The sequence below is a fragment of a genome, unplaced genomic scaffold (genome assembly GCF_019419815.1).
Source record: "Pyrus x bretschneideri cultivar Hongxiangsu unplaced genomic scaffold, Pyrus_bretschneideri_v1 Contig41, whole genome shotgun sequence".
In the NCBI taxonomy this organism is placed as follows: Eukaryota; Viridiplantae; Streptophyta; class Magnoliopsida; order Rosales; family Rosaceae; genus Pyrus; species Pyrus x bretschneideri.
In genome coordinates, this window is record NW_025999735.1 from 791,291 (window position 1) to 931,451 (window position 140,161).

General features: G+C 36.6%; 16 protein-coding genes, 1 long non-coding RNA gene, 1 other non-coding gene and 1 pseudogene across 20 annotated transcripts; 8 read left to right on the top strand and 11 right to left on the bottom strand.

The window, feature by feature from the left end:
- Positions 1–471: 471 nt before the first annotated feature.
- LOC103956804 (expansin-A13-like) lies at positions 472–2,555 on the bottom strand. Its single transcript, XM_009368845.3, is given in 3 exon segments — positions 472–890; positions 1,911–2,500; positions 2,502–2,555. Coding segments are annotated over 3 exon segments (954 nt in total). The 3' UTR covers positions 472–580.
- Positions 2,556–5,257: 2,702 nt separating this feature from the next.
- On the bottom strand, positions 5,258–8,401 carry LOC103956805 (protein REVEILLE 1-like). The gene is made up of 6 exons (XM_009368846.3): positions 7,975–8,401; positions 7,534–7,656; positions 7,196–7,307; positions 6,933–6,994; positions 6,362–6,760; positions 5,258–6,260 (listed from the first exon to the last, which is right to left on the bottom strand). Exons 1-6 carry the CDS (start codon positions 7,999–8,001, stop codon positions 5,463–5,465), a joined length of 1,521 nt encoding a protein of 506 aa, XP_009367121.2. The 5' UTR covers positions 8,002–8,401; the 3' UTR covers positions 5,258–5,462.
- A 7,121-nt stretch (positions 8,402–15,522) lies between these two features.
- LOC103956806 (UTP--glucose-1-phosphate uridylyltransferase) lies at positions 15,523–21,749 on the top strand. Its single transcript, XM_009368849.2, has 21 exons — positions 15,523–15,805; positions 15,908–15,955; positions 16,105–16,199; positions 16,302–16,392; positions 16,984–17,044; positions 17,169–17,246; positions 17,325–17,375; positions 17,490–17,563; positions 18,022–18,094; positions 18,183–18,240; positions 18,375–18,421; positions 18,502–18,567; positions 19,232–19,264; positions 19,462–19,514; positions 19,587–19,662; positions 19,732–19,788; positions 19,910–19,993; positions 20,076–20,174; positions 20,752–20,856; positions 21,335–21,406; positions 21,501–21,749. Exons 1-21 carry the CDS (start codon positions 15,738–15,740, stop codon positions 21,525–21,527), a joined length of 1,416 nt encoding a protein of 471 aa, XP_009367124.2. The 5' UTR covers positions 15,523–15,737; the 3' UTR covers positions 21,528–21,749.
- An 849-nt stretch (positions 21,750–22,598) lies between these two features.
- LOC103956807 (transcription elongation factor SPT4 homolog 1) lies at positions 22,599–25,485 on the top strand. Its single transcript, XM_009368850.3, has 5 exons — positions 22,599–22,760; positions 22,869–22,960; positions 23,080–23,135; positions 23,473–23,534; positions 25,053–25,485. Exons 1-5 carry the CDS (start codon positions 22,662–22,664, stop codon positions 25,101–25,103), a joined length of 360 nt encoding a protein of 119 aa, XP_009367125.1. The 5' UTR covers positions 22,599–22,661; the 3' UTR covers positions 25,104–25,485.
- Positions 25,486–34,754: 9,269 nt separating this feature from the next.
- Positions 34,755–36,544, top strand: LOC125469230 (blue copper protein-like). Its single transcript, XM_048566320.1, has 3 exons — positions 34,755–34,956; positions 35,524–36,029; positions 36,401–36,544. Exons 1-3 carry the CDS (start codon positions 34,755–34,757, stop codon positions 36,542–36,544), a joined length of 852 nt encoding a protein of 283 aa, XP_048422277.1.
- A 16,956-nt stretch (positions 36,545–53,500) lies between these two features.
- On the bottom strand, positions 53,501–57,236 carry LOC103956809 (homeobox-leucine zipper protein HDG11-like). Its single transcript, XM_009368853.3, has 10 exons — positions 57,121–57,236; positions 56,517–56,634; positions 56,221–56,412; positions 55,660–56,109; positions 55,449–55,550; positions 55,151–55,357; positions 54,694–54,862; positions 54,313–54,581; positions 54,140–54,229; positions 53,501–53,941 (listed from the first exon to the last, which is right to left on the bottom strand). The coding sequence occupies exons 1-10, from the start codon at positions 57,234–57,236 to the stop codon at positions 53,588–53,590; spliced, it is 2,067 nt and encodes a 688-aa protein (XP_009367128.3). The 3' UTR covers positions 53,501–53,587.
- A 3,930-nt stretch (positions 57,237–61,166) lies between these two features.
- On the bottom strand, positions 61,167–65,315 carry LOC103956808 (homeobox-leucine zipper protein HDG11-like). The gene is made up of 10 exons (XM_009368851.3): positions 65,141–65,315; positions 64,319–64,436; positions 64,028–64,219; positions 63,439–63,888; positions 63,226–63,327; positions 62,933–63,139; positions 62,442–62,622; positions 62,035–62,303; positions 61,836–61,925; positions 61,167–61,653 (listed from the first exon to the last, which is right to left on the bottom strand). Exons 1-10 carry the CDS (start codon positions 65,248–65,250, stop codon positions 61,282–61,284), a joined length of 2,091 nt encoding a protein of 696 aa, XP_009367126.2. The 5' UTR covers positions 65,251–65,315; the 3' UTR covers positions 61,167–61,281.
- Positions 65,316–67,079: 1,764 nt separating this feature from the next.
- On the bottom strand, positions 67,080–73,544 carry LOC103956810 (DNA repair protein recA homolog 1, chloroplastic). The gene is made up of 13 exons (XM_009368854.3): positions 73,212–73,544; positions 72,950–73,041; positions 72,797–72,872; positions 72,003–72,065; positions 71,755–71,884; positions 71,573–71,658; positions 71,366–71,491; positions 71,010–71,114; positions 70,818–70,874; positions 70,290–70,352; positions 70,134–70,210; positions 68,056–68,128; positions 67,080–67,591 (listed from the first exon to the last, which is right to left on the bottom strand). The coding sequence occupies exons 1-13, from the start codon at positions 73,446–73,448 to the stop codon at positions 67,484–67,486; spliced, it is 1,293 nt and encodes a 430-aa protein (XP_009367129.2). The 5' UTR covers positions 73,449–73,544; the 3' UTR covers positions 67,080–67,483.
- Positions 73,545–74,971: 1,427 nt separating this feature from the next.
- LOC103956814 (isocitrate dehydrogenase [NADP]) lies at positions 74,972–79,043 on the top strand. Its single transcript, XM_048566489.1, has 16 exons — positions 74,972–75,143; positions 75,856–75,899; positions 76,013–76,122; positions 76,248–76,285; positions 76,405–76,482; positions 76,561–76,614; positions 76,686–76,787; positions 76,934–77,025; positions 77,129–77,232; positions 77,339–77,407; positions 77,496–77,611; positions 77,707–77,741; positions 77,849–77,991; positions 78,094–78,216; positions 78,336–78,449; positions 78,713–79,043. Exons 1-15 carry the CDS (start codon positions 75,095–75,097, stop codon positions 78,415–78,417), a joined length of 1,239 nt encoding a protein of 412 aa, XP_048422446.1. The 5' UTR covers positions 74,972–75,094; the 3' UTR covers positions 78,418–78,449; positions 78,713–79,043.
- Positions 79,044–80,233: 1,190 nt separating this feature from the next.
- LOC125469311 lies at positions 80,234–80,336 on the bottom strand. The gene has a single exon (XR_007251656.1). It is a non-coding gene; the product is annotated as a small nucleolar RNA Z103 (small nucleolar RNA).
- A 143-nt stretch (positions 80,337–80,479) lies between these two features.
- LOC125469312 lies at positions 80,480–80,566 on the bottom strand (annotated as a pseudogene).
- A 12,782-nt stretch (positions 80,567–93,348) lies between these two features.
- LOC103956813 (glutamate decarboxylase 1) lies at positions 93,349–101,054 on the top strand. 2 transcript variants are annotated; one of them, XM_009368855.3, is made up of 7 exons: positions 93,349–93,525; positions 93,752–93,956; positions 98,955–99,155; positions 99,441–99,655; positions 99,832–100,085; positions 100,195–100,247; positions 100,478–101,054. In XM_009368855.3, exons 1-7 carry the CDS (start codon positions 93,440–93,442, stop codon positions 100,967–100,969), a joined length of 1,506 nt encoding a protein of 501 aa, XP_009367130.2. In that variant the 5' UTR covers positions 93,349–93,439; the 3' UTR covers positions 100,970–101,054. The 2 variants fall into 2 exon arrangements, with proteins under 2 accessions (XP_009367130.2, XP_048422389.1); XM_048566432.1 differs by having other exon boundaries at positions 93,397–93,525; positions 93,631–93,956.
- On the top strand, positions 101,037–103,303 carry LOC103956836 (isocitrate dehydrogenase [NADP]-like). Its single transcript, XM_048566321.1, has 10 exons — positions 101,037–101,044; positions 101,614–101,713; positions 101,827–101,936; positions 102,062–102,099; positions 102,219–102,296; positions 102,375–102,428; positions 102,500–102,601; positions 102,748–102,839; positions 102,943–103,046; positions 103,153–103,303. The coding sequence occupies exons 1-10, from the start codon at positions 101,037–101,039 to the stop codon at positions 103,223–103,225; spliced, it is 759 nt and encodes a 252-aa protein (XP_048422278.1). The 3' UTR covers positions 103,226–103,303.
- A 2,558-nt stretch (positions 103,304–105,861) lies between these two features.
- Positions 105,862–113,165, top strand: LOC103956835 (glutamate decarboxylase 1). Its single transcript, XM_048566487.1, has 7 exons — positions 105,862–106,029; positions 106,236–106,440; positions 110,889–111,089; positions 111,374–111,588; positions 111,764–112,017; positions 112,127–112,179; positions 112,410–113,165. Exons 1-7 carry the CDS (start codon positions 105,944–105,946, stop codon positions 112,899–112,901), a joined length of 1,506 nt encoding a protein of 501 aa, XP_048422444.1. The 5' UTR covers positions 105,862–105,943; the 3' UTR covers positions 112,902–113,165.
- Positions 113,166–115,218: 2,053 nt separating this feature from the next.
- LOC103956815 (universal stress protein PHOS32) lies at positions 115,219–116,728 on the bottom strand. Its single transcript, XM_009368857.3, has 4 exons — positions 116,411–116,728; positions 116,121–116,233; positions 115,717–115,835; positions 115,219–115,571 (listed from the first exon to the last, which is right to left on the bottom strand). Exons 1-4 carry the CDS (start codon positions 116,583–116,585, stop codon positions 115,481–115,483), a joined length of 498 nt encoding a protein of 165 aa, XP_009367132.2. The 5' UTR covers positions 116,586–116,728; the 3' UTR covers positions 115,219–115,480.
- A 2,631-nt stretch (positions 116,729–119,359) lies between these two features.
- LOC125469231 (protein ANTAGONIST OF LIKE HETEROCHROMATIN PROTEIN 1-like) lies at positions 119,360–120,492 on the bottom strand. Its single transcript, XM_048566322.1, has 3 exons — positions 120,205–120,492; positions 119,903–120,128; positions 119,360–119,826 (listed from the first exon to the last, which is right to left on the bottom strand). Exons 1-3 carry the CDS (start codon positions 120,490–120,492, stop codon positions 119,360–119,362), a joined length of 981 nt encoding a protein of 326 aa, XP_048422279.1.
- A 657-nt stretch (positions 120,493–121,149) lies between these two features.
- On the top strand, positions 121,150–121,633 carry LOC103931770. The gene is made up of 3 exons (XR_664881.2): positions 121,150–121,208; positions 121,300–121,364; positions 121,584–121,633. It is a non-coding gene; the product is annotated as an uncharacterized LOC103931770 (long non-coding RNA).
- A 3,926-nt stretch (positions 121,634–125,559) lies between these two features.
- On the bottom strand, positions 125,560–128,164 carry LOC103956816 (protein TPX2-like). 2 transcript variants are annotated; one of them, XM_009368858.3, is made up of 7 exons: positions 128,085–128,164; positions 127,877–127,936; positions 126,966–126,995; positions 126,627–126,725; positions 126,455–126,514; positions 126,245–126,339; positions 125,560–125,966 (listed from the first exon to the last, which is right to left on the bottom strand). In XM_009368858.3, exons 1-7 carry the CDS (start codon positions 128,115–128,117, stop codon positions 125,834–125,836), a joined length of 510 nt encoding a protein of 169 aa, XP_009367133.2. In that variant the 5' UTR covers positions 128,118–128,164; the 3' UTR covers positions 125,560–125,833. The 2 variants fall into 2 exon arrangements, with proteins under 2 accessions (XP_009367133.2, XP_048422338.1); XM_048566381.1 differs by lacking the exon at positions 126,966–126,995 and having other exon boundaries at positions 128,085–128,162.
- A 2,448-nt stretch (positions 128,165–130,612) lies between these two features.
- Positions 130,613–135,417, bottom strand: LOC103956817. The gene is made up of 5 exons (XM_009368859.3): positions 134,719–135,417; positions 134,558–134,616; positions 134,312–134,440; positions 132,169–132,304; positions 130,613–131,376 (listed from the first exon to the last, which is right to left on the bottom strand). The coding sequence occupies exons 1-5, from the start codon at positions 135,415–135,417 to the stop codon at positions 131,044–131,046; spliced, it is 1,356 nt and encodes a 451-aa protein (XP_009367134.2). The 3' UTR covers positions 130,613–131,043.
- Between the last annotated feature and the right edge of the window lie 4,744 nt (positions 135,418–140,161).

Below are 140,161 nucleotides of genomic sequence, written 5' to 3' on the forward strand. Positions count from 1 at the left end.
TAGGTTCGTGGGAGTTATCGGGACTTTTGTGCGAATACCGCACGATGTGGTGAAAGGCATGATAATCAGTAACGGAAATTTATCGCTATCCATTGTGAGCAGCAAGCACAATTGTAAACATGCCAAGCAAAACTATATGTAACCGAAACAAAATTCCCGCAATAAATTTGATATCCAATCATGAACTTTCAATCAACACAACCACCACCCCAGAAGCAGAACCAAGCAATTTATCAGTACTTACAAACTACACTCCGCCGGTACACCCTCTCATCATCAGACCGCTGTGCAGCTCCAGAGAACTCCCCAGCTACCGTAGCAACAGAGCGGTTCTATCTCAATCCCTTGCGATTCTATCACCGTGCATCCCTGAGCACCAGCATATTCCGCAACCTCTACCTTAAGATCAGTTTACATTCGGGGTCCCTTTAATAGTTAAGCTTCGGCATAGGTCTTTGTACAACAACATCATCCGCAATCTAACTGTACTTCATTACCAAAAGAAAAATAGAACAAGCAACAAAAAAGGGAAGATATACAAAACTGGTCTCTCTTGCAATATTTCATTGAAACAGTGCTTTTAAGAATCAAACTGCTTCCCTTCAAAAGTCTGCCCAAAGTTCCAAGCCTTGGGAGCAACGTTGTAAGATGTAACTGTGCGCCCATCGCTGCTTGTGACCTCGAAAGAAAGAGGTTGGTTCAGTAAATCGGCGCTTGCATGCCAGTTTTGGCCCCAATTCCGCCCCATTGGAAGCCAGCCGGTTCTTGAACCCTTGATCTTCACCGCAACAATGTCTCCAGCACCAGCCACATTGCTGATGAGCACTGAGATAAAGATATTAGAACCATCTATGGTGAAACGAATTCCTCCTTCCTTTCTACACTTGATCCTGTTTCAAGCACAATGAACAAAAATAAGAGGAAAATATATCAGGATGACAGTAGGCATCGGGATGCTGTTAAACACATCTTATTTTGTCGTGATGTCTTACGTATTATTCTTTCTTTTCCATTAGAAAAAACCACAAAAAGGGGATTTTGCAATCCAGGCTAACATTTTCATAGTTCAAAAAAATGAAACTCTGGACAATGTTTGCTCATTTTCTTGAAAATATGAGGTGAGATGCCTCATTTGTCTGGTGACTGGTGAGTGAGCTCCCATGCCTCAGCACATGCCAAGGTGCCACCAATTTCTGACATGGTGTGTGTGAATCCTGAAAATCGAACACTGTTCCATCAAATATGCAACCAGAAAACCTTCTTTGACCTTTATATTCCTTTAAGAATGCCGTACTCGGCTCAGGTTCTTATTTGACTAAAACCACCTTGGTATCCTATAAGCTAATTCCAAATTTGTAATTAACACTCCCCATACATCTTCAAATTCAACCCTAAAATGCTGTCGTGCACAGCCACACTCTCACAGCTTTTATGAGCAACCTCAATTTATTAGTAATTAAGCAAAATCACTTGCCAAATTGCAACTACCATACGCCATACTAAGCATTGAAAATCGATCTCTAAAGCCTATATATTGAAAGATCTTGGTCAAATACCAGACCACCTTTTCGAAGGAATTCCTCATATCTACAGCAGTTTATCACATGCGATATTCTTATTCTTAGCTACATTAGGCGACGTGAAGGGTTTGAACCCAGGACACAATCCCATTAGACAACAATATTAATGGTACCATTTCCAATACTGTAGACATCGAAATTTCGTTGTTCACGTGCTCTTCTGTTATTCGTTGCACGAATTTTCGTGTTTACACATACATCATTTTCAATAATAATTCACATTTAAGACAACAAAAATATATTTTAAGCAGAGAAAGAAGGTAAAAAAGGAAAATGAAGATAGGAAAGAGTAAAGTAGAGGGCAACAAAATTGGAAGTCCAAGGACCAACCTACGATACTGGACGGGCATATTGCCAGCCTTCCAAATAGCGATCTTCTCAAACGCCTCGATGGGAAGCACCAAATGCTTGTTCGGCGCGTTGCAGTGGCCCCCGCCTTCCGCCGTGAACCCGTAATTCGGCGGGCAGAAGTTGGTCGCTGTCACGATAATCGACGTCCCAGGAATGCACCACCGCATGTCCTCCACGCACCGGACCTGGAAGCACGCGCCGCAGATCTGGCCCCGCTCGAACAGCGCCTCGCTCAGCCCCACCGTCGCCAGCCCATACCCGGCCTTCTCGAGGTCGCCGTACCCGCACGCGCCCCCAACCTTGTCGCGGGGGTCGGCGGCGGCGTAGTAGGTGGCACGTGCGGAGGTCCAGTCGTAGAGGGAGGGGGAGGCGGTGGGGAAGGGGGAGGAGGAGTGGAAGTGGGAGAGGGCGGTGGAGGCGAGCGCGAGTGGGAGGAGGAGGAGCAGGGCGAGAGCTGGCGGCGACATTTCAGCCGTTCTTTGTTTAAACGCCGTCGGCTTTCTGTCGTCGGCGTTATTAAATCGCTTTCTCGTTCGAGGAAGGATTTGTGTGAATGAGTGAGTGAGAGAGTGATCCAGAGAGAGGGAGAGACAGAGTACAGGTAAAGACGGAAAGAGAAAACATTTTGCATTTTATTTATTTATTTAAATGGTGTTTTTCGCTTTTTAGGCTCATGGGACGGACGCTGTCACTCACGTTGCGGCTCGCACCACTAATTGTCTTCTAATTGTCTTAATTATTAATCAATTTTCTAATGCAATGATATTATAATAGACAATCTGATATCAAATGAGTAATTTGTGAGAGTTCAACTTAAAATCTCATTTTGATAATCACGGACAGGTGATCTAATGGTAAAATATGGATTGTAAGGTTTTTTTTCAAATTAAAATTTGAGGATTTCGGGTTCGAAATCCATTGTTGGTGTGGAAGCCAGATTTATAGTCAGGGAAGGCTGAAATGTCTCTGTGAGTCTTCCCGATTCCTAAAATGGTGGATAACCGTGACTTGCCACTAGTTGTTCCCCTTTAAAAAAAACAAAAAGAAAAAAAAATCTCATTTTAATATTAAAATAGACAATTTGAACCACATTATTGTTAGTTTAATTTTCTTTTCTTTTTTTAACAAACGATATTATTTATACTAAGGGGGAAGTTAGTAAAGACTCATAATGAGCTAGCAATAATGTGGTTCAAATTCGCTTTTAGCGATAATCGAACTTAAGATCTCTTACTTATGAGTGAAAAAAAAATATTACAAGACTGTAGTACTTTGTGGTTTGCTAGTCCAAATTTGAAATATCATTTTTACATGAAAAGAAATGCCATTAACATAGTATTCCATGTCATCTATCATCAATACGAACGAGTCTTCTCCTTTCTGATTGCAGTCGAGCTTTCTCCTTCGTTATGTTCGGTATACGATATTGACATGAGATGTGCTATCTACATACCATTTTTTACTACTCACATATTTTTTGTTAATTTATGTATGTTGATATTTTTCAATTCATCTGATCCGACAGTTAAAAATTAAAAAAATGTTTGAAAAGTAAAAAGTGATGTGTTAATATCACATCCCTATTGAAATAAGTAATGTGACTAATTGGGATAAGGATTGAAATTTAATTAAATAGCTTAATTAATTGTCACGGTGCTTAAAATGAGCTTCGAAATAATTCCGGACTCTTCACTTGGAAAGTGAGAGGTTTTTTGTTCGAATCTCGTGGATGGTGAATTCGATATCAAATTAGACTGTTCTTTGTATGGCTTAACCGAACTTCTCCTCTCCTTAGTATAAAAATATAGATGTGCTCCAAAAAAAATAAAAAATAAAAATCAAACTCATTGAACCCGGACGAGCCCAAACCCACTTGGTGTGTGAGGAATGAGGATTCTCTCCAGATTCTTTTTATGAGGATCCTGAAGATCATCAAATCTTGTATGTTCATCGTATATAACGCGGTCAGTTTTCATCAGATATCATTCATATTTATTTTTCAATAAAAGTATTTAAAAATATTTATAACCGTACGATATACAATGAATAAAAAAATTTAAAAATTATCAGAGTCTTCACAAAAAAAATCCGGAGGGAATCCTCGTTTGTGTGTGAGTGACTCAAAATGATTTAAGACTCAAAAGGGCGCAAGAAGGGCCACTGACCTGCTTTTTAGAGAGCCCCAGGGCTGTGTAATGACACAGGTTTTCAAACCCAAAACCGACACTGGAACCAAGAAAGAGAAAAGGCAGGTTAAACCTTGTGGCATGGTATGAGCCAAGTGCTCGCGCATAAATCCAACAGCTCGAATTACTTGGTCGACGAATGACTACATTCTCATGGTCGAAGATGATTCATTAAAGCAAACGTGACGTCCGTAATTGACTGATTTAAGAGTTATTAGCTAGCTCATCTAAGTTAATTAGACATTTGATTTTGAGATGATACTTGACAATTTATTGCACTAACTTATTTTAATCCGAAATGAAATAAAACAAAAAAACAAATTTTCGATCAACACGTTAACTAATATGATTGTTATCAGATCATCCATTAAATAATATATCAGAATAAATTTACCTGCAGATAACCCTTTAAGAAAAATGTTGGTTTGATAATTTTGAACTACTAAAAAAACCAACCACAATAGCATAGGATCTAATCTCATATAAGTGAGATTAAATCCTTACCGTTGGATTCTAATACCCTTTCACTCTATGTCTTTCCCAGACTCTCAGTACCAACTCGACTCCATTTGTCTTCTCTCTATGTCGACGCTCGCTCTCTCTCTCTCCCTCCCATCGCCATCTCTATGTCTCATTTTGTCGTTTTGTCGTCTAAGCCTCTACCATAATCACAGGCTTATCTCATCTTTATGTTTTGAAATAATATTTATATGATAATATGGTATGTCGATATTGCATGTTTAATAATTTAGTATGATGTTTATTTATCGAAATAAAATATATTTTCTTTAACGGGTAAAATGGGTTGAGTCATATTACCCATTAAATTAACGAGTCAAGTCATATTACCCATTGATTTTAAAAGGGTTGACACAATACAATCCATTAAGATATTGGATATTGTCATGTAGACATGTAGATAACACAAACACAACACAATCTGTTAAGATATCGGGTATATCATAACACGACTCGATCGCCATTTAAAGTGTTGGGTCTTGCCCAGTGAGTGTTGCCACTTGAGTAGGCTAGAAGTCCAAGCCCATCAGTTCATTTGTTTACCAATGCCCCAATTAGTATGGCGAAAATATGGTGTTGCAGCATCCCAGGATCATCATCAAAGGCTTGTCCACACAAACATGGAGAACAATTGTTTGTTCACTTTGTGCTCATTTGTGTTAACATTAACAGTACCGAGTCTATAAGTAAGAAACTCACAGTTACAAACAAGTAAAAAAAATAGAAGTAACAATACGAAGGCTGTAGTACCAGCAGCTCAAAAATGATAAACGTCCTCTTCAACTATTCGTCTTCAACTATACGGTTACGGTACCCGACCAAGTTCCTAACTTGTTCTGTGAAATAAGGGCAGGGCCTCTTGAGTCTTGACTAACACAGGAGGACGCCATAACGAAGGGCAGATTCTTTTCCCATCCCCGTCTTCAGTTGCCACTGTGGAGGACTTGGCATCTCTCTCGGCCATACACCTTTTATACGGTACAAATCCTTTTCTATACTTTCCAGTGCTTGCTCTTATTTTCGAGAAGGCTGAGTTTGCGCTCGCCTTAAACTGAAGAACTGAGTTTGGCTCTCCGTCTTTATCAGAAACCTGTTGATAATGATCGCCCTGCGTCTCATCGTCTTTGTCACGATTTTCCTCATCACTGGCTGATCCGGCATCTGAACCGGTACAAGAACCTTCCCCATCAACTTTCTTAGAATCAACATGTTCATTCACTGGCTGCTGCTGCTGCTTATGGAATGGAATAAAAGGCGGACAAACGGTCCACCACGGTACAGGATAAGCATTAGTACCAGATTCTACTGCATCTGAGTTTTGATTCTGAAATTGCATGATGTAGATGCCTTGATGTCCTCCATAGGGAAAATTATCCCAAACATGTTCTACATTCCCGGATGCAGATTGCATATCCGTAAAGTTAAATGGTAACGATGTCTGCACAGGTTTCTCCTCCTGCACATCAGAAGGCAGTGATTGAGAAGTTCCTGCAGCTCGAGAAGACGGTCTGTGGGAGTCTCTGACTAATACAGTCCTTCCGAAGAGCTTAAGGCTTCGGGCAAATGCCTCCTTGGCTGAACCTCCACTAGCATCAACATCATCCGTGGGAAATAACTCGAGCTTCTGGATGTAATCAGCACACACAACCAGTAGAGTATCAATATCAAATAAAAGGCTTATTCGTTTTGAAAATTTGAAAGATATGCCAACAAACAAGCATATACCATTGTTAATTGCTTGTTAGGAAGTGAACAATTGTTTATTGGAGATCCGCTTTCCTCAAGTAATGGGTTGGGCTCAGAATGAATTAAGTTCTCACTATTGACACCAGCAGCAGATGAATCGGGGGATAAACCATCACTGGGTGTATTTGAATCAGTTGAACCCAGTGCATCTGAACCAATAACTGATAATACTGATGTGGGAGATTGGTTTTCTTGCTCCGAAACAGATAAATTTGGAGACGGGGACCTTGTTGGCTGCTCTCCAATTGAGGTCTCTTTATCAAGAGGGTGTACAAGTTTTCGGGGATAAGGACGCATTGGCTTCTTTTTTGGTCGCGGAGGAGGGATGTCAATAGGCTCTTCCGAGGTTGCATTTCCACCATTCGGGTAACGAGCAACCTACAAGAAAGAAAGACTTCAGGAGTCGGAACAAAACATCAAGCAAGAACGCATGAACCCTCCTCCCCGAATGGTTTACATGCCTTGATTCAATAAAGTTTAACTTACATTAACAGATGGGGATATAGATATTATGGTTGAAAATGGGGGTACTGAAATAAGACTGGTCAACCTTAGAAAAGAATTTTTGAGCATGGCTTCGAATCTGAACCGCAGTCTTCGTGCCAATATGCTCTGTCATTCGAACAGAATATTTCAGTAAACGTAAGACGGATGCTATTATTTAACATCTTAAGCTTTAAAACCAGAAATCGAATCTGTTCAAACAAGCATGTGAGGTGCAATCTCAGCCAGCTTTTTACATCTGAGATATCATTACAGCAACTCTAAACAAATCAATATGCTGCTTTTTTATGCTTTTAATGCAAAACTTACCTTCTATCTTTCGCCACGCTCGACCGTAGAGCTTTAAAGCTTCAAGGAACTTCTTATGCTCTTCCTCTGTCCACCTCTCTCTCTCTTTCTTGATTGTGTACGGTTTTCTCACCTAATAAAATCGAAACGGAGGGCAGGTGAACGAAGGTCGCACGTTACAACAATTAATCATAATTTTGATCAACAAAATAAAATGCAGATGTGGGTCGTTAGACCGGTTTGTTAGCCCTCGCACGAGTTTGAATCTCCCTCCCCGTAGATTAGATTCGAGTAGTCTAGAATATCGCTTTGTCAAAAAGTAAATGAACAAAGTAAAATTGAAATTATTAGATTGAAACCTTGGGAGTAAAGTCGTTTCCACTAGAGAACTGATCATCCTTAAACTGGACCCCACCGGCACTCGGTGAGATCCCAGTGCCAGCTGAATCAACACCATTTGATCCACTACTACCAAATTCCTCCTACATAACAACAATACAAAATTAAAAATCTAACACTAAATTTTCTAACTTTTTAAAGAATTGTACAGATTCAGAAAAAGGGTTCTTTCAATTCATCCTCCTCTTCAAAGAAATACCAGAAATTGTCCAAATTCAAATAAATTCATAAAGTAGAAAGTATCAAGAGTCATTTTAAAAAGTTTATAAATCGTTTGTAATAAAAAAATAAAAAAAAAAGTAAATCACAACAGAAATGGAATTTTCAGTGATCCATAAAAAAATTCAATAAAACAGAGTATGCAGGTTATATTATAAGATAAGTAATTTGTGGATGCATACTTGAGCAGCCATGTCTGAAGATCCCATTAATCCACCCACCAAGCAAAGTTGACCTCTTCCTCAGCTCTCCCCGTTACGACACCGTTTCTCCTCACCCCTTCGGCTTGTAAGAACCGCAGCAAATCCTTGTCTCTGTCTTCCTCACGCTCATACAGCAAGAAAATAATCATAAATTTACACTCTTTCGGTTCAACCAACCGGTGCTGTACGCTCCCCGACCCATTTTTTTATCACTGTCCCAATCTCAACCCCTCCGTATTTGCTTTCAGCTCTCCGGTCCTCCAAAATTGGAGTCGATTTCTTGCTTCCGAAAAAAAAAAAAACAAGAAACTGGGTTTCACTTGGATGCCAGAAATAGCAAAACCCCAAGTGAATAAAAAAGTACAGAAAAAATGAAGAAGAAAGCAAGTAAGGAGGAGAGTTAAAAGCAAATGAGGAAGAGACAGAGATTGTTGAATAGGTGTAGGGTTTGTGGCCGTTGTTTTTTTTTTTTTTCCTTGATGAACTGGATACATGATCCCGTGCTGAAAGAGTACTTGGAAAATAATAATTATAGAAAAATTAAATTTGTAAATTAAATTTACAAATTAAATAATATGTTATTAAAAAAAAATAAGTATGTTTATTAATATTTACGTAATAATTCACTTATAACTTCCATGTCATTTAATTTACAAAATTAATTTACTAATTAATCCTTCTAGCATTACTATTTAAAAAATAGCCCCAATCGTAAAAAATTTATTGACGCTATTGTTAGTCATTCAAAGGTAACTAAATTTTCTATTTAAATTATATATTTTAACGGATTTTACCACATGAATTTTCCATGGACTTCTTTTATTATTTTTGTTTTGTGAGAAAATAGAAAGGTTGAGAATTGGATGGAATCATGTGGCTCACGACCAAGGAGGCCATCGACGCGTGGCGGACATCTGTCTTGTCCCACCCCCCTCTTGGGTGCCGCTTGTGATGAAAATTCAGTCGAAATTGGCTAAATATGCGCAAAAGCTGTACTCGCAATGAAAATCATTGCAAGAGCGTAGTCGTGCTTGAATGGCTCACACATCACGTTCTTCATCAACCAACTCACTTCTATCTCCAAAAGTTGGATACTTTGGAGAAAGAGAATTTCCAAATCTTCTTCTTCTTCTATTTTATTTATTTACTAAAAGTGATATTCTACACTATTATGAAGATAATTTATTAATTACAACTTTCTTGTATTCAAGAAAATATGTCTCAACCCCATAGTTGTTTTGTCATACTAAGCTTGGAGCGCAACATAATAACTTCTTACACGTCTCAGTGAAATAACTTTTTCTTCTTTCAAAGATTTGATATTAAAAATGGAGAATAAATAAATATTTGTTGAATTTTTTAGTCCCAACTCTTGATATTAAATCCAACAAGAATATATCTTCAGTCACTAAGTAATCAAGAGAACAAGACTCATTTTGTTTGTCACAATTTTTGAACTAATATCTAATCTCGTTAGCACTGCATAGCTCTTTACAAATTTAACCATTATTTGTCAAATATTAAGAGTAGAGACAATTAACTATAGTTTTGAAAGTGCATTCATTCAATTTACTGTATTTCAGATTCAAATTATCTCCCTCTTTTTAATATTTTATATCGCTTGTAAATTAAAGAGCATTTGAAAAAAAAATACGGTCATGCTTTCTTTTAGAAAATACATATATTAGTTCGAAAGCTGCTGAGCGAAATTTTTAAAATCAAAAATAAAAATAAAAAGTTAATTCCAAATGTGAAATTGCATGAAGCGAGTACACTACGTCACCACACGCACAAGAACCTAAACAAAAACAAATTGAAAAATGCTCCGGAGTCCGGATGATATTTTGTGGTGTAGATAAAAAGCTAAAGTATCTGGCAGCCTATAAAATAGGAAAGAGTTTCTTTTTAGATATCATTTCTTTTTAATTTATAAAATTTAAAAATTCAAATTATTAAAATTTAATCTAACAATTAAAAATAAAACTTTTATTCCTGTCTTATAAACTTGCTTGCAAGGAGGACAGAGAAACAAAAGGTAGGCCAGGAGCTGGGGAATACATAAAAAAAAAATCCCAAAAAAATAAAAAAAAGGAAAAAAGGATGTGCGGTTGAAAGTTGGAGATTGAGCTGAGCAGGTGCACTTTCTCTTTTCTTTCCTGCGCTTTTCTCCAAGTCATCGCCACTGACCGCCAAAAGTTCCATTGTCCGCCGCCACGTGTCCAGGAACCGAACGATGCTTCTAGGCCTCTGTGTCTCAGCTGAGCCCCACCCCATGGGTATAATAATAGTAAGCCGGTAAATCGTTTCTGTCCACAAGTTTTAGAAGGGTGTTTTGGTAATAATAGAGGTTGCCAGGTGTCGCAGGACTGGAATGCTCCAGTCATAATTCCAGCAAGAGGCTCAAGATCTTGGAGACAGATTTTGTGCCCTTTCCATTTCTCATTCACTTCCATCTTTTTTTTTTTTATTTTTTTTTTTACGATTACGGTTAAGTCACGTTAATATTTTATATTATTATGATTTTTTTATTTTATTATCTTTATAAAAAAATTAATATAAAATATTAACGTACCTTAACCGCAATCGCATAAATAGAAAAAGAATATGAGTTTATGAGAAGTGCGAGAACAGAGAATCTGGCTCTAAAGATCTTTCGATTAGATATTCGCTTTTATGTCTGAAACTGGTGACCTCCTTTTTCTGAACTTTTTTTCACATTGCCTTCCACCCCAGCAGCTGACATTGTCATTGGATCTTGGCTCAATTTTTAGCACAAAGGCCATTCTGTGGTTGAATTCAAGAGATACTCTCTGATCTCTTTCATCAAATTTATAAATTTGGACTTTTAAAATTTAATCCAACAATTAAAAACAAAAGTTCATTTAAAAGTTATAATAATTTTAATCGTTAAAATTTCAAAGTCCGAATTTATGGATTTGGTGTAAGAGATCTGAAGATGATCCCCTTCCTTGTGTGAATTCTCCAAACACCCATATATTAATTTGTTGAAAGATGAATGTTTCACTCTGATTCAGACTTACAGTCGCATCTCAAATGGTTTTTCATGGGCCCAAGCCCTTGGTTGAAATAATTAATTTTTAAAATTTTAGTTCATCACATTTTCGCGTGATTATGTTGCCTCTAAAAATTACAAAACCTACGTGGCGCGCAGGCCGAGTAACTAACAAGCTAACTACGTCCTTCGGTTGAATGCGGGGCGTGCCAACTCGTCGGCTGAGCTTGGCCGAGAAGTAAAATTTGTTGATGTCGCGTTGAGCGCGTCGTTGACTTCTCTATCTTGCGATTGCGACCGATGAAGGAACACTCTCGGTCTCTGGGTTCTATAGCCTGAAGACAAGGCTACTAATTCTGTGGAGTTCACAAATCGTCGGAGCCCGATTCGGTCACTGTGATTATATTCGTAAGAGTATAAGCACGCCGAATCGAGACCAAACTATATAGGCACAGGTACTCAAATGTGATGTATGTCTTAATGGTAAACGTAGTTCGGCCGTCGGAATGCCGAACCCTGAAACTTACTTGCGAGTATCCAATCATAAAATCACTCGGCGTCCAGTACACCGAGCAATGTAATTTGTAACACCTGACTATGCCGAGAAGGCTAACAAGGTGACCTCTGCCAACAAAGGTTCGAAATCCTTTCTCGGCCGAAACTTAGATAGGTAACCGGTCGACCTCGACGCAGTGCTATTTATCCAAACTGAAGGTGCTTCTCGGTCGGCTGATTCTGCGGCAGCAGTGCTGTTTGTCCAAACTGAAGATGCTCGCCGGGTGCCTCCACAGTGCTGTTTATCCAAACTGAAGGTATGTCGGCGGAAAAGGAAAAGGAAAAATCTCAAGGTATTTGAGAGGTTTTGCGCAGGGCAATTGTATGCTGATTTGAAGGGGCTTTTCTGTTGCATGATTTCTTGTATTTATAGCACCCCATTCCTTGAGACCGATTCGCATTCTGATTCGGATTGGGAGTCCTTGTTCCGTTTCAACTCTAACTCGAACAAACCTACTCCCACTGGGATTCTGAATTTTCCTTCATTTCGAGGCTTTATTCTTTGCCGGTCGGGAATCCTGGTCGCACCAGGACTCCCTCGACCTTTTCTATTTATCCAGATTACTTAGGGTAGGACTTGACCGACCCTGCTAACAGGCCCGGGAATTATCATTCGACCCACAGTATGACATAACCTTGGGCCGAGCACATCCTGCTGCTCGGCCCAACAATATTATTTTGGGCCAAACAGATTCACACACTTATTTTTAATTTTTTATACATATTTTTTTTTATTTTCGACCATCATATCGAATGAATCGAAAAAGTTCGATAACTAAAGATTAGCAAGAATGTGTGAGAAATAATATAGATGTGTGAACAAACACTTTTATTTGATCAATCTGTTCTATGATGTTAAGTTCAGTTGTTGACGTAAATGTTTTAGCAATATGTCTTTACTATTTGATTTTAATAAGTTCAACAAATGAGATGCGAAACGACTAATGCAATGAATTTTAAAGTCATGTTCAACCTCAGTCCTCCTCCAACCTTTGATTAGGGCATCCTTCAAGGCTTGATCTTCAACATTGGGGACATATGCTAAGAAAGCAAGATCATTTGGAGAATAGTCAGTTGACAACAATCGAGGCTAAGGCCCTTTTCTACACACAAGTATAAAAACACACAACACTCTTACCCTCCTTCAATGACATGCGTTCTCGTGATCTCACCTTTGAGTCTGAGGCCCTCTGTTGGGCGTCCATTGATCCAACCCACGCTCTCACGGCAGTCCAACAACAGCCGCAGCAAGAAGAGGACCCTCCAGCAAGCAAAGTATGAAAGGAGCGAAGGAAAGAGGACGAAAATAGGAGAAGAGAGACCAATGCTCGCTCATTCAAGGATGATTAAGAACTCCTACTCAAAAGTTCAAAACTCTTCGTGTTCGAATTACAAAATTTTGTTTTTATGATCAGAAATGTTCATATTATATGCTAAACTATCTTTGCAAAAAATAAAAAAATAAAAAAAATAAAATAAGGTCGTTTAATCAATCTATTGTACCAAATGAATTAAAAGTATTATAAACCATTTATGTATTTGCTAAACAATCTTATTTTGATTAATTTTTTTCCCATAGATCTTTCATGGATCTTTCATAATATGAATAGTTTTGATCATAAGAACAAAACTATGTGATGAGAATACAAAGAGTTTTGAGCAGGACTTCTAACTCATTCTTAAATAGCCAAGTGACGTGTTTACGTAAGAAGAATGTAATGAGATGAATGAAAATTGCACTCATTCCAAGTGATTCGAATTTTTACCACCACTCTAGGAATCAATAAACAAGCGGGATTCATTCGAAATCAGGAATCCCAACCCTGAAAATCCCATAATTGAGTTCTTGATACAGAGATAAAAATTGGATTCCTAAGATTGGTTACTATCCAGAGTCCAGCTTTAGCACAGAAACCAGCATTAATTAGAACAAGGCATTTTTCACTCAAGTCCTTTTCATTCTATTTTATCTATTTTTCCTGAGTTAATAACTAATATTCATGTGGCAAAACATAGATGATTAACATGTCTTTGATGGTCATTTAAAAGAATAAATTTGTTAATAAAATCTTTATTCTAAAGCGGGTGAAAAATAGAGATGCTAGGTGAGTATAACAACACTCAAATTAAAATAGCGTTGAACCTTTTGATTTCATTAAATTCGTTCATGAGACAAAAAGAAAAATTCTAATCAATACATTTTTTTAGGGAGTTTTAACGAAAATCCTACTGTACTTTTCACTTTAACGAAAAACCATATTTTAATTCTAAAAAGTCAATATTGGTACTATTCATTTTATCCTTTATTTTGTCCTTATCATTAAAACTCAAAGTTTTTAAGCCATTTTCATTAGTTTTTATTTATTTATTTATGTTTAAGTTATGAAGCATATAACCACTTAGTATTATGATCTAGTGATATTCCTCTTCACTTGTATGTGAAAGGTCTTAGGTTCTCTCTTGACAAATGTAAATTTGAACCACATTATTGTTGGCCATTGTGAGGCTAAGCCTGCCCCTTTTCTTTTAGTGTAGATAATACTGTTTGTTCCAAAAAAAAAAAAAAGAGTTGAGCAACATATAAACTTCAGAAAGAGATCATCTCCGAATCTTTTCTACCAAGGCCATCGGATCAAGTGATCTACACTCTTAAAATTTGATCTAACGGTTAAAGTTATTATAACTTTTAAAGGGGCTCCTGTTTTTAGTCATTGAATCAAATTTTAAGGGTTTAGATCACTTAATCCAATGATTTTGGTGGAAAAGATCCGGAGAAGATGTCTTTCCCATCACTTTGGGGAAATAGTATGTGCCTTGACTTTTAGAACAACAAAAAATTGTGCGCGTTGGACTCTTGGGCCGCTAAACAATTGGGCCTCCAATACAGTTTTTGGTCGAAAACCTCCTAATACACTTGTGGGTCCTTCTTCGTTGAAGCCTTGGAAGGGAACTGATGGGCCCCATGGTCATCTCATCCCGTTGGGTGTGTATAATAAAGTAGATGGGCCAAGATACCATGAAGTTAGATGACTTTATCATTTTCTCTACAACCATATCTGAATCTGACAAATTGACAACCTATCACAGCCCCAGAAAAAAACAAAACTTAGAAAGACACCCCGATAAACAAAATAAAAGAAAAACAAAAGAAAAGCCTTAAAACTTTAGACGTGGCAAAATTGTTTCGGAAGTTATATCTTCATAAGATAATGAGAATCGTAGTTCCGTCATGCTTCTGTTTTCTTCAATCTTCATCGCCTACCGAATAAAGATGCATCACTAATTTCAATTTTGATATTAAATTCAAAAGTTATTGATCCCGAAGATTAAGAGAATAATTTCTTACTATTATAAGTACATCGATCATAACATATGATTTTACATATTAATATCATATGAAAGATTTATTTTATAACAATATCATAAATACAATACTTTATCTTGGCCAAATTTAAAATCTCTACAACTAAACAATATTATTAGTTAACCACACAAATGGCCCAGTGGGAAAGCCGTAGATTGTGGCTCTTCAATAAACTAAGAAATATGTGAGGTTTTGAGTTTGATACTTCGAGCTGATGAGTCTGCTTGATCGTGATCACGAGTGGGGTGAAATCCCCATAGCCTCTTTGGACACGGAAGAGATGAATAACCATGATTTTTCATTAGTTGTAAAACAATAGTATTAGTTAAATCATATTACATAACATAAATTTATAACGCTACTTAAGTAACGTAAGAGTGTGTTTATCACTGTAACAAATTTTAGAAGAGTTAAGAATTTGCAACTGCTTTCGGACAGTTAGTTTAGATGCGGATTAGACGTCAACCGAAAACTCGCGGGGGAAGGGAATTGAGGTGAGGTGTCCCCTTCCTTTCCCCTTGCGTGAAAGGGGCGCTACTATTTTGCGAAATCGGACGAAGCTGGACCAAATCGTATTATTCGCCTGCATATTCCTCTCACCGTTCCAAAAATACCACCTAGTTATTATTTATTTAATTATTTAATTAGTTTTTGGCCAAATCTCACTTATTAATACACCACCCCAAATACAAATACTTTGTCCAAATTTCCCAAATTTCAGAGTCAGTCTCATTCCTCAACGTTCACACAGCTCATATCACCTTCATCTCTCCCTCTCTAGAACTTTGAAGCTCTCGCGCTGCTTCACCAATGGCTGCGGTCGCTACCGGTAACGTCGACAAGCTCAAATCTGACGTCGCTTCTCTGAGCCAGATCAGGTAATGGCGGTCGAGTTTCCCGTTGGATCCATTTTTCTGGAATTCCATGATTTCTGTGTGATCTGAGCCTGATTTATTGATCTATCTCTTACTTTCTTGCAGCGAGAATGAGAAGAACGGATTCATCAACCTCGTCTCTCGCTACGTCAGGTTAACTGAATTGAATCAAATTTTCTTGTTTTTTATTTTTCTGTTTGGTTGATGAGAAAATGATGAGAAATTTGGCACTCAAATCTGTGTGAATTTGTGCATCTTGATTGGCTTTTTGATGGAATGTGATCTGACTATGCATGTTTCAGTGGAGAAGAAGCACAGCATGTGGAGTGGAGTAAGATCCAGACTCCTACTGACGAGGTAGTCGTTCCTTATGATGGCTTGGCACCTACTCCTGAAGGTAATTTTAATCTTAATTGTGATTCATTTTCAATTCTTGATTTCGAGTGTTTAATTGTAAGTTGTGTATGGTTATGATTTATTGGATTCTTGATCGATGCAGATCCTGAGGAGATCAAGAAGCTTTTGGACAAGCTTGTTGTGCTTAAGCTTAATGGAGGTTTGGGAACAACAATGGGTTGCACTGGCCCCAAGTATGCATTTAAATCTCGTTGTGATTACATTTTCTTTTTGTATTATATGACTGGATTTGCGTTGTTGTTCTATTGCTTAAGTATTGCAGTGGTTCATCTTGTTAGAAATGCATCGAATAATTCAAATTCCTAGATGAACTGCTCTGATGAAAATGGGGCTGTTAATGCTGCATGTCAAAAGATTTAAATCCATCCTGATTATAGTTGGATTAAAAATAAAATATATAGTATCCTGATGTCAAATTTTAATTCGTTTCTCACGATTCAATTACAATTTGATCAAACTAAACTAACTTTTGTAATTTAATGTAGACCAGAACTATCCTGTAAGGTTTGATAATATAAAGTGAAACGTTCGTTTTGCCTTTAGTGAAAGGCTACTATTTATAAATCAGATCATAGATGAAAAAGTGTATATGATATTTGTATTCTGAATTAATCTTGGATTCTGAATTTTTTTTCTTTCGGTTCAATGTTAGTGTTTGAATATGTTTTTAATGAAGACAGATACATACAATGTAATAAACCTCTGACTGTCCATCTCGTTTCAATAACATCAATGATTTAATGTCCAGTTTTATTGTCATGTAGGTCTGTCATTGAAGTTCGAAATGGGTTGACATTTCTGGACTTGATTGTCATCCAGATTGAGGTTATCTTCTTGTCTTCTTCTTCTTCTTCTCTCTCTCTCTCTCTCTCTCTCTCTCTCTCTCTCTCTCTCTATGTGTGTGTGTGTGTTTGTGTTTATACCACTTACCCTGTTAATTCTGTCACAGAATCTCAATAACAAATATGGTAGCTGTGTTCCCTTGCTTTTGATGAACTCATTCAACACTCATGATGATACTCAAAAGGTTTGAGAATGTACCGCTGTAGTTTTTGTTTTTGTCCTTAAATTTTACCGTGAACTAACTAGGTCTTGTCTCCATTAGATTGTAGAGAAGTATTCCAAGTCAAATGTTCAGATTCATACTTTTAACCAGGTCTGTGGCACCTTTCTTGAATCTTGATCACCTTTTTTACTTCATATGTGTGCATATTAAATACTTAAAAGCAATGAACTTATACCTTTTACTATATGATTTTTGGGTGTACAGAGTCAGTATCCTCGTCTGGTTGTTGAAGATTTTTCACCACTGCCATCCAAAGGACAGACTGGCAAGGATGGATGGTATAACTTATACCTTTTCTCTTCCTTTGATATTACTCCTTTTTTCTTTATGATTTAGTGCTATGACTATGGAGACTGCAGGACTTTTTATAGGTGTACACTATACAGACATACATTTGAAATAGATGAGACATATACGTACAGACATACAATTTTAGGTGTACATTTTTTATTGGTCTCCTTTAATTTGTATCTGCTATTGTTCAAATGGTTGTGTTTAATTTAGCTTTTTTTTATGTGTTTTTGTACACTTAATTGACATCCTACTTGTATGATTTAATCTTTTTTCTTTACCATTCTATAAGTCATGGGAGTGACTGTTGGCTTGGCACTCTGGTTTAGAGGTCTAGATAAAAAAACACCTAAGCCCTGTACTTCATAGGAATACATTTTTTATCTAGTGAAATTTCATGCAAATTCCATTGCTTTCTACTCATGATTATTTTATGCACATGAAGGTATCCTCCTGGCCACGGTGATGTGTTTCCATCCCTTAAGAACAGTGGAAAACTTGATCTGTTATTGTCACAGGTTTGTCTCTTGATGCTTTTTGTGGTCATTTAATTATTTTCTCATAGCCCAGGTATAATTCTTTCCTGCATTTGTGTCTATTTTGCAGGGTAAGGAGTACGTGTTTATTGCTAACTCGGACAACTTGGGTGCTGTCGTTGACTTGAGTATCCTATTTTTTGTTCTGATTGGCACATTTCTAGATTATAGTTATTTACTTTTTATGATATATTATTGCTTCATTCACTGTTTGAGAAAAGAAGTCCTTTTGGATGTTGTTATCCCTGACTGGTTACCATAGAAATTCTACACCATTTGATCCAGAAAAAGAATGAATACTGTATGGAGGTATATAAAAGGTTACCAGTATTGGTTAGTTACCTTATCTCTTTTAAACTCGTTTCTACGTATGTTTCTTATTTGTGCAGGTGACACCGAAAACATTGGCCGATGTGAAGGGCGGCACTCTTATTTCTTATGAGGGCAGGGTTCAGGTATGGAATTTCTATCCATTACTAGTACTTTTTTTGTGTGTATCAATTATAAGGTTAAGATATATTGAAAACATTCTAGGTTTTGTAAACTTTGGTGGGCACTCCACATCTCTATAATGTGTACTTTCTCAAGCCACTTTTATTTTAGGAAGTGTTGTTTTATCTTGGACAACTATATCTGTGGTTAGTTGTGGTTATGGTTTTTAATTTGTGTTTTATTGTCTTCTTTTTAAATTAGCCGTTGTTTTCAAATAAGAAGTTTTGTCTTCTTAGTAAAGTCATATCATTTTAAGTAGTTGGTTGAAATAAAGAGGTAGTATGAAATTGTAAATGATCTTATATTTCACATATAGGGTTTGGTTTCAAACTTACCACCCAAAAACAATGTCAATTTGCAAGACACTAGTCGAACTGGCTGGATAGCTAGTTGACCTAGTTCAAGGTTGAATAAGCCAGTTCCCCTGTTTTGTACCTTTTTCTTTGAGTAAGTGAATGTCAAAGGAAAACCAAATCGGCCACCAAGCTCATTCTTCTGGTTAATCTATTTTTTCTTTACAATGGAATGAATTCAATGTTAAAGCGCCTCCTTTCCCGTACGAAGCAAAATCCTTGAAAACTTTTTCTATGCATGACCTTTTTTCTTTTACCTGATGTTGTTGTGCAGCTCCTGGAAATTGCTCAAGTCCCTGATCAACACGTAAGTCCTGTTTCTATTCTTTCACTCCCCCTATCTCCTCCTTTAATATTTAACCTGTCATCTTGTTCTCACTGCTGATAGCAGCTATGTAAAATATAGCTAGAATCCCCAGATTGCAGATACAAGTACATTCTGTTTACGATAATTACATTTGCACAGTTTGTTGTTGATGATATGCGGTGCTTTCGTTGAAACAGGTCAATGAATTCAAGTCAATAGAGAAGTTCAAAATTTTCAACACAAATAATTTGTAAGTAATATTAACCCAAATCTTGTAGAACATTCATGGAATACGATTGTGTGCTAACAAAGTACCATTCAGGTGGGTGAACTTGAAGGCAATTAAAAGGCTAGTAGAAGCTGATGCACTGAAGATGGAAATTATCCCAAACCCAAAGGTATATTTTTTTATATGAAGCCTGGTTGTTCCAAGATTCCGGTTTTCTGATGCGTAAATTTGTTTATAGGAAGTGGATGGGGTCAAAGTTCTTCAACTAGAAACCGCGGCTGGTGCAGCAATCAGGGTACATCTTTAAAAATCATCTTAGGATGTTATCAAAAGTTAAAGCTTGAAGTTCTATTTCTATAGAAATTGATCTTTTAGTAATTTAATTACCAATTTTACTCATCCGTACCTATGACCAGTTCTTTAATAATGCTATTGGCATCAATGTACCAAGATCTCGATTCCTTCCTGTGAAGGCAACTTCCGATTTGCTTCTTGTCCAGGTAGCCTCCTTTTCCCACCACTAGATTTTGAATCTTTAATAATGACTTGAGGCTTGTCTAATGCATTTATCTTCTTTTGCAGTCTGACCTTTATACATTACAAGATGGTTTTGTTACCCGGAACAGTGCGAGAAAAAATCCAGAAAATCCTACTATTGAATTGGGGCCTGAATTTAAGAAGGTGAATATTTCGTACAGTTAAACATCTATAAATTAATAGCCATGGAACCAAGGAAATCTATTAATTTCGCGGAATATTAAATAATCGATAAATTAGTAATTTATTAATTTCAATTAATGAAAAACTTGCTTTAATCAGCAAGGTATTCCTTATTTTATTCAATATTGTACATTGTATTTAGTTTCTCGTTTTACGAACTAACAATTCTATGTATTTGTTAAACCAAGTAAAGTTCATGAATCTACTTATTTTTCCCAAAAATAGATTGTACATTGTTCAATGTACTACATAATTCCATTTTGTGAACATTTAACCAAACAAACATAAGCCATAGCAATAGGAAATATTAATTCACATATTACGTTGGACCTATATGATAATTTTATAATTTTTTTTTTCATTTGATTATTTTATAATTTATTATATTATAAGTTTTACGAATTATTAGTTTAGCACATCAACCCCAAGTCGGACTGGCTAGCTGAGGTTATTAATTTATCGGTTGTCAAATTAGCTAATTCCTTTTTTTATGGTTCCAACTACCTGATGATAATTGTGATAATTTCTTTCCTTGTAGGTTGGCAGTTACTTGAGTCGATTCAAGTCAATCCCCAGCATCCTTGAGCTTGATAGCCTTAAGGTTTCTGGTGATGTCTGGTTCGGTGCTGGTGTTGTTCTCAAGGTACACACTTACAGCCAAACTGTCTTGCATCATTTGTCTTTTTCATGGTAAAGAATTTGACGTCGGTGTGAGATTGATATCTGAATCTTAGTTAAGTTGCAATAGATTGGATGGGGAGATTAAAAAAGGAAAATACTATTTGTTTACTTTGATATAAATTCATGTTGGTCGGCTCGTTCGTGGGCTGAAATTAATCTCGTCTTATGTCCCTTTCTACAAGACTGCAACATAGATTATTAACTATCCATTCACGTTATTTATCTCCTTTAATTTGTTCTGGAAACCTTTAAAATCATGTTGTAAGTTTCACCAAACACATTCCCCTTCACATAGACACTAGACAGCAAATTACAATGGCAAGCACGAAGGATTATTTCGGTCTATGCCCGACCTTGATTATTCATTTCGCATCCTTTTTTCATACTATCGTGCTGTTAAGTCTAGTAATGTTGTCTCCCATATTTTTTATTCAATGAAGGGGAAAGTAACTATCACAGCAAAATCCGGGGTGAAGTTAGAAATTCCTGACAACGCCGTGATTGCAAACAAGGTAAAAACACAAATCAATCTACACCATCATATGTTACAAATTATGTTGATATTTGTCGCTGTTTTATACGTGCTAATTGTACTTTTTTGCGCAGGATATCAATGGTCCTGAAGATCTCTAAGTTTCTTGTCCTGAAATGTATCGGAGAGTGTACTCGGGTTGAATACGAGGGCCCCTATGGTTGTGCCGTGCTTGTACTGTGATAGGGAAATAAAAGCTTTTTGTATTTTTGCTGCATGAGTTTGGTTTTTGTATTTTTGCTGCATGAGTTTGGTGAAGTTTGCAGGTTCCATGTTAAAACCTAATGTTTGTGAATGAAAGTTTGCATAAACTTTTAGTTTTACGCTTTTGGTTCTTCGTGGTTCGACTGTATTTCTTTGTTCTTTTAATCCATGTCATGGCAATCTTCTGTGTTTTATTTGTCGCCAAATAATTGTTTGTCAAGTTAGGTTTGTGGATACCACCGCTCTTATTAAATAATTTAAAATTATCCCCTAAATAAAGATGGTGAGCAAACATATTTTCATAAAATAATTACAATAATAGTATATAAAAAGGAAATTCCACGTAGACCTTGAAATATTCACTTTTGTGCATTTTACTCCCAGATTAAGAAGTTTTACAATTAAGTTCCACTCCAAGCTTTGAACCGTTTCGAATAAGGTACTTCCCCCAATTTCCACCCCAGATTTAGTCACTTATGTTGGAGAAATTTATGAGTAATTGTGACATCGTTATATGATGTTATTAATCTGAGCGTTGTAATATGAGTGCACGATAAATTTAATATTTTCTCTTAAGGTATATTAATAAAATAAGAGTTTTGTTCTACTAGACTCCATAGTCCAAGAAAATTATGATCATCAACCGTTTGATTTTAATCAACAATAAAGAGAAATTGTAACAGCAAAAGTTAAATAACCACCTACTGTTGGATTCAGATTGTACAGTGAATGACTACAACTCCCTTCAACCGCAAGGTCTAGGACGCTCATAAAGGGGCCATCATGTAATTTTAATGGAATTGTGGATGGAAATTGGAAAGTAAAGGGAGGTGTCATTTAGTAAAATAGTTCGAATTATATGTGGTTAATTCAAAACAATATTTAATGTGAAGGATTAATGCACAAAAATGAAAAACTTCAGGCTTTTTTGTGCAAATTCCTTTAAATACATTTATATAAATACGGATTTTTTATTTGGGTCGGGAAAAATAAAAGAGTACACTGGTGGTTGTTATTTTTGCTGAAAGAAGATGAGGAACGCGCAATCGGAACCAGCCCAGATTCCGACGAGCTTCGGCCACGAGCTTAGGGCTTGCCTCCGTTGCCGCCTCGTCAAGACCTACGATCAGGTTAGGGTTTTACATCTCGTTTTCCTTTATTTTTTTATTTTTTTATTTTGTTTTAAATTACAGAGGTTTTAGGGTTTTTGCTGAGTAAACATTCAAATGCAAATGCAGTTCAGAGAACATGGATGCGAGAACTGCCCTTTCTTCGAGATGAACGACGACAACGAGCGCATCGCCGATTGCACCACTCCTAATTTCAACGGGTTGGTCTTCTTTACTCTCGTTCTCTGAGACGATTTTGATTTTTCTTTAATTTTTGATATTTTTGTTTTGAATTTTTTGTTTATTGGAAATTGCATAATTTGCATTGCTTGTATTTTAGGATCATCTCAGTAATGGATCCGAGTAGGAGTTGGGCTGCGCGGTGGCTCCGAATTGGTATGTATTGGTTCATACAAATTTTGTGTATTCCAAGATTTTGCTTTGACAGAATGATGCATTGATTTTCGACAACCATTTTCAATTTTAATTTTTTGTAATTTGTGCAATTTCAGTTTTCTTTAGGAATTTGTCCACTTGAAATTCGGTGTTTGAGTCGCCTATGCATTCTTTTAACACTTGATACTATAGTGGCTTGCTCTCAATTTTCTCAAAGGCATCTGCTTGAATTGTTTACTTTTCGGACTTTTACATGCTCTACGTTATGGGTACTACAATCTGGCATTGATTTCAATTTGGCTGTGAAATTTTAACATGTATTTTGATATTTTGGCAGCAAAATTTGTCCCTGGTTGTTACACACTTGCTGTTTCAGAGGCTCTTTCGGAGGATATGAAGGTAACACTATGTCTTTTTTTTTATATTTTCTTGTTATACAATTTCCAATAAATTTGGTTAGTGGCCACACTGGCCAGTCTTTTGTTTTATAGTTATTTGGTCGAATATGTTAACTATACCATTTGAACCGTGATTGTTTTTGATTGGGATGGTTTTCGAATAGCCAGTTTTGCCACCATATATTTCAAACAAATTTGCAAGTAACTTGAGAGTATGCCCTAATTGACATTAGGAGTAAAAAAATTGCAGCTTGTGGAGTGTGTTTAATGGTCCACTCAGATATGGATGGCCTATGTGTGTAGTGTATGCATGGTTGAACTTGAAGTAGATTGTCATATTAGCACATCCTTAGAAGAGAGAATCCTCGGATCCAATGTTGTTGTTGGAACACGTTCCTTCTTTAATTTGCCAATTCCTGAGTCATGCAAGCCAACTCATTTAATTTCAATTTTCTTATTGATTAAAACACTTAAATAAGGAAAATTGCAGACTTCAAGATCTTCCTTCGGCGTTAGTAACTTAATTGCGTATGAACCCTAATCCGATAGACAAATTTGATTTTGACTCCTGATTCGCATGAAAGCTAATAGGCGTTACTTAATGAAATAATCAGATGAAATCCTTCTTTTAAACCACAAAAAAAAATTTTTTGAAAAGAAAAAAAAAAAAACAAAAAAAAGAAATCACAAGATGAACAACCATGGAATACCAATGAAGATTGGAGACAGAAATACTTGAAGGGGAATGAGGATTGGAGCTACGGGGAATGAGTCTGGAGATAGAAATCAATGGTGATTGTGCTATATGAGTAAATTCTATAAAGCTTGACCATAATCATGGAAATCAACGGAAATCAATAAAAAAACTGTCTTGAAAAAGAAAGGAGAAGGAAGAAGAAGCAGAATGGAATGGGAAGGAAGAAGGAGACTCCTCGTATACCACAATCATCATTTAATTAGCAATCTTTTTATTAATTATTGATTAACATTTTGAAATTAAATGCTAATTAATTTAGATGATGTGGCTGTCCATATCATATGCCACCTAAGGTGGTATACAATTGTGGTAAAAAAATATGGTAAGAATAGCATTAACGGATTAAATGGTTTAGGCTCACCATCTTCTTTTCCTTCTCATAAGGTGTAAATTAGTGCGTTAATCAAAATTGAAAAGTCTTGGTATATGATCTATTCCGTAGTGACCTGTTCAAAACTCTTGGTATGTCATGAAAAGCTGCTGCTTTTTTTGTTTTTCGTGTTCCATTTCCGAGGATCAATTCTGTGGTAGGATAATTAAATCAATGCCAAACTTGTTTCTTCCCATTACATTATTGTTCGCTTTGGAGCTTAAATTGGATGTAGAGGTACTCATGGACGATTTCCTTGTGCTTTGTTTACTCTTTTGCACTTTTCAAATCTGTAGAGGTTGCTTGTATTGGGATGTTTAGATGTTCTTGCACTTTTTTTTCTCCACTGTTTTTCTTTGGTGAATTTACTTATTTGGTTCATATATTTGCAGAACATATGCGAAGATGCTCAGATGCAATACGTACCGCCAAAGCGTATATGAGCGACCTGATGATCGGACCAAAAAAAGAACAAAACCCTGTCAGAAAACGTTTGAAGCAAATGCTTTATTTTTTTGTTTAATGAAAACAGTTGGTTGTTGAAACTTGGAAGTGAAGGAACTTTCTGCTAACGTGGTTAGAATAGCAGCTTGTGATGTACTTAGACCTTCGCAGTAGGTCGGACAAATTGAGTGTGATTAATATGCTGAACTTGTATAGGAATCACACTGACAGTGGGCCGAAAATTTGGTTGTGGTTCCAATTTATTGAACTCATGAGTTTAATGTATCAAACTCATGAATGTGCTATCAATGTATTGAACTCACACTAGTCTAGTTGTAGTGTTATAGAAATCAATCAAACTTATGATGCCTGATTTCTATATATAGGTATTACAATCACTTGAACTACTGTGGAACGTCTTATTAAGAGTAGAATCCTCTTTATTTTGGGAAAGTACCTCCTTCGGGCTTTTAGCACAAAATGGTAACAAAATTTAGCGGGCTGATTTATCGGAATAAATTCACATAGTAAAAGTCGAAGGGGCATATTTTGATATGTTTATGAGGGGGCCAATTTTTTATTTTATTTTATTTTTTAAAGTACGACAGAGATATTTGATCTTGGGTGCAGATGGTTGAGAACACAGTTCTAGTTGACTTGACTAAATTCAAGTCAACAAACCTAAATCACTTCTAGAGTGTTTAGCAAATAAGAGATCTATCATATTACTTATTTTTAAGATAAAAAAGTAAGTTGAACTCTAGTTACATAGAACTAAAAAAATCATCACATGACATCACTATGTTATCCATGAATTGAGATCCTCTCCATATCTCTTTAGATTGGAACCGACAGACAGAGTAATCCGAAGCATTCAATTCAAATTGCCTCTATTAGTTCATTCTACTAGTTTATCTCATAAAACCTTAGGTTTTGGACCTTTCTCTTCCTCTTAAACGGTCCTATTTCTAATCTGTCGACGTTGGACTGCGAGATCTGAAAGAATTTGAATTCCTTATCCATTTAGCAAAAATGGGCCCACCAAAGTGTCAAACGAAAAAATAGCATGTAACTTGGGAGTTGGATTACAAAGGGGTCAATGATGTAGTGATTTGTGACTTCGAAAAATCTTAGTAAAAGAGAATAGCCAAACTGTTATAGCTCCCAAGTCATATGAGGTGCAAAGCATGATACACTTAGCCTTACTTCCAAATAAAAGGGTTTAATACTAGTTGAGAATTCTATTGGTCAAAAGGAATAAAATATTTTCCTTTGGTAATATTGTGTGTACCAACACAAGTAAGATCGTAATTCTAACACGAGAACACAATGATGTATCACGATTTATCTGAAGTTGGGTTTCACTCTGATATAGTTTCATTATATGATTGGGTTGATTTTATCGGACAAGAGGCAATAGTGTCTTCTAAAGAATAAAGGTGGTGATAGTGAGGAAGCCTTAGGGTTAAATTGGAGAATGACCCCTAAATGAGGGTGAGGTTGTGAGGCCCAAATATAATATCAGCATGGTGTAAGGTTATTAAATCATCTTCAACCTTGACTTAAGACCTAAAAATATTTAGCCCAAAAAATTTAGATTTTAGTTCAGAAATAGTTTTTCTATTTCAACCCTTCTGGCCTAAAATTTTAGCCCAAGATTATCAAATAATGAATTTAGGCTAATTTTTTTTTTAAATTAACTTTAAAAAAAATTTATGTAGATTATCATAAATTAATTTTATGAACATTTTAACCTAAAAATATTTAAATTCCGATAAATTTAAAAAAAATACTAAATCGATAAATGAAAATCATGATAAACCACATAAACTTAATACAAACGACATTTAATAAACCACATAAATTTAGTACAAATGACAATTAATAAACCACATAAACTTAATACAAACGATATTTAATAAACCACATAAACTTAATACAATCGAAAACTCATAAACTACATAAACTTAATAATGATATCCACCATCTTGACTTGGTGATGGACTTGGGTGATGGACTTGAGATGAATCATCATCTTGAAATATACTCTTTGTGGCATTCTTTCGTAAAATGTCTTTTTGCTTACCACGTCAGTATTTCTTCCTCTCTGGAGTGTATTTCTCGAGGTCCTCCATCATCAAATAATTTCAAACCTTTCTTGCTTCCTATCCCCTTCTTCCTTCATGGCCAAGCACATTTGGGCCAATTCTTCTTGGCGAGAGATATGGTTTTCGTTCATTCTTGCAAATCCGCTAGCAAGTTGTGCACTTATCGGATCTTGGGACTTCCCTTTTCTCTTTGCTTCCTTTTGCTTATCTCTACCCAGGGGCCTTGCAAAAGAAGAAGTTGGGGTCATTTGTTTGACACCTTCATTGTCGGCAAAATTCACACCTTTATTGACATCATTTGGGGGTGGGGCTTCACTATGAAATAATCTTCCCCATTGTTGGTTCGCATCGGTTCCCTACCTCGGACAATCCTTAAGGATGTTCCAAGCATGATGCAACTTAAAAGCTTGATTTTTTGGTGTAGTTTTTGTCTTGTCACCCTATGAAACAAATACATAAAAACAATTAGTTGCAAAATACTATTATGTACATGACAACTAAAATATCAACAAAGAAACTCACAATTTCTGAGGCGCCCCTTCTACTAGGCATGTCAACCATGACTCTCTCCAAGCTTCCCTTACACAAAGTGCACACTTTGTTGATAATGTTCCACCGATCATAAACACCACCAGCTTCCCTTCGACCGTCGTTGGTGTTTTCATGGAACTTATCAACGATTTTACCCCACAAAACCTTTCTATTTTGATTTGTGCCGACGACACCATCTTCGCTAACAGAAATCCATGCCAAACATAAAGCAATATCTTCATCAAAGGTCTAATTACGACCTCTAACATGCTCTTTTGCCATCTTGAAAAATTTGGAAATGAGAAGAAATGGTAGAAAGAAAAATTGGAAGAATTGTAGGAGAAAAGTGAGCTTTGTGTGTATGTTTGAACAAATACATAGGTATTTATAGAGTTTTTGGTTGAATTTTAAATTAAATAATTTTTTTTAAATTATTTTAGCTGTTAAATTTAAATTTGGACCGTTAGATATTTTTTTTTTACTTTTAGATTTGATTATATTCAATCTAAGCTGCTAGATTCAATAAATATATAAATATAAAACTAAAAAAAAAAATAATTTGAACCTGGACCATTGGATTAACCAATAGGCCCTTTAAATCTAGCCGTTGGATGAAGAAAAGTAGCCGTTGGGCTACATAAATGTCTGACAAACAAGTAAACAAATTACTTGTATTGTACTCACAAAATATCACAACACACACTTTCAAGGACACACTTTAGAAGCTATAACACTCTCGCACTTTCTAGAGACACACTCTAGACCACTCACACTCCTACAAGACTACCTCTCATTTGGTTGCCTACTTGCTTGATTACTTGGTTTCTTTATTCTTAATTGATTTATTGTTGATACAAATGGTGTGGATGCCTTCTCCTTTTATAGGCATGGATGAAACCTTGGAGAAGCATGAAAGCATCATGCTAGAGATATCAAGATAATTCCACTAACTTCCTAAGTTAGAATTATCTACACTAATCTTGCATGTTGGTGGAAACCTCACCATTCTTCTAGACTCTTCCACCAACTTAAGAAACAACATTCTAGTCCTTTCTACAAAGGACTACTTTAACTTGGATAATCTAGCTAACCAACTTTAGTGAATGTTCTAGAATTCTTTATTCTAGATTTGTGTAGGTCTTTCAATGAGATGGGGTTGATTTCTTTAACTCTCCCCCTCAACACCATCTCATTCTTCTCTCTACGCTGGGTTGACAACGTTTCATCTTGAACACCCATTTGTATGAGATGGGTTTCACATTTCTTGGCCTTGCCACTGGATCCCAAGTTTGATATTTCTTTAATGCGTCGACCTCTTCTCTTAGCTTTACACCATTCAGAATTATGTGATGCTTCTTTATGCATCTGAGCTTCAACTGCTTCTTTTACTTTGGCTGCATTGACGTACTTGGGATTTGGCTTCGGTATTCTCGTTGACCTCATTAGTTGTGATCGTGGAGCTGATACTTCTAGGACTTTCTTCTTCTGGTTGTTGATACACACCAGTTTGCCAAGGACTCTTAGGCACTTCTTGCTCGACATTGTCTCTAGCAAGCAAATCTTCAGGCTCATATGAGCTCGATTGGACTTGGGTAGCTTGGTCTCCTAGTTTCCCCTACAACGTATCTTCAAACTCTTTCGGGTCGGGCAACGCCTCACTTTCTGAGCACCAACAAGATGATGCTTCTGCATCCCATTCTTCCTCTACAGCTAGAGACACAATGACATCCGAATCATCTTCAATTTTCTTTTCTGAGTTGGCGACGTTACTCTCTGCATGCCTTTTGAACCAGCAATTCTTCGCCATATGACCATTTTTTCTACAATTGTAGCACTTGCCCTCAAATCTTTTATTATTTTAGGACTGACCACAGTTACCGTGATACTTCGGAGCTTCCCCTGGTCAAGAATTCCCTCATCCTTGATGACATTTTCCCTTGTCACCATTTCTTTTAGATCCACCACCAGCATGCTGCTTGAAGCTGCCTTTACTTTTGGTGTAGAGCACTTCCTCCTCACCTTTTGACAAAACCCCTCCCATTTGCTTTGCCAAAGTTTCTTGATCGGTAATCAAATTCTCAAACTCAACAAGTGATGGTTGGATCGGCCATCTTTGTACAGCAGCAACGAAGCCTCGATATTCAGGTCTCAATCCATGGATAATTATTCTTTTTATCCTGGATTCTACAATGGCAGCACTAGGATCTAATTCAAAAATTTCACGGCAAATAGACTTTACCTTGTGGAAATATTCGGCAATCGTCATATCTCGTTGGGTCACCGATAACAACTCGTTCTCGAGAAGCTGCAGTCTTGTATTGTTCCTCTTTGAAAATAGTGTGGCGAAGGTGTCCCACATTTCTTTTGGTGTCTTGGCCTTCCGTATGTGCTTTAACATATCATCTTCAACTGTGGTTTTTAAGGCAAACATAGCCTTACCTGCCTTGATCTGCCATTTTCGCAAAGTGTCGCTAGTGTCTTCTTCCGACTGCATAACTTCATTACTGCCGAAGATATCCCAAAGATCTTGTCCTTGTAGGTAAGACTCCATACACGTCGTCCATGTGTTGTAATTTTTGTTGTTCAATTTCTTGATTCCTCCAACAACTTGAAGATCTCCCATCGTGTTGGCAGAACTTCGATAAGCCGAACAAGACTAGTCAACAATCTTGCGAAGTACTAAACTATACACAACTCTAACACAAGTGTTGGAGAGACAACACAAGTAAACAAATTACTTGTATTACACACACAAAATATTACAACACTCAAAACTCTCAAAGACACTTTAGAAGCAATGTCACTTACTCACTTTCTAGAGATAAACTCTAGACCACTCACACTCCTACAAGACTACTTTTACTTCTCACTCCTACTTAGCTCTCTCTTGATTCTTACTTCTTCTTTGATTGGTTGATTATTGATACAAATGGTATGGATGCCTTCTCTTTTTATAGGCATGGATGGAACCTTGGAGAAGCATGGAAGCATCATGCTAGAGATATCTAGATAATTTCACTAACTTCCTAAGCTAGAATTATCTATACTAATCTTGCATGTTGGTGGAAACCTTACCATTCTTCTACACTCTTCCACCAACTTAAGAAACAACATTCTAGTCCTTTCTACAAAGGACTACCTTAACTTGGATAATCTAGCTAACCAACTTTAGTGAATGTTCTAGAATTCTTTATTCTAGATTTGTGTAGGTCTTTCAATGGGATGGGGTTGATTTCTTTAACACACTAGTGTGAGGAGTTGAAGAATATTCGTTTCTTCAAAACCCTTAAGCCAGGTCCATGGTTGAGGATTTCAAAAGCAATGAGGCAATGTTTGGGCCTAAAATACAAAGTTTGGGTTGAGAAAGGATAACTAACATGCCCGACCCTGATATTCTCCAAACACCAGGGTAAGCACGTGTTAGTCAACACCCTAAAGGCGACCAAGCCATACTAACATGCATGAGAACTATGAACAATTAACCAACATAAATAAAAACTCTTAAATTTAACTATAATGAATGTGCATTTATTGAACATGTTTAGAGCATACAACTAATCTAAGACACAAATAAAGGATAATATAAAATTGAATGAACAAAGGGACGGGTCCTACACTGAGAGGACTTGAAGATGTCGATGCAAAAGTGCTTTGACTCTGGGATTGTACGTCTTGATTCTAAGTCTTGAGGGGGCATAAAACAAAACATGAGTGGACCAAGTTGATATACAAGTAATACTAAAATAGTTAATCTTTAATGTACTAACCCCCAAGTTTGGAAAACTTGTATAGCATAATAAGTAATAGGTTTTTCCGAAAACCCTAGCATGCCATAAAACCTTTCATAAATCATATATCATATATAATGTACTTAGTACTGTTATCATAATCGACCGAAGCCACTACATCACCTAGCCGAAGCAAATATAAATATTTTCCGACCGAAGCCACTATATCTCTCGGCCGAAGCCAATATAAATATCTTCCGGCCAAAGCCACCTACACACACTCGGTTGAAGCCAATATAAGTATCTTCACCCGTAGGCAGTATTATTTGCCCGTAGGCCCTACATCACCTGACCGAAGCCAATTAATGATTTCATTCGCCCGTAGGCAGGACATTCGATAACCACTAAATAAGCACATAAAAACATTAACATAATATTTCTAATATATATATATCTCAAATTGGAGCTCAGTAACTAAAACATCATATCGTAAAACCACGTTCATAAGTAGGTATATAGTCATCAATCGTATATAGTCATCAATCATATATACCACAAAGAACGTAAAGTCGATAAAGCATAATATATCATAAAGTGTGAATCTAATTTACTCATAAACATTTCATAAAACGTAGCCATTAAATCATGCTTTTCATGTATGCATTTCTAATAGTAAAACATGCATTTTGGAAGGGGTCCATTCACCTTACACCGTTGGCGAAGAGTCGTGCAAACAGGGGTGGAAGGAAGTGCCACTAACAAACGCACCAGTGAGATGTCGAGAGGTGGCCGAAAAGTGGCCTGGAAGCCACAAGTATTTGCCGGAATTTGGGAAAACTCTTCGAGGTGGTTTCCTCCGTCGTGACTCGTCGAGGAAGACAATGAGCAGTACCTTAGTCATTGTTGGGGTACACAGCTTCAAGCCTGGGGTTCTCGAGGTCCTTACAAAACTTTGAAGGGTTGTTGTTGTTGTTGTTAAGCTCAAGGATGAGGAGGAGGATGAGTTGCAGATGAGAGAGAGGGTTCGGGAAGTGCTTGAGAGAAAGTGATGGGTAGAGAGAGAGTGAGGGAGAGTTTCACACAGGAATGAGGAAGAAGAAAGGCAAGTGGGCCTTACCAGGCACACACAATAAAACCCAAAAGCAACTTAATTCAAAATATCTAATCCAACCCCAATAAATTTACCAAAATGCCCTTCAGTTCTAAAATTCGTAAAATTATTCGGGACGGATTATTACAATAACCCTACTTGAAATGTCAAGATTCTCAGCCCAATAGTGATTCCTTAGACTAGTTGGCTCCTAGCTCATAAGAGCATTGATTAGATCAAGTCCTAATGGAAGTAAGATTGTTAAGTTATCAGGTTCAGGTGTGGTTTGGTCCAATCCTAGTTGAATTAAGATTGGTAAGAATCAAGATGAGTTTTGATAAGATTTGCATTATTCTAAGGATCAGGACCTATGTTTGATCAGATAAAAATAAATTAAGTGGACAAAGGGGCTAAGTTCAGAATCCTAGTTTAAGTAAAAAAAGTCGAGACCAGATAAAAATTGGGTTTTGACTAAAGAAGGGATTAAAGGGATAAAGAGAGGATATCTAGGTGAATGTCGTGTAAGCATAGTCCTATCAGAACTCTACCTTGGTAGACTCGGTTATCACGAAACCCATTCTTATAATAGAAGGGTTCTGCAACGTGAATACCCTTTTCTGCTCAAGAAACAACTCAAAACGCTTTATGCAAAAACTTGTGCTCTACGCGAAACCAGTCTCGCAACCTTGAGAAAAATACTAATTATCCTAACCCTCTCGTCAGCATACCTTCAGTTTGGATAAACAACATTGTGTTGACAATCAACAATATCTTCAATTTGGATTAACAACACTAGAGTCATAAAAGCAGGCAATTTAGGAGCACCTTCAGTTTGGATTAATGATATATCTAGTTAGTTATCTATCCAAATCTTATGGGCGAAGAGTTTTCAATTTTTTCGCCCAAAGAGGTCACTTCATTAGCTTCCCAGCTAGGTGAGCTGTTCTATGATTGGTTAATTCCAGGTGCACTTCATAGTTCGACATTCAGACAGCTTAACCATGTTCACCATAAAGACACTAATTTTCTTTAAGTATTTTTGCCCATACAACATGATACTAATTCAACACAGTTATGTTTTTACGAATGTAGTTGAAGTTGTCGAACTTGATGTAGAAGATTATGAACTTCGTAGTGAGTAGAGCAACCTTGTCTTCAGGTTCTAGAGCTCTAGGCTGAGAGGTGTTCCTTCCTCAGTTATAGTCACTCAGGTGTAGAAGTTAGCAAAGCATTCGATACTACCATCACCACATCTATTCTACTTGCCCGACTATGCTCGGTCATGAGTTGGCACGCTCGCTTTCGCAAGAAAAACATAGTTTGCTCAAATAGTTGTTTGGGGTCTATTGAAACACATTTAATTGTTAACTATTCTCCTTCATGAAAACTAAAATTTTATAGTAGTGGCACTTTCTATGATACTTCATACTTCGAATATTTTAACCGTTAGATTTTTAAAATACAAAAATTAAAATTTAATGATTAAAGAAGGTTTAGGTGATGATTGGTAAATGCTTTGGTCTTGTTGCTCTTCGGCGGATTTCCTAAACAGAATTCTAACAAGAAATGCTGTGCCACTCTCTCTCTCTCTCTCTCTGTCTCTCTCTCTCTCTCACTCTCTCTCTCTACCTACCTTCTCTCTCTCTAACTACCTTCTTTCTATAAAACCAAAAGGTGGCTGCTGCTGCGGAAGAGCGGAGTATATACACTACTCGAACTGCGCTTAGCTAACTTCTCCGATCCATTCCATTCCACCAATTCGTTGTTTCAATTCGCTCCTCCATTATTCCACCACTTTCTCCTCTCATTCATTACACAGATTTCTCGTCTTCGTCCTCGATCAATCGTCTTCATTTCGATCTTCTTCTTACTAACTCAAGAAATCAAGAACTGCAAGTAAGTACGTATTAATTTTAATCACACACACACATACATGTTTGTAGATAATTAATCTGCTACATACTTCCTTTTGACTTGCATTGACCTTGGATCGCTGTTTGTTCTTGCTAATTTCGTGTTTCTTTCCTTTCATGATCGTGTGTTTACCTAGTGTTTGTGCATTTTCCCGAGAAAATGGCAGAAATTTTCTCGTCGTCCTTTCTTGAATTTTGGAAAATTTTGATGTATCAAATCTTTGATCGATTAACTAATTAGAAAATGCATGCATGCATGCTGGTTTTTCAAGATCGCAAAATGCAGGCAATGAAGGCGATCATTGTGGTGGCGGTAATGCTCACATCAATGTTTTTCCGCTGCGGCGTCTCTGCTAGTACTGCGGCGATGGCTGCTGCAACCAACACCAACCACTCTGTTGGCGGAGCCTCCGGTTGGGATCTCTCCTCCAACCTCCGAGCATGGGCTACTCGCACCGCTTTCCGTGTGGGCGACTCTCTTGGTATGACATTTGATTATCCTTTCTGTTAATTAGCTTCAATTCATCCATTAATTGGTGATTGATTTGTCCGTCTTTCTTAATTGATTTGATTAATCCAATCTTGTATTATGCATTTGGTAACAGTTTAGTAGAAATCCATGAACAGGACTGCTGGGCATAGGTTGATCAGTGCAATGATATTACTTAATTAACTATAGATGAACAATTAATTAGGTTTTTCTTTTCTTTTTCTCTATAACTTTCTTTAATTTTAGCCTCTGTTTTAAGCCTGAACGGATCAGTTGAGACAGGGCATATAGCCTGTATGATTGAGAGGGGTAAGGTGGATTAAGGCCAATTTAATCAAAATAAGAAAATGCGGCGCTGCAACTACAAAAAATGAAGCTTAGCATACAAGCAAATCTGTTATTGGCTAATACTGAGAGGTTGACCAATGGATTATAGGGCTGTTCGTGAATTTGTTTGGTCAAATGGGTGTCTGGATGGATATTGGAATTAATTAAGTTGTGAACTAATCTACATATTTGAAATAATTAATGTTTGATCATGTGGTGGTGATGTGGGCAGTATTCAGGTACACTCCGGTGCACGATGTACTGGAAGTGAGGAAGACGGACTATGATTTGTGTCACACAGTAGACCCACTGGAGATGCACAACGATGGGGAGACGGTGACTCCATTGAGGGAAGCAGGAAACAGGTACTTCATATGTGGGAGGCTGGGCCATTGTGCCATGGGACTCAAGCTCCATGTGCTTGTCCTCCCTGCACTGCAGATGAGTATCAATGTTAATGCAACCTCACCCAGCAGCCCCTTGATCACTAGTCCTATTTCCAACAACAACAGCAGCAGACACGGTCCAGATGATCAAGTAGTGGGAAATGATCATGTGCAGCCTTCCCCATTGCCATCGCCATCTGCTTCCAGTTACTCAATTAATTCTACAGATGATGCACCTCCTGATCATGCTACAGGCAATACTACTACTGATGATGCACACTTAACTTCTGACAGCCCTCGGATTCTGCCATTGGTTACAGTGATCAGGCAGATCCTCGTGTTGGCCATTTTTTTATTTCCGAGTTGGATTGCCGCCTGGCCGGCCTCCATAGCTCCGTTTGATCCCTTCACTCATGCTGCTCTGATTCTTCTCGTCGTTATTATCACTGTTGTTGCTGTTGAGATACTTCTCACTACTAGGCCAACTTCCGACAACAACGGCATACATGGTCCCAATAATCAAGTAGTGGAAAATGATCATGTGCTGCCTTCTCCTCCACCAGCTGCTTCCAATTACTCTATTCATTCTACAGATGATGCACCTCTTGATCATGCTACAGGCAATACAACTGCTTCTGATGCCCAATTAACTGCGAAGATCCCTTGGATTCGGCCATTGGTAAGAGTAGTTGCAGTAATCATGATCGCACATATCCTCATGTATCCTCTTCTTCATTTACTAGTTGGATCACGGCCTCCATAGCTGTGTTTGTTCTCTTCGCTCATGCTGCTTTGTTTCTTATCGTCACTAGCATCACTGTCGTTACTGCTGAGTTTCTTCACATCACTTATGCCAACTGTGAATAGTTTCATGGTTAGAACCATTGTTGCTAATGATACGCTTCTGCGCTTCACTTGTGCTGCTGCATTTCTTGTCGTGGTTAGAACCATTGCGGCAGCTGCTGCATCTCTTCGCTTGACTACTTTAGGATTCCGGTCTTAAATACTTCGCTTTCGTTTGATTTGCTTGCTAAAAAATAGCTCTACATGTTATGATCGATATGAACGTTGTAATGCTGATGATAATAACGATGTTAATTCTTACCGTTCGAGTAGTTGTATCGGAGCAGAAGTATGGCGTTGATACTTAATGTTGCCATTGTCGCTGCGGGAATTCGAGGCCTAAAATTGAAATTTTGATTTTATGGTTTTGAGTTTTTCATTTCTTCTTCAATTTCTTGTAGAAAACTTGATTAACATCCTTGGAAAAGATCCAATTCTCATAAATGTCGGGGTTAAGATTGAAATTTGATTAGTCTTTTGACTTTAAAGAGTCAACTAATTACAATAATTGTCTTTGTTTGTTCCTAAATTGCCCTTTACCACAATTTAGCTAATGATTATTGACTATTAGGATTTTGGTGGTAGTTGTATTTTGAAATACTTACACAATTAGAGGCTTCATTTGTGAGTGCTAAACCTTAGCAAAGTATAACATTCTTTTTACTTTGTCCTGCACGTAAACTCAATTTCAGCATGAGCTTTTTCTAGGCTACTAGGCTTGGTCCTGTTTCGTTACAAGTCAACACTACTAGGATCGGGGTTTTGAAATTCTTTCTTATTAATGTGTTGATGAATTTTTTTTTTCTTTTTAATTTAGGATGGTATCATGAACATATTAATTAACAATGCTAAATCCAAATTTTAAATCATGAAAGCATGAAATCCAATACAATATTCATCCAGAAAACTCACATCTGCAAGGATTAATTTAATAATTTGACAGAATCGTAACAGAGAACAGTCCAAAATATAAGCAAACTAATTTTTTTTTTTTTTTTTTTTAGAGGCTAGATTTTGCAACACAATAAGCGGAAGTGTAAATTCTCAACTCAATCAATTTTGAGACGGAGAAATAAAGGTTGATTGCCCAGAATCAACATCATCTTTATCTAATTCTCAATTTAGTTGGAACCAAAAGCTTAATTTTAACTCAACCAAATTAGGTAGATTAAATTGCACGATTTCATACCTTTCCGGAGAGATTTCTTACCGAATAACACCGAATAGATCCAAAAAGCCGCTATTGAGGAGTTTTGCAAGAGAGCCAAAGACTTCACACACAATAGAGAAGACCCCGTATTGTTTCAACGCCCTGTCTCACCCTTTTTTTTAATAATGATAATGAAATAGAATTATCGCAACTAAATCGATAATAAGAGGATTATATAATAAATCCAAATATCATCCAACATTAGGTTTGGTCAAACGCCATCAAAACCTGCACTTAGTTTACAAAATTTCATGCAATTCAAAAAGAAACCATGTCATATTGCGATTCAAAAAGAAGTTTTCTTTTAACGGTGAAGTACTAAAACAATAGTGACTTTGATTATATATATAAATATATACTTTTATTTTTCCGTAAAATATAAACATAATAAACTTATTTCATAGGATAGAATGATAGAAATCAGCCAACCAAAACAATATTCTGTAATCAAATAATTACCTTTAATCTGAACCCTAAGCTTGTTGTGTGGCTTTGATACCACATGTAAAATATATTCTGAAATCATAAGAGCAACAACAAGACATTAGAATCACGAATACAATAACGAAATTGACATGAAAAGGAAATAAACTTATCTGTAGAATTCGGAGACATGGTTATGAAGATGAAGCCATTGATGAACTCTAAGTTGTCTTCTCCATCCAATACTCCAAAATATCCCACTACTGCAGACGAAGGCATGATGGAATGGAAGAGAAGGAAGTCTTCTACTCTCAGTACACAATATGTTCTTTGCTAAGGAATAGGGTTTGGCGTATCAGAACTTAAAATATGAGAGCAGGGACATTCCCCTTTATATGTGATTTGAATATTCCATTGTGTCCTATTATTGGAAGGAATATCAATATAATCACAACCATATCAATATATTACCATGATATCAATCTATGTTTACCGTAATAGGGCTTTGCCATAAGTTAGTTGCATTAGGGTTTAAGACTTCATGATTCTTACTCTATTGGGGCTACTACAAGATTACTTGTCAACCAAGTAATCTCAAGAAATCTCATTGACATTCACAATATGATCTCACTGATTACTCAACGAGATCTTACATCTCCGTCATCTCTTATTTTTAGCACAATGTTTTATAACGTTGTTATGAGAATTGTGCAAAAACATGAGTTGGCGGAAAGTCCTTAAAGAGTCTCTAATGAACTACACCAAGTAAAACCCAAAACTGAAAATCAAGTCTACGATAATCGAGGGGCCTCTTGTACTTGTTCGAATCAAAATACCAAATATGCAAAGGGAGCTTTTAGTTTAAATACTGAATAAAAATAAATTTTAATTGAAATGCTATATTTGTTTTATACAATAATACATTTACATTAAAAGGTGGAGAAATAAATTGGTATCGACTCCGTCATTTACTAGAATTTAACCAAAAATCTTTCAATTATAAGTGAGGAAAACTATAGTACTAAGTGACAAAACAATACCATTTTTTGGCATCATGCTGGTTAAAATGACAAAATACCTAATCCAACCATCTTGTTGGAACAAAATATGCGCACCACCGCAGACGTAGAAAGGTGTGCGATTCCTGCTACTCATAAGAAAACAAACAATTGCAGTCAACCCGAGCTATTAGCATGGTACAGGTCAAAAGCTCTCCAATAGTCAAGTTAGTGAGACTCAAGCAGTAGGTGAGGGAATAATGCATGCATTACAGAAGCGTTACCAAGGACATGCCCTAAATGAGAGTATTTATATAGTTGGGGGATAGACCTATTAGACCATCTCCAATGTGACCTAAAACCTAAAAATATTTAGCCCAGAAACAGTTTTTCTGCTCCAACCCTTCTGGCCTAAAATTTTAGCCTAAAATTATCAAAGAATGAATTAAGGCTATTTTTTTTTTTAAATTAACTTTTAAAAAAATTATGTAGACTATCCTAAATTAATTATATGAACATTTTAACCTAAAAATATTTAAATTCCGATAAATTTTGAAAAATTACTAAATCAGTACATGAAAATTATGATAAACCACATAAACTTAATACAAACGACATTTAATAAACTACATAAAATTAGATCTTTTTTTTTTACCGTTAGATTTGATTATATTTGATCTAAACCGTTGGATTCAATAAATATATAAATATAAAACTAAAAAAAAAATACTTTGAACCTAGACCGTTATATTAACCAACGACCCATTTAAATGGAACCGCTGGATGAAGAAAAGTAGCCCAACGGTTACTTGATGGTCTGACAGTGGGGGAACAGCCCCACGTGGGTTGGTACAAAATTTTAAGAAAGCCTAGCACGTGCAGCGCGTAGGCGAGTAGGGAGTGGGCAGTGGGCTTCACAGCCCCAGTTTCAGTCTCAGTTGGTGGGGCTCATTTTGCTTTGTGGCCTAAAATTGGGCCGGTATTTGCCCTCCATTTGGGTTTTAGGTTTTAGATTAATTTTAGGTCATGGGTTGGAGTGGATTTGAGGGGGGGGGAGAAAAGGGAAATTTTAAGTTTTAGCCCACCATTGGAGATGGTCTTAGGTTATAGAATCCAAATCGAGAGAATTTAAGAGGATATATGGGATTAGACATTGTGTTCTCCTAAGAGTGTGATTACTTCCAGCACACGTCAATCCATAGATTGTAGGAATATTTAAGGATACAAGTCAGATCAGGCATCCATGTCTTTCGGAACAAGAATGGTCAATCTTAGCGAAGTTAGCAAACTTCGCCCAATTTTATGGAGTACAACAAGATGTGGTTTGTTTGAGCATCTCAATCCGATCAGAGCTATTGAGTCTATGATTAGACTTCTGAAGTATGCGTATTTCGATCTGCTATATTCTGGCCCTGAAAATCATTGTCCCACACATCACAAGGGCATATAAGTCATTAAACTTCTAATAAGTTGTGACTAACATGCATATGTAATATTTTTTTGGGTTAATCTAAGTTTACTATCATAAAATTTCTTCGTTTTCAACATTTAGTATATGAAGTTTTTTTTGTCCCAGTCTGGTACCTAAAGTCATAATTATGGGACATTTTCATATATCCGTTAAGTTTTCCATAAGAACCCTTGTTAACTAATGATGTGGCGCACTACGTGGACAATGACTGGGCGCTATGTGTCAATATGGGCCCACATGGATATTAAATAATTAAAAATTTAAATTAAAAAAATAAAAAAAAATGAAAATTTTGGACCAACCCGTCTCCTCACCACCCCCATCCCCTCCATTTTCTCATCTGCAACCCATACCCACCTACTCCCCACATACCCATCTTTCCTACCTCACCTTACCCTCAGTCCCTCTCTGCTCTCCTCTGCACCTACTTAACCCTCTATATACAACCCACCTCCACCATCTTCACCTCCCCTCCCTTCTATCTCCTCCACATTTTCACCTCCACCCTTTGCAAAAACCCTAATCCCCAAAATCTAAAGAATGCAAATCCAAAATATGATTCGGAGCAACTCCAGTTCGCGAGCCACCGGATGAGAGAAAAGAACCGAAGCACCAAATCAGGGGAGCCACCACATGCACGTGCCGCTGCCGGAATCTAGTGGGGTGACGGCGGGGGCTAGAAATGCTCAAGAATTGGTGAGGGTGCGAATTTATCCAATTCAGGGATTTTAGTCAACCGGGATTTTTGATAAATTTCAGAAATTGGAAGGGTTTCTTGTTGAATTTGGATTCTTTTGGGTGGGATTTTTTTGGGCTGGGTGTGCGGAAAGGTGGGTGCGGGTTGCAGATGAGAGAATGGAGGGAGGGGGTGGAGGGGGTGAGGTAGGAGACAGGTGGGTCCAAATTTTTTTTTTTAATTTTTTAATTTTTCAACATCCACATGGGCCTCATATTGACGTGTGACACCCAGTCATTGTCCACGTGGGCGCCATGCCATTAGGAAAACTTAACAAATGTATGAAAGTGTCCCAGAATTATGACTTCAAGTACCGGACTGGGACGAAGAAAACTGCAGGATAATAAACTAAGGTTAACCCTTTTTTTTGTTTGTTATTTTCCTCCTTATAAGGTGTAAATTAGTGCATTAATCAAAATTCAAAACTCTTGGTATATGAGCTACCTGATAGAAAACTTTTGCAAGACTAATTCTAATGTACTCTTTGTATAGTAACCTCAAGGCTAGTTTGAGATTGTTGCACTTTAAAAAATAAAATAAAAATAAAAAAAACCTACTTCTATTGTACTTTAAGAATAATCAGATGTAAAATAAAGTAGTTGAGGATTCGAAAGTGTAAACACGAAAAGTTCCTGAAACAAGAGACAAGAATACGTGTACAAAATATCTTTTTGTGTTTAATGATTTTGGGGTTACAATCTCTTTGTAATTTGATCCTCTGATTCTATCTTCGTAGGGTGTAGGTTTGTGGATGAGCTGTTGATCCAAAGGGCCGTCGGGGCTTGATCTAGGGATGAACAGTTGATGAACGGATCTTCAAGGGCTTTTGGGCTTGATCTTGAAGACTGGATGTATGGATTTCTTCAAGGGCTTTTGGGCTTGATCTTGAAGGTTGATGGATGAGCGGATCTTCAAGGGCTTTTGGGCTTAATCTTGAAGAACGATTGGATGTGTGGATTTGTTGAGGTTGTTGATCCAAAGGGCCGTTGGGGCTTGATCTTAGGATGAACGGATGATGAACACTTTCTTCAAGGGGCCGTCGGGGCTTGATCTTGAGTCGGTGGAAGTTCTTCAAGGGCCGTTGGGGCTTGACCTTTGAAGGAGGATTTGACGAAGAACGAAGAGTGTTTTCTTGATCCTTCGGGATTTGCTTGAGAGCTTTAGAGTTTCGAGGCTTCAAGGTTTTGGTGTGATGTAAATTCCCTTCTTTCTTTCTCTTCTTCCTTTCTTTCTTCCTTTTGAAATGAATGCCTTGGCCTCCTATTTATAGAATTCCAAAACTTGATTTTTTGGATTTAAATAATCAGATGAAATAAATCATTTCTGCCAGATATTGACACGTGTCCTATTTGATGACCTTTCCAATTTATTTCGATTTTTCGTTGAGTCACACGCTACATGTAAAATTTATGTGACACGTAAGCGTTGAAATTTTAATTATTGGTTAACATTCATTTCACCGAAATTTCGATGTCTACAAATGCCCCCACTTCAAGGCGCGTCGTTGACATGTGCTTGTCACGTGTAGAAGATGCGTTTTGAAGTCCCTTAATGTAGATGTCAACCCAAGGGCCGTCGGGGCTTGATCTTGAATTGAGCTGGAAATTTCTTCAAGGGCCATCGAGGCTTGATCTTGAGTTCGACTGGAAGATTTTCTGGTTTCCTCCAATCGTTGATTTTCCACAAGCTTAATCTTGAACTGGGCTGGAAGATTCTTTTGGTCTCCTCCGAAGGTCTGAACTTACTCCTTTTATCTGGAGTTGAATTTGATTCAAGGGTGGTGAACACTTGATTTTGAATCGGACTTGTGATTTCTTCAAGGGCCATTGAGGCTTGATCTTGAACTGGGCTGGAGGATTCTTCTGGTCTCCTCCACTCGTTGATTTTCCTTTGTGCTACTCTTGAACTGGGCAGCAGGATTCTTTTGGTCTCCTCCGCTCGTTGATTTTCCTTTGTGCTACTCTTGAACTGGGCAGCAGGATTCTTTTGGTCTCCCCCCGAAGGTCTACGAGCGGTTTCAGGATATGGCAGGCAAGTACGAGGTGGAGGTGCTGACCTGTTTCTTTGTTCAATCTTTCCAATTTGTATTGAATACGAATCAGAAAGATTGAAGTTTCCTTGTCCCTTCTCTGACAGTGTATCAACCGTTGAAGATGACTACTCGAGAGCAATACTAGGTAAGCAATCAGGAATAGATTCCAGGTAGTCGGTTCCAGTTCGGAAGACTGACTCCAAGTGCCGGCTGATTGCTTCTTTCACTTTGCCATGCGAGTAAGAACAAGGACAAAGAAAAAGACAGGGAAAAAGCATGATATGAGATACCTTTGCTTTCGAAGAAGCAGCGAATGAATCAGCACATATATTTGTTGTGCTTGTCTCCACATGCTTCGATGTATCATTTTTGCTTGCCTTACTTGCTCCCCTTTGCAGAAGTGGTATTTCCTTATGCAGGTTTAGCATCTTCTCTTGTAGTATTTGTCCTCCGATGCAGGAGTTGAATGCAACCTTTGCATTTAAATGGTGCTTCACTCCTTGGTGGCAACTGGTTTGAGTGGAGGTTCCGACATATTGCTTCCTCTGTCCTTGTCTTGGCAGGTGAGAACAAGGGCAAAGGAAAAGATAGGGAAAAAGCATGATATGAGATACCTATGCTTTCGCCCTTGATGATATGAGATACCTTTGCTTTTGAAGAAGCGGTGAATGAATCAGCACATGCTTCAATCTATCGTTTCCTCCTGGGTCATCTGTACTCCAGGCATCTGGTATCTTCAAAGGTTGAATAGGTTTTCTCAAGGGAAGAAGAAGAATTGAGTATTTCGAGAGGCTTTGCTGGGAGTGCGCCCTCAGAGGTGAGGAAGAGTTGGGCATTTTCTTCAGGTCTGCCTTGCCATAAGAGACGAAGGTCGACACATATAGGGATTTCTTAATAGCAAGTGGTGGTACCGTTCTTTTACCCTTGTCGACAAACGTCTCTTCGATATCTGAACGGCGCCTCTTCGATTTCTGAACGACGCCTCTTCGATTTCTGAACGAGCGCCACTTTTGACAAAGTTGTACGCGTTTTCTGAAAAGCAGAGAAAGCGTCGCCGAACTTTGCGCTTGTCGGCTAAAGACGTGTAGTTGCGATGATGGCCTCCACGTGTTCTCGACTTTGTCAGATATCTTTTGACAAAGTTGAACGCGTTTTCTGAAAAGCCGCGAACGCGTCGCCGAACTTCACGCAGGAAAATCCGGATTTTTGAATCGGTGGTCGTGTCGCTTGGCTTTTTACAGAGGTATCGATCACTCCAACATACACACTCTGAAAATTGCCCATTCTTGAAAATCGTCTCCGGCCTTTTGAGAATTAGCTCCATCCCTTCTCTTTGAACGCCTTTGAAAAATGACTAACTCATCGAACCTTTGCTTAGATTTGAGTCTCAGCAGCGATCCGGTTGTGCCCCGTCAAGGTAATGTATGGCGCCCTTCTTTTTTATCTTCTAACGGTCCTCTTACAGGTGAAGACTCTGTGATGAAGGACGCAACAACAGCTACGATAGTAGCTAGGAACCTCCTCACTCCTGAAGATAGTCGGCTGCTTTCAGGACGGTCCGATGAGTTGGCCGTTCAAGAGTCCCTCGCTCTCAGCGTTCAGTGTGCAGGCTCTGTGTCCAACATGGGCCAACGCCTACTTGCTCGCTCCCGCCAAGTTGAATCCTTGATGGCGGAGGTGGAAAGTCTCAAACAAGAGATCAAGCAGCTGAAGCATGAGAATAGAAGCTTGCACGTGCTTGCAAACAACTATTCGACGGGCATGAAGAGGAAGCTTGATGAGCTGCAAGAGTCTGAAGGTCGGATTCAGAGTGACCGTCAAAGGTTTTCGTCTTTCCTCCAGAGGCACCTTTTTCCTGGGTCTTCCAGCGTTTGGCCAAGTATTGAGGCCTGGAATGCTCTAGCTTCAACGCCTCCCGCTCCGATGCCTTCTGCTCCGATGCCTTCCGCTTCTAGAGTTTTGCCAAGTAATGGGGCTTCACGTGAACATCCTTTGTGAAAGCTCCATCTTTTTTTTTTTTTTTTTTTTTTTTTTACACACTTGAATTTGCTCTTTATTCTCCAAATTTTTTTTTTTTGATGATGTGACTGTACTTGAAGTTTTGAAGTTTCAAGTTGCCTACGTACCCTTGGTTGAGGAGGGATCAAGTCATGACGTAGTTCAAATGAGTGATGATTTTGATGATGATTTTGCCGTACACAGTTTATGCTCTTGCGGGCCAGGAGCGTTTGGTGTCACCTTTTAGGCTCGTGCGGACGAGGAGCTTATGGTGTCGTTTGCAGTTTTAACTCGTGCAGACAAGGAGCTTTTGGTGCCGTTTGCAGTTTCAGCTCATGCAGACAAGGAGCTTTTGGTGTCACCTTTTAGGCTCGTGCGAACGAGGAGCTTTTGATCGTTGTTGTCAAGCGATCTTAGAGAGGCATTCCTTGCAATCTTCATAGCAAGGAGTCTTGACTGAGTGATTGAAGAAGTCTTTTGGGAAGAAATCGCGCATCGTGATGGCAACGGACGATCTTTGTGTCATAATTTCATCATCCTCAACATTTTCATGTAGCTTTGAAGGTTGACGGTAGCTGCTTTGCCCCCTTTCCGATTGGTGAACTTGTGGAGGAGACCTATGTTTCTTGTGCATTTTCTTTGGAGTGACATAAGTCCATCCTTTAACTTCACTTGACTTGACTGGCATGGTTTTGGAGCATGCCCCCAGCGGTTGAGGTGAAGATTTTGAGTTCAAAGAGCCAGAAGTGGCGGTGATGTAGTTTGACTTCACCACATCATTAAGATCTAGCTCGATGATTCCTTTCTGAGCCAACTTCATGATGAGATCTTTTAGCACAAAGCACTTTTCCGTCGGATGACCAATGAAGCGGTGGAATTTACAGTACCTTGGACTGTCAGTACGGTTCATCTCTTCCGGCCGTCTACACTCAGGTAGGTTGATCACTTTTTTTTCCAGCAAGTCATCTAACATGGCAACCACGTCAGAGTCGGGGAATGGATAAGTCTTCTCCTCAAGCTCCTTCAAAATGCGTCTACGTACCTCTTGATCACGAAAAGCTTCGGTTTGAATCGCCTTGCCTCGTGTATGGGTTTTGACTGAAGTTGTGTTGAGCGTCATTACTTCCTTGGTGGGTTTCCACGCAGCCTTATCCACCTTGGGCCCCAAAACTTTGTCATTCTTGTAGTCGGCGATCTGTTCTTTCTTCCCATGACGGGTGATGCTTAACTCCATATCATGGGCGCGGGTGGCTAACTCCTCAAATGTTCGTGGTTTGATGCCTTGAAGGATGTAGTGTAGTCCCCACTGCATGCCTTGAACGCACATCTCGATGGCGGAGGTTTCAGAAAGCCGATCTTTGCAATCCAGGCTTAATGAACGCCATCTATTTATGTAGTCGATGACAGGCTCATCTCTCCACTGTTTCGTACTGGTCAGCTCTAGCATGCTTACAGTACGACGAGTGCTGTAGAAACGGTTGAGGAATTCCCTTTCTAGCTGGTCCCAACTGTTGATAGACTCAGGTTCGAGGTCAGTGTACCAGTCAAAAGCATTACTTTTCAGCGAACGCACGAACTGTTTGACGAGGTAGTCTCCCTCTGTCCCAGCATTGTTGCAAGTTTCAACGAAATGGGCGACATGTTGTTTCGGGTTGCCTTTTCCATCGAACTGCATGAATTTTGGGGGCTGATAACCCCTTGGCATCTTCAAAGCATCAATCCTCTTGGAGTAAGGCTTTGAGTACAGTACGGAGTCGTGCGAGCTTCCTTCGTACTGTGTCTTGATAGTGCTTGCAATCATCTCCTGTAGCTGCTGGATAGAGAGAGATCCCATGGATGTCATTGCTTGGTCTGGCTTCGGCTTCTCTTCAACTTTCTCCACTGGTGGCTCCTCTTCTTCGTCACCTTCTTTCTTTAATAGGCCAATATTTGGGTCGACTTTTACGTCGGGCAGCGCATCTAGTTGGTTGACAAGTGCGGCAATCTGCAAGTCCTTCTCTTCCACAGTCTGTGTGAGCTTTGCGATTGCTTCATTCATCTGAGCTAGCTGTTCTTCAACAGAGGTGACGCCGATGGTCATGACTTGTGCAACCAATAGGCATGACTTTCCTTCAGACATCCAGGGTGCTGATGAAGAAACCCATTGGCCATTTTGGGATGTCATCTTATGCGCCTTAGTAGCATGCTTTGGTGCCCCCAGCAAGGTTAGGTTGATGATAGACTCGCGCCTTTGATGTTCCCTTTGCTCGCTTAGCGGTACCAATTTTGAAGCGGCATGTTGATGAGTGGTTGTGGTGCCAATAGATGCTCCATTCGTGGCGGAAGTGCTTATGCTTCTTCCCTTGGTGGTTGCAAGAACGGCTTGTCCCTTGCTTGATGCCATTGATTTTGGAGGTGTGCTTTGGTTGTTGTCAACTCCGTAACCATGCTCCTTCAACTTCTTTTGAGTTTTGGTGAGGTCGCGATCTTTGTCGTTGACGGTGTTTGAAACCTTCTTTCCAAGATTTGAAGAGGAAGCAAAGTCATGCCTAGCCTTTGACATGAGTTCGTAGGCATTTGGGTTGAAGCCTTCTTCGGTCCTTTTAGTTGGAAGAGAGCTTGGTTTCACCATGACACCATGTTGCGCCTCCAGACGGTTGATGAGTCCGGCGGTTTGCAAGTTTTTCTCCTCTGCAGTCTTTATCAGCCTTGCAATTGTTTCCTTCATCTGAACCAGCTGTTTTTCAATGGAGGTAGTGCCGATAGTCATGACTTGTTCTTTGTTTGAAGCCATGGACTGTGCTTGAATATCTTGAACGGAGACAGAGATGAGAGGTAGAGATTGTCCCACCGGGCGTGCCAAATTTGTAAACACGAAAAGTTCCTGAAACAAGAGACAAGAATACGTGTACAAAATATCTTTTTGTGTTTAATGATTTTGGGGTTACAATCTCTTTGTAATTTGATCCTCTGATTCTATCTTCGTAGGGTGTAGGTTTGTGGATGAGCTGTTGATCCAAAGGGCCGTCGGGGCTTGATCTAGGGATGAACAGTTGATGAACGGATCTTCAAGGGCTTTTGGGCTTGATCTTGAAGACTGGATGTATGGATTTCTTCAAGGGCTTTTGGGCTTGATCTTGAAGGTTGATGGATGAGCGGATCTTCAAGGGCTTTTGGGCTTAATCTTGAAGAACGATTGGATGTGTGGATTTGTTGAGGTTGTTGATCCAAAGGGCCGTTGGGGCTTGATCTTAGGATGAACGGATGATGAACACTTTCTTCAAGGGGCCGTCGGGGCTTGATCTTGAGTCGGTGGAAGTTCTTCAAGGGCCGTTGGGGCTTGACCTTTGAAGGAGGATTTGACGAAGAACGAAGAGTGTTTTCTTGATCCTTCGGGATTTGCTTGAGAGCTTTAGAGTTTCGAGGCTTCAAGGTTTTGGTGTGATGTAAATTCCCTTCTTTCTTTCTCTTCTTCCTTTCTTTCTTCCTTTTGAAATGAATGCCTTGGCCTCCTATTTATAGAATTCCAAAACTTGATTTTTTGGATTTAAATAATCAGATGAAATAAATCATTTCTGCCAGATATTGACACGTGTCCTATTTGATGACCTTTCCAATTTATTTCGATTTTTCGTTGAGTCACACGCTACATGTAAAATTTATGTGACACGTAAGCGTTGAAATTTTAATTATTGGTTAACATTCATTTCACCGAAATTTCGATGTCTACAGAAAGGTTTACTTAGTGTTGGAGAATTCTATTGGTCAAAAGGAAGAAAGTATTTTTCTTTGGTAATATTGTCTGTTGATGCTAAATGTTGGACCAACACAAATGAGATAGTAAATCACATAAAAACACAATGATGTAGCGTGGTCATTCAAAGTTGGATTTCACATTAGTGTAGTTTCGGTTTCATTATATAACGGATTGATTTTAAAGAAAATTAATGAAAAAGGTTTGAAAACTTTGAGTTTTAACGATAAGGACAAAATAAAGGGTAAAGTGAATAGTACTAGGATTGACTTTTTAGTGTAAAATGTGGTTTTTCGTTAAAGTGAACAGTATCATGAGCTTTTCGTTAAAGTTAGGCATAACTATCTTTGAGAGAGTAAAGTTGATAGTGAAGAAAAATTAGGGTTGAATTAAAGAGTGATTCTAAATGTGGAAGTAGCATTTTTATAGGCCGAAGACAAAGCCTCTCACTTTAAATGTATCTATGGACTAAGTGAGGCCCATTGGGAGGCCCAAATATAACATCAACATCATGATTAGGGTTACTAGGAACTTGTCATTACTTTGCCTATAATTATTGGACTTTGAAAGCAAAGAGAGGAAAACATATCTATGACCGTCGCTGAAGAGCAAAAATATTTCTCTTCAAATCTTCATCTCCAATTAGTTTTTTTTTTTTTTTTTTTTTTTTTTTTTATCATGGATCAAGGTATGTCTGTTTTATATTCAATTGATTTCCACTTGTATTGTTGGGAAAATTAAAAAACTCGAGATCTCGAATTTCCGCTTTATATGTGGTTTCAGAGTTATAGTTAAAACTTTCATGATTTCTATGATGTTGATTTAGCGTTGTTATGAATTTGATTAAATCATATCTATTATGTTTTTTTTTTCATGATTTGATTTGGTATTTGTTTATATGCCGAGTTGAAAAATGACAGAATATTAATTGGCGGTTTGAATGGGTAAATATATGATTATTTTTTGTTTTGCATCTATTTTTATCTATTTCAATTCGAAAATTTCTAAAGAAATAGAGATTAATTTTTTTTTTTTTGGGTCAAAATTAAGATTAAATCTTTTACTAAGGCAATGAAAACGAGTTTTTTAATGGACACTCAGAACAATTGGATTTTCACACAAAAGTGGAACTCTCTTGGGCATCTCTCTTATAATTCGGTTGCATTTCTCTTATGAATTGGTTGTGAAAGTGTTGATCTTTCAATTGATCATCGGTTATACTATTTGTATATAAATTTTAAATGGGGTCCCACTCACTGTTATGAATTAGGATTCCGGATATTAGTTATGTCGTACATGAGATTTTTAAGGATAAATGTAGAATAAGTGTTACTATGATCCTAATCATACTTTTACTCATGTTTCGGCTTAATTATGTAAGCATGATCTATGTTTACTAGGGTTGATAACTCAAAGTGTTACTTCAAGATCGGTGATCACGGATGTTTCATATAACTTCGTAAAAGAGAGAGTTTGCATAGCAATCCCGACCTTGGAGGCTTCCATCTGTATGTATGATTGAACACATGCATGACGAATACTCGAAGGTAAGTTCGTCTCTTTAACCATATAACTAGATCTACATGTTAAGTAGTGCTGAGTATATGCTTGTCAAGCAAATGGGAAAAGGCCTATTGATTGCGATTTCTTATTTGTTTGCGTAAATTGCTTTGTTTTATGCACTTTGGATGTAACAACCCGACCCGGTTTTATTGGAACAAAGGGGCTATTTTCATGAAACTTCACCTTGGGCTAGATCTTTTTCTTTTAAAAATGGTTTTTTAATTGGCGAGCCCAAAGGGCCCACCCCCTGATTTGTGTCTCCCAGCCTCTCTCTCTCTTCTCCCTCACTCTCCCTTATCTCTCCCTCTCGACTCCTTGCAACTTGCTTCTTCCCTCTTCCCCGAAAACACACACACAACAACCATCACCACCACACCTGGACTGTGATCTCGAAACCCCTAAGCCAAGGGAGTGCTCCACCGTGGCAGTCACAGTGCTTAATTCCCTGACGAACTCCGGTGACTTTCGAGGATTTTCCGACATAGGTAAGCTTCGAGACTCCTTTGATCTTCCTTCCTTGTAGTCTACATTACTTGGTGAGTGATTAAAATGGCTTGGGTGAAGGTTTTAGCACAAAAAACAACTTGAGGTGCATTTTCTAGAAATCTGGAAATTCCAAGCCGTGGTTATTGGCCATCTTTCAGGCCATTTTTCGGCCAACTCTGGCCACCACTTGGTATGAATCTCTCAATTTGGTTAAGTAACGAAGAAGTTACGAAGCTTTGAAAATTCCCAAAACCTTTGGCCAAAAACCCAGTTTTCCGACGAGCACCGCTCCTTTCGAAGCGTTTTCCAGCCAAACCACGACGAGTTGGCCGGCGTGCAGGGTATCAATCTCTTCATCTCATCAAGTACTACAACACGTGACCCTTTTAAGCCCAAACCCAATTAATTACCCCAGGCCCTTTTATCAACCCAATTCCTTAACCCATTAACCTAGATACCCAAAACCCTTTAGGCCTAAACCCCTTAGCCCATTTATCTAAACCCAACCCAATTTCCTAATTCTAAAACCTAACCCAAAACCCTAAGTGAACTAAGGCCTTTGGGCCATGTGAAGCATGGACCCAAGCTCAAAAACCCTAGGGCCCTTCGGCCCAAACCCTCAAGCCCATCAGATGGAATATTCCTGGAATATTTTAAGGAATATTCTTGGAATATTTCCTTGTTGACTTTTACGAAATTTACCCAGGACCCTTCTTAGGGTAATTCAACGTCCTGAATCCGTTTCTGAAGTTTGTTTTCCCAAATTCAATTGTTATATTAGAGTTTTATTAATTGGACCCTTTATGTGCTTAGGGGCAATTATTGTGGTGTTTCTATCTTCACTGGTCTGCGCAGCTTTCGACAGTGAAGTACTGTGAGTGGACCCCTTCTAAAAATACATGTTTTAATAATAGACATGCATACATGAAAAGCAGGATTTAATGATTACGTTTTAGGAGATAACATGCTTATTGAGGCTAGTTTGAGTTATTACTATTTTTCCTATAACCCGTGTTCTTTATAGAATATCTGATTGATGACGATATAATGTTTAGAACATGTTTCGAACACCTGTTGGTTTTGTACTTACCTAGTGGTCCCTATTAGCGAGGGATAGATTCCGTCCCGAGCGACGGTTACAATGTTGGCATAAGGCCTGAAGATGGTTTTCCTCTGGCTATTAGCACAGGGACGGGGAGCTGGCACGGGGCCTGGAGGTGATTTTCCTCTTGCAATTGGCACAGAGACGGGGAATTGGTATGGAGCCTGGAGGGATATTGGACATTCATTAGTGATTACGATATATACGAGATATGTTTTGAGACATTGCACAGCATGCTAGGTTTCGGAAAACCTATTTGTTTATCATGCTATATGTGTTTTCATAAAACCTAAGGGTTAGTGTGTTGATAACTATTTTATTATATATATATATATATCAACTTGGTCGACTCATGTTTGTTTTGCGCCCCCTTCAGGACTAGAATCGAGGCATACAATCCCGGTGTCAAAGCAATTCTGCAGCAGCATTTTCGAGTCATCTCGGAGTAGGACCCATTCTTTTATTCATTCAATTTTTATATAAATTCTTTTAGTGTTCTACATTAGATGTGTGCTCTGAACACATTCCTGAAATGCATATTCATTATATTTTAAATTTATAAGTCTTATTTATTTCTTGTTCTCAGCATTTGCATTCAATAAATGGCTTTCGTCACCCTCGGGTGTCGGCCAGCACGTACCTATCTTGGTATTCGGGGAATATCAGGATCGGGGTTTGTCATTGGATATACTTGTGTCTAAGAATTCTAGCGAGGCCGTAACGTTGATGATTGATCCCTCAAAAAACCATAATTAGCAATTATATGGGTTTGTAGCTCAAGTAGTTAAAGAATTATCCTACCCTCAAATTTATACACGGCTTACATAGTTTCATTCATCTAGTGACCATTATTGCTTTGTCATAATATTGTGTGTTACATGAGTTTATAGTTCCAACAAGGCCTTGTCAAAGTGCAGGTATGCTAATGTGCAGTGCACCAACCCTAAACCATAAACTCTAATAAACCCGAACCTAATTAAAACTCATTCCGGCTAAAACCGCATAAATCCGAACCAAATCCAAATCTGAATTGTGAAAGTTGGGTTAGGGTTAGGTTGAGCATCCAATCCGCCCAACCAACCCGAGTTGAAACGCAATGTTAACAATGAAAAACTTCCTAATTTACAGTAGCAAAATAAAAACAAAATGGCAACTTTAAAAAAAATATAAACAAAATGAACAAATTTTGGATGAACAACAAATCTTTCCCCATAAAAATACTGGATGATCCAAACGAACTTTCAAAACGAGTCTTAAAACAGTCACAGAAATTAATTTCTTAGTCTTATGACACTAGTTTTGTTCTTGGCATATGTTAATCCAAGCCAGAACAGTTGAGGGCAACTTTTATTTTTTCAACGTTGGAACTTATAAGAGTATTGACAGTTGCCACTAACTCCGTGTTCATCTGCTTTGAAGTTGTGGGGCTGGAAACCAATATGTGGAAAGCCACTGTAAGAAGTGAACCACATGCACCCCCCATTTCAGGACGACCATCGCGGGATATCATAAACCCCGATGGGAGTATGGACATGTTAGAAGAGTCTTCACCACTTACTGCTACATTGAGAATTTGCATGTCAACCGGAGCATATATGATAAAGGATCCAAGAGGGTCTATGTAGCACTCTTGAAGAATCAACATGTTGTCCTCCGTCGGGGTGAAAGGCTGCTCAATACAAACCATTCCAAACAATTAACCTAAACCGTTTATAAGGCATTAAACTTAACTTAGTTAAAATGAACACCATAAGACTGATATGTTTTCCTCAAACTTCAAACTAGCAATAGTTCAACTCCTGTTTCTGGACTTTTCTTGTCAAAAAAGATTTGTGCAAGTAAAAGTTGAAGAAGGAAAGAAAATTACCCGAACGATGGATATACGATTTTCGGGATGAGTTCCTGTTGAAATGTAGGCAATCTCATGCACTGGATTTCCATTAGAGAGAACATCCCACTGAGAAAAATCAAATAGGGCATTACTACTTGTAAGGTCATATTTCAACATTTAATTACTGATAAATCAAGATATATATAGACCTGAACTCTTGTTTTCTCATCTTTGAAGAAGTTAAGGATCGTTTGCGTCGACAAAGGAAGCCAGAGAGAAGTAGCAACACTGACGATCGTGCCATGCGGTTGTCCTATTTCTGTGCTTGTATAAATAGAGACTTGAATCCCAGTATCGTCAACTTCTGACAATTGGGGGAAGTCAAGATTTCCCGCCATGCTCAACATTCCACAAAAGTTCTTCACCATCCTCTGGGAAAGCTTCATTAAGCTTCTCTTGCCTTCAGGCAAAGTAACCACTAAAAAATGGAAAACATGTTCATCAAAACTCAAAATTAGGCTCCTCTTGCCATCTTTGTATTATTACTTTCTAGTTTTGGAAAACATAGGGGGTGATTGATGAAAACTTACCTCCTCCAAACACACAACCGTTCATTAAACAATGGAATCTCTCACACATCTTTTGAAGAGTAACAATCCATCTCTCAGCTCCATATGCAACACTACTACAAATTAGATCTCTATAGAGCCGATGAGTTTGTGTCTTGTCATCAACCGCCATATGCTCAATCCAAGTAATCTATAATTTTCCAACTCAATACTTAAAAACGATTCTACCAACTAAAAACAAACCAGAAATATTGTACATGAATGCTTTTTGATGAAGCCTGTAATGCCATGAAATAATAATCGTGTACTATCTACTTGTGATGTTGATATGTATTCTAAGTAACCATTGATAATTGATGCTAAAGTATTTATAGCTCCAGGTATTCTCTTGGCTTTTCCCCATTAGATTACAAGCATATCTCTGCCCTAATTTATCATATAGACCTATTTATATGGTTGAAGATTAGATGAAGCAAACCTTGGAGTATCCGTTATGCATGTCTTCTATCATGCATCCAGAAGGTAGCCTCCAAGATTGAGGCTGTCTCACAAAACTTCCTTTTGTGAAGTTATAGGAGACATCAGCGATGACCCAAGTTCCTAGCTCAATTTGCTGACAATGGCGAAGAAAGTAGAAATCCCGCGGCAGTACCAAAGGTGAGAGAACGTGCATTTCTTCATACATCTGCATTAAAAATTTTGAAATGTATGAATAATTGTGAAAAGATATAGGTAAATAATTAGTATACTTAACCAAACAATTGCATTTTATGTACCAACTGCAGGCAACCACTCCGATTTCCTATCATTCCACTCTCGAGAACTTCAATTGTCCTTGCTTTTGTTATGATTGTAGGAAAGAGGTCTTCCCATTTATTCTGCAAAACGAAGCAGGTTTTTCTTAAACTTCTTTAATCTTTGCAGCATTTTAAATTTTGTATGTCAGTATATAGGAAATAATGAAAAGTACCGAGTTATTGAACTAACGAAATCTAGAAACATGTCAACCAAGTATGCTGCACTAATGTGCACTACTCCTGAATCTTTCGAAGACTCGACACGAGCACAAGAGTTTCTGAAGTGATTGGCTTTTGGGAACATCTTATCATAGTTGTCCCGGTTGAGGAGATATCTGCCATCAGTTGGGGATTTCATCCACACAGGCTTGTTGATCTGGAAAAGCTTGATCAGTTCTTCCATGGCACTGGCTGCAATGTCTTTCATGAGTGCCTTCTCCATTTTAACATTTTCGTTTAATTGGTAAGCTATTGCGGTATTGGTGAGATTGAGACTAAGAGGTGGACTTCTGGCGATCACATGGTTCAAGGAAGATCCTGGTGATAAATTTTGCGACGATCCAACTACTGGCGCCAACGATTTAATAAGTGATAGTGGTTTCCCTTTATACTTGGAAAGAAGGCTGGCTACTTTATCATGCTGCAAAAAAAAATATGTATGCCAATCAGACATCATTGTTGTGAATAAAAAATTATATCAAAGGTATGATAGGATGTATAGATAGAAACAGTTTATGTTCCAAATATTTACCTCTTGTTTCAAATAGGCATTCTCCTGTCGAAGTCTTTGTAGATTGAGTTGTCGCTCTGCTTCTGGAATCGATGCACCACCACAAGTTGGGCAAACGACATTCTTTAAGGTTTCTCTCATTAAACAGTTTTCACCACGAATACTTTCATTCAGTTGATGAAGAGCAATGTTTTCTGCTCTTTCATTTTGTATCTGAAAAGTACCATGTAAAGAACTTTTAACCTAACAGATTCAGTGTAAAGTAAGAGAGATGGAAAAAAAAAAAAAAAAATCTAAAGTTTGTTCAAATGGAGAACCTTGTTCTGTGTTCTTTTGTTTTGAAACCAAAACGTGATTTGATTTGCGTCAATCCCCAACTCCCTACACAGTTGTTCACGTTGGTCGTCATCGGGGTGGGTGCAATTCCTGAAAAATCTACACCCAAAGAACCTCGTTATCATCGAAGATAAAGTGAAAAATAAAATAATATATATATATATATATATATATGTGTGTGTGTCTGTGTGTGTGTGTGTGTGTGTGTACATGTGCAGTTATTTCTTTTACTTTGTGGTGAATCAGATCATATCAGGTGATAAGAGCTCATAAATCAAATTCAACGAATTTCATATAGAGATTAGAATTTAAGCAACATCCCTTATAAATTCAAAAAAGTATCCTTTGTATATGCAAATATAGTAGATTTTTTTTTTTTTTAATAGGAAAATGATCTAATTTCATACTCAATGGAGAAAGAAAAGAAAAAATATATATCCGTTTACATTTTTTTAACAATCACCGGAAGTTGAGAAAAATATAAATAAAATTAATCATGCATGTTTTGGTCTTTAAAAATTTAGAACATGAACATAATAAAGTTGTGAAAAATATAAATAAAATTAATTAGAAGTTAATTGTTACTCTTCGAGTCGTTGTATCTGCTCAAAAGTATGGCGTTGAAACTTCTTGTTCTCCCTGCGGGAACTCGATGCTTCATGTCCATCACCAGAAGTTGGATGATTTCTGGGCAGCTCCATTCTCTTCCACACCAAGAAACCACAAAGCCACACAAAATAAATGTTTTTTTTCTTCTTTCTGAGACCACAAAAGAGATACACGAACACAGACACAAGCGCACGCGCACATATATAGTATGACAATTAATTCATATAATCCATCCAAACAATATACGAGTTCAAATCCTCTGTACCTTTTTTGTGTGTGACATCTCTATGATATTTATTATTGATTGACATGTGTTAAGTTTATGACAACATATATAAGGAAAGTTAAGTTTATGGACATGTGTCAACCAATGATAGAGACCATAGAGAAGGCGCACACAAAATGAGTGCAAAAGATTTGACCTCACAATATTCAAATTAAATAAAAATGTATATGGATTTATGTTTTTTTTTTAACAAACGATATATCTACACTAAGGGGCAGAGGATAGGCTTAGCCTAATAATGAGCTAGCCATAATGTAGTTCAAATTCGCCATTGACGAGAATCGAACCTAAGACCTCTCACTTATAAGTGAAGATGATTATTAGCTACTAGATCATAATACTAAATGGCATATATGAATTTATGTTAAGGTCAGATAAGGACCCCAAATTAATACCAAATAAACCCAATCAAGAAAGAGATGTATATGCTAATTTGCATTTTATGGTTCTGAGTGGTCCTAAATTTCTTTATTAATTTGTGTGAAATTTTTTTAATTTATTTTGGTTTCACATTAGAGTACTTAATTCGTAATTAACTACACAAAGGAACAACTAAAACGGAAAATGATGAGGTCAGCGAGAATCCAAGGAGCAAACAAAATGCCAAATGTATTTTGTTTATTCACGTTACTTTCCTTACTTCCCTACCAATTGGCAAAACTTGCTAAAAGTCATTGATGCATGCTCGAAATTCCTCTGAGACAGCATTAATTATGAACAAAACTTTTTTCACAAAGAAATGAATTCTTCTTTTCTTTTCATTTTCATTTTTGAATGGATTTTTTTTTTTAATCTATACATTTTTCAGGGAAAGAGAGGATTCGAAAATTGCTACATGAATTTATGAGAGGGGGAGTTTTGAAGTCGAGACGCATAGGTAGAACCACAACTCCTTATCTACTTAGATATCAGAGCACATGCAATTTATTTTTGCATGGATAAACATAACTACATTTGAAAGTTTTACTTAGCCAAATTATCTCAATATTTACCAATTAATAACTCCAAGTTCTGCATGTGGTAAAATATTCTAGTATATAAGATGTTAAGTTTTCACCCATGCGTCCAGGTTCGAAACTCCTACTCCCTTGAATTATTGTAATAGTTTCCAGTCCTCTCACTCCCTTAATAATAATAAACAAAAAAAAAATTAAAAATAACTCCAAGTGATACACCCCAATTCAGATATCCAAATGACACTTGAATGGCACGTGCGAGCCAACACTCGAGAGTGACGAAAGCCCTAAATATGCGAACCAACAAGAAGGATAGAGAACAAGCAAGAATATAAGAGAACCTATAATCCAAACATCGAATAATAAACAAAAATGATACAGATTATGCAAATGCTAAGTGACAATGATAACGATGCAAATCACACATGAACAAAACGGAGAATCCAACGGTTACAAATCCGAAGTAAAAAGATGCAATATGTCCAGAGCATACCACTAAACAGATGTGATAAAGAAAGGTAAGGCATCAAGTTACAATTATTAATGAAAGGAAGCCATACGCAAGTGGAAGGACACTGGATCACTGGTAGGGAAATACCCCTATGCTTGGGTCGTACTCCTCATCACTATATCCTGAGGGGGCGCAAAATCAAAAGGTAAGTGGCTATAGTTTATATTACTACTAATAATATATGAAAACTAATTTCTTTTGGAACATACTAACCCCCTGTTTTGAAAACACATATATAATACCACATAGTAGGTTTTCCTGAAATCCTAGCATGCCATGAAAAACGTTCATAAAACATGTGTGTATAAACCAAAGTGCAGAAATGGTAGTATCGTCGCCCGAAGGCAAATCCGTAAAACATCCGTAATTCACATAAGTGATGTACTCAACTAGGGGTATCATAGTCGTCTGAAGAAATACATGTCCATCACCCGAAGGTGAAGCTGTACGACACTGGGTTACGCCAGTGAAGAAATCATGGTCCATCACCCAAAGGTGAAGTTGTATGACTCTGGGTTACACTAGAGAAGAGATATATAACATCACACACCGACATTAGCCCCGGGCTAGTAAAGCTGGGGGTCTCATCATAATCGCCTGAAGGCAGTACCTGTCCATCACCCGAAGGTAAAGCTGTACGACATTGGGTTACACCAGTGAAGAAATCATTGTCCATCACCTGAAGGTGAAGCTGTACGACTCTAGGTTACACTAGAGAAGAGATATATACATAAACATCCTCAACTGTGTCCTATGGCCATAGACGTCTACATACCCGTGTTGTGTGGATATGTTGTATGATAATCCACTAGATAAGCACCGAAAACATATCTCGAAAACTCCTGCCAAATCATCTGAGCTCAAAAGCTCAAAACCCCGTCTCATAAATCCATAATAAGTCATATCCGTAAATCCATGGAATCTCATGTTCGTAAATCCGTAAAATAAGTCATATTCGAAATCCATAGAAATTCATATAAGCAAATCCAATAATTCATAATTGTTCGTAAAATGTAATATTCGATAAAGCATAAATATTCCATAAAAGCAATGTAAAGAAATCATAAATTCTCCGTAAAACATATTGCAAAACATGCTCAAATCATGAAATATGATATGCATGCTAGGCTAATATTTTATAAAAACATGTAAGTTAAGAAGGGGTCCACTCACAGGTATTTCATTCCCCGAGAGGTGCTCGATCTAGCGAGGATGGTGTCTCTTCTCTGGCCTAACCTAGAGTAATACAGCTTCACCTTCGAGTGATGGACCATGATTTTCTTCACTGGCATAACCCAGTGTCGTACAGCTTCACCTTTGGTGATGGTTATGCCTTCAGGCCAGTATGATACCCCTAGTTGAGTATACTATTGATTTGAGTTACGAGATTCACGAATTTGCCTTCGGGCGACTATTATTATTTCTGCGCACTGTTTTACATACATGATTTACGAATGTTTTACATGGCATGCTAGGGTTCTCACAAAACTTATATGTAGTATTATATATATGTTTTCAAAACAAGGGGTTAGTATGTTCATAAAGAAAATGGTTTTCTTATTATTAGTGTATTATTATAAATTATGGTTCACTCACCTTTTTGTTTTTGCGCCCCCTTCAGGATTTAGGTTCGAGGCACAAGATCCCGACATCAGGACACTTCCGCATAGCGATCTTTGAGTCTCCTCAGTGTATGACTCATTCCTTCGCTCGGACCCTTTATTATAATTCTTTCTCATTATTCTCCAGTAATTATATGTTCTGAACACGATTTTGTAGTGGTTTGTCTTTCTAATTACACATTTTATTCGTATGCATGTTTTAAAATGGCTTTGTTACCATCGGGTGTTGGCCATCACTTGTCCATCCTGATATTTGGGGATATCGAGATCGGGGCATGTCACCAAGTTCTAGCTACATAAGAAAAATTATTTTTTGTTTCTTACAAGATAAGATGTTAAACCTTTACGGTCAAACTTGATTCTTCATCTACCTAAAATGTTTCCAAAAAAAAAAAAAAAAATTGGTACAAAAGGTACCAAGTTAACAAGCTTGTCTCTAACCAATTGTTACGCGCTTGTAGCTCAAGTAGTTAAGATTATATATCCTATGGTCCATACGAATTAGATGTCCACTCTCTAGAATAATTTTTATCCGTTGAGCGACGGCCCTTCCACTCGGCATCGTCAAATCACTAAGGCCGACTTTCGCCCCTACTCGACGGAATAAGTTGCAAGCTTGAGCAATAGCTGCTTATATATAGCCAATTATTCAAAACGAAATTCAAACAGAGTCTCAAAACAGTTTCAAAAATAAATTTCACAACCTTCTCCGACGGCTGGTTTTATTCTTAGCATAAGAATTACAATTCCACCGCAAACAGTTTAATCCAAGCTCGAGCAGTTGAGAGCAACTTTGATTTTTTGAACGGTGGAACTGATGAGAGTGTTGACAGTTGCCACTGACTCCATGTTCATCTGCTTTGAAGTTGACGGGCTGGAAACCAATATCTGGAAAGCCACTGTGAGAAGTGAACCACCTGCCGTGGAATGGCCTGAATCCCCAGTTACTTCAGCACGGCCATCGCCTGATATCACAAACCCCGATGGGAGGATAGGTATGTTGGAAGAGTCCTCGCCGCCTACTGCTACGTTAAGAGCTGGTACGTCGACTGGAGCATATACGAATAAGGATCCCAAAGGGTCTGTGTAACTCTCTTGAAGCATCAGCATGTTATTCTCGGTGGGGATGAAAGGCTGCTCCACAGAAACCATTGAGATCAATCAAACTGAACTGCTTATAAAGCCAAAAACATAGGCTGAAAAGCTTTTCCTCATCCTTCCAGCATTTAAAGTAGCATGAGTTCAACTTTAGTTTCCCCGTACTTCCGGGATAAAATAATTCTGAAAGGAAAAATGGAAGAAGGAAATGAAACTACCCGAATAACAGATATACAGTTTCCTGGATGCGTTCCAGTTGAAATGTTTGCAATCTCATGCACTGGATTTCCATTAGACAGAACATCCCACTGGGAGAGAAATCAAATTAAGGTATCAGTCATATCACATTTCAAACTCTAATTACTTGGAAACGAAGATATAAAAAATATGAGGAGGATCCTTTTGTTAGTGAGAAACCTGAACTCTATTTTTCTCATCTCTGAAGAAGTTAAAGACAGTTTCGGAGGGTAGAGGAAGCCAAAGAGAAGTGGCAACACTGACGATCATGCCATGGGGCTGTCCTGATTCTGCGCTCTTACGAACAGAGACTCGAACCCCACTGTTGTTCACCTCGGACAACTGAGGGAAGTCAAGTTTAACTGCCATGCTCAGCATTCCACAAAAGTTCTTCACCATTCTCTGAGAGAGCTTCATTACACTCCTCTTGCCTTCAGGTGAAGTTACCACTAAACAATGGACAATAGGCTCATCAAAATCCAAAAGCATTACAAAATGATCCGAACAGAAAAGGGAACGAGAGTTTCTTTTCCATTTTGGCAAATATCAATGTATTATTTTCTAACTGGGGATTAAGGAAGACTTGCCTCCTCCAAACTCACAAGTAGATTCAACTTCATCCATTAAGCAATCGAATCTCTCACACATCCTCTTAAGAGTAATGATCCATCTCTCTGCTCCATATGCAACACTACTACATATAAGATCTCTGTAGAGCCGATGAGTTTGTGTCTTGTCATCAACCTCCACATGCTCAATCCAAGTTACCTACAATTATTGCAGTCAATAAATATGAAACAATAAATGAAAAATAAAATTTGGAATATTGTATAGTGATTGCGAGTAATAATTAATTGTGATGTTGACAGAGCCAGAACAACAATGATAATTGACGAGAAAGTATAAATGTTACCGCATGAGAAGAGCAAGATTGTAGAAAATGTATTAAACTAAGAAAACTGGAAATGTGAGGTATTCTCCTGCCTTTTTCCCATTGGCTTGACAAGCGTATTCTCAGTAACAGTAAGCATGCAGATCTTATTATAAATACTTATGCTAAAGTGATGAAGCTACTCACCTTGGAGCATCCATTAGTCATATCTTCGATCAAACAACCCGAAGGAAGCCGCCAAGATCGTGATTGATTTGAAGAACTCTCTTTGGGGAATTTGTGGGAAACATCAACAACGACCCATGTGCCTAGCTTCATCTGCTGACAATAACGAAGAAAGTAGAAATCCCGTGGCAGCACCAAAGGTGAGAGAATGTGCATTTGTTCATACATCTGCATTAAAGCAATTTGACGTATAACTGATGGTGAAAACTATAGGAAAATAATTAACTCAACAAATCAATGGCTTTAATATGTACCAGCAGTAGGCAACCACTCCGATTTCCTATCATTCCACTTTCAAGTACTTCAATTGTCTTGGCTTTCGTAACGATTGTGGGAAAGAGTTCTTCCCATTTATTCTGCAAAAATAAACCATTTCTCTTCACCTTATTTGATCATTCCAGCAGTGTAATATTACTTTGTCAGTTTATATTGGGAAAATAACGAAAAGAATGAGTTAAAGAACTAACTGAGTCTAAGAACATGTCAACCAAGGTTGCTGCACTAATGGTCACTACTCCTGAATCTTTTGAAGATTCGATACGTGCACTAGAGGTTTTGAATTGATTGGTTCTTGGAAATATCTTATCATAGTTGCCACGGTTGAGGAAATATCGTCCATAAGCTGTGGATTTCACCCACAAGGGCTCGTCGATCTGAAAAAGTTTGACCAGTTCTTCCAAGGCACTGGCAGCAATGTCTGCCATGAGTGTCTTTTCCATTTCAGGGATTTCTTGTAATTGGTAAGAAAATGCAGGACTGGTAAGATTGAGATCAAGGGGTGGACTTCCAATAATCCCTTGGTTGATCGAACATCCTGGTGATAAATCCAGTGTGGATCCAACTACAGACGCAAGCGATTCAATTTGTGATAGTGGTTTCCCAATATATTTGGAAAGAAGGCTGGCTACCTTATCATGCTGCACAAAAAATATCCTTAAGAAGACATCATCAAAGTGAATCCACATATAAATACAATGAACAATAATTAACAATAGAGATCTTTATGAGAGTGATTGAATTTACGGATGAGATTTTATTTATATTCCAAATACTTGCCTCTTCTTTCAAATAGGCATTCTCCAGCTGAAGGCTCTGCAGATTGATCTGCCGCTCTTCTTCTCCAAACGGTGGACCACCACAGGTTGGGCAACTGACATTCTTTAAGGCCTCTCTCATCGCATAGTTTTCACATTGAATCCTTTCATTATCTTGGCGAAGAATAGTGTTGTCTGCTCTCTCACTTTGAGCCTAAAAAATACCGAGTAAGTTATAGATGCAATATAAAATACAAGAACAAAAGGACAGATTGCTAAGCATCCGAGTAAGTTACTGAGAAATATGGAAAACCTTGGTCTGTGTTCTTTTGTTCTGAAACCAGAACTTGATTTGTTTTGGTTCAAGGCCCAATTCCCTGCCCAGCTGTTGACGTTGGCTGTCATCCGGGTGGGCACAGTGCTTGAAAAATCTACATCCAAAAGAACCCCGTTATCATTCAAGATCAAGTGCGACAGATTAAGAAGTGGAAAGAAAAAATACAACCTCAAATTGGAGAAAAATAGAGACCAAGGTTTAATATCTACGATCAAATGCATTGAAATTCAATTGATGATAGAACTGTTAACCGTAAAAGAAAGACAGAATTACTCGAAGATTAGTCTGTGTATGAAAAATAAAAAAATAAAAAGCAAGTCTAAGTCATAACTTTCAAAAGAACCTTTCAAACAAGCATTGATCTGGGATCTATACCCAATTTATGGCCGCTTGGAAAAGATGAGTCTCTCATTAACAGATTTCGAAGTCAGAATTTAATTCACGAAAAAGATGATATCGACATAAGTATTTCTTATTTTTTGGTTGGAGAAACAGATCAGATGATATGAGCACAGCAATCCAATTCAACAAACTTGAAACACATACTAAACCGCATCCCACAGAAATCAAATCCTCAGTGAGGTACTGATGAAAATTCTCATTTGTATGCAGATATAGAAGAAAAACAATCAAGGAAAATGATCTAATTGGATACTCACTAGTAAAAGACAAAGTAATTTCCATGTAGATTTTTTTGTAAGGAACAATCATGCATGTATTGGTCCTTCATCCACATTCAGCACATGAACATAATAGAGTTTAGGAAAATAAGATAAATAATTGAAGGTTGATTCTTACTCTTCGAGTCGTTGTATCTGCTCATTAGTATGGCGATGATATTTTTTGTTGCCTCTGCGGGAATTCGATGCTTCATCACTTGAAGCCCCACCATTTCCCAAAAGCTCCATTCTCTACCACACTAAGAAACACAAAACACAAATCAAAAGCTTCTCTTTCTGAGAGCAAAGAGAAAGAAGAGATACACAGCCAAACACAAACACACACGCATATATACATATATATATAGTGTGTGAAAATTAATTACAAATGCCATCCATACAATATACAGATAATATACATGAATTTCTTACACTGCTCAAATCCAAATAAGGATATGACATTAATACCAAAGTAACCAAATTAAGACAAAGATATCTATCTTAATTTGGTTTTTATGGTTGTGGGTGGTCTTGGATTTCTTCTTTAATAATTTGTGTTTACGGAAAAGTTTCAAATTAATTTGGTTTCACATGAAAGTACCTAATGAGTAATGAACTACGGCCAAGTAACAGCTAAATTAAAAGATGATATCAGCAAGAATCGAGGGGGCTCTGTGCTCTCTGAAACAAATTACTAAAAGTGCAAAAGGTATTCTCAAACAAATATAGGAGACACATTGCTTTCCTAACTTTCTCGCCAAATGGTGAGGCTTGACTGCACGATCAGATTCTCCCAGACCATGATTTATGAACAAACTTAACCTTTAAGAAGAAACGAATTCTCTTTTCTCTTTTCTGTTTTTAAGGATAAATATCATTAAACTTTATAGTTTCACTCAATCTAATCCCAAACTATCACAATTTTTCTTATGTATTACTAGTTAATAAGCAAAATAATTTTGATCACCGAAAAACACGTGTCAATCAAGGTTATAAAAATTCTGAAACCGTTTAGGGAGCCTCCAAACCAATGCGCGATGACAGAGATAGAAACATGGTTGTCTATAACAATTGATAAAATATAAATTTTATGAGGGGACGATATCATTCAGTGATCAAGATTCGCCATCTAAAACCGTTAGCCGGTGTTTCAAGTGTTTAGAACTAATCAAATTGGTTTGTCTTGAAAATTGTTTGATACCACTACTTTTAACTTACGCCGAAGGAGGAGCGAGGGTTTGAACCAGAGACGTAGTGCGCTAAAGGAAGGTCGTATCCACCTAGGCAAGCCACCACTCAAAATCATCGATATTGTCAATGACGAATTATTCGTCACCACTGTTTTTTTTTCTTTGACAATTAAAATGATCTCTAGAAAATATTATTTAGCTCAATCAAGAAAGAAATATCAATTATAATATGAAAGACAATAATTTCATATATACGTAGTACAATTTAGATACAAAATCACGAGAAATGTTGTCAGGGGGCAGCTTTATTTGTCCCGGCAGTTGCTTTCTTGAAGGTGTCTGTCTCACCTCCGGCGCGGCGAGCAGCGTTGACGGCTTTCTCATCATTCTTGGCCGCGGCGTTGGGTGCCTTTTTCCGGATGACGACAGGCTCCCCGTCCTGTACGATGGATCCTCGGCGATCGGCTGAGGTGAAAGAATGTCACTGCAAAATAACTTGATTAGTGTCCCCGATTCATTATTTAACGTTTGGAGGGTTGGGAAGTGTGAAGATTTTCGAGTTCGGACGAGAGAGAAAAGTTGATCGCGAAGATTGTTCGGCTCTAGGTGGCCGAAGAGTTCGTTGGAGTCCGGCGGGACCTTACTGAAATTGTCATAAATTTCGGCTGTCACTTGTCCAACTGTTCTGTAGGTGCTCAGAGCCCATCTGCCGAACACTTCATATTGAATACTTTGTTCGGCTGTTTTATGAGAACTTATATGACATGGGTAAGTCACTATAATGGCTTTCCATCACGTATAAGTCATTGCCAAACAATTCTCGAATCCAAAGTTCATCGAAAAAGAGAAATCATAAGTAAATCCAAATGCTAATATACACGTTTGAAGTTGATGAACTGTATACTTGACAGACGATTTTTAGTTTGCATACAATACGGTAAGGTTTGAGTCATTACCAATGCCTAGTTCAAGTTAGGCATCAAAGAAATACAAATCAAGGGCATGCTTTGAACGTTAAAAGCAATACTTGATGAATGGTATCAGATCAACGACATAACAACTCAAATGGAAATAACCTAAGCCTGTTAGTTCGAAACAAAACCCATCACCCGCCCCACCTCTGGAACTGAACCAGGATCAGGCAGAAACTGATGTCAACTTGTCAAATATCCCGAGTCTTGCATTTGATGCGTAGAGTGGAGCAAACTGGTGCTGTTTCTTTGTGGTTTCCGTAACTTCTTTTGCCTTGATCCAGAACAGAAGACAGTGAAAACACTGAAATCCATTTCTCCTCATTGGATATCCTCGAAATCATGTTCATCCTGTTGGGCAAGTGACAAGTTACTTGTCTGAAATGAGCCTACTTGTCCAGTTCCATCTGTCATCATGGAGCGAACTATCTGCATGCGCATTCAAGAATCGTTCAGTTTCTTAATAGCACATTCCATTTATCCCAATGTCAAAGAAAATTATGCAAAGCACGCAAGAAGGCATTAAATTTTTTCATCAAAACAGATAAACATTGAGGTTTTGTACATTTACCCCTAGTGTCCCTCAAAACAGAAATAACACCAACTTTCCTCAACAAATTTTCATGACCATATGAAAAATGTCGGACTGGATTATCATATTATGTTCATAATTCACAGTATTGACTGCATATGATAACCACATTTTCATTGTGCACATACTGAACGAAAATGAAGCAAAATATACCATCTATACAATGCAGGTAATCTTGACGACTCGAAATACACAATAAGAAACAATGTACTGACTAAGTTAAAAAAAATAATAATAAAGTAAAATAAAAACTGGAGTGTAGCGTCAAGTTCCAATTAATATACGAAAATAAAAAAATCACCTTCTCCATTTCATCAACAAGAAGAGGGTTCTCTCTCAAGTACTGCAATGCTTTATCTCTTCCTTGTCCTAACCTTTTTAAATAAGATATAAAAGCCAGTCATTAGCCGCAACAGTTTTTTAATTGAGAGAGAGAGAGAGAGAGTAACAGTTATAAACAAGAGAATTCTTGAGTTATTTGTAAGAAAATAAACCTTCCCCTTTCATCTCACCTAGGAGTTATTTGTAAGAATTCTTGAGAATTCTTGAGATAGAAAGAATAAAAGCCTAAAGTTAGCTGAGGAGGTAAACCTTCCCCTTTCATCTCACCTAGGAGTTATTCAAAATTTTAAGGGCAGCCCATTTAAGTAAACATCTTCACATTAGTGCTGGTTAATGAGAGTTACTTCGGGGACAAAGATAAATAAAATATACATACTTTGCTCGTATGTTGATAATGCCGAACCCTCTGCCTCACTTTTGTGTACAAGACAATCATAAAATACTTTGCTTTTATGTTGATAATGTGAAAACCCATTTAGTTCAGGATTTAAATCTAGACAAGAGAGGCTGCGGTGATTTCAGAAGACTTTTCAAAACATCAAGGTGTGTGGCATTTCACGTGTTCATGGACTCAGCAAGGTCCAAGCTGGGAAATGGTTGAATGTTCCAAAGGATCTTATTGTTAAGTAAATAAGTGGAGGTTATTTAGTAGCCTGCTGATTCATTACTTTTGGCAGTAGAATAAATAATGCATGTCCCTGGCCACCTTTTGGGAATTAAGACACTGCTCCCAGCTTATTATGTCTTCAAATGTGGCCCTGGAGAAAGGAATGGGTGTCTATTGGTCTGTCCTCGAAGAAAACGAATTTGAGGTTTAATAGCCTTTGCTCACCCCACATCAGTCTGTAACCATGAAATTGTAGCAAAAAGGGCTGATAGAACTATCTCCTACTCATGGATCTGCAACTTTTACTAGAAATTTTGGGGATTGATAACAATATTGTGCTCTTTTGTTCCCACAATCATTTGGGGCGTACAGATTTAGAGGGTCAGGGCTACTGAGGGTGGTTGCCAGTGTGGGTTAAATAAAGGAAATTGGGTTAGGCTGATCAGGCATGACAGAATCAGGGCAGGGCTGCTAGAGTTTAAAAGGAGGATCATTAAAAAGTTGTTGACATTGAAGAGACTGTAATTTGTTTTCCTACAAGAAACAAAAGAAGGAAGTCAAAAATAGAAGATTGATGGGAAGTGACGGGCAGCCTCAGTGTCAAACTTACCCTATTGCATCACGAGTCCATTGAGGTAGGACCCAGTACAATTTAGATAACATGTGGTTTCACCACAGATCTTTTAGCAATACCTTGAAGTTGGAGTACAGTTCAGGGTTGGGAAGGTTTAGTCTTTCTTTTTTTAAAATAATAAGGCGCCTCCCTCTTACTTTCATGTGAACTTAAACGGTGCCTGGCCTTATTTATTTGAGACCTGATAAAGCACAAAATGCTTCCTAAATGAGAAATGTCCACAGTTTCCCTTCTAATTAGCAATACCAATAATGCATCTCCTCAACTTTATTTACCAATCTACTAAGTACATCCATAATTAGTGTGAATTGGAAAGCTGAGAGTGGTTCTCCTTGTCTCAAACCCCTTAATGCACCAAACTTACTCCTCCACCTCCCGTTATTCAATACCCCCAAAACCTTTTCTCTCCAAAGTGAAATCTGTGTTCCCTTGGGGTTGCAAAGAATTGAGAAAAGTAAGCAAACTTATGCTGGTCTGATTTTGTGAACAATGTGCATGAACAGTGCATGATAAACATTGTTAAGAAAGAAGAAACAGGAAAAGTAAAACCTAGGAATACACGTCTTCCTTAAACAAAACATTCAATTTTAATAATCAAACTCTACTTGTCTATGGGTTTGCATACTCTTTTCTTTCCGAATATGAATAGTATTCTGAATGAGAGTCCTATTTGATCGAATATCCAAACTAAACTCAACAACAAAAATGAAGTCTACTGCATGAGTTTTTACGAATGCCCAACATATAACTACAAGTTTAAGAATTAAAACCTGAAAATAGAAGTTCAAGTACAAACCTGTGGTCCCCATAGCTATACCAAGAACCCTTCCTCACTACTACATCCATTGCTTCAGCACAATCCAATATGCAACCCTGAATGAAAGAATGAGTTAAAATAGATTGTGGCTTCAACCTTTCGGGCTGGGAAGATCAAATATGTTGCAATACTCACCAATTTACTAACTCCCTCTCCAAAAACAATTTCAAATTCAGCTTGTTTGTATGGCCTCGAAACCTACAACAACTTAGGATCAGGATCCTTTCACTTATAAAGCCATATTAATCAGAAATGTAATAAAGTTGTTGAAAATTAAATGAATGGATGTGATAAAGAGCAGTGCCAATAATTATGGAATACTGTCAAAACCTGGGAATCAGGAGGCAGTCAGCAAAAGTCCTCTTAAAATGTATGCAAATACGATAACAAAATCATTTAGCCAACAAAGGATAGCATTTTCCATAAAATGCGAAGAATCAAAAGGGATAAATGGCTTTTGACAGAAAACTCTACTGAAAAATTAGACCAAATATATATATTAAAAAAAATCACATTTTCATACTTTAAACCATTTATGAAGTTTCTAGTGAAACTGCAATAACTGCTTCAAGTAATCATAAAGATAACAACAGAAGTGTTCCTTCTATGCTTGGTGCACAAGCCTCACAGATGTAGAAATGATTTTGATGTACTAAAAGTTACCTTACTCTTTACTACTCTTACACGAACCCGAACCCCAATTTCTTCATCTCCCTTTACCTGCTCAGTATAGAAGTATGTTCTATGAGAAACAATATAGAAACTCTGTTTGCTGATTTACACAGATAAATAGATATTATAATTAATCTATCAAATCGCTATTATGAATTGAGAAAAAGTGGCTATTGTGCTTACAGACTTTATCTTCCCTGTAGAACGTATTTCAAGCCGAACTGAGGCAAAGAATTTTAATGCAATTCCTCCAGATGTCACTTCCGGATTCCCATAATATACACCGATCTTGCAACATGGAGTCAGGCTATTAGTTTCTGGAAGTGAACTAATTGTGATTTAGGGGGAAAATAACTAATAAGAAAAATTGAGGAACAATTACAATCATATACATATGAAAAATTGTTGATTCAGACTCAGACGCTCAGCCCTAGGTACTCGATATCCAGGTATGCGTCATCATAAATATTTGAAAACTTTAATGCTCAAGTATGTGCCATTCGGAAAAGAGAAGATGTGAACAAATTAATAGAAACTACCTTATATCTGATTTGATTTAAAAATATTAGTGTACATCCAGCTTTAGATGCATTTCCTGACATTTTGCGCAAAGCTTGGCTCATAAGACGTGCTTGCAAACCCATTTGCTGCATCCCTATCTCACCCTATACGTGGCAAGATTTGACAGTGAGATATGAAAAATTGCACATCGAACACTTATAATTACAATATAAAGAGAAGCTTACTTCAATCTCTGCTCGTGGAGTGAGTGCCGAGACAGAATCAACACAGATAAGATCAATGGCACCAGATCTGCACATACGATCTGCAACTGAGATGACAGAAATCAAATCATTATGTTAAGAATATACTAAATGTATACTTAGGCATCCTGCTTATGACAGACTGAATAAGTTCAGAATAGTACTCTCAAGTGCCATTTCACCATGATCAGGCTGACAAACAATCAAATTTTCTACATCTACTCCCAATGCTCTTGAATATGCTGGATCAAAAGCATGTTCTGCATCAACAAGCATAGCATTTCCTCCAAGTTTCTGCATATTACCATTGAAAAGCTAAATGTTGGTCCAGTAAAGATCTAAATCCTTTGAAGCAGCCAGTATTCAGTTACTAGAAACTAAAGATTCCTGATGAAAGTTGAGGAAGCTATACCTGCACCTCTGCAATTGCATGGAGTGCTAGAGTGGTTTTTCCACTACTTTCTGGTCCAAATATCTAGAAACAATACAAGGATAAATAAGCATTTTGTGCAAGAACTACCTAATACAAATAAAGAAAGTGCAAACTGCTTCCTTGGGCCAACATGAATCCCGTTAATTACACTACTCCAATCACTCTAACAAAATGAAAGTCATTAGGAGAAATTTCCATATGTTTATAAAGCTTAAGTAGCATGTCAAATTCACCCACTGGAGCTTAAGCAATAATGTGATTGCATCTTTATTAAAAACTATAAGTAACCATGATGATTGCACATGCTGATAAAATAACCAAATTTTTGGCTCTAATACAAAAATGAAAATAAAACAAAATTAAAAATCCACAAGCAACAATGAAAACGCCAAATCCCCACACCACACCAAACTGGTGCAGAGTTTACTCCAAGTATGTAATAAAGCAATGCACAAAAATGCAATCAATCTCCTACAATTACGAAGATTTCTTTAGATACTACATCTTTTACGAAACTTTCATTTGATACATCATCTATTACAAAGATTTCTTTTCCAATGAAACAACCCGTCTTTGGTCATAAAAAGTGAAAGGAAGGAGAAGCAGAAATTGGTTTTTGGGCCTAACAAAACCTCTCCACATTCAGAGCAGGGTGAAGGGAAACCATCGAAATTCCAATCCCAAACGGATGCAAGTGTAACTTAGCAAGCAAAATAAAGAAAAAGAGATAAACACAAAAGTAAAAGCAAGAAAGCATACAATGGGATACATACCTCCACAATTCTCCCTTTTGGAAGGCCACCACCTAAGGCAAGGTCTAATGTCAAGCAGCCACTGGGAAAAGTTTCACTGCAAAAATAAACAGACTTTTAAATAATCTACATTGACGGTTATATGATATGACAAGGAGACAGAGAAGCACATACACCAGAGCTCCACCGGCACTTCCTAATCTTGTAACACTTCCCTTCCCAAATGAGCTATTTATATCATTCATTGCCGCTTCCAGTGCTTTTTGCTGAAATAAAAAGCACTTTGGTAATCAGAATTTAACTACCTTCAGCTCAAAGTTTTAATCTTTCTGCGTTTGAGTTTGTGGGTAATCACTGGTAAAAACACTTTTTCTGCTTTTGGGAAGCAAACACGTAGATTGAGGCGAAAAGGCTAAAAGGGTTTTCGAAACCATACCCGGTCGATGAAACGGGGGTCGGAGTCGGCGGAAAGAGCGCCATTGACTTTGGCTTGGAGCTCGCAACAAACCCTTTTGATTGGCTTCACCGCCATGGAGTGTAGGTTGAAGCGCTGCGGGAGAGAAGAGTGGAAGAGTAGAGGAGAAGGTAAGCAGTGCGAGTGCGACTGTGGGCTTGAGAGGGTGGGCGAGTACCTCATGCTTCCTCCGCTGTTGCCCGTGAATGCTAAACCCATTACTAAACCTCTGATACAACCCAATTTTTGAGATGCAGCAGCACCCGAAACGAAATGTGAAAAGTGATAGAGAGAATATGAAGGAAGGGGAAGGCTCAAGCCCTCCGCACCAATGTGATGAGAAACTAATTGTTAGGCAAAAAATTAGCCAAATTGAGATGATAATTTAAATTTAGAAAAAAAAATCTCAGATTAATATTCTATGTTTTTTTTAGTAGTAACAATATATTTTACACTAAAAAAAAAAAATGAGAGTTCGGCTAAGTCACATAGGTAATTTAATTAGGTATCGAATTAGTCATCCACGAGATTCGAACTACCAGACATTAATATTCTATGTTGGTTTCAAATTTTACAATTTTTTGTAGGGTAAAAGAAAATTAATTTAGAGAGAAGCCTCTAAAACACCTGAGAATTCTAAAATCATACAACAACGCATTTCTAGTTTGATAGGGAATACAACACAACCATGATAAATATACATATTGTCGCAGTTATGTCCTATAGAGAGGTAATGGCATCAACAATGAAACTTCATAGTCCCACTCCACCAAATCAAAAGAGGAAGCCAATCATTTTATGTCCTCCACAAAAGTTCTAATTGTCCAAGGAACCTCGCACCAACATCAATAACAACTTTCGAGTCACCTTCAACAATGATCTTCCTGAGTCTGCATTGTTTTGGAAAATTTAAGGCATCTTGAAGATCAGTTGCTTGGCCCAGAGTGACAGTGCTATGTCCCAGACGGCGAGAATAAGCTATTACAAAAGTTGAAGTTCATAATTAAGGAATTTCAAAAAAATAAAAAATACAACAGTTGATATGAAGGTATATGTTATGAACTTGTTTGGAAATGTTTTTAAAATTGCTGAAAGAGATTTTGGTAAAAATGTTTTTGGAACCAGTCCTGAGTAAAAATGCAAGTAAATTTTGAAAAAGCATTTTCCTCCTTCTCCTTGGGGGGTGGGGGGGCGGCGGCGGGGCGGGTGGGGTTGGTTTTCAAATTTTTTTTTTTTTTTTTTTTTGTTAAAGATTAAGCAGAAGGAGATGATGATGGGGAAGAAAGAGAAGGGGAGAGAAGGGACGACTAAGGTTTTTTTTTTTTTTTGTACTTTACCCTATTTAAAATCTCTCTTTTTAATTTTGTGATATAGTGTCATTGTGCGCAAAAAGGTGGTAGGTGGATCAGCCCCAATCACCAAATCACCGAAAGAAAAATTATGCATTTTTGCTCATCATCATTTAATGTGATGTATACTCACTATCATATTTATTACCATTAAATGAGTTTGAATTTTGAGAATTGTATCTATCTACTACACGAATTTCAAAATTTAAACTCATTTAACAGTGATAAATATAAAGTGATGAGTATCCACCGTATTAAATTAAATGATGGTGAGCAAAAATGCTCTCAAAGAAAAATAATAATAAATGAGAAGAAAAACAAAAGTTCTCCGTTGAACATTGGTTCACAACTCCCAGTATAAATACAAAGAACAAGAGTGACTCTGTGTCTTGTGCATCTTCCTATAATAATTTGCCTGCCTCTCACCGTTGAAGAGTCGCCGTTTCCATTCCCCTCGTATCTACATATCTACCCTTCCAATTCCAAGCAATCACTCCCAGACGAACACAAGCACCAATGGCTTTCCAAAAGATCAAGGTCGCCAACCCCATCGTCGAGATGGACGGTGAGATCCCTCTTCCATCTATATATATATTTTTCCTCCGATCTGATTGTTTCCATCGCCGATTATCTCAACTTATTCATCTGCTTGTTGTGTCTCGTTTTGGTTTTATCCCTTGACTCATTGAGCTGAATTTGTGACGTCCACCAAATGTTTGTTTGCTTTTGTCTTGCGGAAAGGTGCTGCCTTTTATTTTTGTGTTCTCTTTTTTCCTTTGTTGATCGAGTAAAAAGTTGGTAGAAAGAAAACCCACTTGCCTGAAATGATTTGTTTTCCCCAAAAAATATAAAATTGAATAAATACGACTGTCAACTTGTTACTGATGATCTGTACAAAAAATAATCTTGATCTCAATTGGGAGAATTGTTTGATGAATTTTTTATCGTATATTATAATTAAATTGTGTTTCATCTATATGTTACCGGCCTCTTAAGAATTGAACCGTGATGAATCGATGATTTTTTCAAAGAAAGGATGTTAAAAGTTTGAGGCATAAAATGTTTGGACAGAAGTGTTCGGTCAGAACTCACCAAGATGTTCTTTTTAACTCATGAAAGTGTGAAGAACTCGGAATGCACGGCACAGTCATACTCACACTGCATGGCACACTTGTTGATTTCAACTTTACGAAACTAATACGCTTGTGTACATGGGTCGAGACTCGAAGAAATTTCACCGTACACTTGTTCATGCTGTCTTTTGATATGTGGTACAGGGGACGAAATGACAAGGGTTTTCTGGAAATCCATCAAGGACAAGGTATCTACATCTTACTCTTAAGTGCTTCACTAATACTACTTTTTGTAACTACATGCTGTTGTGATCAAGATGGTGGTTGCTTATATGATTCTTTCTCTTTGTTGTATCTGCAGCTTATTTTGCCATTTGTGGAATTGGACATCAAATACTTTGACCTTGGTCTTCCTCATCGTGATGCCACTGATGACAAGGTTACTGTTGAAAGTGCCGAGGCTACTCTCAAGTACGTTTATCGCATCTCTACTTAAAGTTCTTAGAACAGAAGAACAAGAAGCGATTATAGTATCTTTTTGCATGGAAATTTTATTTTGCTATTTCATTCCGCATCTCTAACACTTGGTATTTTAGGTACAATGTAGCGATCAAGTGTGCAACTATTACTCCAGGTATACACTACTGAACAATTATACATGCATTTGTTTTCTAACTCTAGATCCTGTATTAATATTTTCATTCGTCGCCGAGAGATTGACAAAATTCATGATATTGTTGTTATAATTGACAGATGAGGCTCGTATGAAGGAGTTTAACTTGAAGAGTATGTGGAGGAGTCCCAATGGGACTATTAGGAATATTTTGAATGGTTAGTGAACTGTCAACTATACGTTTTCATCTTTTGAACAATTTTCTTTTCAAATTACAATGATTGCTTTTTCTACAGGTACTGTTTTCAGAGAACCAATTATTTGCAAAAACATCCCTCGCCTTATCCCAGGTATTATAATGTAATATAGTGATTCTATAGTTTTGTCGGATTAGACCAATGCTTATTGTTTCTGTTTTCAGGCTGGACAAAGCCGATATGCATTGGAAGACATGCTTTTGGTGATCAGTATCGAGCAACTGATGCAGTCATTAAAGGACCTGGGAAACTGAAATTGGTGTTTGGTAAACTTTTATCTATACTTTGATAGTATTAGATTTGTGTGCAGCACTGTAGTTTTGTAGGATTATACATGCAGAGTTTCTCTTGATAAGTGAAAGTTCTTAAATTCCTTTAGTTTTTGGTCTTATTACATGATAAATGCTTGCAGTGCCAGAAGGAAAGGATGAGAAGACAGAGCTAGAGGTTTACAACTTTACAGGGGAGGGGGGAGTTGCATTGGCCATGTATAACACTGATGAGGTTTAATTTGTTACTCCCTTCGTGTTTCTGTTGAAAGAATTTCTTGATTGCTGTGAGTCACTGGGTTTGCCCCTTATATTGTATATCTGTCTTGGGTATGCAGTCCATCTGTGCTTTTGCAGGGGCTTCCATGACCACAGCTTATGAGAAAAAGTGGCCTCTTTATCTTAGCACAAAAAATACTATACTGAAGAAGTATGATGGAAGGTACGCAGATTCCTAATTTCCCTGTTTTGACAAACAAAAAGAGGATTTGACATTTGTACTTATCATTATCTTACCTATCTGTATTTTTGTTTGTTCATGATATAAGATTCAAGGACATATTTCAAGAAGTTTATGAAGCTAACTGGAAATCAAAGTTTGAAGCTGCTGGCATATGGTAAGGAGTCAGGACGGCGATTTTATTTCATAGAATGGATCCTGAGGTTAAATGGTGTTTTACTGATTATATACTATTGGATTGGAAGGTATGAGCATCGTCTCATTGATGATATGGTGGCTTATGCACTTAAAAGTGATGGTGGGTATGTTTGGGCATGCAAGAATTATGATGGAGATGTGCAAAGTGATATGTTAGCTCAAGGTTCGTACAACTGCCCGTTTGCTAATTTTTGTTTCGTCTCATCAATGATTTGCATACTGAGCGATTGCAGTTTTTAACTCGTGGTTCTATTGTAGGGTTTGGATCTCTTGGATTGATGACATCAGTACTGGTATGTTATACCTGTTTCATGTGTATTTGCACTTATCCCTGCATCCCTTACTCCCTAATTTGTGTGAATCCTTGTCCGTCACTTACTGGAGTATTTCATGGGTACAGGTGTGCCCAGATGGAAAGACTATAGAAGCTGAAGCTGCGCACGGTACAGTTACTCGGCATTACAGGGTTCACCAGAAGGGAGGTGAAACGAGTACAAATAGCATAGCTTCTATCTTTGCTTGGACAAGAGGCCTAGCACACAGGTATATTAGAAAGATTGTTTTCCAAGTTAGCGCTCCTCTTTGATATCTTAATGTTCCTTGAAAAGGTCAGTAGATCTGAATTTGAATGTGTCTTGGTAATAGGGCGAAGTTGGATGACAATGCAAGACTTTTGGAGTTCACTCAAAAACTCGAGGAAGCTTGTATTGGAACTGTGGAATCGGGGAAAATGACCAAGGATCTTGCACTAATTCTTCACGGATCCAAGTAAGTATTTGAAGTTTATTTTATCTTTATAATTTGTCTCTCTGCGAGTGTGAGTTGTGTTTTCTTGTGCCTCTATTTGAGCAGTGAGTTTATTTAAAACATGCTTTCGTCTGCTGCAGGCTGGCTAGGAACCACTACTTGAATACTGAAGAGTTCATTGATGCTGTGGCCGAGGAACTGAAAGCTAAGCTTGCTTGCTAGGAACCACTGCAGTTTCCAGACTTGGTTTGGAGGTGAGTTCCATCTTGTTTTCCACCGTTTCTAGAATTTTCATCACAATCTTATTGAAAGTAATGTGACCTAATGCCTGTTTGTAGGGGAATTTCTAAACACAATTTAAATTTCTTGCTTCATTTTCTTGTGATTCCCGTGTTTTCTTGAGAAACTATTCTACCCTCTCCTCTCTATTTTTTGGTTTTATTGAAATAGTTTTCTCATTTAGCGCAAACGTTTTCTTTTATTTTTTGTAGTTAATGACTTCTAGGTTGTGTTTCAGGGATAGGCAACTGTAGACTTCTGTATTTTGAAATAAGGCAGGGGGGCGGAAAAAAGGGAAGGCTCCGAAGGGCGGAAAAAGGGAAGGCAGGAAGGGTAGAAAAGGCGAAGCCAAGGGTGGCGGAAACTTCCCCCTCTGGTGTTATGTTAGTGTTGTTAACTCATCTGTTTCTTGTGTGTGTTAGTTTCTTGTGCACCATTTGGATTCTCGGCTCTTATTGATTTGCTTGTTCTTTCCTCCTCGTCGGTTGGTAGCTTTGGCAATTTTCCTTCTTCATGACTCACCTCAAATTTTATGACTCCTCTCTTTATAGAAGAACATTTTAATTTCATACGCCAATGGGAAGCTAGCTTTTTGAATGGCAATAGTGGGTGAAGTGCCTTTTGTTCTTCATTGGCAAATGCATTTCAAAAAATAATGGCAGATGGTTCGTACCTGTTGATCTCTATCCCCCAAGGACACGTCGATTTTCTCTTTTAAAATCCATTGAATCACATTTGATTGAATACTCTTGAATTTAACTCTCGTGGAATCCTTCGAATTCCCAACTATGATAATTTCCCCTTTTTATGGGAAAACTATATTTGTCATTAGGGTCTCGTCCTTTTCAACAATGTTAAAGGAACTTTCAAAAGTGTTACTCTTAATGATTTTATGTCATTTCATGTTTTTTGACACAATGTTTTAATGATAAATAACAAACAGTCCCATTTTTTAGAAAGTCCTTTCAGCATGTCTCAGCCACCTTTGGGAAAAGGTTGGGAGGTAACAAAAAAATGCGTCTTTTTTGGCTTTCATTCTTTGGCTTGCGAAGGAATTATAAATAGGAGAATTTTAACAAAAAAATTTTGGTACTATTCATTTTAACGAAAAACATACATTTTTATACGAAAAAATCAATCCTGATATTATTCATTTTACTTTTTATTTTATCTTTATCATTAAAACTTAAAGTTTTCAAAACTTTTTCATTAGTTTTCTTTATAAATAATGCGTGGCGCCTCATGCTAATTGAGAGAGGACAACAGAGTGACGAAAAAATCCGTGTCATGTAAGTTATATTGTACAAGGGATTGGATTAAATTTGAATGTCCGCATGCAGCTAAATATTTAGAGAATTTTAACGAAAAATCTACAGTACTGTTCATTTTATCGAAAAACCACATTTTTATACTAAAAAATCAAACCTGATACTATTCATTTTACTCTTTATTGTTAAAACTCAAAATTTCCAAACTATTTTTATTAATTTTCTAAATATTTAAACTCCCGCGAGAATAAACCAATAAAAAATAGAAAAAAGAAATTAATATCTAGGAGATAATTCCTTCTAGCCTCAGTCCTTCGTTATGGACATCTTTTAAAGCCGAAAAATATGATTATTTGAACCAACAAAAACAGACAAAAATAATAAAATCATACACAAAAATGCATTGTATTTTATCGTACCAGCGAATTATCATAACAGAAACGTGTATAAAATCATAAAAAAATAAAAAAATTATAATATGGTGGAGAAAGATGGATCAGATGCACCTGGCTTGGTGTCTCTGTGGTATACAGAGATGTAAGTCGCTCAGTTATTTCAGCTTCGATCATTTGGGGAAATAATCATCACTTCCATCTCTTACTTTTTTTTCTTTTTTTCAATAAGAAACTCATAAAATAACTAAATTAAACAAAACAAAACAAAAAAGGAAATTGAGAAAAAAATAGATTTGAAAACAAAAAAAAAAAAAAAAAAAAGTGGATTTTGGGGGAATTGGGAGAGATCAGAGTTCTGGCTTGGAAATTAAAATATAGCGCAAGTTTGAATCAGCTTCGATCATATGGGGAAAGTAGCATCACTTCAACTCCCAAATCCCCCTCCCACCAAAATAAACCCTAATTTGAACACGCAAAATAATCAAAGAACATAAACGCAGACCAAATGTGGGTTTAGCAGAAAAAGAACAGATACGGAGCCCCAAAATTAAAACCCGAAAAAGATACAGATACGCAAAATAATCAGGCATCCATCGTTACGACGAAGGTGATGAGTCAGAGGCGGGGGTAGAGTGAGAGGGTCGGAGGAGGCGATTCAATTATATAGGCTCTCGTCTTGCACTTGGAAACCCTAATTTCACTGAGGATTTTAGGCGCCGTCCAAGTATAGACAAAGCGGCGGAGTTGGTTGATAGCTACCCTAAGCCCCAATTATATGTAAGCCCATCAAATCCACTTTCGAACGTAGCCCATTGTGGTGGCTGCTTCCAATTGCAACGCTGTCAATTCACTCACATTTTTATTAACATTTGATTCTAAAAATATTTTTATCAAAACGAAAAATACTTTCAGCTATTTTCAATGTAATTCCAAACGAGGACTTTTATCCTTACCCAACTAGGCCAAGGAGAAAGAGTCCCAATTAAGCTTCTTTTAGTGGCTGCACTGCGAGAATTGGGAGGCCATCTCCATTGGAGATGGCTATAGGGCCATAAGTCATATTTCAGCTCAAAATGTTCCACTATCCAACTCTAATGGAGGGCTGGGCCAAAAGAAAAAAGGGACCCACTAGGTCAAGTTTCAGCCCCTTGGCCATTAGGTTGTGCATTGTTAGCCAGCCAGCTAGCCATTTGCTGGTCCAGTCTATCAACACCTAACAGTTACATGACGTTAGCTAACATTAGACTTTGGATTTTTTTTTTTTTTTTAGGACGAAATTTTAAAAAGAAACTAAATACACAAGCCATTTAAAGAATACACTAAATTCAATTGTTGAATTAATGTCTAAGTTGTTGTAGTTTTAATATGACAATTTAATTCAACAAACTTAAAAATAATAAATTATTGAGAGGCTAAACATAGCCAGATTATATATAAATAGGGAGGTTTAATAAAAAAAGGTTTAAGATAAGTTTATTTTAACAAAAAATTATCTTATAACTTTATTTAATATAAAGAACCTGAAATTTAATAAAAATGACAAAATACAATATAATAAAAATAAAAGCTAAAGCCTCATCAATAATAAAGAAGCATTCGTGCAACACTAATTTTTCTCTTTTCAGCCAATGCCCCTGACGGAAGTATCATTTCGTCTGTCCATTCCATCAAAAAGTTAAAATTTTCCATTAGGCTTTAAACCGCGTGAAGTTTGTCGAGGCAACACTCCTATTAAATATTTGTTTGGTTGTGTCCATGTATCTGCTTGTCACATTTGTTTTCTTTTTCATGTGGGTCAAGTCACATTTTTTATTTTTTTGGGTCAAATCACCTTTATTTTCTATCTTTTATTTGGGTTTGGACGTTTGTGCCCTCATCCTTTTCTCTCCTTTTGTATTTCCCTTATCACTGCAATTGTTATTATTGACCAGGAACAATATTAAGGCTAATTCATGAACTGCAAAATATATTTTTCAAACGGGACATGTCAATGAGATGTATGACTTGACTTGTGAAGTCGAGGCATGCTCAACCTATCACAAGAATGCTAATTATCTGCCGACGAGATGACATTATCAGGCAAATAAATTAAGTAGTTGTGAAAAGTAAAGAAATAATTTAAAACTCGTTAGTGTTCTTCAAAATCCTTATCTAAACACAACGTAGTAAAAATCATGGCTCAGAACACTGAAAATCTCCTAGTTTTAAAACTCATTATTTTGGTTCAGTTTTAAAATAGGTGTAATTTTGTTGCAGTTTTAAAATTAGTGTGAATTATTTTGGTTCAGTTCCAGAAATAGTGTTGGTTATTTTGGTTTAGATTCAAAATAATGTGGGTTATTTTGCTGTAAATCCAAAAATAATGTTTATTTATTTCCTTCCAGAAATAATGTAGATTATTTTGGTTTAACTTTCAGAAATAGTGAGTGTGACAACCTGTCTCTAAATTTATGTTTTTATTTATTTTAATCGAGGGAATTGATGAAAATGCTTTAGAGGCAAGGATGTTAATTTCTGTTGACCATCATTTAGAGGAACATATGACTTATTCTTTTGGCGTATTTGTGTAATACTCGTTGGTACGAATGCATAAGCGAAAGCCGTTTGTGAGTCTGGATTATAACGGCATAGTTACGGATGTTTGAAATTGGTTACTTACATTTTAGATTACTAAATTATTTGAATTCCCGCCTTGTGGGAAAGAAGCCAATCAGCTTCAAGGATAGAAAATAGGACCCAATCAGGTGAGAGGAGGGAGAGTCAATTAGGAGAATGGACCTCCCCTTCCTGTGGACTAAACACCCGTGCACAGCACACCCAACCGTACCAAAAATCCGGCCAATTTCTGCCATTTTTTTTAAGTTGGAACACCATATCCTCCACCTACAACCTCTTCCCCAATCTTTCTTCTTCCATCTTCGCCTAAGATTGAAGAGTTTTAGGCCCAAAAACGCGAAGAACCTCATCGGAGCGCCGAAGGTGTTCGACGATGATTCCTCCGATCCGGCGAGTTTCACCACCCACCACCACCCTTAATCAACTCCCCTTGGACCCAGGAACAAGATCCAAGCAATTGTAGGGGTGTTGGAACATCGAGGAAGTCGAATCGAAGAACACCCATCTTAGGGTTTCCGGCGGTTCGTGACCAATTTGAGGTGTTTTCTGGCCAAATTGGCCTTGGCCACAGGTATAAAGTTTGCTTTATTCTTTGAGATCTTCATTTCTGTAAATTTTGAGAATTTTTAAAAATAGTTGAGTTTTCCAGCGAACCCGGGCGGCCGACCTTCACCCGCATCGGCTGGTACGGCGACGCATGGCCAGGGAGCCGACTTTGTGTTTTTATGCAAATTTTTTCATTCTAATTATGCCTTTGAGACCTAATTGTTGTAGTTTGGATATTAGTGTGATTCTTGTATATGTTGGATTAAATGAATATATTCGGATTTGGTTTGAATTCTAGTTATGTGAACTACAAATGGCTTGATCCCTGTTTAGGGTACATAGGCAATCTAACGAGACGTTAGATGTAGCCATACAATATTTGAGATAAAAGCCTTATTTGGGAAATTAAGCAATGTGAAGGAATTGGTGAAAATGTGAGTTTTAACTTTATGATTTGTTGGTTAAATGTGGTCATAAAACAGTGTGTGAGGAATAGAGAAATTGAAGTAAGGAATCTTAAGTATTGATAGTTAGTTAAGCTAGTGTTTAGTCGGGCTTGTCACCGATAATTACCCCTGAAAATAAATAGTTCGGGAGTAGGGCGTTATAGATTGTGCATTTTACGCCACATTATATGTACATATTTATATACTTGAAAGCACTACGATATGGTTAAGTTTTGGATTGCATCATGGCATATCGATAGGTATATTACTGCGCATAATTATTGTGAATGCTTTGAAGTACAAGAGTGAACGCAGGACGCAAAGGTAAGTTCAAGTAGGTATATGTTGTGAAATGTGAGATGCATGGTTATGATTACATTTTATTTAAAATGATTGAGTTATGGCATGACTATATTTATGTTTTAAGCAACTCTGACCTTGTCATACAGGTTGCAATGATAGGCAACTCTGACATTGTCGTACAAGTTGCTTGTGAGTTATACATGCCATATTAGATGCATTTAGAGCTCATAAACCTGCACCCCAATGTTAGTGCTCCCGCTCGTGGCCATTGCACAGTCCTTCATGTGATGTTCACCTTCTGCACCTTACGCTCACCTTGAATCCAAGGTAGGTGCACAAGCCTGTCGTACAGACCACATTAGGTGGTTCCGACTCGTAGGTGACTCGCAGTTATTCGCACAATCTTCACGTGATCGTAGCACTTGAGCGTACTTATTTACACCCAGTCTTGTCGTACAGACCACCAAAGGTGGTTCCGACTCGTGTGTAAGGATATTTGATGAGCTATGGGTTCAGTCGTACAAGTCACTATAGGTGACTCCGACTTACGTGCTAGCATTGATTGATGAGATATAGGGGAGTTATACAAGTCACTATAGGTGACTCCGACTTACGTACTAGTATTGATTGATGAGATATGGGTGAGTCGTACAGGTCACTATAGGTGACTCCGACTTACGTGCTAGCATGGATTACTAAGCACCTGATTATTTATATTGCTAATGAGATGTTGTATCGAGGTATACTTCTGGATTTATTGATAGTATACAATTGATTTCATCCTTATGCATAGTTTTATTTTTTGGGAAATTATACAGGTTTTATGGCGGGGGATTATTACTTTTGATAAGTGAATGGTTTTTGAAAAGCTTTGTTTTCACCCACTCACATTTACTTATTTTGCACCCCTCCAAGTTCTAGTAGTAAAGTTCCGTATCGACGAGGATTCGTGGCACTTCTCAGTACAGGTGGCTTCTTATGATGATATAATCATTATCTTACCTTATTGTACTCTACTTATGCTTTGTATCATGTGTGTATGGGTCCATACCCGCTCACTGCGCACTCGTGTATTTTGGTACTTCTAGGTTTAAATTTATTCATAGTTTACACATTATCACACTTTATGGCTTCGTCACCTTCCAGGTGTCGGCCAGCACAGCTTGATTTGGAGTCCTAGTGGACATTCCGAGTTAGGGTGTGTCAGTGAGGGCTATTTTGTTGTAGTTCCAGAAATAATGTGGGCTATTTGGGTCCATTTTCAGAAATAGTGTGAGTTATTTTGATGTAGTTCCAGAAATAGTGTAAGTTATTTTGGTTCAGTTTAAAAAATAGTGTGGTTATTTTGTTGTAGTTCCAGAAATAGTGTGGTTATTTTGTTATAGTTTCATAAATAGTGTGGGATATTTTGCTATAGTTTCAGAAATAGTGTGGTTATTTTGCTATAGTTTCAGAAATAATGTGGGTTATTTTGGTTCAATTTCATAAATAGTGTGAGTTATTTTTCTGTAGTTTCATAAATAGCGTGAATTATTTTGGTTCAATTTTAGAAATAGTGTGATTTATTTTGCAGGAGTTCCAGAAATAGTGTGGTTATTTTGGTTTAGTTTTAGAAATTGTGTGGTTATTTTAGTTCAGTTTCAGAATTAGTGTGGTTGTTTTGCTATAGTTTCAAAAATAGTGTGGGTTATATTAGTTCAGTTTTCATAAATAATGTGGTTATTTTGCTATAATTCAAAAATATAGTGTTTATTTTGTTCTATTACAAAAATAGTGTATATTATTTTGGTTTAGTTTTCAAAAGTGGTTACAATCAATAATACTAAAACTAATGTAAGAAGTATATACACTACCTTATGGCTTTCACACCATATTTGAATCAGGTTGGCACCGGTGAAACCTATTACATTTTTACACTATTTTTTTGGACAAAAATAAATTGTGTCCCAACAGATATTTGACACAAAAAACAAGGTTTTTTTCCTTCTAAAATTATTATTATTTTATTGTAAATCAAATCAATCACTTTATTTTGACTACAATATTATATTGAATCTACATCTTTAAAATAATAAAATTACTATCTGGAACACACGTGTTATCTACAGTCATCATCCTTTTCTATCTTGGTCATTCTCTTTCTTTCTCTCATTTTCTCCATCTAAGTTTCAACTTTCTACCGCTGATGGGCGGCATATTGCTAAAGCGCAGCAGCAAACCTCTATAGATGACCACAATTCTTGCTAGAAAGATCAGAGGGACTTGGGTATTTAGAAATTAAAAATAAAAAATAAAAAAAATAAAAAATTAAACGCAGCAGCATCAGCGCGGCGCTGCAAACCAAAAGCAGACCCATATTCCGGCAAAGTCAAAAGATCAATCTTGCAGAATCTTCACTCTCAGTGGCAATTTCTGACAAGCAGAAGGGTGGTCGTCCTTCTTCGTCCCTCTACTCACTTCTCTTCGACAATGGAAGAGCTACTTCGTATATTTGCTTGGGCACCTCAAGGCTCAAATTGTCGCAGGGTACGAAAACGGAGATTGGGTGGAGATCGAGAAAGGGAGGGAGGAAGGGAGGGAGGGAAGGAAGGAGGGGGGGAGAGAGAGAGATTGATTGATTCAATTGCAAAATGGTGAAATTTGAATCGAATTGAGAATAAAAACGATAGTAGCGATTAAACAGAGAGATCAAGAAATGGGGAGAAGATTAAACAGGCAAAGACTAGAAGTCAAGGGTAAAAGTGGAAACTAATTGCTTGGGCCAGTCTTATTGGACTGGTTTAATGTTGAATTTGTACTAATCATTAAATAAACTTATATGATGATTTTTTTTTTGTTAAAATTCAAAGTTTTCAAGTCTTTTTTATTAGTTTTCCTATATAAATATAATATGATACTGTTTATTCAAAAATATTTTTTTTGCAATGCTATAATTTTGGACGGGGCTATGTTAGCCCGGTTAGAGATGACTTGACTGGAGGAAAGAGCTGGTGGTTAAGAAAATAAATTGGAAGGGGGATGCAAGGGCTTTTGTCTTTTTGTCTTTTTATTTTTTTATGAGAGTTTTAATTAAAAGGGTTTCTCTAAATTTTTAATTAATCAAAAATCATCTACTAACTTTATTTTATAAAAAAAAAAACTTAAATTTTAATAAAAAAAAAGTTCAAATTTTAATGAGAAGGATAAAAGTTTAACATAATAACAAAAAAAAAAAAAAAAAAAAAGCCAACAAAACATCATACACATACACACTCTCCCTCACTCAACCGTTCAACCTCTTTTTCTCTCTCTCTCTCTTTCACATATTCTCTTAAATTTTTCTCTTTCCTTTCACGTCACCCATTCACATCAACTTTGTCTCTCATCTTTTTTTTTTTTTTTTTTTCACCTATCCCCACTCCTCTCTCCTTTCACTTCACTCCATAAACAATTTTTTTTTCATTTTTTTATTTTATTGTTTATTTATTTGACTATTCTTTCATAATTTTTTAGAACAAACTAAGTAATAATAATACAAGATCAAAAATAAGAAAAAAAATCATTATTCAGTTTTATGAACACTAATATTTTCATTATTTCTTAAACAGAACATTGAATACTTCTTAAACTGAACACTAATTCTTAAACTGAATATTGACTACTTCTTAAACCGAACACTATTTTTTAAATTGAACATTGACTACTTCTTAAACTGAACAATATTTCTTAAACTAAGCGCTGGCTATATCTTAAATGGATACTATCACTATTTCATAAACTAAGCACTGACTATTTCTTAAACCGAACACGAGTATTATCACTATTTCGTAAACTAGTACTATCACTATTTCGTAAATTAAACACTGACTATTTCTTAACAAAAAAACTAACTATTTCCTAAACTAAACACTGACTATTTCATAAAATCGAACACTAGCACTATCACTGTTTTTTAAACTAAATACTGACTATTTCATAAAATCGAACACTAACACTATCACTGTTTTTTAAACTAAATACTGACTATTTCATAAACTAAACACTAAAAGGTTCAAAATTTGAAGTTCTCTTCTCATTGTCATATGAATCACTGACAATAATACTTATATTCTTATAGAGAACATTTCTCTCAAACAATTTATTTGAATTTCCTTTAATTTATTCAATACAAAATTAACAACAAATGCATAAATGAAATATCATAAAAGCTAATGTGCCTTCACTAAGGATCATAATAAAATATTCTTTATTTTTAGGTTTTAAATGGTTAGGGTTAAAATTAATAAAGAATTCCATAATTTGAACATGGGGCGATGATGAGAGCCTACCCCACGTATACGGTTAAGTGGTAGTCATGTACTGATGTCAGTAATATATTTTTTTATCTCAAATCTCTCTCTCTCTCTCTGAGGAAATTTTTGGGATTTGTTGATGTCAGTTTGAATGGAGTTGGTTGGCATTCTCTTCTCCTCTCTCTCTCTCTCTCTCTCTCTCTCAAAACCTTTTTCTTCCCGATGAAATATTTAAAAAGTAATTTGTGTGTTGCTTTTGCACTGTTGGTTTTCTGTTGAAATGGTAGATGCTCGCTTTCGCACTGCTTGCATGCGCACGTGCTTTGGGTTGAATAAGTTTTTGTTTTTTTTTTCTTTTTTTTTTTTTTGTCTTTATCATTAAATAAAGTTATTACATGAATTTTAGTTAAAATTCAAAGTTTTAAAATTATTTTCATTAGTTTTCATTCTTTAATAATATGCTTAATTGTGCATTCTTTATGAGTATATTTTTCTTTCTAAATATAAAAAGTTTAAAGTGCACAATTAAATTTTAGAGTTCTAATAACAATTTTCTTATTTTATGGTAACCAATTATAAGGGTAAATTTTTTTCAAGAGTGATGTGAAAGTGATTAAAACCTCTTAGGGTGTGTTTGTCGTACCAGACTGTCTCGGACTGGACTAACTTCAAGGACTAAACTGAACTGGCATAGACTAGACTAAACTGGACTAACTCAGTGAAGTGTTTGGTGTAATGTCGGACTAAATCACAGACTATAATTTTTTTTGCCGTTTTTAATTCAAATTTACCTTAAAAATTAAACAAAAATGAATAATAAAAAGGGCAGTGAAATCTAGAGATGAATGGACCCAAGCACATTTTCATTCCCCTTCCTTCCTTTACCCTTCCTCATTTCTCTTCTCCATCATTTTCTCTCTATCAAATTATGCATCAATCTCTTACTTTTCTTGTTCAATTAAGAGAATTTGTTGGTTAACCATTTCGCCAAGCCTTTAGAATTTCCAAAAAGAAAGGCAAGCTTTCTAGTAACCAATTAAACCAGCAAATCGATTTACAGAAATTCAGAACAAAAATCAACTGGGTAAATCCCAGAAGAAGAAAAAACCCAAAACCTGCAGATCTATTTACAGAAATTAAGAACAAAAATCGTACCACAGCCAAATCATTCCTTTAATATAAAAAAATCATACAAAGAAGATGATTGAGATTATGAAGCAGTCATGGCAGAGATGACCCAATCGACGAGGAGGCAAGCCGAAGCTAAAGCCAAAATCAGTAGCTTCAAAGCCACAACCATGCGATAGCGAAGCAATGAAGGAGAAGAAGATGACGAAGATGACCCAGTCGACGAGGTCATCGTCAGAGATGAAGAAGTCGACGAGTTCGTCATCGGAGATGAAGCCACGCTCGAAGCTTGTGCCGTCGAAATTGAGGTCGAGAAGGTGATTCGAGCATGACAAAGAAGTTCTTAGCTAGTTCGATGGTTTTTGGAGAGATAGCTAAGAACGGCTAGTGAGGTTGTTAGTGAAAGCGAGTCCTAACTAATCCCATTAAAACTAGTCCAGCTAGGAAACAAACACGGACTGGACTAATATTTAATCTATTCTAGTCCAGTGAAACTTAATGAGGGCAAATAAACGCTCCTTTAGAACAATTCCACCCCTAAAAAAATGTGCCAGCACCTAGCCTACTTAATCCACTTAGTGAACAGTGATAGACCCCCTAATGAACAGTAATAGACCCCCTAATGAACAGTAATAGACCACATGCATCACCACCCCTAACAAAAAATAGCCTAGTCAATTTTATTAAAATATTATTATTTTTTATTATAAAATAATAAAAATAATAATTTTATTAAAAAAAAAAGAGGTAAGTTTGGAACCTCCCTCCATTTCTCTCTCCCTCTCTCTCTCCCCCTATTCGGATTTGGAGGAGCTCTGCACCAAGAACCCGAAATCAACCTCAGCCTCGAGGAGCTATGCACCAAGATCTATCTACGACGCGTTGATCGTGTGGGAGGTTGATGACCCGACTGACGTCAGATGGCTCGACATGTGGGTTTGTCGATTTTAGGCCGGTCTCTTGCCTGGCTTGGGCTGGGTGCCGGTCAAAATGCTAGGTTGGAGTGGATAGCCTAGGTGTCGGGCTGGTTTTTTGGCTGGGTGTTGGTCTATCAATTCCCTAATAGAACTGCTCTTAGAGTGTTAGGGCTAGATTGGTATTACTGTGTTTTGAAAAAAAACTGCTTCTGCTGTGCTGTGAGAATAAGCTCATTTTTTGTGCTTCTCGTTTTCAGTTTTTTTCACCCAAAACTATGAAAATAAGTTGTTTTTAAGTGTTTACCAAACACCTTTTTTAGCTCAATTTTTTATGATATCCACTTTTTATAAAAACAGTTCAGTACCAAACCAATACTTATTGTAGCAAAACTACTTTTTTAAGGTCCTCATTTTGAAAACATGTCTTTTTTTATATGAGTCTTTAGATTAAGTTTTTTTTTTTTTTCCGATAGATTAAGACCTGGTTTGGTATTGAGGTAATTCTGAAAAAAAACTGGTATAAAAAAAAGCTGGGAGCTATTTTTGTGTTTGGTAAACATTCAGTTTTAGTTTTTTTTCACAGTTTTGGGTGAAAAAAAGCCAAAAATAAGAAGCTGCAAAACCCAGCTTTGAAAAACCAGTTTTTTTTCACAACCGTTTTATATAAAAGTTTACCAAATACTATAATACTGTTTTTTTTTTTTCAAAAGCATTTTTACAAAAAAGTTTACCAAACACTCATCTGCTTTATTTCACAGCCGCTTATTCTCACAGCACAGCAGAAGCAGTTTTTTTTCAAAACACATCAATACCAAACCAACCTAAGTCATCTAAATAATTTTTTCGATAGATTCTGTCCCGACCAAAAGGGTCCACTCCTCTGCGCCGTGGCTCTTCCTGGAGCACAACGGGTTCTCCAAAACTTTGAAAAATTTCCTTTCAGATGCTGGAGTCGAGGTGGGGAGCATGCTTTCGTTCTGGGTTTTGTTTTTTCTTTCGCAATTTGATAGAGATATGGCCCATGGGAAAGAAAATTTTGAAACAGGTCCTGTTGCCTCTTTTACACTCGAAGCGGACAAAAAAAAGTGAAAAACTCATAGAGGAGAGAATAAGACTGAACGATCAAGAGAGAAGGATAGAGGAAGGGAAGCTAGAGGAGAGAGGCAGTAGGTAAAGAAGACAGAAAGTTTCACGCGGAAACTTTTTTAACTTGATCATTTTGCATAATTATTGTATTTCGAGAGGCAGTAGGGGAAGAAGACGGAAAGTTTAACGCGGACACTTTCCTTAACTTAATCATTTTGCATAATTATTTTGTTAATTAATGTTATTCATACCATATTTTTATATCATCTTAGCTAGCATCTGATGTGGACAGCCACATTATTTGAAAAATTTGCAAAACCCAAGGAAATGAACGAGAAAGACTCATCGTATACCACAATTATTATTTAATTAACTAATTTTTCTTAATTATTAGTTTATTACATAATGAACTAAATTTAAAATTTTGATTAATTCAAATAATGTGGCTGTCCACATCAAATGTCACCTAAGGTGGTATGAAAATATGGTATGAATAACATTACTTGTTTCAATATAACATAGATTATTTAGTTTGTTGACTTAATCTACTATAACTAATATGAGAACTCATATAAAAAAAGAACTTCAAATATCCTCAAAATGAAAATCTTAAGCTCTGATTAACGTAATTTCTCAAACTTAAAAGAGTTTTATGAAAACATAATAAACTTGGTGGTGAGTGAAATAATTAACCATTAAAAATTATTGAAACTCAACAATGAGAATCGGCGTACAAAAACGCAACTTAATAATAATTAATAAAAGAGCGAACAACAGGGGCCGAAGAAGGAAACAAAAGAAAAAACAAACACAGAAGCTGTAAAGGTGGTGGATGAATCAAACAGGATCCTGTCACCAACTAAGCTGCCAGAACGAGCCTGTGCATTAAGTGCACAAATTGATTTTTAATTTGAATCATGTTATTGCACAATTTCATCAATTTTGAGTTGATTTCCGGGTTTTGACTAGTTCAGTATCGAATTTTATTAAGCACATTCATAACATGTGTATAATTACTAGTTTGTAGTAATAGTAATAATAATTAAAAAAAAACAAAGAATAAGTTTTTTTTGGTTGTTGGAAGAATAAATAAAAAGAACGTAGACCACGTTTACTTTATACTAATGTGAGAATGAAATAATCGAAGAACTTAGAAATAAAGAAGCTAAGTACAGGAAATTGGATTTCAAGGTAAAACTCACATGTTATGATTCAATTGGTGTCACTAAACACAGAAAAAAAAAATAAGAAATGAAATAATTCATATACCCATATTCTAATAAACGTAAGAAATTCAAATCACAATTTTTTCAATTTCTAGTCCCTGTCAGTTAACATGCTCTTAAAATTCTTCATATTTCATCTTCTTCTCAGAAAGTCTATAACTATCAACTACTGACCCTACTCAGTTTAATGAAACAAAGAAGAGAAAAAGAAAAACCAGCCATTGATTTTGAATGGATCCTAAAGTAAAGTCCAAAGTCAAGGGCGAGGGTCACAGAGAAAAGAATAATCTTTACATCTTCTGCAATAACTTTAGGGGATGCCCTTCCTTCTAGGCTATGTATTATTTTTCATTTTTCATTTTTCTTAATAATCGAGATTATCTACATTAAGAAAAGATGGGTGGGCTCAGCTTCACAATAAGTTATCAATAATATAGTTCAAATTTAACTTTGACGAGAATCGTACCTAAGACCTCTGAATGAGTTATCTACATTAAGGAAAGAGGGGTGTGCAAAAGTCTTATTATACGAATTCAATCACCAAATTGTAGGACGAACGCACTGACCAAATGTAGGGGCTTACCTGGTAGTTTCCAACGCAAATTATTTTTAATGAAACACCAATTAAGAAATTGTTTTTCCTTATAAATATCTCTCTCTGTCCTCCCCCAGTTGTATACTACTATCCATCTTCTTCCTTCCCAAAACCCCAATCTCCGTCACAATACCACATTTACATCTCTAGATCGATCTCATCACCACCATGGCTCTCTCAAGGGCTGCATCGGAGTCGGACGTCTCCATCCACTCAACCTTCGCTTCTCGATACGTCCGAACTTCTCTTCCTAGGTAATTACATCACATGAATTTCTTTATTTTGTGGTTTTTTTTTTCATCCGTAGTACTATGAATCTAAACCATATATTTTGCGAAAATATTCTTAATACAATTTAGGTTTACAGTCGGACTATATAATACAATTTTGCATGAAAACGAATTTCCCTCCCTCTACGCACATGTGCATGATTCGTACCGATTGATTTGATCGTGAGATGGATGATTTTTGATCACGAAGGTTCAAAATGGCGGAAAATTCGATCCCGAAGGAGGCAGCGTACCAGATCATAAACGATGAGCTGATGTTGGATGGGAACCCTAGGCTGAATCTGGCATCGTTCGTGACGACATGGATGGAGCCTGAGTGTGATAAACTCATGATGGCCTCCATCAACAAGAACTACGTCGACATGGATGAGTACCCTGTCACCACTGAGCTCCAGGTAACTAATTAAATTAACTCATTTCTTTTTATTTCTTTTTAAAAAGTCGCATTTTTTTATCAATATCATTCATCGTCAATCTGAATCCACTCCCATTTAGCAATTATTTATTATATTAAAGTAACAAGAACAGCATAAAATTTAGCACGTCTTAGTCGTGGGAGTGGGTAAGAATATGTTAACTGTAGACGCGTTAATTAGGGTTATTATATATCATAAACAACGACTTAATCTTTTCTTAGATGTTTTAGAAGTAGATGCCATGTTTGCGACGTTGTTCATTGCGTTCGATGTTTAATAATCCACATGCTAAGGCCTGATTGGTAGTAATCGCAATATTATTTTCTAAGGGTTTCTGAACTTTAGCTCAATTGGAATTTTGGTCAATAAACTAAAAGTTCGTGAGTATTGATCTCTAAATTTATTATGATGTGGAGTAATGATTTTTTTGGCTAACTCCGTCAGAACTTTCATCAAATAAAGGGTTTAAGGGAATGAAAAATGAATGAAAGTTTTAACGAAATTAGCAAAAAAGAACAACTCTTTTACATTATAACAAGTTCATTGACCAATACTCACGGATTTTTAATTCAAAAACTAAACCTCAAATTAGACTAAAGTTTAGGAAATACTGCTCTGATATTCTCAAATAATAAAAAAAATCGAATGAAAACAAATTAAATTATAAAAAATATTTCTCCTCCAATCAAATGCCTTTTGTATGATAGGCTGATAGCCGACCGATCTATCCTTCACCATGTTACCATGCCTTCTAGGCTTCTTGTCTTCAACTGGATCTATTCTTTTTCATGTGGATCAACAAATAAGGTAAGTTCATGTGGATTAACAAATTGATTTCGATGAAGAACTCTAAAATGGATATTTTTAGTATGTTTTTATGTATTTTACTTTCATGTTCTGTGCCATTAGATGCTATTTTTTAATTAAAATTGCCGATTTAGAGGAGAAATTTTTTCAAGTGACGGGAACATCATGACACGTGGTGTTCCCTCACACATGGTGATTTAGTTTTTTATACTTATTGAAATATAAAATTAAAGGATATCCAAGATGTTAAATTACCATGTGTGAGGGAACACCACGTGTCATGTGTTCCCGTCACTTATAAAAATTTCTCGATTTAGAGAAAGTGATAGGAGGTAATAGTTAAATATGAGGTCCCACAACCTCTCTACTTGTCAGAAAAAATAGGAAAAGGTCTTGCCGTCTTGTCGGTTGAAAAGTCTATCTTCTTCGTCTTTTTCACATTCGTTCTTCTCTTCTTTGCCCGATTATCCCACAGAAACTTCAAAGCCATAGCAGTATTGCACAAACGAAACGGTCACCTAAAAGCTGCATTCAACACATGTCTTGTTTTTATTGGGCCACCTAACGTAACGAGTAAAATAGGTAATACTCAAATATTGTCCTTCATTAATTTCAACCTTCATCAGTATTCACAGCCGTTGAATTAGTATAATTTTGATGAAAACCGTCCATATTTCGTAGCATGGCAATTTGTAATTTATGGGTAAGAAGGAAAAACTAGAGGCAGGTATTTTCGTGAGTGTTTTTTTTTTTTTAAATTTTTTTTTTTAACAAACGATATTAATTACATTAAAAAAATAAATGTATTTTCATGAATTGAGTAGATCGATATTTTTACATTAAAAGGAGAAAGGTTTAGGTAAGTCACACAATGGACAACTTAATTTAATATCGAATTCGTTATCTACGAGATTCGAACCTAAAATCTCTCATTTTCAAATAAAAAAGAATACTATCAAACTATAGTATGAATGACGTTAATTAAATTATTTAAATAGGAATAGTGTTAGTGATATGACCGAGACCCGTGCATTATTCCAATCCAACACGCCGTGCTTGTAGATTTTTCATTCTCTATAACGACGGACTTGGACTTCAAATGTGAAGTCGATTCACCACATATATCAATGTCATGCCGTGTCGGCCGCAAGGTACCCAACAACGAAAATATAGTCTTTGTTATTGAAGAAAAAAGTTGATAAATACATTCATTTTGACTTTTGCATACTTTTATTTAATTATATTCGTTATTTTTATTTGATTGATTTAATTTGAAAGCTAAAAATCTAAAAAAATGTGTGAGAAACTAATAAAAGTGTGTGAAAATTATCTTCTCTCACTAAAAAAAAGTTATAAATTATAAACTTAGTTTAGTGGCCAAAATATTTAGAAGAATTATTTTAAGTTGCAAAGTTATAAAAAATTGATCTTAGGACCACATGCAAGGCTTTGTGAAGTGAAAATCTTACACGAAAGTAAAAATGGATTTCTTTTAATGAGAATGAAAAGAGCTGTTTTTTTTTTAATTTTAATTTTTAATTTTTAAATTACGGTTGATATAACCAGTCCAAGCTATATTAAGAAAGATAAAGATTTGAACTCGATAAGCAATTTATTGAATAAAAAACCTAACTACCAAAACAATTACTGCTTAAAAAAAATATTATTAAAAGAAGGGAAAATGTTCAAAACTATTACAAGAATTTAGAAAATGAGAGAATTTAGAACTCGAAATGCATGGGTAGAAACTTAAAACCTTATTCACTACTTATGTGATAACAAGAGTTGATTGAGTTCTCAATAGTGGTGGTATTTAATGGATGAGGATCCTCTCTGGATCCTCTTTCTGGAGATTATAGGGATCCTTACATTCTAGCCGTTCATTGTATATTGTGCGGTCAGTTTTTGTTATGTACTATTTATGTTTAATTTTATATAAAAAAATTCAAAATAATTTCTAGCCACATGATGTACGATGAACAGTTAGAATGTGAGGATTCCTACAACTTAGATTTGGATGGAATTCAAATCCGTATTTAATATCATAAAAATTCAGATAACAGTTTTTCATTATATTTTTCAGTAATTTTCTAGTTTTAAATTAATATTTTGGCTCTGATGTTTAGTTAGTTACTTGGAAACTTGGACCACTAATTACAAATCCAGTGAAGCAAGTGGGTACTTAATAATTAATATGATATTTTGACAAAAAAAAAAAAATGATATTGAATTCTTTGGAATGAATTCTTAGCTGTGGCGTAGGGTTTCTGATGCTTCCCTCTGAGCTTTATTTTACGGTCATTAGTCAACAAGTTTGGTTGGGTGGACAAGAAAGGGCTGTCCGCCTATCACCGAAGGCCATGTGCGGCTTTGTTATGCTTTCAACTTCCACTGATTGGTCTGTGCCAAAAATTATATTCCTGGACAAGACGGTTTGAGTGCATTGTTGCTCACCATCATTTAATTTGTTGTATGTTCATCATCCTATTTATCGTTGTTAGATAAGTTTGAATATTGAGATTTATGCTTATCCACTATACGAATCTCGAAATTCAAAATCATCTAATGATGATAACTAGAGCAATGAACATACACCACATTAAATGATGATAAGCAAAAATGCTTGCATACGGTTTTGGAGAAAGGGACTCGTGTCTTTATAGTCAGACCTTATGCACATTTGATTTTGATGCACCCATGAACTGCAAAACTTTCAATCAATGTGAGGACAATTTTAATTTGTTCTCCTACATTATTGTCCCAATATTTTCAGAAGTTTTGTTCAAAGAGTATATTATAAATACTTTTAAAATGACTGAATGCGAGTTTTGACAATTAAAAATAGTTTTTTTTCTTATGTTTGTTTTATTTTGATTTTGATTTATTTAGTGTAAACTTGATTCCAAAATAAAGCCTTTATCTTTCGATTCACTTCAATGCACAAGGAGAAACACAAAGGATGAGTTGAAATGTCGAACTTTTTTTTGTTTTTTTTTGTTTTGAGGAAACGATATTGTAACGGAGGGGGTAGATTTAGTCTCATAATAGGCTAGCAATAATGTGGTTCAAATTTTTCTTTGGAGAGAATTGAATTTAAGACTTTTCACTTACAGGTGAAGAGGAATATCGTATTGCTATGTGGCAATGCCAAAATCTTGGCCAATTCGATTATAGTAGATAGATGTATAAATTATTTTTTTTGCCTTTACTAGTTTTTTTTATTTTTTTATTTTTTATTGGTGTGACTACTTTTATTTTCTATTCCCTCCCCTTCTAAGAAATATAAAATCATCAGTTACGTATGTCAAAATTAATTGCACGCATGGTTTACATAGGACTTCGCTTCTCTGCCTTCTCACTTCTCATACACTTTCATCCTTTCCTATTTTGTGCGGTTACGGTCACGGTTAAGCCATGTCAACATTTATATTAATTTTTTGTATAGATAATAAGACAAAAAGCAATAGTAATATAAAATGTTGATGTGGTTTAACAGTAACTGCACAAATAGAAAGGAAAGAAAATGTATGAGAATTGGGAGGGCAAAGAAGCCAGTCGATTTCCGTAAAAATTATTCAGTCCGTTAAAACGTGTTGATGTGAAAGATATGATGCAAGAAGGAAGGACCAAACTTTCATTGACGATCGAGTATGCAGGAATCAGTTTTAAACCTGAATTGGAATTAGAATTAGAATTAGAATCAGTCTCAGTCAAGAAATTTCCAAATGTTGACTGCATAGTCGTACATTTAAAGTTTCGGAAGCGAATTAGAAATTGAACAGTGAATTTTTAATTTTGTTCATCTTTTAACCAACCTCCAACGTTTAAAATTTTCAACTGCCATATTTGTAGCATTGCGTTTGTTTCTCTAAGTTAAAGTTTTGCGTATACCAACTAATGGAGGACAGCTCACAATTATACTGATTGCATTGCCTTACGTGAGGAGAGAGAAATAAAAATCCAAGGATAAATGCAATTATGACACTCATTCTGAGAATCTGAATGATACAATTAACCACTCCAAACGAATTTGTAATTTGTTTTCTACTAATTTATAGAATTAATTTACAAACCTTATGATAAATTCTGAAAGCTAAATGGTGCACCTACAGTTAGTGCATACATGGAACTGATGTGTGTTTTGATATTATGCGCATGAAAATATGACAGAATCGGTGCGTAAACATGATAGCTCATCTGTTCAATGCACCATTGGGAGATTCAGAGGCAGCAGTTGGAGTGGGAACGGTGGGCTCTTCTGAGGCCATCATGTTGGCTGGCTTGGCATTCAAGAGGAAGTGGCAAAACAAGAGGAGAGCTGAGGGCAAACCCGTTGACAAACCCAACATTGTCACCGGAGCCAATGTCCAGGTATTCATGCAGCTATCATTAAACAATTTAGGTTATGAAGGCCACATTCTTAAACTACATTGATGAACCACGGTATGTGACATGAGTGGTCGACTTGTTGCCTTAGTTTTCATGACTAGTTGGTACTCAAACATCACTTGTCGCGTAATGTAATGTGATTTAAGTTCTAGTGCACAAAAAATTTGGTACTTTCAGCATTGCAATTAATCAAACTACTGTGACTTGTTCTTCCTCTGCTACATATATACTGAACTAAATAAATATATCTTGTTGTATAAATTTAAGGTGTGCTGGGAGAAGTTTGCAAGGTACTTTGAGGTGGAGTTGAAGGAGGTGAAGTTGAGGGAGGGCTACTATGTAATGGACCCTGAGAAAGCAGTGGAAATGGTTGATGAGAACACAATCTGCGTTGCTGCTATCCTCGGCTCCACCCTCAACGGTGAGTTCGAAAATGTGAAGCTCTTGAATGATCTCTTGATAGAGAAGAACAAGGAAACTGGGTATGCATCTCTATGTCTATCTCTATCTTACAAGTTCGTTGGTGTTGGCGTATGTACGTACATTGTGACTTTGGTGCACTTGTACAAGATTAAGAATTGTAGTATTTTAAACTGATATTATACCAACTGATATGACACATTATTTACTGGTTTACATCTTCCACTTGGGTACGCAGATGGGATACTCCAATCCATGTAGACGCAGCAAGTGGTGGGTTTATTGCTCCATTTCTTTACCCAGAACTGGAATGGGATTTCCGTTTGCCCCTTGTGAAGAGCATCAACGTTAGCGGACACAAGTACGGACTTGTGTACGCAGGGATTGGATGGGTCATCTGGAGGAACAAAGAAGATTTGCCGGAGGAACTCATCTTCCATATCAACTATCTTGGAGCTGACCAACCTACTTTCACCCTCAACTTCTCAAAAGGTACTTTTTTAGAAGACTTCATTAATTTAGTGATAGAATTAATAATTAGTTCACTTAATTAAGTACATGTTAAACTTTCGACTGAGTATAAATGTTTTTCACAATGCAGGCTCCAGCCAAGTTATTGCTCAATATTATCAACTGATTCGCTTGGGTTTTGAGGTGAGTACACTAATAACTTCTAAATGAAATAATCATGAAAATTTTACCATTAATTATATGTACATGTCAAATGGCTAATAGGACACCTCCAATTTCCTGATAGACCATCTTGCATAAAATATTAATCCAATAGAAAAATCATTGAGACATCTAATTGTGATCAAGTAATTAATATGCACGAAAGTCTCAAACGTGATACTAATATGTTAATTCTTGTATATGTAAATCAGGGATACAAGAATGTCATGGAAAATTGTCGTGAAAACATGATAGTACTAAAAGAAGGATTGGAGAAGACAGGTCGCTTCAACATAGTCTCCAAAGACGAAGGTGTACCCTTGGTGGCCTTCTCTTTGAAGGATAACCATCGCCACGACGAGTTTGAAATCTCCGACTTGCTTCGCCGCTTCGGATGGATAATTCCGGCATACACCATGCCCCCGGACGCACAACACATCACCGTGCTACGTGTCGTCATTAGGGAAGACTTCTCTCGCACTTTGGCGGAGCGGCTCGTGAATGACATCAAAAAAGTGTTGAGTGAACTTGACAGGCTTCCATCTAAGCTTAGCTCCAATGTGAAGGCTGCTGATGAAGACGGTGAGAAACCTGGGACGACACTTGAGAGTAAGAAGAGTGATCTGGAGAAAACAAGGGAGATCACGACAATTTGGAGGAAGTTTGTTATGGCCAGGAAGCAGAAGATGAATGTTGTTTGTTAGAAGGGTCTCCCTTTTGCTACTCTAATGAATTATTGACCTATCTTCTATGATTATGTGTGTTATGGCCATGTTAGGGTTATTTCTGTACTTGTACTATTGTCCTTACAATTCGGGTGGGAGTGAGCGTCCATTTTTGTTTGGTGCGTGACAATTTCTTTTGCTCAAGTAGTTGTGCCGGCTGCTGAGCATTTTACCCCCTTTTACTTTGTAAAAGTTGAAAAGGGGCTCTTGAGTATGTATGCTAATGACAAGACTTAATTAAATTTGCAATCAGCAAAGAAATCTGATTAAACATTTCATTGAAGTTCTTTCTTGTATTAAGTAATAATCCAATGTCGAACCCCAATTGGTCTCACAAATAACTAAAGATTACTTGGAGTACAATTAAGGAAAAATTACCTGGAATCATCAATATTCAATGTTAAAAAACAAGAAGGGTGGTTCAAGCCAACGTAACAATCTTTTTTTTTTTTTTTTTTTTTTTAATGAATAAAGATTAAACGACATTAGATTTTCCATAATGATCGTGTGTGAGACATCTACCCTCTCATAAAAGGAGTGAGAATCTAATACGCATGGCACACTTGTTGATTTGATTTAACTCTAACTTTACGAAACTGATACGCTTGTGTACATGGGTCGAGACTCGAAGAAATTTCACCGTACACTTGTTCATACTGTCTTTTGATATGTGGTACAGGGGACGAAATGACAAGGGTTTTCTGGAAATCCATTAAGAACAAGGTTTCTACATCTTACTCTTAAGTGCTTCACTAATACTACTTTTTGTAACTACATGCTGTTGTGATCAAGATGGTGGTTGCTTATATGATTCTTTCTCTTTGTTGTATCTGCAGCTTATTTTGCCATCTGTGGAATTAGACATCAAATACTTTGACCTTGGTCTTCCTCATCGGGATGCCACTGATGACCAGGTTACTGTTGAAAGTGCTGAGGCTACTCTCAAGTACGTTTATCGCATCTCTACTTAAAGTTCTTAGAACGGAAGAACAATGAGCGCTTAGAGTATCTTTTTGCTTGGAAATTTTAGTTTGCTATTTCATTCCACATCTCTAACACTTGGTATTTTAGGTACTATGTAGCGATCAAGTGTGCAACTATTACTCCAGGTCAACACTACTGAACAATTATACATGCATTTGTTTTCTAACTCTAGATCCTGTATTAATATTTTCAGTCGTCACCGAGAGATTGACAAAATTCATGATATTGTTGTTATAATTGACAGATGGAGCTCGTATGAAGGAGTTTAACTTGAAGAGTATGTGGAGGAGTCCCAATGGGACTATTAGGAATATTTTGGATGGTTAGTGAACTGTCAACTATACGTTTTCATCTTTTGAACAATATTCTTTTCAAATTACAATGATTGCTTTTTCTACAGGTACTGTTTTCAGAGAACCAATTATTTGCAAAAACATCCCTCGCCTTGTCCCAGGTATTATAATGTCATATGGTGATTCTATAGTTTCGTCGGATTAGAACAATGCTTATTGTTTCTGTTTTCAGGCTGGACAAAGCCGATATGCATTAGAAGACATGCTTTTGGTGATCAGTATCGAGCAACTGATGCAGTCATTAAAGGACCTGGGAAACTGAAATTGGTGTTTGGCAAACTTTTATCTTTACTTTGATAGTATTAGATTTGTGTACAGCACTGTAGTTTAGAAGGATTATATGTGCAAAGTTTCTCTTGATAAGTGATAGTTCTTAAATTCCTTTAGTTTTTTGTCTTATTACATGATAAATGCTTGCAGCACCAGAAGGAAAGGATGAGAAGACAGAGCTAGAGGTTTACAATTTTACAGCGGAGGGGGGAGTTGCATTGGCCATGTACAACACTGATGAGGTTTAATTTGTTACTCCTTTCGTGTTTCTGTTGAAAGAATTTCTTGATTGCTGTGAGTCACTGTGTTTGTCCCTTATATTGTATATCTGTCTTGGGTATGCAGTCCATCCGTGCTTTTACAGGGGCTTCCATGACCACAGCTTATGAGAAAAAGTGGCCTCTTTATCTTAGCACAAAAAATACTATTCTGAAGAAGTATGACGGAAGGTACGCAGATTCCTAATTTCCCTGTTTTGACAAACAGAAAAAGGATTTAAAATTTGTACTTATCATTTTCTGACCTATCTATATCTTTGTTTGTTCATGATATAAGATTCAAGGACATATTTCAAGAAGTTTATGAAGCTAACTGGAAATCAAAGTTTGAAGCTGCTGGAATATGGTAAGGAGTCAGGATTGAAAAAGCCTGGCGATTTTGTTTGATAGTAATGGATCCTGAGGTCAAATGGTGTTGTTTTATTGACTGTATACTACCTTAGGGATTACGAAATAAGGTATCATACCTTAGGGATTACAAAATAATGAAAAAGTTTAAGTGACCGAGATGCGAAAGAAAAACTTTTGCTTTACATTTCCAGAAAGACCACCTATTTGTTCGTTTACCAGGTTCAATACGAAATCATAAATAAGCTCTATCAAGGATTGCTAGGCATTTGGTACTGAGTTTCCTTCTCCATTTTTAGTAACAAAATGAACCGGAAGTATGACCAAACTGAGAATGAGCAATATAAACAAAGAAGGATTTGTGAATGAGAAATACAAGTTTCCTATATGCATAGAAATCAATGGTAGAATAGCAAATTGCTCAAGTGGGTTGAGGACCAACCCCGTTATCTCCAAAGCCTCCGTATGGGCTTCACCTTGTACTCCGTGAAAAGGAAAGAAAATGAAAAACTCATGACGAGAGACTGAGAGTGAGAGTGAACAATCAACAGAGAGAGGAAGGGGGTATAGAGAAGAGAGACGATAGACATAAGGTTTCACGCAAGAAACATTTTTAACTTAATCACTTTGCATAAGTATTGTGTTTTGATGTAATGTAAATTATTGAATTTGATGACTAATTTCCTAATATGAATGCTCATACGAAAAAAGACTCACATGTCTTCAAAGTAAAGACCAACCTAGTAAGCGTAATTTCTCAAATTGAAGGATTTTTGTGAAAGCATAATAAACCTAGTTGTTGGTGAAAATTAGCCACTAAACATTATTGAAACTCAACAATGAGAATCCGCACGGAAGAATGCAACTTAATAATAAAAGAGCGAACAACAGGGGCTGAAGAAGGAAACAAAAGAAAAAACAAGGAGAGAAGCTGTAAAGGTGGGGGATGAATCAAACAGGATCATGTCCCCAACTAAGCTACCAGAACGAGCCTGTGCATTAAGTGCACAAATTGATTTTTAATTTGAATCATGTCATTACACGTTTTTCATCAATTTTGACTTGATTTCCGGGTTTTGACTAGTTCAGTTTCGCAGTCAAACTGGTTCTTTCAAATTTTCCAAATCGAACTTTCCATTTTTTGGCACTACTGTTGCGGCACTCTGTGGGAGAGCTTTGAATAGCACTTCCTATTTATCTTTGAGAAAAAATGTTTTACTCATTCTAAAAATTTTATTTTTCACTTCTTATAATTTTTTTTAAATATAGAAAATTCACAGTGCCAATAACAAATCGTTTTATATTTTAGATAAATAATCTAAACTCTATTAACAAAATTCTCTTTGTCAACCAAAACAAAAGTGAAAAGACCAAATTTACTCAATCCACAAAATTAAAGAAAAATAACCAAAATAAAAATAATGGGGCAATTTAGTTAATTAAACACAAAATATTTTACTTTTTTTTTTTCTAAAGCCTCACAGCGAGATAACCATATCAGTTGATCACATTTTTGCGTCCACATTTTTCTCACAAATAAATAAATTTTTAGTGACGAAATAGTTGCCCAGAACCAATCATTAAAGATATGAATAGCTTCTTCAATGGCGAAAAATTATTAGAAGGTCGTCACTAAAAAGCTTTAACAATCATTTTATATTTGTTCTCTTTGTAAATTTTATTTTTAAAATTTTAATAAGCACATTCATAACATGTGTACAATTGCTAGTTTTTAATAATAATAACAATAATCAAAAGAAAACAAAGAATAAGCTTTTTTTTTTTTCTTGTTGGAAGAATAAATAAAAAAGAATTTAGGCCATGTTTACTTTATACTAATGTGAGAATGAAAGAATTGAAGAACTTAGAAATAAAGAAGCTAAATACAGAAAATCAAATGCGTGTCACTAAACACAGAAGAAAAAAAAAAAATTAAGAAATGAAATGATTCATATACCCATATTCTAGTAAACGTAAGAAATTCAAATCAAAATTATTGCAATTTCTAGTCCATGTCAGTTAACATGCTCTTAAAATTCTTCATATTTCATCTTCTTCTCAGAAAGTCTAACTATTGACCCTACTCAGTTTTAGGAAACAAAGAATAGAAAAGAAAAACTAGCCACTGATTTTGAATGGATCCTAAAGTCAAGTTCAAAACCAAGGGCGAGGGTCACAGAGAAAAGAATAATCTATACATTTCAACCTGAACTTTAGGGATGCCCTTCCTTCTAGGCTATGTATTATTATACTAATTCAATAACCATATTGTAGGACGAACGCACCGACCAAATGTAGGGGCTTACCTGGCAGTTTCCAATACAAATCATTTTTAATGAAACACCAATTAACATATGGAATTTGTTAACCACGGGAAGTGGCTTAGTGGTAAGAGCGTGAATTTCAGCTCTTAAAGTACAAAAATACAGGGAGATCACAGTTTGAGACTCTAAGTTGGTGAGTCTGCTTGACTGTGGTCAGAGAATGCTGAAATACCTCGGTTAGTCTTTCTGGCCCCTGAAAATGATGGATAATCATGACTTTACCCAGTTGTCTCCCTTAAAAAAAGTTAAAAAACATATGGAATTTGTTTTTCCTTATAAATATGTGTCTCTCTCTGTCCTCCCCCAGTTGTATACTACTATCCATCTTCTTCCTTCCCAAAACCCCAATCTCCTACACAATACCACATTTACATCTCTAGATCGATCATCACCGCCATGGCTCTCTCAAGGGCTGCGTCGGAGTCGGACGTCTCCGTCCACTCAACCTTCGCTTCTCGATACGTCCGAACTTCTCTTCCTAGGTAATTATATCACTTGAATTTCTTCATTTTGTGGTTTTATTTCATCGGTAATACTGTGAATCTAGATCATATATTTTGCGAAAAAAACTCATACTACATAATTTAGGTTTACAGTCGGACTATATAGTACAATTTTGCATGAAAACGAATTTCCCTCTACGCACATATGCATGATTCGTACCGATTGATGATTTTTTATCATGAAGGTTCAAAATGGCGGAAAATTCGATCCCGAAGGAGGCAGCGTACCAGATCATAAACGATGAGCTGATGTTGGATGGGAACCCTAGGCTGAATCTGGCATCGTTCGTGACGACATGGATGGAGCCTGAGTGTGATAAACTCATGATGGCCTCCATCAACAAGAACTACGTCGACATGGATGAGTACCCTATCACCACTGAGCTCCAGGTAATAAATTTACTCATTTCTTTTTATTTCCTTTTAAAAAGTCGCATCTTTTTTTATCAATATCATTCATCGTCAATCCCTTCCTATTTGGATGTCATTCCTATCATTTCTATTTGTAAGGTCACGGTTAACCCACGTCATCATTTTATATTTCTATTGTTTTTTATCTTATTATCTTTAGAAAAAAAAAATCAATATAAAATATTGACGTGGTTTAACCGTGACCTCACAAAATAGGAAGGGATAGAAAGGACACCAAACAGAAGGGCAGACAATCTGCCTCTGAATCCACTCCCATTTAGAAATTATTTATTATATTAAAGTAATAAGAACAGCATAAAATATGGACATAATTTAGAACGTTCTAGTAGTGGAAGTGGGTAAGAATATGTTAATTGTAGACGCGTTAATTAGGGTTATTATATATCATAAACAACGACTTAATCTTTTCTTAGATGTTTTAAAAGTAGATGCCATGTTTGCGACGTTGTTAATTGCGTTCGACGTTTAATAATCCACATGCTAAGGCCTGATTGGTAGTAATAGCAATATTATTTTCTGAGGATTCCTGAACTTTAGCTTAATTGAATTTTTTTGGTTAATAAACTAAAAATTCGGAAGTATTAATTCTTAAATTTGTTATGATAAGAAGGAATAATCTTTTTAACTAATTCTGTTAAAATTTTTATTAAATAAAGATCCCACAACCTCTCTACTTGTCATAAAAAATACGAAAAGGTCTTGCCGTCTCGTCAGTTGGAAAGTCTATCTTCTTCTTCTTCACATTCGTTCTTTTCTTCTTTGCCCGATTGTCCCACAGAAACTTCAAAGCCATAGCAGTGTTGCTCAAACGAAACGGTCAGCTAAAAGCTGCACTCAACACATGTCTTGTTTTTATTGGGCCACCTAACTTAACGAGTAAAATAGTTAATACTCAAATATTGTCCTGCATTAATTTCAAACCTTCATTAGTATTCACAACCGTTGAATTAGTATAATTTTGAAGATTTTTTTTTTTTTTTTTTTTACTACCCCACCCCTACCCCACCCCTTTAACCCACCCCGTTCGTCGAACCTAGGACCTATACTACCCCACCCCTTTAACCCACCCCGTTCATCGAACCTAGGACCTATACTACCACCCACCCCGTTCATCGAACCTAGGACCTATACTACCACCCACCCCGTTCATCGAACCTAGGTCACCCCGTTCATCGAACCTAGGACCTATACTACCACCCACCCCGTTCATCGAACCTAGGTCACCCCGTTCATCGAACCTAGGACCTATACTACCCCACCCCTTTACCCACACCCTCACCACTAGGCTAGCCCATATGTTGTAGTACCGAAATTATGTAGCGTGAAAGATTTTATGTGTAATGCCTAAAGTGGTTTAATAAAAACACAAATAAGAAAAATGATAATAACATGGCAATCTGTAATTTGTGCGTAAGAAGGAAAAACTCGAGGTAGGTGTTTTTGTGATTTTTTTTTTTTGAACAAAAAATATTAATTACATTAAAAAAGTGAAGGTATTTTTGTGAATTAAATTTTTTATTTTTTTAGTACATTGGTATTTGTACACTAGAAGGAGAGGGAGTTCGGTTAAACCACACGATGAGCAAATTAATTTGATGTCGAATTTACTATTTACGAAATTCGAATTTAAGACTTTTCATTTCCAAGTGAAAATGAACACTACAGTAATACTTAGTGGCGTGAGTTAAATTATTTAAATAGGAATAGTGTTAGTGATATGACCGAGACCCGTGCATTATTCCAATCCAATTGGCCATGCTTATAGATATTTCAGTTTCTAGAACCACGGACTTGGACTTCTAATGTGAAATCGATTCGCCGCACCACATATATCAATGTCATGCAGTGTCGGACGCGAAGTACCCCAACAACGAAAATAGTCTTTGTTATTGAAGAAAAAAATGATAAATAAATTCATTTTGGTTTTTTGCACACTTTTATTTAATTATGTTCATTATTTTTATTTAATTTATTCAATTTGAAAGTTAAATTTTTTTTTAAAAAAAAGTGTGAAAAACTAATAAGAGTGAAAATTATTTTCTCTATAAACTTAGTTCAGTGGCCAAAATATTTAGAAGAATTATTTTAAGTTGCAAAGTTATAAAAAAATTGTTCTTAGGACCACATGGAAGGCTTTGTGAAGTGAAAATCTTACACGAAAATAAAAATGGATTTCCTTTAATGAGAATGAGTTGTTTTTTTTTTTTAAAAAAAAAAAAAATTACGGTTGATATTACCACTCCAAAGCTATATTAAGAAAGAAAGATAATGATTTGAACTCGATAAGCAATTTATTGAACAAAAAACATAACTACCAAAACAATTACGACTTTTAAAAAAAAAAAATATTATTATTAAAAGAAGGGAAAATATTCAAAACTATTACAAGGATTTAGAAAATAAGAGAATTTAGAACTCGGAATGCATGGGTAGAAACCCAAAACCTTATTCACTACTTAAGCGATAACAAGAGTTGATTGAGTTCTCAATAGTAGTGGTATTTAATGGACGAGGAGGATCCTCTTCAGATCTTCTTTGTGGGGATCGTAGGGATCTTCACATCCTAGCCGTTCATCGTATATTGTGTGGTTAGTTTTTTTTAGGTATTATTTATGTTTAATTTTATATAAAAAAATCTAAAATAATTTATGACCTCACGATATACGATGAACGGTTAGGATGTGAGAATCTCTAAGATCTCTACAATTTGAATTCGGATAGGATTCAAATCTGTATTTAATATCATAAAAATTCAGATAACAGTTTTTCATTATATTTTTCAGTAATTTTCTAGTTTTAAAATTAATATTTTGACTCTGATGTTTAGTTAGTTACTAGGAAACTCGGACCACTAATTACAAATCCACAAAGGAAGTGGGTAAAAATGATATTGAATTCTTTGGAATGAATTCTTAGCAGTGGGGTAGGGTTTCTGATGCTTGCCTATTAGCTTTATTTTCCTTCATTAGTCAGCAAGTTTAGTTGGGAGGGACAAGAAAGGGCTGCCGTGCCGCCTATCACCAAACGCCATCTGCGGCCCTGTTATGCTTTCAACTTCCACTGATTAGTCTTTTGCCAAAAGTTATATTCCTGGACAATACGGTTTAGGAGAAAGGGACTCGTGTTTATAGTCAGACCTTATGCACATTTGGATTTAATAATGCACTTATGAACTGCAAAATTTTAATCAATTTGAGGACAATTTTAATTTGTTCACCTACATTATTGTCCCAATATTTTCAGAAGTCTTATTCAAAGAGTATATTAGAAATACTTTTGGAATGACTGAATGCAAATTTTGATGACTAAATATATTTTTTTCTCATGTTTGTTTTGTTTTGATTTTGATTTATTTAGGGTAAACTTGATTCCAAAATAAAGCCTTTCTCTTTCGGTTCACTTCAAATGCTGACAGACACAAAAGATGAGTCAAAATGTCAAACTTTTTTTTTTTTTTTTTTTGAGAAAACGATTTGTAAGGAAAGGGGTGACTTTAGTCTTACAATAAACTAACAATAATGTGGTTCAAATTCGTCTTTGGAGAAAATTGAACCTAAAACCTTTCACTTACAAGTGAAGAAAAATACCTTAGTTAGATGTATAAATTATTTTTTTGTATTTACTACTTTTTTTGTTTTTTTGGTATGACCACTTTTATTTTCTATTCCCTCCCCTTCTAGGAAATATAAAATCACCAGTTACATATGTCAAGATTAACTGCACGCATGGTTTATATAGAAATTATTCAGTCCGTTTTGTAAAACGTGTTGATGTGAAAGATTGGATGCATGTTTTGACTTTGGTCAAGAAGAGGGACCAAACTTTCATTGACGATCGAGTATGCAGGAATCAGTTTTAAAGCTGAATTAGAATTAAAATTAGAATCAGTCTCAGTCAAGAAATTTCCAAATGTTGACTGCATAGTCGTACATTTAAAGTTTCGGAATCGAATTAGAATTCGAACAGTGAATTTTTTCTTTTTGTTCATCTTTTAACCGATCTCTAACTTTTAGATTTTTCAACTGCCATCTTTGTAGCATTGCGTTTGCTTCTCTAAGTTAAAGCTTTGCGTATACCAACTAATGGAGGACAACTCACGATTATGCTGATTGTATTGTCTTACGTGAGGAGAGAGACAAATAAAAATCGAAAGAGAAATGCTGTTGACATGCATTCTAGAGAGACAAATAAAAATCGAAGGATAAATGCAATTATGACACTCATTATGAGAATCTAAATGATACGATTAACCACTCACAATGAATTTGTAATTTGTTTTCTACTAATTTATAGAATTAATTTTACAAAACTTATGATAAATTCTGAAAGCTAAAGGGTGCACGTACAGTTAGTGCATACATGGAACTGATGTGTGTGTTGATATTGTGCGCATGAAAACATGACAGAATCGGTGCGTAAACATGATAGCTCATCTGTTCAATGCACCATTGGGAGATTCAGAGGCAGCAGTTGGAGTGGGAACGGTGGGCTCTTCTGAGGCCATCATGTTGGCTGGCTTGGCATTCAAGAGGAAGTGGCAAAACAAGAGGAGAGCTGAGGGCAAACCCGTTGACAAACCCAACATTGTCACCGGAGCCAATGTCCAGGTATTCATATAGCTGTCAGTGTACAATTTATGCTATGAAGACACATTCTTAAACTACATTGATGAACCACGGTATGTGACATGGGTGGTCGACTTGTTGCCTTAGTTATCATGACTAGTTGGTACTCGAACATCACTTGTCGCGTAATGTAATGTGATTTAAGAACCAGTGCACAAAAAATTTGGTACTTTCAGCATTGCAATTAATCAAACTACTGTGACTCGTTTTTCCTCTGCTACATATATACTGAACTAAATAAATATATCTTGTTGTATAAATTTAAGGTGTGCTGGGAGAAGTTTGCAAGGTACTTTGAGGTGGAGTTGAAGGAGGTGAAGTTGAGGGAGGGCTACTATGTAATGGACCCTGAGAAAGCAGTGGAAATGGTTGATGAGAACACAATCTGCGTTGCTGCTATCCTCGGCTCCACCCTCAACGGTGAGTTCGAAAATGTGAAGCTCTTGAATGATCTCTTGATAGAGAAGAACAAGGAAACTGGGTATGCATCTCTATCTCTATCTCTATCTTACAAGTTCGTTGGTGTCGGCGTATGTACGTACATTGTGACTTTGGTGCACTTGTAGAAGATTAAGAATTGTAGTATTTTAAACTGATATTATACCAACTGATGTGACACATTATTTACTGGTTTACATCTTCTACTTGGGACGCAGATGGGATACTCCAATCCATGTAGACGCAGCAAGTGGTGGGTTTATTGCTCCATTTCTTTACCCAGAACTGGAATGGGATTTCCGTTTGCCCCTTGTGAAGAGCATCAACGTTAGCGGACACAAGTACGGACTTGTGTACGCAGGGATTGGATGGGTCATCTGGAGGAACAAAGAAGATTTGCCGGAGGAACTCATCTTCCATATCAACTATCTTGGAGCTGACCAACCTACTTTCACCCTCAACTTCTCAAAAGGTACTTTTTTAGAAGACTTCATTAATTTAGTGATAGAATTAATAATTAGTTCACTTAATTAAGTACATGTTAAACTTTCGACTGAGTATAAATGTTTTTCACAATGCAGGCTCCAGCCAAGTTATTGCTCAATATTATCAACTGATTCGCTTGGGTTTTGAGGTGAGTACACTAATAACTTCTAAATGAAATAATCATGAAAATTTAACCATTAATTATATGTACATGTCAAATGGCTAATAGGACACCTCCAATTTCCTGATAGACCATCTTGCATAAAATATTAATCCAATAGAAAAATCATTGAGACATCTAATTGTGATCAAGTAATTAATATGCACGAAAGTCTCAAACGTGATACTAATATGTTAATTCTTGTATATGTAAATCAGGGATACAAGAATGTCATGGAAAATTGTCGTGAAAACATGATAGTACTAAAAGAAGGATTGGAGAAGACAAGTCGCTTCAACATAGTCTCCAAAGACGAAGGTGTACCCTTGGTGGCCTTCTCTTTGAAGGATAACCATCGCCACGACGAGTTTGAAATCTCCGACTTGCTTCGCCGCTTCGGATGGATAATTCCGGCATACACCATGCCCCCGGACGCACAACACATCACCGTGCTACGTGTCGTCATTAGGGAAGACTTCTCTCGCACTTTGGCGGAGCGGCTCGTGAATGACATCAAAAAAGTGTTGAGTGAACTTGACAGGCTTCCATCTAAGCTTAGCTCCAATGTGAAGGCTGCTGATGAAGATGGTGAGAAACCTGGGACGACACTTGAGAGTAAGAAGAGTGATTTGGAGAAAACAAGGGAGATCACGACAATTTGGAGGAAGTTTGTTATGGCCAGGAAGCAGAAGATGAATGTTGTTTGTTAGAAAGGTCTCCCTTTTGCTACTCTTAATGAATTATTGACCTATCTTCTAAGATTATGTGTGTTATGGCCAGGTTAGGGTTATTTCTGTACTTGTACTATTGTCCTTACAATTCGGGTGGGAGTGAGCGTCCATTTTGTTTGGTGTGTGACAATTTCTTTTGCTCAAGTAGTTGATGCCGGCTGCTGAGCATTTTACCCCTTTTTACTTTGTAAAAGTTCAAAAGGGGCTCCTGAGTATGTATGCTGATGACAAGACTTAATTAAATTTGCAACCAAAATTTTAGGTGCCTTATTAATAAAATAATCATTGCTAACCAAAATTGCTACAGCCCGTCCCGAATTATTTGTATTGTAGTTGTGAAATGAGGATTTTGTCCTTGGTGGTTAATTTCCAGTTTGGGGTGTTGTTTAGTTGTTCTTTTTGGTTGTGAACTTATTTGGATCACACACACTCACACACACCTATCCTTCCCCCGTGACTCTCTCTCTCTCTCTCTCTCTCCTTCTCTCGGATTTCTTCCATTTTCTTCCTCATCGTACGGACAACTTCCATCCAACCATTTCAAGCACGGATCGTGGTTTTCGTTGGTGTTTTTGGACTCCTTTCGAGCTCAGGAGTCGATTGGTGGTGTTGGTTGGACGTGAAACCTTCGAAAACCCGAGAACCAGGGAACCTCGAATTGGAGCACTGTTCTTGCACACATGATCGTGAGGTTTTTAGAAGTTTTTAAGGTTATAGGGAGCTTTAGAACCTTCTCACGAAGCTTGGGGAACAATTTTGAAGTGTTTTGGACGTCGGGAAGCCCAGTTCCAGTGAATTGTAGGTTTGGCCGGAATATCGTGAGTTTTTCCGGTGAGATTCTATTGGTTTTAGGTCCCCAAAGTGGTAAGGTTCTGTTCTACTCGTTGTAAGCTTCATTTTGGTTCAAATTTCATGGAATTTGGTTGAGAAATGAAGAAAATATTAAAGGTTGAAGTTTTTCCCAGTTTCCGATGAGAATTCGAGTTGCAGACGGCGACGACCGGCGAGGCTCACCGGAGAAGGAGGAGAATATTTCGTCAGAGTTAACAGAATATTCTAACGGCGTCAGGTAACGGTCGTTAACGTATGTTAGGGTTTTAATGGAATATTCCTAATGCCGTTAGGGTTCCACACTCGTGCCAGGCACGTGCCCGCGCTTGGCCGGTGAGTGGCGGAGTGTGGGAGGTCAGAAAATTATTTTAAAAATATGAGGATGTTCGTGAAGTTGAGTAGATCACGTTGGTATATTCAAACACCCCAATTGAGCAATGTATGAGAAGTTATTATCTAAGGTTGGTTATGTGCGTTAAATTGACCTTTTTTTATCGTTATGGACGACACTTGAGAGTAAGAAGAGTGATTTGGAGAAAACAAGGGAGAACACGACAATTTGGAGGAAGTTTGTTATGGCCAGGAAGCAAAAGATGAATGTTGTTTGTTAGAAAGGTCTCCCTTTTGCTACTCTAATGAATTATTGACCTATCTTCTATGATTATGTGTGTTATGGCCATGTTAGGGTTATTTCTGTACTTGTACTATTGTCCTTACAATTCGGGTGGGAGTGAGCGTCCATTTTTGTTTGCTTTGTGACAATTTCTTTTGCTCAAGTAGTTGATGCCGGCTGCTGAGCATTTTACCCCCTTTTAAATTGTAAAAGTTGAAAGGGGGCTCCTGAGTATGTATGCTGATGACAAGACTTAATTAAATTTGCAATCAGCAAAGAACTCTGATTAAACATTTCATTGAAGTTGTTTCTTGTATTAAGTAATAATCCAATGTCGAAACCCAATTGGTCTCACAAATAACTAAAGATTATTTGGACTACAATTAAGGAACAATTACCTGGAATCATCACAAGCCAACGTAACAATCTACTTTTTTGTTTGTTTTTGTTTTAATAAATAAAGATTAAATGAGATTAAATTTTTAGTAATAATCGTATACGAGATATCTACCCTCTCATAAAGGGAGTGAGAATCTACTTAGTAATTCCGTCAAATAACACAATGAGATTTCTTCCCTCCACTTCCATACGCGAACAACTCATCATAATTAGATTTCCACTCCCGACACCCAGCCCACCCTAGAGTTTAAGACTGGGCAAAATCATTCAACTAATTAGGATTCTATGAAACAATAATACAAAGGGTGATTTTCATACTTTTCTTCAAGCTTCTCACACGTCTTTATTTTCTTTTTGTCCTTAGGTTGGATAAATCATAAAAACAATGGTCATAATAGAAATGTGTAAGAAATTAATAAAAATGTGTCTTTAGCATTATTCTGATAGAATGCGTAAAGTCAAATGGAAGATATTAAATTGAATATATTTGCTTTTACAAAAATAAAAATAAAAATTGAACATCTTTGCCAAAGAGCATATATCATATCATAACAAATACCCATCAATCCAAAGCCGACAGAATAAAAACATTCTATAATTACGAAAAGGAAAGAATAAAAAACCCACAAAATACCCCCAAGCCCTAATTTCCTTGAATTTCAACACATTATAATTCACAACTACTTGTTATTATTTGAAAGAGTTCCCTTGAGATTTATGGTTTGGATGATTGCGCCTCCTTGACAACTGTAACTGGACATGAAGCATTTGTCACCACGTAGTTGCTAACACTGCCCAGCAGCACCCTGCAAATTCACCACATATTAATCATCCATTTTGTAGGAACAAAAAATTAATCCAACGCAAAACCTTTATTTTCTCTCTTTAATTTTGTGTTTTTATGAGAAGGTGAATTAATTTAGTGGAGATAATTAGTCAAATAATGGTTACCTTTTGATAAGGCCTAATCCCCTGCTTCCAACAACAAGCGAATCAAGCTTGAGATCTAGCACAGCATCACACAACTTCTCCCCTGCATCTCCCCAGTACACCTTGGCCACAACCTTGGCCTAATCACGATCCACATACAAATTAATCACACTCTAGTTTCTAATCTAATAATTAATGTCGACGCACAAAAACTAATTTTAAAAAGTACGGCTACCAATCTACAGCATTTGGTATACAATATCAATATTTGTTTGATTATCATACCGACCGTAAGGATAGTATATACAAATTACTGTAGATTGGTACACCAATTGTTATATAGATAACTAGGATATGCAAAAGAATATGAGAAAGTATACAAAAGAATATGAAAAATGAGATTAATATGTAACAAAGTAACATACCCCTTTACTTCTTGAAACTTTATCAAGAACATCAAGCACCTCTGGATCATTAGTAAGTCCATACTGCTTTGAGACGTTACTCTCCAGTACAAGTTCTTCCAAAGGAATCAAAGCTGCAATCAAAAGCACCAAAAACCAAAAGAAATTATGTAGATGTAATTGATTTATACATACATACATACATACATATATATATATATATAATAGATAAGTCATGAATTAAAAATAAATCATTAAGGTAACTAATGACAATTAACAAGTGTATATATGTAGAGGGAGAGACTGCGTACGTGATCCAGTGTTCTCAAACAGCTGCTTCCTGCTTGTTGCAGCTTTGGGTGGCTCAACGTGGATTAATACGATGCGATCTCCTTCTTCGATCAGATTATCGACCGCCCATCTTAGGGCCAATTTGCTTGTTGCTGAATAATCCATGCCTATTCCTACACTGCGTTCCTTCCCCATCGATCTCGCCTCCTTTCTCGCTCTCAATGATTAACTTTTCTTTTTATTTTTCTGGGTTAATCCGGCTTACCTATAAATACTTAGGTATTGGTCCTTTACTGTGGATGCTACAGCAGTAGGAGAAGGTTCTTGAAGGCTCTAGCCAGTAGCCAATTGGCGTCCTTCCTAAGGTTTACAATATTATTAATAGGAAAACAGACAGAAAAAGAAATTAGCATAAATTCTCCTGCAAGTTGGTCTTACGTGCATTATAAATACCATTTAGTCAGTGTGCGCCCACTGATTTTTGCTTTAACACGCATGGATTCTTCCTTTTTTTTTTATATAGGTAAAATACTTAATTACTTGATACCCAATTTGCAGATACTTTTCTTGTAGCATTTCTAACAAGTTGGACTTGTGTGGAAGCGTTTTTAAAATGAAAAACTCTTTTAGAGATAATATCTTTTTTTTTTTTATACCGAAAACGCTTTATAAACACCCACATCAGTTTTTTATGGAATTTATTTTTACTGAATGTGGAGGTTATTTCATTTTCAATTTAAATTGTTTTCATTTTAATAGAGCTAAATTAAGATTAAATACCAAGTTGGACACGAATTCTAAGAAAAAAAAAATACCAATTTCCTATGGAAAACTACCAAACAAAATCCATTCTATTTGGATTAAGCCGCATTTTGTAGCCAAGACATTAATAACCATAAATTCATTCATATAGGTAGCGTTTGGTACGCAGACGGGACGAGACGGGACGGGACGGAACAGATGTTCTGTGTTATGTTTGGTACGCGCAGGACGGAACAAGACGGTTGTTCCGTCCTGCGTTTGGTAGTACATGGACGGAACGGAACCAAAAGATTAAAATGACTAAAATATCCATGTTCCGTCTGTTGTTTGGTACAATTTTATGGGCGGAACGAGACATAACTCTTTTTTTTTAATAAGTTGTTCAAATTTGAACACTATTATCCGTTATTTGTTTTTCTTGGTCCAAATTTTAATAGGTATATGTTGTGTTTCACATGCAAACCCCTTTAAAATTTGTAATTTTTCCCGTTTTCCACACCTTCATTCGAATTTTCACCACAAACCCATCAAATTTTATTGTGCAAATTGCAAAACCCACACCCCAATTCAAGTTTTAGTCCCTAATTTTGGTCCTTTCAATTGTGGGTTGTTGTTCAGGGAGTTTAGGTTCTACAAACATTAGAATTGGCCTTGTTTAGAAGGACACCCCTCTAAATATTCCCCATTGCAGGAACAAGGCAAACCACATAAGAGCACATGACAAATGTTGAAAAATGTTGAAAAATATATAAGTTTAATGATAATGCATATCGTAAACATTTTAGGGTTTAAACATTTAGAACTTAAACAAAGAAAATGAAATATGCATAACTTAAACATGAAATATCCGAAATCAAACATTCGTCCCGACTTAAAAAACAAATAATGTCTTGCTAAAGTAATAATGAAAACACTTAGAAGTTGATAAAGTTCCCCATACTAAAACCACAAATACTAAAACCTCAAAGGCTCTCCATAAACACTTTAATGAAATCTGGCTTCTGTGAGTCATCCAAGGTGGTCCAAATGCCCATCAGATCGGTATCCTTCACTAACTTCATTGAAATTCTTAACACCTGATCGTATGGGAGACTCATGGCCTGAAGCTCAGAAGGTAGTCTAGCTTTTGCTTCTCTAAAAGTAAAACTTTCACCTAATTTCTTCATTTCAGTAACAGCTTTATTCCAACCTTCACTGATAACAGATACAATATTTGCATCACCATTATTCTTGCTCCTCTTCCTCTTCCTAACAGGTTGAGAAACACTAGATGTAGCAACAGAAGGAGATGGGGTAGGTGAAAGCGGAGGTATCTCAGAAGTCTCACAATCCTCACTTTCCAAACCCATATTTTCAATTGCATCTGCCGCTGATTCAGCAATGCTACCTGTGGCTTGGTCTCTCCCAAACACCGTACATAGCCGTGGATACAATGGGAATGGCTTATTTGGTTTGCAAGATGCATTGGGATGTTTCTACAATAAGAACCCAAAGAAATCAAGGTTAAGACTTTCAAAGCAACTAATTGATAAAGAATAAGAAAAAAAAATTTACCTTCACCCACTCCTGTAGTATTTCGTCACTATCCACAACAACACATTTTTTCTTATCATCCCAACCAAATCCAGATGTATTCATCATGTCATATGCAGACGAATACTTTTCTTTCAGACGCTTCAATTTGTTTTGTATATGCTTCGGCTCTATATTAATGCCAGGAATTTGTTCCCTCATCTTGGAGGCAACCGTTACAAAAGTACCAGCCTTAAAACTGCCGGTCTCACACCTAACACCATCAGCAACCATCTCCTCGAGGATGGTAAGTAGTACATCCTCCTCATGATCAATCCAATTACGTGAGGTGGCCATATAATCTATCAAAGAAGCCATATATTACATAAGTAACACAAATAAACATAGATATAATGACAATGACTAAATTTATATCAGTTGTACTAATCAATTACCAAATCAAATAAGCCAAATCAAATGACAATGACTACACCCTAATTTTAAAATTTATTAAAATTTAGTAACACAAATAAACATATCAAACAAGCCATAACATCTAGATAACTCCCAATTACCATATTACAATAACAAACATCTCACTAGTCTTGATGTTACGAATTTTCAAGCCAATTACAACAACCACATTGAGTCCACATCTAAAAGACAATTACAACAACTACCATGTTAACCAATTTTCAAGCCCTCCTTCCTCTCCACTCATCATATATTTCTCTTGCAAGATCATCCCTCCGTTGAGTCCATATTTGGCTTGACTCGATGGTTTCAATGTAGGCTAATACTTCTGGTAAATCTTCCCCTATAGGTAATTCATCAAATGCAAGTCTTGCATTTTCTTCAGGATCAACTGTCATATACATTCTGATAAAATTATGAAGTAAACTACATGCGGTGATCATTCGTCCCTGAATCTTGATTGGATAGTGGGAAGGACTTCGTAAGATAGCCCAACGTCGTTTGAGGAGGCCAAAACATCTCTCAATGACATTCCTAGCACGTGAGTGTTTCATATTAAAATATTCTTCATGATTCCTAGGTGCACGGGAATTGTCTTCCCACTCTTGCAAATGGTATCTAGTGCCTCTATACGGTGCCAGAAAACCCTCACCATTCGTATATCCGGAATCAACCAAATAATATGTACCTATATTAGTTGATAATAAATTTTAGTTGTTGGCCAACAAAGGTAAGGAAAAATACTAGGTGCTTGTCTATCTCACCAGTTGGGACCTTGAGGCCATTAGCTCTAGTAACAGCGTCACCAAGAACTCTCGAATCAGTAGTTGATCCCTCCCAACCGGATAACACATATACGAATTTGAGGTCGTGTGTGCATACGCCTAACACATTAGTTGCTATATGACCTTTCCTTGTTCTATATCTTGGTCTATCGACATCAGGCACAGTGACCCCTATGTATGTTCCATCTAGCGCTCCTAAGCAACCCTAGACAAAAGAAAAACTTATATTAATTAGCAATTACAAATAATTATGTTATTAATGATTTTACTATGATTATTACCTTAAAGCATTTCCATCTCGATTCCGTGCAATCCTCTGGGATAGGGGTTGGTTTTGCAAACAACACATCTTGCAAACTGAGTAATGCACGCAATACTCTACGGACATATCGACTAATAGTTTCACCAGACCTAAAAAATCTAACTTGCATTGACCTATTTTTATTGTGGTGGACTAGTATGTTAGCACAAGTAGCTACTTGCTCCTCTATTGTAACATGACCATCATCTACCAATCCACCACGAATTTGTAGTAAATCACATAAAACTGCAAATGCATTCCTATCCATTCGTAGCTCCCACAAACAGTTAGTATCACTCAATCGCGTGATACGATTTATTTCCTCTCTCCTAACATGAAGTCTAACAAATGTCCTCTGCTCTAAACTAGCTATTTCCCGTTGTCTCCTTTGTTGTTGTCTATACCTCAACAATTGTGCATTCATAGTAAAGACTTGTGCCATTATAATCCAAACGTTCAAAAGAACAAAGAATTGAGTCTCATATTCATCCATACCTTCACATGCAAAAAAACAACACATGAATGAGTGGAGTATCAACATACGCTAAATTCATTTTAGATACTTGGACTTGGTAATAATGATAATATAATGTATAATAAAAAGCAAGGCCCAACAAACTATACAACGCAAAATAGTTCACTTGGAGGGTTTGGTTTAGACTAATGAAGTAAGTCATTGAAATTAAAAGGAAGTAATAATATATAATGTTTATGGACGTTGCTTTCTTAGCCTGAAACCATTGAGCCATATGATCATAGATATCACTCTCACAAATCCAAAATAACATAGATATCACTCTTCTAATTTTATCACGACTACCTCAAATCTTATGAATCAAGCATAACCATCACAGCAAGTCAAATGAAAAAAAACAGCTGTGGATTTAAATAAAATTGCTAGCACAAAAATCAGCAAGAAAACATGCATCTGGCAACCTGACAATGTTGGAAACTGGTGAACCTGTGTACTCCCCTGTGACCCAGGTATGTTTTAATAGCTTGTCTTTCAAGGAAAACTGTTTTAACTTGCCACGTTATTTGAGATTATATCATATATGCACATTATTATATGTAGGAAGTACCTTTGCTTACTGAAGATCTTATCAAAGAAAATGAGGAGTTTGTGCTTCGAACAGGAAGGTCTGTATTTGAGTTAATTCTTAGTCACATTGTGTTTTCAAGTAACTTTTGGCATTTTGCTTAAAGTGACTTGTTTATTTTCCTAGTTCTCTGTACATATACATTTTTTTATTTTTAGAAGAACTGTACGTATACATATTAATCGCCATAAACTTGCATGCTATTATCCTTATTAATCTAGGTATATTTTTTGACAATTTGCCTTATCTTTATGGTCAGCGTTGGTGCTGGATGTTTTCAACTCCTCTCTGACATGCAGGCTTTCAAGGTTTTCACTAATGAGAACTTATTTTATAGATTCACTGAATGGTGTGTGTTGACTGTTCAAGTTAACTAAGTTCTGATCATATGCAGGTTGCAAAAAATGGTCCCAAATCACCAAAACAAAACAAAAAAAAAAGTAAAATTTAGTTGCAAAGAAAACAAATAATACATTTATATACCTTTAGCACATAGAGTTCCAAGAATCAGAATCGAAAATCCAAAAATCTGAAAGGGACAGTTTCCTGAATCTGGAAAACAAAATGCATCAGACATGCACAATAACGATCCAACAAAAAAAAAAAAGATCCAAACCATATAAGCTGATAAACATGCAAAACTCACAGATAAATAACGATCTTGGGCTGATTTAGAATCACGATTCGTAATATTAGTCTTCAGACCTGTAAGCGACCAACAATCTGTCAGAGCAATACCATTTCGTTTTTCCAATAATCCACATGAGATCAAACCCAAACATGTCAAAAAAATCCATTTTAATCCAAACTGCACTCACACAGTTTATATCACCAAGAACTGCACTCACACAGTTTAATCAAAATCTATTTTAATCCAAACTGCACTCACACAGTTTATATCACCAAGAACTGCACTCACACAGTTTAATCAAAATCCATTTTAATCCAAACTGCACTCACACAGTTTATATCCAAACTGCACTCACACAGTTTATATCCAAACTGCACTCAAACATTTTCGAATAATTTTCAAACACATGCTGACTATAATACAAACAAGTGGGACGGTCATGAATAAATCTTGCAAACTTTCTGATAGAGCTATTCTCAATTGCCACAGACTGGAGAGCAAGTGATGAACATGGCACACGGTGCTATGGACAGCGTGAAGAACACACTTGGAATGAATGAAAAGAAATGAAGAAGATATATACCAGCAGCAGCCACATCTTCCTATTACGATTTGTGAAGATGTGTGGTATCAACTAATTAGCATCTACATACGTACTTTGATGGATATAGGATTTTGTTAATTAGGAGCATTTCTTGCTCTTAATTCCTTATCGTTAGGGAGACTCAAGTTAATTTGTCTGTTAGTGTCAGACTGAGAAGTCTTTGAAAGGAAGCTCATGTCATCAGTTGGAATAAACTCTACATATATATTCTTTAGTTTGTTTTCCATTTTTCTTCCACATTACAGCAATCAATGTAATAAAAGCTTAACAAGTACTGCAATATGCCATGCAATGCAAACAAATTGTTTTCTTTAATTACCTTTGTTAACTCCATAATATATCTTCTGTTAGTAATCCTATAACACCACCAGGGAGTTAATTTCAGTATTCAGTGCTCGACGCTGACACCCAAATCGTTCAAAATTCTTGTCCAAGTGAACTACTACTAGCTCCCTATCAATTCATCTAAACTTCTTCCTAATTAGTTGCTCAACGTTGATACCTCAAACTCCTCTTCCTTCATTAACAAGTTGCTTTTATTGTTCTTTCTACCTAGGCTTAGGGTTAATTTCCTGTGATCCCCAAGTTAAAATCAACAGAGGACCAAACCAAAATTCAGTCCAGCAAAATATATATTAGGAAGCAAATCAAGCTGATCTGAACTCCAAATTGACCTTTTTGCATTAATCTTGACAAGAACTGCACTCACACAGTTTATATCACCAAGAACTGCACTCACACAGTTTAATCAAAATCCATTTTAATCCAAACTGCACTCACACAGTTTATATCCAAACTGCAAAACTATAAAAAACCACATGCAAATAATTTTAAAACAACTGCACTCACACAGTTTATATCACCAAGAACATATAAAAAAAAAAAAATTTAAATCACAATCTAAACTAATGTTTCCTCTCCTCCTGTCCGTGTTTGTAACCCCCTGCAACATAAAACCCAGAAAAACAAACCTTCACACAACCTCAACAACTCCTCTCATAAAAAACTACGAATCCATTTAAATCCAATAATTACCAATCCATATTTATTGTAAACAGAAATAGTTTACAAATGAAATCAGACACTTATTAATACTGTAACTGACAAACAAATCTTGATTTTGTGATCACCAATTCAAACATTCAAGTTACCCAAAAATACAGAGAGGAGAGAGAGAGAGATACCTGAGGACCACCAAGTTCGCAGAGCTGCTACACGGAAGAGGACGAGGAGGAAGGTTGCGAGGCTGCACAGCACAGAAGAAGATGAGCAGGAAGGTTGCGAAGGGGAAAGGGATGCAGAGGTGAAGAGAAACGGCTGAGAAGAAAAGAAATAGTTTTTAGGGTTTGTTAACTGATTTTGAAGTTGTAAATTTTGAAAAAGACCAGGGGCATTTTTGTCTAAAAATATTGGAAATTTCTGTCCCACAGACGTGGAACAACCCGTTCCAGGGGGGGAGGTGGAACAAAAAATCATCCAAAACTTGTTCCGTGGAACAGCGCATTCCACTCATTTTAGGCGTACCAAACGTGGGACGGAACGCTTCGTCCCACTCTGTTCCGTCCCGTCCAGCGTACCAAATGACACCATATTTCCCACAGTGCACATGACCCATAGGCCACGAGCACAATCGCCGGAAAGTTTACCAAACGGTCATCACAAAATGTTTTGGTCAACCAAAATTTATTCTGCCAATCGCCGTGCGTAATTAGACATTTTTCATTTCGATTACAGGCATCAACGGTGGCATATGTCACACATGTTGATAAAAGATAAAAATAACATTAATTTGGAGATTTGAACTCATGACCTCACAAGTAAAGCCGCTGTTGGAGTCAAGTACAAGGCTCATAGGCTCATCAATGTTATAGCATAGGGAGAGTTTTGGTTCTTTAAGTTTAAAAGTATTAATCTTTTAGGCTATTTTATGATTTTTAATTGTCACATTATACTTAGCAAATGAAAATTTTAAATCTTAAGGCTACTTTTAAGGAAAATAGCAGCTAATAAATGTTAAATAAACTCATTACTTTAACCAATATATTATGAATAGTAATAAATTGAAACTTCCATACCACATGGTTCCTTACTTTGTATAAATTTCTTACTTTAAATTATTACTTTTAGATTTACTATTAAAAATTTAATTTCGTAGTAATAATTTTAGCTTTGTAATTCTTGACTACGCCATTGAGAGTGAAACAATATCAACTTAACAACATTAATTTTACGTATATTATTACATTTTATAATATTTATATCATCCTTCGTTAATCTTAATGAAGGTAATACATATTACAAGTGGTTTTTTGGTGTAGTGATACAAGTTGTTACTTTTCACTTTGAGATTTGGATCAAACTCCATTGAAGACATTTTTTATATCATTTTTTCTGCAAAATGAAGTGGCTGATCGCCGGAAAAGTTGGTCAGCCAGCTAGTCACCAGTCACTAGAAAAGTTGGTAGGGATTGTGTGACAATCAAGTAACTATTTTGAATTATAGTGTAATTTTGGTTGACTTTTATCCATAGTAATTAAGTAAACTAAAAATATAGTATAATTTTGGTTGACTTTTTCACTAGAAAAATTTCTTAACAATGGTATTTGAACTAAAAACCACATAAAAATAATTGAACTGATTTAAAATTAGAATAAAATAAAATTCTTCCATATTTTCTTCCACCTTTCGCTTTCATGTTGTGCATAGCATGTATCCGATTGCTAGTGTTGTCCAGCAAAACACACAAGTCGGTTCGGCTACACCCCAGATAGCTTGTAGCAGGTCTGCCCCTAACTCATATCCATCGATTCCAATTGTGTTTTCTTTTTCACTTTCAGAAAACACGTCCTCTAGCTAGAAAAAGCCTTGAGATTTCAAGTTCATTGATCTGTCTCTTTAACATTCCATATCAACCATCTTTTGCATCCATGTTAATTTTATCATGTCAATTAATTAAGCCACAATTTTTTGTTGTTATATATAAACCATGCGCCACGGACTCAAGAATGTGCCACAGTGAGTGTGACAAAATAGATTAGGATAGAAAAGCAAAGGAAATGCAGTGTCTTTATTCTCTAAACTGTGGAGAATCGTCACTAGCAATTCCCCCTTGAGGGTCAACTAAATTACAACTATCCAACTTTGGGATTTTAGTAACTACGCAAGAAAATTAAGGATCTGAATGAAAAAAGGCTTTTCTCGCAGTATGCATGAAGCACCACATTGGGATTATGTTTTAAGGAATAATCTGTTGGTGGTACTTATTGAAATGGTCTACTTGATGGGATTCATAGCTTGAGTTGTGGGTTGGAAATTGTAGAGTTCACTGCCAGAGTTGCAGCTGAAGCCCTTGCTGCTCATCATTCGGAAACTTGGTTCTCTAGGAATTGTTAAAGGCCTGCTCGATCTGCAATGCAAGAAGATCAAAAGAAGAAGAAGAAAACAGCACAGGAATATGGTAAATTTTCAGTATATTCAGAACTCTATTACGTAATGTCACAATTTTGTTTAAATTATAGCATGTATTTACTTTTTATTATTATCACTATATACCTTAAAAATATGAGATATTAATTATGTTCTACACCTATATTATAACATACTAAAAGTATCCCAACTACACACAAAATTACGGTTGGCTGGAGCAAAATGCTTGCACTGAGAGGATTAATAAATTGTTTTTACCTTTGCGGAATGAAAGGTCTATCGAAAAATGGCATCAATTGAGCCCTTGGAACCATCTCTTTTCTCAGTAAGCGAATCTCTTCCTCTGCTATCATCTGCTCAATTAATTTATTACAGCACTCTTCCATCAGAATCATGTTTTTGCTTCTCAAATATTTTTATATGTATGCATGTATATGTGTGTGTGTGTGTGTGTGTGTGTGCCTCTACCTTCTGCAACATCTCTTCTTGTTTTCTCTGCTGCTCCAAGATACTCAGCTTGGTCGCAACCTGTTATTTGTATATCCATTAATTGATAAAACTGAAAATAAAGAGTTCCGATAAAGGCTAAATTAAAGAGTTACGGTCAATATTTTCACGAAAAGGAAAACTGACGACTCACCATGTAGTTGAACATTGCTCGTTTGGTTGCTCTTTGTTGAGTGTGAAGTTTCACTTCTTGAGCTTTGGTATTTTCCATTGTAGGAGACTTCTGACAAGACTAGTTATTATATATATAAACAAGGTTCAGTAGTTAACATGAAAGAGGGGCACAAGAGAGTGAGATTGACTAAAATTCTCATGCTTCTTGTATGATATGTATCAGGCTAATTAAGGAGGATTAAGATTTTTTTTTATTTAATAAAAAAGTCCAAATAATTCAACAGTCTAAAATTCATGTGCTTACCATGCTCCAGTCCATAGTAGTAAGATTACACAACCTGATAAGTTAATTATTTACCTTTGATTTGTCCTTGAATTCATCTTTTGGCTGTAAATTAAGAAAAATATGATTTTAGTTGCAGTGCTGTGGTAAATTATAAGTGATGCAAGAATCCACGAAAGCATAAATTTTACTGAAAACAGATGTAGCTTATGCTTACTAGTAAATTAAGATAAAGTGTATATCACCCATTTCTGTTGAGGATGTGACCTTGTGGGATCTTAACCATACAAGGAAAGCATTTTCCATCTTCATGCCACTTCACTCGAATAATTAGATTTAACATCATTAAGAAAGTACTTTTTTAGCTAATACACTCTCATTTGCGACTTAATAATTAATTTCCATAAAAGGATATAATTCTCTAGACCTGATCTGTACGGTGTACCTCTGCCTTAACCTTTCTAAGAAAGGACACAAAGTATGGCAAAGTGATATATTGTCTGAAATCACCTTTATGACGTCATGATACAATACACATTTTTATAAAATAAAGGATGATGTTTTTCACACACTCTTTTTAAATATTCACACATAGCTCTCAAATTTTTATTATTAGATTGAATAAATTGGAAAAAATAAAAAAAACATAAATTAATAAAAGGTGTGTGAGAGTTAAAAAGATGTGTGTGGATAACACCGCCCAAAATAAATTAAGAAACATAATAAAGAGCTATAAATCAAGTGGTAGAACTTTATGAACAAGTCCCAGTACTGTAAATATACAGAGATGTTCATCACCTTAATCGAACCAAGGTATGTTCATCACCTCTCTAGAATAATTGCAACAATATATAGCCGCTTGACACTTGATTAACCCCATTAACTACACTAATAATATGTTGACATGCTAACTTGGCAGCGAATATATATATATAAATATATATATGGTTTTCCAATATTGAGGTGGTATATGTGTCTGATCTCACCATTCCTTCAGAATTTGTGCTCCATAAACCCGTTGTGAACTGTGAAGCACTCTTCACAAACTTCATTGGAAAAAAGAGAAGGCCAAGTTAAGAAATAAGAAAGATATATAAGACACTTTCAAGCTATCATTACACTCATCAGCATCGAAATTAAAGAAGAACAAATTAATTTAACAAGTCAATTACGTAATTAAGAACCATGCACGACCTTAAGAGTAGATTTGGAGTGTGTCTTCTCCATAAATATAAATATATGATATGAAATTATAGCTCTCAAATGAATAAATTGTGGGTGCTAATTGCTCCAAGTGAGATGAGTATATATAAGGGTTGGATAGAATATTGGTTGGAGATTGGTACCTGTCGTGAGTGCTTTGTTTCGGTTGCTACATCAAGATTTTGCATGTTTTATCATCAGTCTCAGGTACCAAACTTTCTGATTAAATCTCCCTCTCATACAAATTATTGTCAAACCCTATAATAAGTTTAAGTTCCTTCAAATCTCCTCCTGGTTAATTTTAACTAAACGTATATAAATCCAAAAAGTCTGCTCTCGCTCACATCATTATATGCTAAAACTAAAAGGTTTAAATTAATTCTCAGGTGAATATTCATAATTAGAAATCGATTATTTGATGTTATTATATATGAAGTCTATGAGTAACGAGTACTACTGCTTCAAGGGTGGCCAAGTAGTCAGTTTGGGTTTAGGCATGCTGTAAAACCTCATTCTTTATCAGTGCCAGTTGTATTGTCTAAGCTAGTGCAGCTACAGCTTAATCTTATTCTCAAGGTTTGAGATAATTAGTTAGCAGTAGAGAGACGAACCTGATATTAATTATATAGGACTCAGTGATTGAAAACTCATATACTACATGTCTACTGTTGAGAATGGGTCCGCATTCTAATTAGTTAGTAGTAGAGAGACAAACCTGATATTAACGTTCATCTATTTATTTCATCGTAATTTGATATTTAAATGAGATTTTCAATTTGAGTGAATTTTCTCAAAGATGATCTTTGATTGATATACACATAATGAGATCCTCCTATTATAGCCCCGTTTTATATTTACTAAAATGTTATATGCATTTATAAATTTTAAAATTTTTTCTAGTCATTATTTTTTCTCTAGCCGAAAGTTGTAGTTTTGGGTGTTAATGTTTTTGGTTAGATTCTTGATTTTATTGTAGTTTCATTTTTCTAATCATAGTTTTTTTACATGTTGCTTACATCATGTGATCAAAATGTATTTTCATTAATTACATCATGTGATCATGTGATCAAAATGTATTTTCATTAATCATAGTTTTTTTACATGTTGCTTACATCACTGATGGTTAATTTGTAATTATAATTTTCTTTTTGGTTAGATTATGATGAATATCTAAATCGTGTTGTCGTATTTACTGTCCACTGCTCAAACCAACTAGTTAAAAAGTTAATACCCAGGACAACCCTCGTTTAATAATAACTAGTGTATAATATATAGGTCATATATAATTATGTAAGACGTTGGTAAATTTCTCCAGTTGACTAATCGCTCAGTTGCACCGTTTGCATGCACAGTTGTAACCGTTCCACAGTAACAAAATCAAGAGTCAGTGCAGTGTTGCTTTATGCGACTGTTTTCTCAAAAAGCAAAAGCACTTACATGGCCAGAAGGTTGTTAACATGTTCAGGTATTTCTTGTCACAGCCGTTAACCAACAAAAGACAGAAGGCCTAATCTGATTGCATTAGTACGTTAAACCCCAATTAGAGCTTTTCAATTATCAGCAGTGAGTGGTTAAGTAACATGTCATTAAGTTAGTTAGGTCATGGATCCATCCATCCATCCATCAATCCACCAAATTTATACCACGAATCCCATCCATGCTTAAAGTTTAAGTTTAGAGTTTCCATGATTAATTAGCTTCTTACATACTACTACTTATGGACCCAAATATTGGCAACATGTCCAACGTTTATTTACCTCATCTGACTGAAGATGAATTAATTCTTTAATTAATCATCACGCTGAAATTGTCTTGAAAAATGAAGAAGGATGGATACCTACAAAAAATGCTCTAAACATTCAAATTAGCATTGCAGTTACGTACCAAAATATACTGTGAAAAGCACAAGATCGCCTATTTTGCCGATCCTTCTTTTACCTTAATTGAAGTACTACTGATCAACCGACCAAACCAATCCATTTTTTTATCCTTCTCAATCTCATCCTTGCATCCAATGCCACTCGTTTAGTGTTATTTTTTGTTATTAATAATAGGGGACTACGTGATATTAGCTCATCAGGTAAGACGATGTATATATGTGGAAGTTGAAGTTGTTAAGGGCAACTCACTACTAATCATACCGATGTTGTTTCCAAGCTTGCATATTATCTCATACACAACACGATGGATGTGAGATTTAATCACAAAAGACATTGGTGTAAGTATTTATTTAATGTCTTCAATACTTGAATGTATCCTTGATTTTAGTATGGTTTGTGAACTTCACACTATCGGTTTGCACTCCTCTTGTTTTTGTCCCTCGATTCTCCTTTGGTCCCAGAAAAAAAAATGGGAAGGGTGAATGAGGAGAAATTAGAAGTGCAATATCATCTCCTCAAATATATCTTCGGCTTTTGATTGTTGGATTCACAAAAGTACAAAAAGGAAAGTTGATGCTTGGTTGCAAGTTGAAGAGCTTAATATCGAAACATAGATGGAACTCGAAGAACAGATAGGAGTTTGAGGAACTGAATTTCAGTATTCTTTTGTATTGACAATTCTCTCCCATGGGTAATGGACCCGTAATTATATGTAATGCACAACTCTTTTACCTATAAAATGTACAAATTCCAACCTATTGTAAAGTGGGTGCGAAACGAATCATGAACTATTCACAAGTACCTAAACCTCAAGGAGATGAGTCAAGGGTCCGCTAGTGTCCACTCCTAAGTCCAGCAATTCACCGATAGTGTCCCGATTAACCACCTAAGCCCAATAACTTCGGTGGTATTAAGACGAATGGCACTTAACTGTAAGGCCTTTATCTTAAAAGATCTTGGTGTAATTAGGAGTGGACCACCTATTTTTAAACCTTATATTACTGTTGGCTTGAATCTTCATCTCCTTCTTACCTTGTATCGAGCAAACTTTACACCAACAAAGAATGTTGCTATTCTGGGGGATTTGAATCTCGTGTTAGCAGTACATCCCCAGAATCTTTCTTGAAAAGCTTTTCAACCAAATCATCCCACCTTGCCCTTCCACCAGTGGACTTCAACTTTGTATCTGCAGCGTCTTCGCTCTGATTTTCGATCTCTGGAGCCTCCTCTGGTTTTTGGTCTTCAGGAGCTTCCTCGTTGGATGTTACAGCATGAGGCACATTCAAACTGACAGCTCTTTCCAATGCATCTTTGTGTTCTTTTTCAATGGTCTGCAACCTCTCAAGTTTTTGTATTTTTGGAGCAGTTGTTACGGTCTCAGAACTACTTTCTTCCTTCATTCGCTGAAGAGTAATTACATCACTGATCAGTGGTTATTCAACATATAAAAGATAAGCACTTACAATTCAATAGCAAACAACAAAACTCCGAAATCATTATTTTACTTTAAATTACGGTTCACATATACTAATATGCTTCGCAAAACGGATCCAGAATTAGCAATCGTAAACAACCGTAAATAACACATTGTGGTAATCAAACTAATTCACACATGATTGGCCCTTGAAGAATGTCCGCTAATGCGGTGGTTTTTTTTTTTGCCGGGGGGGGGGGGGGGCGGCGCGGGGTGAGAAAGGGAGAGCTTTGAGCAGTTGATTTGCTTAGTAGATGAAGGAACAATACCAAATGGAATCGAATTGTCAATATGGTACAGTGAAGACAAGCCCTTTTCCTTTTGATCTTGTCCCTCCTGTTACCTCTGCTCAAACTAAGAAAAAGAGATCAAGGACTCGTTTGTGCTTACACCACCTTAACCCCCTTTTCCCTTTACTTCTTTCCCCTTTCCAACAACCAAAGATAACTTAAGACACAAGTTACATAGGGGCATTAAGACCCTTCTGATAGTTTATGAACACAGCCAAGCAATCATGCTAGTTTTGGGATTTAAGCAGGAGAATAAACACAACGCTGATATTCTTTGCATTCCCGTGGAAACTGAAGAATTGTCATTGAGCTAAAAACATATTTAATTTAGTTTAAAATAAGAAAAATAAAATGTATGAAATGATAACCATGGGAGTCTCAAAAGGAAATGAAATGATAATGATTATGGTTGTAAGTTAAGTTCCACTTACTAATAAAGCCTTCTCTGCTTCCCTTTCTATCCAGATAATTCCATGATCAGATGTGGCATTACATGACAAGACAATATGTTCAAATCTCCCATCAACTGGAATGGCAGTTCGGACCTCTGGAGGAAACCTCCCACATCTGTTATACCAAGCAATGAGGAATTCAATCATCGCATGAACACAACAGTTTAGGTTCCAACATAACACTAAGTCTTCTAGAAAGTGAAACTTTATACTAGTTCAACAGACAAAAACCCGAACAGAGTGTCTTCTAGAAAGTGAAACTTTATACTAGTTCAACAGACAAAAACCCGCACAGAGAAGCCCATCAAAACAAACAGATTTGATCCAATTTTAAAACTTCGCAAACTGGCAGCAGGAAAATTTTACTTGATGCAACAGTAAGGTATAAATAAACTTCCAGCTGCATAGCTGAATGCTTATAATGGATTTCTTTAAAAATGTAAGCATTGTTGTAGATACGCCAACAGTTTATCACAATCAGTAGACCATAGCCTAACATAAAAAAAGATGTATTTACAAGAGATACTCCTACACATAATGCCTAACTAACAGAGAACTTCAAAAATGGAAATATTTTTTGGGAATTGTTATTGGCACTCCAAACTTTCTATATTTCGAAAGAAAAATACACTTGTGAGGAGTGTAGAATGAGATTTTTGGAGTGCCAATAACACTTCCCTATTTTTTATATCCAATTTTTTTGCGGCGCTATGACCAATGAATGTACAATTATAGGCATTGTTATTCCCTTTCGTCTTCCTTATTTCCTGCAGGATACAAAGAAGGGGTTTGCATCATTTCAAAGCTAACAGGGCAGCATTCTAAAGTATTGTTGTAAACCCCAATTAATTTTTTTTCTATTCCAAATTGCATCATACCCTGGTAAAAATCTAGTGAAACACATTAGACAAGATTCAAACTTTTTCCAAAGAAAATGAAGGCAAAAGTTACAACTGGTGTGCGTTTCGATGAGGGATTTTTAAGTCCCATGGAACTCAGGCTAAATTAGTTAGGAAAGGACCATAAAAGTTATGTTGAGGGACTTTCAAAAGGACTAGATGCTAATTTAAAGTTCCATGGAACTTAAGCTAACTAAGCTAGGAATACAACAAAAAAATTATGTGGATGGACTTTGAATATGACTGTATGCTGTAACTTTGAGAGAACTTTCATGTGACACCTTTCAAGGTCATTTTGAAAGTCCCTTGCTTAGTGTCTTTGTAGTGCATTTGTAGTGTTTTACAGTAGCTTTGTAATGTTTGACAGTTTGAGTAGTTCATTGGTCGGCTTAGTGCTTTTTAAAAAATACATTTTAAAGTTCTTTGGGCTTTGAAAGTCTCTCATCCAAACGAGCATAAATTTTTTCATGTTACAAGTTAGAGTATCTCCAATGTGCTCCCTAAATGAGCTCCATAGCTAAAATTTAGGGAGGAGTTAAAAAAAAAAAAAAAAAAGCCTTCAACCATACTCCCTGTGCCAATGGTGCTCTACCGCAGTGGCGGACATCAATGATGCCTATGCAACCTAGTGCGGGTTTGATCCCCACCGAACCCAAACACCGGCCCCCCCCCCCTGCGGGGTGCCCTAACAACTACCAATTGAACCCACTAACGCTATCATTTGTCAATAAAAAATCATACTCCCTGCCCACCTCCTGAGGTAGGGATTCTTCTATGAGCTCTCTAGGGAGACAGGAGATTCTAGTGGGTAGGAACCTATAATGTTCTCATCAGATGTACATAGTACTTTCACACGAAAAGCCACTAAGAATCCATTTCCTAGGCAGAACCTAAAGAGTGATTGCCTCCCGCTACTGGAGTATATGAATCACAAAGCGAAACAATTTCTAGGGATGGTACAACAATTGCCAAGGACACCAATTTCACATTACTATCACAAATTCAAAATCCAAAGCACTGGATTCGTGTGGATGTGAAAATTAATGATATGACGTAAAAGTGCAAGAGCTGTAAATAAGGCAAGTTGCATTCATTCAGGAATTCATTACACTTGACTCCGTAAGTACCGAATGGCATCTTTCATTGTCAATGGAAATTCGACCACACTTTTAAGATCCACAAACATAAAATGAGAAGATTGATGTAAGGATCATGGGGGTTACCTGCAAAATTTGCGCTCTACAATATGATACATCCGCCCGGGTGCGTAAAGCCTTCTGGGATCCCTAAGCTTCCTACCTTCTGGTATGAAAGTATCCCTCAAACAAACGAAAAACAACAAGCAGGGCAAGCTGTCCAAAACCCCCAAAAGTCTTAGTAATTCACTCCATTATAAAATCTACAATCCCAAGTAAATTTGTCTTCTTTTTCGTGATATAATAAAATTAATGGTTTCAAAGAAAACCAACCAAAAGATTGACTTGAAAATGTCTTCCAAGGGGGTTGCAGTTCTTGGCAAGAAATCATCCTACGAACACAATCACCAATCCACAAGTCACGAAAACAGTTCGAAACCAAACAAACACATGCAAGAAACACAAATGACAATATTAAACTCAGCCAAACCCACCTGCAGAACCACCGAGTATATAACATCGGCATACTTGACGGCCAAATTTAACGACATACAACGCGCCGGAGCAAGCGCGTAGCACCTCACCTTGCTCCGGGGGACCCCGCCAAACCAGTCCCGGTGGTTGACAACAATCACAGTCAGCAGCGCCGCCACACCAGACCCCAAAGAGTGACCCGCAAACACCATATCGTAATTGGATCCGTTTTCGAGCCAGAGCCGCTTCAATGTCTCGCCCTCTTCGTTGAGCAGCCAAATCGCCGACTTCAAGAGGCCGTGGTGGACGTAGCCTCCGTCGAACATCTGCTTTCCGAGCTCGTTATCGAGCAAGAGTTTGTAGTCGCTCTCTTTGACCAAATTGAGGCCGCGAATAGCGAGGACGAGCTCCTTGTGATCGTGGTCGACGTAGATGAGGTAGGGCGGCGCATGTCCAAGGGTTTGTTCGTAAGTGACGCGCTTGACGACCCAGTCGGGGTTGGGGCGGAATCCGACGGTGGGGATGAAGTGGGGGTTGTGAAGATCGGGCTCGTAGACGGCGAGGATTAGGCGGCAGATGCGGGGGACGGGGTCGAACTCGTCGGGGGTGGCGGAGGACCAGGTGGCGCTGTCGTTGGAGCCGATGTAGGTGCAGCGCCGCCACACCCAGCGCATACAGCCCAACACGACCACGCACTCCACGCCACACGCCACCGACATTGCCGTTTGGTTATTTGGTGGGATTTTAAGGATTGAAAATTCTGAGGAAATGGGGTTTTGTTTTTGTTAAATTTGTGAGATGCTCATGGTTTTGGACGGCGGAGCTTCACGCGGGAGAGACGGTCAGACACTGAAAAGATGAGTGCTTGTCTTAGTCTTGAGGCTATCGGTAACATGGGATTTTATTTGCCTTTTTTAACTTCTTCTTTTTTATTATTTTTATTATTATTTTAAAGGGTTTTACAAGCAAACTAATTACATTTGACCCAAAAAAAGCCGTGATTTACATTTAGCATATTTTACGACCTAAGAAGGGTAATGTAAAGGGCACATCATGCGCATGCAAGAAGTATTTTTTCATCTTGGGAGCTATGTGCCCCTTGAAATGTGTTGTTTTATTTATTTCTTTATTTCTTAAATGTTTCTTTTATAAATATTTGGCTTAATTATCGTAGTATGATATAATTGTGAATATTTTTTTTTTCTTAATCCCGTACGTTTGCGTGTACTTGGGCTTGGCATGAGGGGTTTGCATGTGACTTTTTTGGATCTCAACACTCGAATTTGTAACGAAAAACACTCCTCAAAATCCATCTTGGGAGATATGTTCATATGAAAATATTTGTTTTGATCATTTGTCAAGGGTAAACAGTGGTGCAGCAAGATCATGGTGTTCCACCATCCTTGGCTAACAAAGATCATCCTAAATGGTTGAAATCCGCCCTTGTCTAAATGGCATGAAAAACTAAATTATTCTTTTTGCACCGGTTCATTGTACAAAAACTAAAGTTTATAAATAGCCCACCATCCCACATTTTTTTTGCTTGCTGTTTACTTAAAAGTTGCTTAATAAGCTCCAAAATTAATCTAATTTAGTAAGGCAAAGTAAAAGCCAAAACCAAAATGAAATAGTAAAATCAGTACATAATATATGTCCAAAAAAGCAAATAGATGCTTGTAATTTAATTGTTTATCTGTAAATGACATTGAAAGCATTACTTATATGGAACAAAGCAATAAATGAATAAATCGCTAACAGTTAGGTATATAAGAGCCAGAAGCCTTTCCCTACGTACAAAAAATATGACCACGCGAAAATTAATCCACAAATACTTAATGTTAGCCTCTTCAATCAAATTCTACTACACCCAAGACTAATCCAATCCTAATCAGCCAACATGACTTGAAAATTTGCTGGCTTTCTTTATCGTCATGTATGGCAAGTAGACAGCAAGCGAATGCACAAATCCCAAGTTTGTCTATGAAGAGTAAATCTAATTATATTAGTGTCTATAATTGATTTCTTCTGTGTAATACTAATCGATAGGGCCTCATTGGTAAGTGCTACAAGATCTTGTACATTGGAACCCATGGTTATGGACTCGAATCCATCAGTATGGAACATTTTCTTTTTCAAGTGAAATCCCCTAGTATATGAAAGAGTGAAAAAGTGCTTTCGTTGTTGTGGAATAAGAAGCCTTCATATCTTAATGCATGTATTTAATTTATTCGAAGCTATTAGAGCAACCTGGAATGTGTAGCCACTGGTATTCTCCATGTGTATCACTCCCGAAACACATTAAAGGCTTTGGCAAGTAAGCAAACTGCAACCTCGGTACAATGACAAACAGAACTTCAATTACACAATGCCAAACCGTCCAAAACTTTACTCAGTAAGAGAACAATTAAAACATATCATATTCTAATAAAAAAATTCTAAGGCCACATACACATTGAATCATGCATCTTTAGCAAAAACTTAAAAAAAACAAGAATAAAAATCAGATTGCAAAACTGTCTATGTAAAATCTTAAAGTCATTGTAAAAGAATATACTGTAATTGAACGAAGAGCATAAAACTCAACAAGTTGTTTCAAATCACGAAGTCTGAAATGCAATGAAAATTCATTTGCAGCGAACAACATACACATATTTCATTCGACACAGAAGTATACAAAAACCAACCTACCTGTGAAACTCCTATGTATCAATAAACTTCAACGCAAGCTGCAACACAAAAAATCATGTAACTTTGTAATGAGTTGCTGAAAAATTTTAAAAATTAAAACCGTATGCCTAAACCACCCAATAATGGTTTCGTTTGATTTCAGGTGAAACTGAATCAAACCGAATCACTCACCCTTATATTCACATTACGTTGTTAATCTTAATCCTTTCAGAACCCAAACCAGAAATAGGAAAAAAAATGTTCCAGTAGACATTGCCAATGAACATCACCAGAGCAACGTTGTGAGATATGTCCACCGAAAACAGCTAATAAGCAATATGGTATGGCTAGTGACATCCAAATATAAAAATCCCTATATATTTTTTGGTGTTTGGAGAGTGAGGAAGGTAAGGGAGGCGCACCATTGTTGTTGCTGGACCTTCCTGAACTCTGTAAGGACAGGGTGCATATTCTCGAAGGCCTTATACGTGTCCTCTGTCAATGGATATCAACTACTTCAACATTTTACAATGAAAATACTTGAAAGTCATTGTAAAAGATATCAACAAACGCATATTTCATTTGACATAGAAATATACAAACTCCAACCTCTCTCTGAAACTCCTCCGCTGCAACATAGAAAACACTTCATTCAACATAAATTTCAATACTTTAACAACAATGCCAAATCAAAATTACCCATTTTCCATCGATAACTCAAAAACTAGCAAACAATTAATAACTCATTTTCGTTAAAAACACAGTAAAAAAACACTTCCTACATAGACAGTCCAATCATCTTTCCATGCATACGAATCAAAGAGAAAGAAAACATTTGCAAAAGAATGGTCCTTGAAAACATCGAAGACCAATCTAATTCACCATGAACATTTACAAAAGTGATGACACCAACGTGATGAAAAATGATTTACAGACAGCAATTATAGTAACATATGCTACTTCCTTTTTCAGTTTTTTTTATTTTTTATTTTTTGCCAAAACATAAACATAAAGGCAATAAGAGAAGATTTAAAATCGAAACCTTATTTGTACAGTCCTGCTGCCTTACGAAGCTCGATGATTAATGAGTTTGTCGCCTAGTTTTCTGATGAACTAATGCATAAAAGTAATCAATTTTATAGGGGGAAAAAAGCCAGAATTAGAGAATAATTACCTGAAATCTTCTATGTACAGTAGATTGAGTCTTGAATTGAAAAAAAAAATAAAATAAAATTTTAGAGGCATATTTAAACAAACTTAAATATTTCGTACATTTGGGATGATAAAGGCTTTTAGGTTTGTATTTGGGGTTTACACCAATTGCTGTGTGTGTTTTGGGAAGGGAAGACCAAGTAAAATAGCCAGTAGACCACCACTTAAGACTTGCTTATTGAATCGTAGCCAGTAGCCACCAATCGAGACTTTATTTCACAGAAGAAGAAAAGAAAGTGAGTTCGAGAAACTCGGAAAAGAGGTGTGAAGGATGGGTTATGTACAGAAGACAAAATTGCGTTTGAGAAAGTCATCTAGTTTCATTGTATGCACTGTGGGGATCGTGGCAATTCCATTTCCGATGACCACTAAAACTACGTGGATGGGTGGAGAGTTTGATTTATCTGGATTTCTGTCAGTTTTGATTTTGTTTTGTTTGGGGGGGTTTTTTAGTCCAAATATTTTTAGTGAAGCCTTGAGACACCAAAATTAACTTCTGACCTTCGAATATTAAAGATATATAAGAGAGTGGTTAAATTTATGCATTATTAATTTCTCCATCTATATTATAATCTCATGCATCATAAATTAATTTAAAAAATAAAAATAAAAAAAACGAAGAAAACAAAGAACCCAAACCCCACCCGCCAAACACCGACCACCACTATCGCACCTCATCACCATCCCTCTCCTCTTCCTCCTCCTCTCTCTCTCTCCCCTTCTCCCTTACGGTTGTTGCTCATAAAAGTCCACGTACCCTCTGCAAATTCTCCAATTCTCATCTCCTAGAACTTCCTAGGTCAACCATGGGTATGGTAACTCGTCAAGCTTTTCTATTCTTTACCGTTTATGTCGTTGTTTAGAATTAAGGTATTGAGTAGTCTTCTTGTGGTTTTATCTCGACATCCGCCTTCCATTGTTCGAAACGGCGAAAATCCTTAATCAGGTAGTGTTTCGGGCATGGTTTCGAGTTCCGGTCACATTCTCAGTGAGGATAGGGATGATTGGTCATGGGGTGAGCGGTGGTCGAGGAAGAGAGAGAAGCACGTGGTGAGGGAGAAAAACGAGGGACGAAGAGAGCCGGGCATTTTTCAGTTTTTTTTTCAGCTTTCACTTAAAAGAGAGACGGTGGGGAAAGAGAAACGGGGTGGGTGGCGGTAAGGGAAACGTTGTTGGGCTTTTTCACTTTTTTTATTTAAGTTATAAGAACGTTACATTGAATTTATAAATAGGAGTCTAAAAGTCTTTTTTCCAAAATGGGTTTCTTAGTACTATGATTTAGTAGTATTTTTCTTCACTTGTAACTGAGAAGTTTTAGATTCGATTCTTGTCAAAGACGAATTAAAACCACATCATTATTAACCGTCTTAGTGTGGATAATAACGTTTGTTAAAAAAAAAAAAAAAAAGTTTTGCCGTTGCTTCTCTCATTAGATGAGCCCACCAATGGTTCCTCGAAGTAGTATAGTTGTCTTGTTGCCTCCCTTTTGTGAGTGTTGTGGTCGTGCTTCTGCGATTATTATATATTTTTATTATGTGGTCTTGTGTTCGAACAATGATTTGATGTGATCTAACTTATCTGCGA

Coding starts and splice junctions, on each gene's coding strand:
- LOC103956817 (XM_009368859.3), bottom strand. CDS start 135,417: ATGTCGGTGGCGTGTGGCGTGGAGTGCGTGGTCGTGTTGGGCTGTATG. Junction 134,441..134,557: donor ATTTTCAAGTCAATCTTTTG/GTTGGTTTTCTT, acceptor GGTTTTGGACAG/CTTGCCCTGCTTGTTGTTTT. Junction 132,305..134,311: donor GTAGAGCGCAAATTTTGCAG/GTAACCCCCATG, acceptor TTGGTATAACAG/ATGTGGGAGGTTTCCTCCAG.
- LOC103956805 (XM_009368846.3), bottom strand. CDS start 8,001: ATGGGATCTTCAGACATGGCTGCTCAA. Junction 7,308..7,533: donor GAAACGACTTTACTCCCAAG/GTTTCAATCTAA, acceptor CGATTTTATTAG/GTGAGAAAACCGTACACAAT. Junction 6,261..6,361: donor CTAACAAGCAATTAACAATG/GTATATGCTTGT, acceptor GATTACATCCAG/AAGCTCGAGTTATTTCCCAC.
- LOC103956835 (XM_048566487.1), top strand. CDS start 105,944: ATGGCTCTCTCAAGGGCTGCGTCGGAGTCGGACGTCTCCGTCCACTCA. Junction 111,589..111,763: donor GAGAAGAACAAGGAAACTGG/GTATGCATCTCT, acceptor CTTGGGACGCAG/ATGGGATACTCCAATCCATG. Junction 112,018..112,126: donor CACCCTCAACTTCTCAAAAG/GTACTTTTTTAG, acceptor TTCACAATGCAG/GCTCCAGCCAAGTTATTGCT.
- LOC103956807 (XM_009368850.3), top strand. CDS start 22,662: ATGAGGAACGCGCAATCGGAACCAGCCCAGATTCCGACGAGCTTCGGC. Junction 22,761..22,868: donor TCGTCAAGACCTACGATCAG/GTTAGGGTTTTA, acceptor ATGCAAATGCAG/TTCAGAGAACATGGATGCGA. Junction 23,535..25,052: donor CTCTTTCGGAGGATATGAAG/GTAACACTATGT, acceptor ATATATTTGCAG/AACATATGCGAAGATGCTCA.
- LOC103956836 (XM_048566321.1), top strand. Junction 101,937..102,061: donor AGTGCTGAGGCTACTCTCAA/GTACGTTTATCG, acceptor TTGGTATTTTAG/GTACTATGTAGCGATCAAGT. Junction 102,840..102,942: donor CCATGTACAACACTGATGAG/GTTTAATTTGTT, acceptor TTGGGTATGCAG/TCCATCCGTGCTTTTACAGG.
- LOC125469231 (XM_048566322.1), bottom strand. CDS start 120,492: ATGGATAGGAATGCATTTGCAGTTTTATGTGATTTACTACAAATTCGT. Junction 120,129..120,204: donor CGAGATGGAAATGCTTTAAG/GTAATAATCATA, acceptor TCTTTTGTCTAG/GGTTGCTTAGGAGCGCTAGA. Junction 119,827..119,902: donor TGGCCTCAAGGTCCCAACTG/GTGAGATAGACA, acceptor CAACTAATATAG/GTACATATTATTTGGTTGAT.
- LOC103956809 (XM_009368853.3), bottom strand. CDS start 57,236: ATGGAGCTGCCCAGAAATCATCCAACTTCTGGTGATGGACATGAAGCA. Junction 54,863..55,150: donor TGCATAACGGATACTCCAAG/GTTTGCTTCATC, acceptor GGAAAATTATAG/ATTACTTGGATTGAGCATAT. Junction 54,230..54,312: donor ATGAGAAAACAAGAGTTCAG/GTCTATATATAT, acceptor GATTTTTCTCAG/TGGGATGTTCTCTCTAATGG.
- LOC103956813 (XM_009368855.3), top strand. CDS start 93,440: ATGGCTCTCTCAAGGGCTGCATCGGAGTCGGACGTCTCCATCCACTCA. Junction 93,526..93,751: donor GTCCGAACTTCTCTTCCTAG/GTAATTACATCA, acceptor TTGATCACGAAG/GTTCAAAATGGCGGAAAATT. Junction 100,086..100,194: donor CACCCTCAACTTCTCAAAAG/GTACTTTTTTAG, acceptor TTCACAATGCAG/GCTCCAGCCAAGTTATTGCT.
- LOC103956808 (XM_009368851.3), bottom strand. CDS start 65,250: ATGGAGCTTTTGGGAAATGGTGGGGCTTCAAGTGATGAAGCATCGAAT. Junction 64,220..64,318: donor ACAAAAGAACACAGACCAAG/GTTTTCCATATT, acceptor GGTATTTTTTAG/GCTCAAAGTGAGAGAGCAGA. Junction 63,140..63,225: donor GGAGTGGTTGCCTACTGCTG/GTACATATTAAA, acceptor GCTTTAATGCAG/ATGTATGAACAAATGCACAT.
- LOC103956816 (XM_009368858.3), bottom strand. CDS start 128,117: ATGGAGAAGACACACTCCAAATCTACTCTTAAG. Junction 127,937..128,084: donor ACTCCAAATCTACTCTTAAG/GTCGTGCATGGT, acceptor TTTCCAATGAAG/TTTGTGAAGAGTGCTTCACA. Junction 126,726..126,965: donor AATTCAAGGACAAATCAAAG/GTAAATAATTAA, acceptor TATAATAACTAG/TCTTGTCAGAAGTCTCCTAC.
- LOC103956806 (XM_009368849.2), top strand. CDS start 15,738: ATGGCTGCGGTCGCTACCGGTAACGTCGACAAGCTCAAATCTGACGTC. Junction 15,806..15,907: donor GCTTCTCTGAGCCAGATCAG/GTAATGGCGGTC, acceptor ACTTTCTTGCAG/CGAGAATGAGAAGAACGGAT. Junction 15,956..16,104: donor CTCGTCTCTCGCTACGTCAG/GTTAACTGAATT, acceptor TGCATGTTTCAG/TGGAGAAGAAGCACAGCATG.
- LOC103956810 (XM_009368854.3), bottom strand. CDS start 73,448: ATGGGTTTAGCATTCACGGGCAACAGCGGAGGAAGCATGAGGTACTCG. Junction 73,042..73,211: donor ACCCCCGTTTCATCGACCGG/GTATGGTTTCGA, acceptor TTTTTATTTCAG/CAAAAAGCACTGGAAGCGGC. Junction 72,066..72,796: donor CAAAAGGGAGAATTGTGGAG/GTATGTATCCCA, acceptor TATTGTTTCTAG/ATATTTGGACCAGAAAGTAG.
- LOC125469230 (XM_048566320.1), top strand. CDS start 34,755: ATGCAGGCAATGAAGGCGATCATTGTGGTGGCGGTAATGCTCACATCA. Junction 34,957..35,523: donor CCGTGTGGGCGACTCTCTTG/GTATGACATTTG, acceptor TGATGTGGGCAG/TATTCAGGTACACTCCGGTG. Junction 36,030..36,400: donor TCCTCGTGTTGGCCATTTTT/TTATTTCCGAGT, acceptor TATCCTCATGTA/TCCTCTTCTTCATTTACTAG.
- LOC103956814 (XM_048566489.1), top strand. CDS start 75,095: ATGGCTTTCCAAAAGATCAAGGTCGCCAACCCCATCGTCGAGATGGAC. Junction 75,144..75,855: donor CCCCATCGTCGAGATGGACG/GTGAGATCCCTC, acceptor TATGTGGTACAG/GGGACGAAATGACAAGGGTT. Junction 76,483..76,560: donor TATTAGGAATATTTTGAATG/GTTAGTGAACTG, acceptor CTTTTTCTACAG/GTACTGTTTTCAGAGAACCA.
- LOC103956815 (XM_009368857.3), bottom strand. CDS start 116,585: ATGGGGAAGGAACGCAGTGTAGGAATAGGCATGGATTATTCAGCAACA. Junction 115,836..116,120: donor AAGTTTCAAGAAGTAAAGGG/GTATGTTACTTT, acceptor GATCGTGATTAG/GCCAAGGTTGTGGCCAAGGT. Junction 115,572..115,716: donor GGATTAGGCCTTATCAAAAG/GTAACCATTATT, acceptor GTGAATTTGCAG/GGTGCTGCTGGGCAGTGTTA.